The sequence below is a fragment of the Muscardinus avellanarius genome (assembly GCF_963383645.1).
Source record: "Muscardinus avellanarius genome assembly, chromosome: 9".
NCBI classification, from domain to species: Eukaryota; Metazoa; Chordata; class Mammalia; order Rodentia; family Gliridae; genus Muscardinus; species Muscardinus avellanarius.
In genome coordinates this window covers 69,538,694-69,660,589 of record NC_137795.1, presented here as the reverse complement: position 1 = coordinate 69,660,589, position 121,896 = coordinate 69,538,694, and the positions used below count along the sequence as shown (strand labels likewise).

Below are 121,896 nucleotides of genomic sequence, written 5' to 3'. Positions count from 1 at the left end.
ATCTTATCAGTCTCTGGTGAGATATACTTTGGAAATGAACATCACGCAGCTGTTAAATTCTCAAAATAGTTTTCAATGACGCTGAAATTGGATGACACCCATATGGCTACCCATGGCCCTGTTTGGGTAACAGACCTAACATCAACCTTCTTTTGTTTTGTAAAGCTTTTCTCACTCTTACTCTAAATCTAATAAAGATTAAACAATTAAATTTTATGACTGCAACTTTCTTTGCAAGAAATATGCAACTTCCTTTCAGGTGATTTCACTGAACTATAGCTCATTTCCATAAATTCTTAGGTATAAAATAATGAGGTGGGGAAACAATGTTTTCTCTATTGAAGATGCTCATGGCTGGGAGCAGTACAAAGACACGGAACTCTAGACCTCTACCTTCTTACCTTGTGATGGAAAGTGTGCAAATTAAATGTCCAGAGAAAACCAAGCTGGAGAAATCTGATCCATGTGGGCACCCCACAGCTCTAGAAATGCAGTCCAGGAACTTAATGAGCACCAAATACAGCCATTACCATAAGCTGAGTTTCTTCTCTGTGGGGCAATGTGACAACTCCATTCTGGCCAAAAAACACATGAACTATTCCAGTTTTACTAATAACTTTATTTAAATAAGACACAGGAACTTCTATACTGAAAAAATACAAAACAGAAGCCACACATTTCCTTGTGTAAAGCCATATTGTATAACTCGAATACTGTTCAGCGCAGTGGCTAAAATTAAACAGTACGACTATATACAAAATTTAAACAATTTCTGACAAATTTCTACAGCTGGATGTAGGATACATTTGAGCTCAACAACTTCTGGAAAATTTACATGGCAAAGCATAAGCTTTAACACATTTGGTTCAAAACTTTAATATATGCTAAGAACAAATGTACAACACAATATTTAGCTTCTCATGAGAAAATAAAAGCACATGTCACTATAAATATCGTACATCAGATTTATTTCATCACAAAAAAGCATATTCAGTCCATCTTTCTGAAATTGATACTGATACTACTGCATCTTATTTGGACAAAAGCAGAGCATAAGATCATGTAATGCTAAACCATCATGTAATGCTAAACCAGCTATCAGAAGTTAAATGGAGCTCATATTTATCTTACGCAACTAGTAATTTTTCTCCCTTTAACCATAATCTACAAATATAGTATTTTCATCAAGGCCTGAGATTATTAGGGTTAAAGGTGTCTGCTGCTGCTGAAAAGATTGTTTTAAAAGATTCCCCTGTGAAAATGGCAAAAGTAAACTGAGTCCTTTTCTCCATGACAGTCTCCTACAATATAACACTGACTAATAAAGGAGCCAGAATGCACCTTCAGGAGAGAATATTACTGCAAACTTTGGTGGAAAGAAGAGAATTGGGATCATGACAACATAATACACAGAAGACATACATACACACATACACACACATACATAAACACATACACATAGATCATTTCTTTAAAGAAAAAAATGGTGTTGCTTTTTTCTTCATCACCTCATCTTTCTTTAACCTCCTTAGAAACAAACAAAAACTCAGGAATGACTGAAGGGAACTGAAACATTCCTTTAACTGTAGGCATCTTGTTCCCCTTATTCTCAAGAAAAAATTCTGCCATACAGTTTAGGTGCATATGAGACAACTCTAGGTTTTACTGAACTGAAAGCAATGAAATAAAAATACAAAAGCTTTCTTTTACTTTTGGATCCTCTGGTGCTGCAAGAAAACAATGTCTGCAGATTGGACCCTCCCACTGACCAGGAATATCCAGGGCTCACTTCACATTTTATAGAGAACTTATCTCAAATCTGCAAGTTCAATTCAAGGCTAGTTACTTGGGTTTATGTTCTACATCATACATCTAAAACTGTAACAAAACTATGTATGATGGTACTATGTGAAGATTAAATGAGACAGCTTCCAACTATTGCTTTTGTCACCAAATAACCTGCTTGCGTAGGCTACACCAATTCTGAGACCTGCATATTCTCTATGGGAATGCTTAATCTGCTTGAGGAAAATAACAGCCCAAAGTATTACTTTTTGACCTGAAAATTAAAGAATTTCCAAAAGAGAAACTAAACATAAATATGCCTCAGCTAAAAATGGCAGCAATTATGACCCCCATGGCCAACGTGAAAAAACTCAATCATCCCCTGTGAAATTTCAATTGCAAAATTAACCTTTAGACATTCTTGTCTTTAAATTTCATCACATAATGTGGAATGTTTATGTACAGTCCAGTACTGAACACTTTATTTGCAATATTGTAACAGTCATTAACTGAGCAACACCCGAACTTTTAAAACAGCCACATTTATACATGTTGAAACAGTGAATACAACAGTTGTTTTACTTGTAACCACATGACAAAAGTGATGTCACACACCATGGATTTGCTGGTTCTCCTCATGTTCACCCATGTCCAGGATTACCATTCTCCTAGGGCTGAATGCACTTCTTATGCTAAGAATGTGGAATGTAATGAGGAAAGGGAAATGCATAAAATAAGGAAAGGCAAGAGTGATGTTCCCTCTTTAGCTTTTTAGCTGTGAAATATTTAATATCCCAATATGATATACATTCCAAGTTACCTGAGTTTAGACTTCAACTGAAGTACCTGAAGCTAGGCCATAGGGTGGGCACTGTGCAACTGTTGTGGCCATTTTTTTGCATTGTATTACAGAAATTAGAAACAAACACCTGGATCAATTGTAAACATAATCCTGAAGTACAGTATTTTCCATAGGACAAAACACAGCAAGACATTTTCTATTTAGACAGGCAACTTTTTGATATAGAGCTTATTTATACTGAAGAATTTGGAACATAACACAGGACACAGTACTAATCTGTCAAACATACTATGAAATGCATAGTCTCCACTTAAAATGCTGAATGACACACATATTTTGCAAGCATTACTGCTTTCCACAAAAACTGCTGAATAGGAGTTCCGTCCCTGCCAAGATCAGTGTTAAGAGATACTTTATGATGCTGATAAGTATTCTGTTGTTGTTGTTGGTGTTCAGAAAGTCTGTCACTCCATGCAGATAGAGGTCTGAGATCTCGCTCCCAACCCATGGGGCGAGGGGTGGAGGCCAGCTCCCCCTCTGCTTTAGATGATCACATAGTTCTGAGAAGAGATGTGTTCTTCACCCTGCAGTTCCTGCAGGAGCTGCTGCTGCTGGGAGGGCTGCTGAACAGAGGCCTCTATTGAGCCGACTGTGCTGGTGTCATCAGAAAGAGACGTGAAGGAAACCCGGGATGAGAGCTGCTCCACGGTTAGAGTTGCCAGAGCCGAGCTCTGGCCAGAGTTAGGAGAGTTCTTGAGCATCAGGTCAGAGGCAGGTAAGAGAGGGCCAAGAAGTTTCACAGGACAGAAAGCTGATCCAGTTGGGATGAAATTAACCTTGTTTTTGTCAGGACATGAAAAGAGAGGGGCCGAGAGAGGCTGACGAGACCTAAAACCGTAAGACAAAACTAGGTTTATAATCAGCAAAGAGGCAAGCACTTTCTGATTTAACTGGTGTTCTCTAAAAAGCAGCTAAAATGTGAATGGCAATGAATGGGTTAAATGGACACAGAGGAATAAACATCTTCCATAGCACAAGTCAGCTGGCAGACTATTCATGTACACAGCACTGAAGAGGTATTTGGGACAAAATAATTTTCAAAAGGATTGGACAGACAAATTTGTGTAGGGATCATTAGTTTGCTTTCAATCATGTACGAATGTGGAAAAATCTCCTAAATTATACTGAAGATTATGCAAAGTTAGGATGACCTTTTCTGTTAAGAAAAAGGATGTAGAAGGGCATTACCCCTCATGTGTTTGGTTTTAAGCACTTCCTCCTTTTTCTGCATCTCTAAACATACTTTTATTAGCACAAATGGGGAAAAAAATTTTCATGCTCTCTCAAAGAGCCAGTCAGCCCAACAGAGGAGGGTCTATAATCCTGTCCTCTTCTTTTTCTGGAGCTGAGCCATCAACTCCTACAAGACCAGTCTCTATTCCTTTCTGGGTTGCAAGAGCAAAGCAACCTCTGCTAGGCACCTGTACTAGGAAAAAGGGATGAGTGAATCCAAGAGCCACAGAATAAGCCTTCTTATGAGCTATTCTGCCCAGGGTTTACAGCATGAGCCTCTTTTCTAATTTAATTTCTAACTTTTACATGTTGAACTTTCAAAAAGAAAAAAAAATCTCTGAACAAAAAGTCTGAATTTATGAATAAATATGCTATATGTGCTTCTAGAAAGAGTCTTCCTCTGGCTTGTGGAATACACTGTGTAGGCTAGTTACATATGGAGAATAACTTTGCTCCTAAATGCATTTTTGTCAACTAAATTAAAAGAGCTTTTCAAAGAAAAATTCTTAAAGATTAAAACCAGAGCTTCTAGGTAGAAGGGTGAATTTCTAAGTACCATGAATTTTGTACTGGTTTATATATTTCTAGCATACACACTCCAATTCTCCTTCATTAAGATCTGTTTTGCTTATTCAATTCTCTTTTCATAATTTGCTTTTGAAACACATTATCAGCTGGATGGAGTAGTTGATTCATCTGTAGTCAACTGGTCTTAGTAAAAAGCTTTGCAGCTTTGTAGATCCCAGCTGATAGAAAAGACATTACTTACGCCATTTCCTCAAAGACCTTCACTCGCTCGCATCCCTCTGGGGGCTCCCGTTTGAACATGTAGCTGTTGTTTGGTTTGGGAGATGAAGCGTACTTGGGTAATGGTGAGCTACTCCCACTGTCTGTAAATTTAAAGCAGTTATATTAACTAGTGATTGAAAGTTCTTTTAAATTAAACTTGATTTCCAAACAGCCTTCTGGACAATTTATCTATTACCACTTTCCTTCTACCACAGAGCCTCTTTTATTATAAAACTATTTCTAACATCCTTATGTAGTATATTTCTATTAAATAAAACTTCAATGTAATAGTAATTGGCCATACAATAAAACATAAAAGGAAGACATTTTGGTCTAGAAAACCACATTTTGAACAAATAGAGCAGCAGTAACTGAAAAATGTAATGTATTATGTATTTCAAAAATATAAATTAATGGGGTAATATATAAGTCATACAGAAGAATTAAAACAGATTATAATAGTATAGCATTCTCTATATGCTCTCTCACCATGTAATCAATTTAATTGAAAACTGCAGTATTTTGACTAAATTTCATTATAAAGGTTCCTAGCAGAAATTATACTAAACACCATGAACAACATGTAATGCAGGGGAAAAAATAGCTTTACAACATGTTTTCTTCCATCTACCCACCATAAGAAGGCGATCTGCTCAGAATTTTGCTTTTACAATGTCCATCGAAGGGCTTTTTCAGCTTGATTTGCCTTTAGCTCCTCAAAGACATGAGGAATCTGAAAACATCTCCACCTAACATGATTTCCTCATACTTTGTGACCAAAAAGAAAATGGCCTATTCATGAAAAGCTATAAAAATTATATGCATTTTCTTACTTCTCTATCTGGCAAAGGATTCTGGAAACACAAACTCACTCATTTGTGCCATTATCTTTGTAAGATGCCAAGTTGAAAAGCCAGCAATGTATTTATATGATTATAATAGCACTATTTGAACAAGTTCTGAGTTAATGCAAAGCAATCCCCGCTGCTCAAATACTAAATACATGATGGACTGAGATATATTATTTTCTTCTATTTTGAAAGATGGCATTAGCACCATAAATATATTATAATTTTGGTAAGCTGTTGTAGTTTAGGGTACACAACTGGTTCAACATTCAGAAACCCAGCAAAAGTAACATTTGTATGATCATTAGTAAGGTATAAAACATGATTTGGAAGTAGACTCTTGATGTACACTAATACTTTATATCCTGAATAATTTAAAAGAATATCTATGTTAGTCTTGAGAATGCAGATCTGTGCTTATATTTGAATATGGATGTATCTCTGGGAAATCATTGTCTGCCAAATAACAAGGCAACACTATTAGTAAAACTAGAAAAACACATATTTTTTTTTTTACTATTATGCATGTCCCTAACAAAATATGCATAGGCAGCCTCTTGGAAGGAATTAAATCATAGAATAAAGTTGAGTTTCTTCATAGATCCAACATTTATCCTGTATCTTCCATTAAAATAAATGAGAAATGTAATAATGGAAATGTAATTTCCTCTCTTTGGTTAATGCAAAGCATCATTAGACTGAGTAGAGGCATGAATTTCTGTTTCTACTTGAATTATAATAGACCAGGAACACTGGTCAAAACCTGGTGATAAAGAGGCCAAAAATACAGTTTGACCTCACTTTTACCACTAAACAACAATAAGCCCTGAAAAGAAAATACATGATATCAAGGATACAAGTAAAGATGGCATGAAATGCCTCCATGGAGATTACTGCGAGGCACAGCACTGCCCAAACAACATAGAAAATCAGCTCCAAACCATGTGCTTGTTGCATTTAACAAAGCATTTATGCCGTTAGCAAGAGTGTGGCCATGTCAGTAGTCAAGGACCCATCCTATTATCTTGTAAGGAAAGTCATCTTGGCCACAATTACAGTCTTCTGTGTTCTACTTCTTATTACATCAAATACTCATCACAGTGTTTCTCTTGCAGTTTTACTGATTGTTTCAAAATACTTTTTCTGAGCAGAGAACTAAACATGAGTTGGATCTAATGTAAAACTGATAAATTTTATATGAGCAATGTAGAATAACGGTAAGCATTTTTATTCTTAAAAATATTTTCATTTCAGAGGCTACAAATTATTTTTTTACAATTTTACCCACTTAAACATTCTAGTTTTTTTTTTTTTTTGGGAGGAGGGTTAATGTTAAACCAAAAATATATTGCTATCCTAGACAAGCAATATTCAATACTATTATATCCATTTCTCTTTTCAGTAAAATTATATAGTTGGCTTTCTTTTAATATTTACATCTATTGTTTGGTGATCTGGAAAGACAAAGCTTGAAAAGGAAAACATTTTGAGACCATAAACAAAGATTTGTTAAATCTAGATGTTTTCCCTCATGTCAGTATATAATCTTCGAGACTGTAAAGAACAAGGGAATGGAGATAGCTGCTAGTCTGTGGCTTTAGCCCTTGTGATAAGAGTTCTGTTACCTCAAAAACAACTGCCCCTCTCTGAGTTTCTATGTAATTAAAGAAATTATCACACCTGACCTTTAAAATGCTGTGATTTTACTCTGCTAGTGGTCCTAACATACAAAATCAAAACACTATCAAAATATATTTTTAGCTTTACAAAGTGACATGACATGCTTTAAAAACAACCTACGTGATCAGCCTATTCTACCCTTTTCAGACATGAATGTACAAGGAATCACTCACTCACCTAATACTCTTAAATTTAATAACAATATTTTAACCATAGAACAATATAAATATGAAGTAAGCATGCCTGCTCAGGAGATTAAAGATGAAAAACCTCAGAGTAACCTTAACCTTAATTCACAATTCCTTTTGTTCATAAGAATAATCAATTTTCTCATTCTGTCATTCTACAGTGAAATAATGTAAGATTGTAACTAGAAGTGTAACTGAGATTAGGAAAAATGTTACTTCGTGGTTTTATAAAATCATAGCTAAGGTCAACTTAACAAAAGCATGCAATAAATATTATTATTTATATATTTTTCTATATTCACAAGCATCTAATTACAGTTTCCCAATTTTAAAAATCAAGAGCACAGAAACATTTCATTGGTTATTTTATTATAATATCATGCCGATGATACATGTATGCCATATTTATATTAAAATATGTATAGCTTGCCAAATATGTTTAAACATAGTAATAAAGCTTAGAAAAATTATGTTATTAAATTTGAGAGCTGGAGGTGGTGGCGCATTCTTGTAATCCCGGCATTTGGGAGGCTGAGACAGGAGGATAGAGGTTCACAAACAGCCTCAGCTATTTAGCAAGGCCCTTTGCAACTCAGTGAGACCCAGTTTCAAAATAAAGAATAAAAAATAGGGCTGGGGGTGGGTATGTAGTTCGGAGGTAGAATGTCCCTGGGTTCCATCTCCAGTACCGCAAAAATAAATAAATTTGAAATTTCATAGAAAAACAATATGTATTAAACTATGTGTGCTTTGAAAACCTAAAAGCTTTCTGAATTTCTCCTACATGTCCTCCCTATTTCTGGTATATTACACTATGGTCCACAATTCTAGTTTAAAAAGCCATACATACTAAGGTTAACTAATTAATTTATATAAGTTGGTAAGTTCTTTATCATGGTTCTCTCTAGCCTTAAGTCTTCAGATGTACTTCATATCTCTATCAGACTGTTTTACTAAATTAAGTAAAATTATTTTACAATAAGAAATAACTATACAATAATGTTTTTAACTGTAGTTCCACATTAGACTCAACAGATTTTTTTTTAATACCAATGAGCTGGTGATGCCAGTCTCTGCCTCAGATGAGGGAAGCCAGGCAGGCTGATGAGCTGGCCATGTGGTACCACCCACCTTTTCATCCTAGGAGGCTTGAAATGTATGCTGTTCTTTGCTAATCCTAGGTGAGGAAGTGGGAATATTTGGAAATAAATAACAGTTTTTTTGTGAAAAAAAAAAAAACAAAAACCAATGTCCAGACCTCATCCCTTAAAAATTCTAATTTAATAAATCTTGGGAGGGGCCTCCGAGGCCAGGATAAGAGCTTGCCGAGGGGTTAGGCTGGTGCTGGGGCCAGTGAGGCCGGCATCGGAGCCTGCCATGAGACAAGGCCGGTACTGGGGCCTCCAAGGCCGGGATAAGAGCCTGCTGAGGGTTAGGCCGGTGCTGGGGCCAGTGAGGCCGGCATCGGAGCCTGCCTTGAGGCAAGGCCGGTACTGGGGCCTCCTAGGCCGGGATCGGAGCCTGCCTTGAGGCAAGGCTGGTACTGGGGCCAGCGAGGCCGACATCGGAGCCTGCCATGAGGCATGACCAGTGCTGGGTCTCCAAGGCTGGGATCGGAGCCTGCCGAGGGGTTAGGCCGGTGCTGGGGCCTCCGAGGCCGGGATCGGAGCCTGCCGTGAGGCAAGGCCGGTGCTGGGGCCAGTGAGGCTGGGATTGGAGCCTGCCTTGAGGCAAGGCCGGTACTGGGGCCTCCGAGGCCAGGATAAGAGCCTGCTGAGGGGTTAGGCCGGTGCTGGGGCCAGCAAGGCCGGCATCGGAGCCTGCCATGAGGCATGACCAGTGCTGGGGCCTCCAAGGCCAGGATCGGAGCCTGCCGAGGGGTTAGGCCGGTGTTGGGGCAGGCAAGGCAGGCATCGGAGCCTGCCTTGAGGCAAGGCCGGTACTGGGGCCTCCGAGGCCAGGATATGAGCCTGCTAAGGGGTTAGGCCAGGGCTGGGGCCAACGAGGCCGGTATCAGAGCCTGCCTTGAGGCAAGGCCGGTGCTGGGGCATCCGAGGCTGGGATAAGAGCCTGCTGAGGGTTAGGCCGGTGCTGGGGCCAGTGAGGCCGGCATCGGAGCCTGCCTTGAGGCAAGGCCGGTACTGGGGCCTCCTAGGCCGGGATCGGAGCCTGCCTTGAGGCAAGGCCGGTACTGGGGCCAGCGAGGCCGACATCGGAGCCTGCCATGAAGCATGACCAGTGCTGGGTCTCCAAGGCTGGGATCGGAGCCTGCCGAGGGGTTAGGCCGGTGCTGGGGCCTCCGAGGCCGGGATCGGAGCCTGCCGTGAGGCAAGGCCGGTGCTGGGGCCAGTGAGGCTGGGATTGGAGCCTGTCTTGAGGCAAGGCCGGTACTGGGGCCTCCGAGGCCAGGATAAGAGCCTGCCGAGGGGTTAGGCCGGTGCTGGGATCAGCAAGGCCGGCATCGGAGCCTGCCATGAGGCATGACCAGTGCTGGGGCCTCCAAGGCCGGGATCGGAGCCTGCCGAGGGGTTAGGCCGGTGTTGGGGCAGGCAAGGCAGGCATCGGAGCCTGCCTTGAGGCAAGGCCAGTACTGGGGCCTCCGAGGCCAGGATAAGAGCCTGCCGAGGGGTTAGGCCAGTGCTGGGGCCAGCGAGGCCGGCATCGGAGCCTGCCGTGAGACATGGCCAGTGCTGGGGCCTCCTAACCCGGGAACGGAACCTGCTGAGGGGTTAGGCCGGTGCTGGGGCCAACGAGGCCAGCATTGGAGCCTGCCGTGAGGCTAGGCCGGTGCTGGGGCCTCCGAGGCCGGGATTGGAATCCTGCCAAGGGGTTAGACCGGTGCAGGGGCCAATGGCCAGCATCGGAGCCTGGCGTGAGGCAAGTTCACTCCTGCGGCCTCCAAGGCCGGGACCAAAGCCATCTTAGGGGTTAGACCGGTGCAGGGGCCAGCGAGACCAGAACTGGGGCCTCCCATGAGGCAAGGCCGCTGCTTGAGCCAGCGAGGTCTGGATCAGTCCATTGAGTAGCCAGGCCACTACTGGGACCATCAAGAGTGGGACCGGTACTTGCAACGCAGCATGCACAGAGAAATAGCGCAGAAAATATAAATCAGACGCTTCTCTTAATCAGCAATAACTAGGAGGAAAAGGGCAACAGGAAGAGGTTGAGCTATAGAAAGGGCCCTATAGTGAAGCAACTAATGTGACCAATCAGAGGGTATGTAATACTGGAGGACGGAGCCTCTTTGAAACGCAGGAGGTACATAAACAAATGTATCAAAGTGAATCACCAAAGAAGCGTGCAATGGAGGGAGGGGGAGGGAATGGGATGGGGGCTGGAGGAGAGCTAACTGGATGATGTGTGCTTGTATATCCTCTCAAGTCTTGTACTCCAATGTGATTGATATATGACTACAATGTACCAATTTAAAAAATACATTAATAAAAAAATAATTAAAAAAATAAAAAATAAAAATAAATAAATCTTGGGAATAAATGGACTGTTTTTTCTTTTTCTTTTTTTTGTTTTGTTTTGTTTTGTTTTGTTAGTACTTCCAAGTTATCTAAAGGACAGCCAAATTTGAAAACCAACTGTGAAAAAAAGCTAAGAACTCTGCTCTGGCCTCAAGTTATGTCTATCTAGGTATAGTTGTAAGACCTATAATAAGTTTGATTTCAGTTTTATGATTTATAAAATAATAACTATTAATACATTAGCTAGAAAAAAGTGTGTGTAAAAAGACTAGGTCAGTGCCTGAAACACAAGCAGTTCAGTAACAATAGTGAAAAGAACACAGCATTTTTAATTTGCAAAGTTAAAAAGGTGAGCGATTTGAAAATTAAGTACCTGTTCCACTTTCTCTTGGCAGAAGAGGGCAATAAACTGTTATTTTAAATAGATTTGTAAACCCTAACTCTATTCAGTTACATAAAGGTAAAATTTTATTTTTGGTAGGAAAGCAAAGTAACATTGAGAGTATTAGATTCTCCAGGTTTGTTCATACTGCCTTGTATGAACTCTGCCAGTTCATGATTGTATCCTTTAGTGTACAGAAACCAATCATTTTGAAATTAAATGTCTAAAGCAGCCATATTTTATAGAATACTGTGCAAAGAGAAAAATATGGTAAATACAGCCATAACCAGTAAAATGTAATTCTTATTCTATTTTTCCCAGTAAAATGATTACAGTGTTCAACCATCACCATACTCAATGACATACTAAGAGTATAATAAAAGTTAGCCAAGAAAATTAGATTAAAAATAAGATTGACTAAATTGAACCTAAATAGAATTAATACTCTGGTGTTAAAATTACTTCTTTTGCTTCAGGAAATGAAAATTACCAACTGCAGTGTGGTTTAATCACTAATAAAATCAGGAAAACCACACAATTATTTAGCACTTCTTGGCAATAAACTTTTAGAATCAGGTAGCATGACCAACTCTATCAACAAGCCTGATTTTTTCCTAACTCCAAGATCAAATTGGAAACTTATAAGTAAAGCTTACAAATAGTCTTTAAGTTTTCTCTAAAACTTCAAAGTTAATTCTTTATGAGAATGTTTATTATTTCAAGAAGACATAAGCTATAGCTAAAATTTCTATTAGATCAGTATTCATCAACGAGTAAGGAGAAAAAAATGACATTATAGTCTTTTGCTACTTATACTTCTGAACTTCAAGTTAGATTTTTTTAAAATGAATGGACCTCATTCATTCCCAATGATAGGCCCCATTAATTAGATACTATATGTAGGTGTTTTATTCTTTTAATCACTTCTCTTTAATGAATTGCTATCGATTTAAACATTAAGCAAATTATAGTTGTTGTTTTGTTTTTGCATATTCATAATAAGTACAAAATTTCTTACAGAATTCTGATATAAAGAACACCACTGATAATTATCTCCAAATGACTTTCAGTCCTTGATATTCATCTGAATCTGACATAGTTAAAATAAAAACAAATCAGAAACACACCAAGTGACATGTGCATGTGCGTTTGTATAACTTTGAATATAGGATGTCTACTGCACAATAAAAGCATATAAAATGAAAACAAATCACTATATTGAAGGCAGCCCTGAAACCAATTTATACACTACCCTCATGCCCCTTATTAATACAAACCACAATAAAACTGACAATATAAGTAACTAAACTGAAAATAAATTGTGGATTATCCATGATATTTTATATTTTGAAAAGTAATATATTTAAGGATCCTAGGTAAATTACTGTGATATAACTTAGGTTTCATATTCTCAAACTTTGTGTGTGTGGGGGTCTGGGGATGGAACCCAGGGGCATTCGACCTTTGAGCTATACCCCCTGCCCTATTTTTTTTAATTCTTTATTTTGAAACAGGGTCTCACTGAGTTGCAAAGGGCCTCACTAAGTAGCTGAGGCTGTCTGAGAACTGCGATCCTCAGGTTCTCAGCCTCCTGAATGCTGGGATTATAAGCGTGTGCCAAGACGCCTGGCTTATTCTCAAACTTTTTACATGAGAAAAACTCCAGGGACATCAGTTTTCAAAAACTCAGACACACTGTTCAGATTAAATGGCTCCTAAAGTATCCTACATGGAGGAAAAAAACAAAACCGCCAACTTATAATTGTAAATATTTTCTTAAGTATTAAGCACTAGGCAAGATGCTATAAATGTTTTCCTAATGCAGCTTTAGATAAAATTTAAAAGAATTCTTATTGAAGGGAATTGGTATTATAATATCATTAGGCAGAAACACGAGGAACCTTAAACTTAACATTATATTCACCTTAAAGTTTATTTACTGGTTTTTCACTATTCATCAATGATGGTAATCATTATCCACATCTCCCAAACTACAACTCTGTTAGAACTTTGCCATTATACACACCTTCTCCTCTTCCCTTACCTAAAATATCTAATCAGCCACCAACTACTATTGATTTGTCCTCAGACTTTTCCTCCAGTTCATCTGCCCTAGCTATCCTTCCTCATCTTTGTCATACACCTGTGGCCTCCCAATTGAAGTGCTCAAAACAATCTGCTTTACATATGGGAAGAAAATATGAGAACATTTGTACAAAATTACGTTTTATCTTTAAAATCAGGTGATCTTGCTAACACTTAAATGGTTTGTGGAATGAACAGACACATATATAACTTAAAAATATATAAACTTAGCCAGATGTGGTAATGCATGCCTATAATTTCAGTAGTTTGGGGGCAGAGACAGAAGGGTCACAAGTTTGAGGCCAGTCTCAGCAACCTAATAAGACCCTCAACAACTTAGTGACACCCTGTTTCAAATTAAAATAGGGTTGGAGATCTAGCTCAGAGGTAGAATTCCCCTGAGTGCAATCCACAGAGTAGGGGTATAGATTTGAAACTGCTGGCAAATGTGAATAAATTTTAAAAGTTTGAAAATTATAGGACTAGAGACTATTAAGATAGTATATTCTCTTGTCCCAGCATCTCTCCACTTTTATGGTTCTTAAATACTGAGTTGGTTATGTCCAAGATCTGTTTTGGTCCTTCATTTCTCTTAGAAAGTCCTGCAAGACCCCTTGTGAAATACTAGTCTTTCTACTTCTATACTCTCACCATTTTCTACTTTATCCCATTCACTTCTATATACCCAATATACAATTTCTTACTGTTATCCACGCAACAGGCCCTTTCACAGCTAAGGTTATATAATTTTTTTTCTTCCACAAAGGCAGTAAGATGCAATATAAAGTTTCCACAAAAGGTCTTTGTTGGCATCTTAATTCCACAGAAGTTAAGAAAATGCATTAATTTCTCTAAATCTAAGTAAAGACAATGTAGATACTCATAGGGTGGTGTGATAAGACTACAGGATATAACAATAAAATTACCCAAGCACATGTAATCATCATAACAATCCTAGGGGGAAGTTAGCCCCCTGTTCATAGGTGAGGATACTGAGATCCTAAGGCTAAGTGCCTTGTCCAAGGCTGCACAGGAAGTGGCAGAGGAGGGATTCACCCTGGCTGCCCAGAATCAAGGTGTCATTATCATTATAGTACCTTCTTCTCTAAGTTTATGATCTATCTCAAACCTAGTTTTGCAGAGCTATGAAGATGATCAAGTTCCTTCCTATCTTATAGTCTGTGTTTCTAACTGCAGTTAGAAACCTACAGTTTAGGTAAGGGCTTCACTGGGTCTGTCTTTGATTAGCCTCACAAGGAGATAATGTTAAGGAGTGGCCTTTGTGAATCAATATTTCTAAGAGGAACACAAAAAGATAATGTGTAGGGAAAACCTACACTTCTGAGATGATACCCTATTATTTTCTCCTCAGTCATGACCAGAATTGATCTGTTAACCATATGACCAACTGAGAAAAAGGGAAATTCAGACAGGTGTTAACAAAATTATTTCCTTTCTGCCTAATTTCAACAGGAAATCATACTCTGGGCTCCTTTTCTACCAAAAGTACCTACCACTAAGCATAATCTTTAGTATAGATATTCTTTTTTTTAAAAGAATATAATACTGTTTATAAGCATTAAATAGTCTAACATATAATTTAACAAATTCAAGAAAGAGATACTAATTTTTCAACATAATGATGCATCATTTTTTAAGAAATGGGCACACTATGAAGAAAGGTCTTGAAGGAATGCTCAATCTCTACTAAACACTACAGCAGGCTACACTTCAATATATTTTCTGAGGATAACACAACAACATAAGGTTACCAATTTTTGCAGCAGTTGGTAAACAGGTAGCAGAAGAATACGTGAAATATGTATGTAGGAATAGTAAAATTTTTTGGTTTGCTTACATTTTCAACCAAGTTAGAATATAGCTAAAACTGCATTGTATTTTAAGTAGACTTGAATTATTAATAACCTCCATAAGTTATCATGGTATCTAAAATTTGTGCAGTTGTCAACAATTTCAGAAAGAGAGGAATAGGGCATTTACTGGATACTTATCAGGTGCTTTCAAACACCAAAAATGTATGTAATGTCACATGTTGTCATGAAAAAGACTAACAGGAAAAATGTACTGGGGATGTAATTTTAGAATGGGTAAGTTTCAGCCTATTAGTAAAAATTTCAGACTTTTATAACAATGTCTAAGTGAACTGTGTCAAAGACCAATAAGTGACATTACTTAAGTCTAGATTTGGGGGCTTGCTCAACATCTACCTACTTAATCACTCCTTTGTTGGAATAATATCTTTATAGTCTTTAATTTTACCATAAAAAGTTCTTCTAGAATTGTAAGCATGTTGGAACCATAGATATAGAATTTGTTTTTTATAAACAGATGCAGGTTCAAAAACAGTGATCTTCAAGATGTAGTGGATAAAAGAGATATATCCATCATACTTATTTTTCACAGCATAAAACACAAAACAAAGATACCACAAAATCTTATCTGATTAGGCTACAGAGAAGCAAAGGGTCAAAAAAGGCCAAAAAGTAGAGCCCTAGAGATAAATAGAAAAAGGGCTAAAATGTACACAGAAAAGAACAGGAAGATGCCAGAAACAGATTATTTCAAAAGTCTGCCTAGGATCAGCCCTGGACCCTGAAAAGACAAGATAACACACTTTTTTTTGTTTTCCTGGGACCAAGGGCCGCTTATTCCTATCACCCAAAGTTCAGCAACACTGTTATTTACGAGTTAAATCCATGGTATGAGTTAAATAGGCTTATTTGCATTGGCTTGGGAAAATCTCCATCCACATAGCATACATTGTTCCTTCAAGAAAATATAAATTACAAGTAATCAACTTATAGACTCTTGGAATAAAACTCAAAATTTGGCCTGAGTTAAACGGTTCCATTTACTTCATGATTATAATAATCAATGTTTCCACAATATCTTGCAAAATTACAGAATTTTATTTAACAACTGTCTAAGTAAACTGTGCCAAAGATCAACAGTAAGTGCTATACTGAAGTCTCGATTTCGTGGCTTGCCCAGCACCAGTTTGGCGACCATCAAGGAACATTGGCAGAGCTGCTAAAAGAGCTAATATTTTGACGGTGCCATCAGTATTATATAAATCAGGTTGTTTGTCATGCACTGTGGAAGGACTTGGGCCATCTCTTCGGGTATATTCTGAAATCTCAAAAATGAGAGCTCTTATTTTAGATTCCTGAGTTCTCACATGGTGCCTTAGGAACTATAGCTCTTATTAATAAGCCTGGTAACTGTAAATATGTGATCATGCTATCAGTGTTAAGTTACTGGGAAAACCTAGGGAAAAAACCCAGAAAACAAAAAAGGAAACACCTAAAATGTCTCTCAAGAGCTAGAACTTTCTCAATTGAATATTTCTGTCCTGGTATTGCAAGTGATACTGCCAAAGAAAAAAAACAATGTGCTATTTAATTAAAATTAGTCTCTAATTTATGCATGATCCATGGAGAACACATGTAAGGAATGGGCAGGAATAATGTTACCAAAGTCAAGAAAAGAAGGACTGTGTAACAAGTAAGTAGAAAAATGATCAGATCACTAGCATATCCTCATTAGAGCATGTATTTACCACAGCTGTCCCTCCTCTCTTGTGTATGTCTGTTTAGGCTTCAAGCGAGACCCAACTCATGATTCTATCCAAGAAAAATTTCTTAAAGCAATTGTAGAATATGTACATACTCTAAATTAATCCTACTTGCCCACAAAATCACACTGTTTTTTTTTTTGTGTGTGTGTGGTTCTGGAGATTGAATCCAGGGGCATTCTACCTTCAAGCTATACCCCCAGCTCTACTTTTTATTTTTTATTTTGAAACAGGGTCTCACCAAGTTGCTGAGGGCCTCACTAAGTAGCTGAGGCTGGAGGCTGGCCACTAGCCTGAAATCCTCTTGTCTCGGCCTTTCAAGTACTGGGATTGCAAGCATGCACCATCACACCAGGCCATGCTATTTTATGGTTGAAAGCCAAAGCCATGTAGCTTTTGTTTGCTTTTTTTTTTTTTTTTAAACTGGGAATAAATAAAAAACCAATGTATAGTGTAGTATAGAAAATACAAATCATAAAATAGAATTAGGATTAAAAAAATCTTAAAACCAAAAATATCAACCCAGAATTAGACTTTCATAAGTCTGAGACTATTCTGTAGATTAAATGATAGAATATATATATAAGCTCCAGAAATTTAAAAATTGACAACTCTTTCCTTTTTATATTTAATATTCCAAACATATATAATACATACTATATTTTACATTCCTATTGTTCCCTATAAGACTATAAATTCCTTAAATATAGGGGTCACATTTTAATCTTTAGTTTTCTACTCTCTAGTAAAGTACCTGACATAAATACTCAACAAATATTCTTAAGTAACCTAGAAGTAAAAACTCAGTTTACAACATAAACCTCTACTCCCAATCCTAAAATACACTTGTTTAGATACATGCACATATACTTTTATAAAAGCAAACAATGTTGTTTTAATTTTCTCTTCATAAAGAGAATATTTGATTTACTAAAGAACTAGAAATTTCAGATGTAGGCTGTGTTTTTTTTTTCACAGAACAACTTAATCACAAAATAATGCCTCTTAAGCTAATTATGGAAGATATCTTAATAAATTCTTGTTAGGAGGCTTAAACTCTCCAAATGAGGTTATCTTGTGGAAAATAAAAAAGTCTTAAAATTCCCTGAGATCTCTTATATCATCATAATTTTTATCTTCATAATTTTTTTTTTTTTTTTTGCGGGTCTGGGGATGAAACCCAGGGGCATTTGACCTCTGAGCTACACCCCCTGCCCTATTTTTTATTCTTTATTTTGAAACCAGGTCTCACTGAGTTGCAGAGCGCCTCACTATGTAGCTGAGGCTGTCTGCAAACCGTGATCCTCCGATCTTAGCCTCCTGAATGCTGGGATTACAAGCATGCGCCACCACGCCCGACAATCTTCATAATTATTAGCAACATTCACTTATTATATCAAGGACTGCATTAGAACACTATGATACATTACCTCATTTAACCACTAAATAATGTGGTAAGTACTATTACCCTATTTTACTAAAAAATTTTTTTTACTATTAGGAAAAAAACTGCCTGCCAGGTGTGGTGGTACATACCTGTGATCACCGTACTTGGGAGGTGGCCAGTGATATGAGATATATTCTTTGGCTTTTATCCACTGTTCCTGGTCCATAAATGCCTCCTTAAAAGCTAGAATTTCTCTCCCAATGCAGGTCATAGAAACTGTAGGACCTGACCTTGAAGAAATTCTGTGACCTATGCTTTTCAAGAAGTACGTAATAAGACTCTCCTTAAGAGGGGGCCTACCCTAGCTGGGTAAGGTTGTGCATGCTGGTGATCCTAGTACTTGAAAAGCTGAGACAGGAAGATCACAGCTTTTAGGCCAATTTCAGCAAATTAGTGAGACTTTGCTTCAAAATAAATAAAATAGGTATAGATGTGTAGTTCAGAGGTAGAATGTTCCTGTGTTCAATTTCCAGTACCAACAACTACCCCCCACCAAACCTGATATCCTTAGAGGTGATCTGGTCAGTATTCACATTTTAAATGTTAAATAAAAAAATAATGAGAGGAAGAGTAGAAAGTTATTAGTGTTATGCAGATGAGTATTTGATATGGAAGAATTCAAGAGGATAATGGAAGAAATATAAACAAAGGCAAAGTTTTTAGGAAAGGGTCTAACCGACTTAGAATAGGTTCCATCCTCAGATCCCCCCATCCTCAGACCCCCCCCCAAAAAAAAAGAGTATAAATCTCAAGGAAAAAGAGATATTAAATAGCATGTACTGCTTGGAACTTGTGATCTAAGTGAAGATCTTTTGTGAACTACTGAAACCATTTATTTATCTGCCTTACAGATATATTTACTAGGACGTCCTGAAGGCAACCTTACACCCCGTCAACCCAAACAGAATTCTTCTATCATCTTTCCAATGCATTTCCTTTATGGTTCAGCATCTCTCAATTATGTATGTTATTAAACTTTAAAAAATGAAAACAAACTCCAAAATTAATGGCCTAGCCTCACTACCATCATTAGTTCTATTTTTTATTTTATTCCATTTACAAATGTTAATAAGTAGCAAAAGTGGCCAGCTTGAATAGAACTTATTATCCTTTCTACTGGTATGAAAAAGAATGTGAGTTTTGGAATATTGGACAGACCTGCTTTATCATTTGCCATTTGTGTAGCTCAAAACTAGTTCCTATTATTTAACATCTCCACTCTTCTTCAAACCAAACATCACTGAAACCAAGGTATTTTCTTGTTTATTTTACTGTGAAACATCCAGAGTAAAATGGTCATAAAAAAGTGATTAAAGGTGTTTTGCTCTGGTAGGAAACCTCAGTAAAGCAAGTTTCCTAATCTGACATTCTAAGAAATGGAAATGAAAACTTCCTACTTGAAGGAAAGAAACACCTGATTTAACTTCAATATAACCTTAATAAATTAAGGGGATCCACAAGGCCTTTAATAACAGAAAGAGTCAAAAAGAAAGGGAGCGCTGTTAAGACCCACCCATAAATGTAAAAACAGTGCACTAAGTCCAAAGTGCCTTCCATTTAACACCTCAGAGAAGTTAGGTACAGTGAGCAAAACAGGCCAGACTTAAAAAGAATATATACCATACTATTCCACATCTATAAAATTCAATAATAGGCAAAACCAAAATTATGGTGGAAAAAGTCAGAACAATGGTTACTTCTATATGTAGAAGGGTAAGACACTGTCTGGGAAGAGATCAGAGGGAGCCTTATGAGATTATAAACGTATTCTATATCTATACCTTTATCATTCATGAGTGTACACACATATAAAATAAAAATTCATTGGGCTGAATATTTAAGATAGGGTACTTTACATATAATAGCATCCTCAAATCAACTCATAAACGGTGGGGTCAAATCATAACAAGAACCATAAAAACCCTGTTAGATTTTGTAAGCTCTAGGTTTTCTATGTTTTTAAATTTTTGTTGTCATTGATTTCTTTTTAGGATAAATAGTACATGTGTTATAAAAATAAATTCAGTGTTTCTTTGAAAGTAGGAAGGTAGAGCTGAATAGTCTATACTGCCTTCTTGTAGTGAGACTATAGGGGGCAGAAATGAAAGACCAAGTGAATGGTGGGAGACAAGTACCTGACTTAGGATAGGAGAACAAAGGTATACAGTTTGGACCTGATAGGCAGTAAAAAAAAAAAAAAATCTCAGTTCTCAAGAGTCAATAAGTCATTCACATATAACAATGACCTAATGTCCTATAGGTACTTACTAAAATTTATCTACTTGGTTAAAATCATTCTTCCAAAAAATTTATAAAATATTTCCTTCTAAATCACTGATTATAAAATCTAACTTGAGGCGTGAGAAATATATATCCTTGTATCATCATCATCAGCTCTGGACAATATCAAGGAAAAGCCCCGCATGAAGCTGTGCACACTCTATTTTGTAGCTTTCATTACACTCTAGAACCATGTGCTGTGCTTCTCTGACACATTTATGGAAGATGTTTCTGACAGTCACAAAGAAGGAGGTATGTGAAGTCAATGAACAAACAAAACTAGATTAACCAATCTTTTACAATCTCAGCATTCAACAAAATAAATTAAATTATGTAAGACAAAGAAAGCATATGGGCAAGGCAACAAACTCTACAAACATACTCTCCAAGTGACTGATTCCATCCTCACCTTTATCACGGTCATAGAGCAAATCTTCTGTTGAGCAAGGGCTACCATCCTGGGATTCCGGAGGACAGAAGGGGGACACACAGGGTGAGTGACTGCTGCAGCTACTGCTGCGCTCCTGCACAGAAGGAGTCTGTGTATCTATGCTTCGAGTACTGCTGCTCCGATAGTGAGCAGGGAGTGGAGCCCGCCGACCATCTGGTATGTCCAAAGGCTGTAAGAAGACCATCAAACATGTGAACAACAGGGTATGCATTCTCTTTATATAGACAGCACACAGTAGTTCTTCTGATTTCCAATTCTATCACTATCACCATCATAATTTATTCTTCACAGAATAAAGATACTAAGACCAAACAGGTTACTGTTACTGAACTAAAATTTTTGTTCAAATTATATTGTTTGCCTTGAAAATTCCACAGCTCCTTAATGTATTTGTAGGCTAGCCTGTCCCACATTACTCTTCAAGGACAGCAAGAATTTAACACTATATCCCTAATGCCTAGCATTGTGGATGACACATAACATTCAGTAAAAATTTGCTGACTGAATTAACAGTTAAAAAAAACCCTTCAGCTGCTTATGAGAAAAAGTGAAATCTCCTTTTCATAGTTTAATCTTTCTATCTGCTAATTCCTATTTTAATCTTCGATAGACCAAGGAAAAAAACCATATTCTCTATTTCCTTTGCAAATTACCCAAAAGTTCTAATACCAGTATTTTCTATTAGTACTCAATGGAGGATATCAATTTAACTCAGAATAAGTCTACAAATGTGGCATCCAACTAAGTTTAAATACTTAGTATAAATTCTCATTATTTTTCTTAGTTTTAATTGCACTGTTCTAAAATGGTAAAAAGAGCCAGGCGTGGTGGCTTATAATCCCCACGCTTGGGAGGCGGAGACAGGAGGATAGCGCAGGTTCAAAGCCAGCCGCGCTTGCTTAAGAGACCCTGTTTCTAAAAATAAAATAGGTCTGGGAGTGTAGTCCGGAGATAGAAGGGCTTCCAGGAATCCCAGTACCACCAAAATAAAATAAAATAAAATAAAATAAAATAAAATAAATGGTAAAAAGAAGATATAAATAGAAAACCATAATCATACAATGATGTATTTTAGGTGGCACCGTAAAACTCATCAATCTTTTTTGACAAATAACAAACCTGTATTAAAAGCTCCTTGTGACACAGCTAGTTAAAGTGGCATGAGAATATGCTAAGCGGACTATTTCTTTTCTACCATACTGTACAAATAAATCTCCATTTTCCTCATTTATGTACTTTTAACAAAGTACAGTCAACAAGTAAAACTCTCTATATTAAATTTAACTAACTGAAAATATATTATTATGATAAAGACAGGGTTGCAATATTAGGAAAAGGACAAATATGATGTTACTTTATTTACAATTTATTTTCACTAATGTGTCTATGACTTTTAATTCCAAGCTCTGTCATTTCAGAGATTTTAGAAACATTGTCAGAGAGAAAATGGAGGAAGGTAAAACTAGACAAGAATCAAATGTATCAATATTTTTTATATGAAGAAGGCTGAAACCTGAAACTACAAAAATAAAAAATTTGTCTATGCAGTGCTGCTAAACAAAAGCCATACCAAATTTACTATCTAATAATGACGATTGAATAATATTCAATTATTTAACCATCAGTCTACTTCTCTAAGTAGAATTTTCCACTTTAGGAATGAAACCAATTTGCTTGGTTAAAATCTGAGAGAAAAAACTGTTGTATTAGTGAAAGTATAAATCATGAATCAGCAAGAGAAAAATGTGCCAATCTGCAGTTAAAAAAGAGCTTAAGAATTTGAGTTTGCTTCTATTCATATCTGACTTGATAAATATAATTTTTTCTGTATTTACATTCCTTAATGTATAGCTAAATAACATCTATTCATTTCTTTAAGCCAACTTTTACTTTCTTAAGGGTAGAATTACAATAAGGCCTAGAACGTTGATAGAGTTTGTGCATTCCATTTTTAGCTAGAGACAGAAGTTTTAATTAAAATTTGAGGTAAAATAAATCATAAATCTAAAATCTTTAAAAATGAATATTTTGCTATAATCTTGTAGGTATCCCAGATAATTCTGAAATGCCTACTCTTAAAAAGTATTCTTTTATAGCAGAATATATATAAATTAACTTTGCATAAAATACCTAAAGCGAGTAAAATGGCACAATCTTTTTGCAGGGTGATTTAGTACAATCATCAAAATTTAAAACGCACATATATACGCATACATTAGTTTGGTATTTTGGTTTCTATTCTTTTGGGTAGATACCCAGAAGTGGTATTGCTAGGGCATATGGTAGGTTTGTTCCCATTCTTCTGAAGATCCTCCATACTGTTTTCCAGTGGTTGCACTAATTTGCAATCCCACCAACAATGTATTAGAGTTCCCACTTCCTTGCCAGCATTTGCTGTTGTTTGTGTTTTTAAGGTAGTTTTGATTTGCATCTCTCTGATTGCTAATGATGTTGAGCATCTTTCATACATTTATTGACAATTTGAATTTCTTCTTTTGTTAAGTGTCTATATAGTTTACTTGCCCATTTTTTGATTGGGTTATTTGTTTTCTTAGTGCTGAGTTTCTTGCATTCTCTATATATTCTAGATATTAGTTTTCTATTGGAGGAATGGTAGCTGCACAATTCACAGTTGCCAAACTATGGAGCCAACCACATTGTCCATCAGCAGATGAACTGATTACAAAACTATGGGATATGTACACAATGGAACTTTATTCAGACATAAAGAAGAACAAAATTACATTATTTATAGGAAAATGGATAAAAATGAAGAACGTTATGCTAAGTGAGATTAGTCAGTCACAAAAAGTAAGAAATCGTAAGCTCTTCCTATAAGGTAGGGAGAAAAGGGGTCATAGGAGGAACTCTAAATGAAGGATGAGAAACCATAGATGAGCAAATAAGGAAGCCTAACTGGAGGTGATGGGAGGAGGAAAGAGGGAAATGTACATTTACAAACATATCAATCACTAAGCCAAATATGAGCAGGAGGAAGGAGAGAGGGAATGGGGTAGGAACTGAGAAAGGGCTAAATGAGTGATGTGTGCATGTATGCCTCTACCATCTTGTACTCCATTAAGATGTATGACTACAGTGCACCAATAAAAAAATTTTAAATTAATATTTAAAAATGCTATCTAACAATTTTGCTACCAAGAAAAAATTTGTAAGAGTATACAACGTTTTCTAAAGTACTGCCTGTGATGACAAAAATGGAAAACATTCTAAATATCCATAATAGGAAATTTATAAATTAAGATAGATTCATATAGTGATTCAAATTATAGAATGATATAGAAGAACCAGTGGATGCTGCTTATATATTGATCAATACTAAGGAGTTTGAAGAAAGTTTTAATTTTATTTTACAAAAATAACATCTAAATCAGTTTTTAAAGCTATAATAATATTTGAATAAATTAGATACACATTTGATATATGAGAAGAAATCAGATACACATTTGATATATTTAAATCATATTTTAGTTCCAAAAAAGCAACAGAGATAATTAAGTGAAAGGTTCCCTTGTGATTCAATTAGTTGAATGTACCTTTAAAAATACAGCCAAACCGAAGGTTTACATGTAATAGTGTCCAGATTTCACTTCTGGGACTGAAGTAATTTGTAAACTATTTATTAATTCAAAATAAAATAAGTGAAACTATAAAACTCAATGAAACCCCCACAGGAATATGTCATTGCAACCTCAGATTAAGCAATGTTGTTTCTTAGATATAACACCAAAAGTACAAGCAACAAAAGAAAAAAATAAATTAATTGAAAGTAAAAATGTTGTTCTTCAAAGAACATAATCAAAAAAGTGAAAAGATAACCAATGGAACGGGGTATAATGTTTTCAAATGATATATCTAATAAGAATCTTGTTTCTGGAAAATGAACTTTATAAAGAACATTTACAACTCAATAATAAAAAATATAATACAATATGTAAATCATTAACAACTCATGCAAAGATGCTTAACATCATGAGCCATTAGGAAATGCAAATCAGTATCATGACATCCCATCTTATAGCCATTAGTATCAATACAATAATTAAAAAGAAAAGATAATTACAAGTGTTTGGTGAAAATATAAATGAGGAACCTCACACACTGCTGGCAGGAATGTAAAATGTTGCAGACACTCTGGAAAAGTTTGGCAGATTCTCCAAAGGTTAAACATAGTTACCATATCTCTAATATCAATCCTAGGTATACACTCAAGAGAAATGAAAACGTTGTGTTTACAAAGAACTGTGTATATAAATGTTCACAACAGCATTATTCATAATAGACAAAAAAACAGAAGCAATCTAAATGTGTATCAGTTGATGACTAGATAAAATAAAATCTTTACAACTGAGTGGTTGCCTAGGAGGTGTTAGAGGGAAATGAGAGATGACTGCCAAAGGGTATTGCCTTGATTTTGGTGATAGTTGCACAACTCTGTAAATATGCTAAAAACCACTGAATTGTATGCTAAATGGCTAAATTATACGGTATATAAATTCTATCTCCTTAAAACTGTTACCAAAAAAAGTACTTTTGAGACAGTGTGTAATATAAAAAAAATTTCAAAAGACCATGAAATCTTACCTTGGATACTTCCTCCTTTCCATTATTTTCCTTAATGAATACCTTTTCCAATTCAGGACTTATTCCTTCTACATTGCAGGGCACACGTGAAACAGATGATTTTGGCACTGATATATTTGATAGTGGCATAGGTATTGATCTTGACCCAGCAGCCTGTGAGACAGAAGATAAAGTGGTGTCAAATTATTTGTGGTCAAATCAATCAAGAACTATACAGCATGATAAATTTTAAAAATTGAAGAGCTAGGGATATAACTCAGTGTGGCAGAGTTCTTCTCTAATGTATATGAGGTTCCAGGTTTGATATTTAGCATCATAGGAAACAAACATATAACTTAAAATTACAGCTCAATGAACAAAGTAATTTTTGACACTTCAAATACAGTAAGAATTAGCTGGGCATGGTGGCACACACTTGTAATCTCAGTATTTGGGAGGCTGAGAGAGGAGGATCATGGTTCCCAGACAGCCTTGGCTACTACTAAGGGAGGGCCTTTGCAACTCAGTGAGACCCTGTTTCAAAATAAAGAATAAAAAACATAGGGCTGGGGATGTAGATTGGAGGTAGAATGCCCCTGGGCAAAAAAAAAAAAAAAAAAAAACATAAAACAAAACAAAACAAAAAGAACAGTAAGAAAAACAGTAAGAATTTAAGCACAAAGCCGAGCATGGTGGCACATGCTTGTAATCCAGGCGCTTGAGAGGCGGAGACAGGAGGATTGTGCAGGTTCGAAGCCAGCCTTGCTGGCTGACGAGACCCTATTTCCAAAAAAAAAGTATAAAATGGATCTGGGAGTATAGCCCGGAGGTAGAAGGGCTTCCAGAAACCCAAGTACCACAAATAAATAAATAAATAAATAAATAAATAAATAAATAAATAAATAAAAAAAAATTACATGGGGTCAATCAAAACTACCCTGAGATTTCACCTAACAACTGGAATGGCAATAATTAAAAACACAACAGCAAATGCTGGAGAGGATGTAGAAAAGTAGGAACTCTATTAGTAGGATTGCAAATTATTGAAACCACTTTGGAAAACAGTATGGAGGATCCTCAGAAGAATGGGAACAAACCTACTATATGATCCATCAATGTCACTTCTGGGTATCTACCCCAAAAAATGGAAACCTAACTATTAAACTAATGCATGTGTATTTATGTTCATAGATGCACAATTCACCATTGCCAAACTATGGAATCAGCCAAGATTTCCATCAATAGAAAAATGGATTATGAAATTATGGGATATGCACCCAATGGAATTTTACTCAGCCATAAAGAACAAAATTACATCACTTTCAGGGAAATGGATGGAACTGGAAGACATTATGCTAAGTGAGATTAGTCACAAAAAATAAGAAATCATCTCGCCCAAATATGCGGAAGTTAGGGAGGCCTTAGGGAGGCCTTTTTTCAGTCAGTTCCCACCCTCATTCCTTTGTTTCTATAACTGTGTCATTTAGAGAACGTAATACAACAAATTATATAGCATGCAGCCTTTTGCTCCTGACTTCTACTTAGCATAAGGTTTTTGAGATTCAATCATGTTGTCATATCTATTAGTTGTCCCTTCAATTTTACTGTTTAACTGTATTACATTACATGAATATATGAGAAGTTTATCCACTTGCCAGCTGAGGAATATTTGTCACCTTTTCTTTTACTACTATGAATATTAACTCCTCCAAAATACTCATGTACAATTCTTTGTATGGAAATATGCTTTTGTTTCTTTACATTATGATGTGAGGTTGTAATGCAGCATTAAGAGCACAATACAAAACAAAAAATAACCTAGTTAATTTACTTTGTTTGCTAAATATATATCATACACAAATAGTAATATATCCTTTTCTTACTGTCCTATCTAGAATGTAAATAATGAGAAACAGATGTTATGATTTTTATCTTATTTAATGCTGCCAATATTTTACTGACAGGTCACACTATATTTGCAGTTGGTTATATTAGGAAGTATCATATTTTTAGTTTAAGAAAAATATTTAATAAAAATGAGTTTCCTTTTTGTGTGTGTGAATGCAGTGGACTACATCCCTAGTCCTATCTTAGTTTTCATTTTGAAATAGGTTTTTGCTAGATCTGACAATCTCACTAAATTGCTGAGACTGTTTTTTTTTTTTTTTTTTTTTTTTTTGGTGGTACTGGGGTTCCTAGAAACCCTTCTACCTCCAGGCTACACTCCCAGACACCTTTTTTTTTTTTTTTTAAATATTTTTCATTTGGAAACAGGGTCTCTTAAGCCAGCAAGGCTGGCTTCGAACCTGTGCGATCCTCAGGTCCCAGCCTCCCAAGCGTGGGGATTACAAGCGTGCGCCACCACGCCCAGCCTGAGACTGGTTTTGAATCTGAAATCCTCTTGTCTCAACATTCCAAGTACCGGGATTTTAAGAGTGTACCACCATGCCCAGCTAATCCTGAGGGTTTTTTTTTTCTTTTTCTTTTTCCATATTGAAGATGGAACCCAGGGGCATTCTACCTCCGAGCTCCACCCTCAGCCCCTACTTTTTATTCTTTATTTTGAAACAAGGTCTCACTGAGTTGCAAAGGGCCTCACTAAGTAGCTGAAGCTGTCGCCAACCACTATCCTCCTGTCTCAGCCCCCCGAATGCTGGAATTACAAGCATGTGCCACCACACCAGGCTTGATACTGAGTTTTTAATCAAGTGTCATTCAGCATAGAGAAAATCAAATGCTTTTTCTTCTACTTTGACTTCCTGAAACAACTAACTAAATTAACAAATTTCCTAATGTTGAATCATCCTTCCTGAGTTTAATACAATGGGTTTCTTCTGGTATAGTATCATTTGATTTACTGAGATTTACATGAACAATTGTAAATGAATTTGGGTCCTGAGCAGCATTTCCCAAATTTTGTTTCATGGGACATCGCATCTAACTCTAATCTTCAGTTTCTTCATATATAAATAAAGGTAGACTATAAAGAAGGATATAGCAATAGACAGAGGAACTAGGTACATAAAATAAAAAATGTCTATAGTTGCTTAATGCGTACATGAGCTATGATTTCAGCTTAGGCCAGTATCATCCTTCAGATAACTATAATCTGTTATTAAAAGAAGATAAAAGCCGGGCGTGGTGGCACACGCTTGCAATCCCAGCATTTGGGAGGCTGAGACCGGAGGATTGCGGTTCGCGGACAGCCTCAGCTACTTAGTGAGGCTCTTTGCAACTCAGTGAGACCCGGTTTCAAAATAAAGAATAATAAAAAAAAAAATAGGGCAGGAGGTGTAGCTCGGAGGTTAAATGCTCCTGGGTTCTATCCCCAAACCCACAAAAAAAAAAAAAAAAAAAAAAAAGAAGATAAAAAACATGGTTGAAAAACCTTCCAATAATTTAACAAAAAGTAGGAAATTAACAAAGCCAAAGATTTTGTTGTGTCTTTAAGCCTTCAAGTGATTATTTCTCCCTTAATAATGAGTCAAAAGGAATTATTCAAATTCAAATAAGCATTTAGCCTACCTGAGTGTGACTGATTGTTATATGGTTGCCATGGAGAGGTGACTGCCGATCTTTCTCCTTACTGTGCCGACTACTCTGTTTACTGCGTTGCAGTTGCTGCCTTAGTTTGGCAATCTGCTTTGGGGGGAAGGAAGGAGAGTTAAAAAGAGAGCAAAAGTAAGTTTCGTTTTTTATCTTTTTCTTCAGTTCTTGGATATTGATAAGTGACTATTTCCCTTCAAAGGATTCAAGAATACATAGTATTTTACCATAATAATTATTCTTCCAAGTTATTATGATTAAGGCTATTAAAAATGAAAAATAATATACTACAAATGTTTTACTCCTACAAATTAAGGTAGTGTTCTTTGTAAGTATGCAGACCAAATTTCCCCATATTACTTCAAATTTAACCTTTATAATGCCAGAATTATCTTCCTTTACAAAAACTATTTTATAAGGTGAGAAATGGTATTTCAGATGCCTATTGATTTAAGTAAAATAATCCCTTAAAATAAGAACCACATTAGTTTTGGAATTCCTGTCTTACACAAATAAAATGGATTTGACTAAATATTTTGAAACTGCAAATCCCAATAGTGGTTAAAAAAAAAAATCAAAGCTCTTTAGTATCAGTAACTTAGCTGTATTTAATATCTTACCATATTACTTGTTAGTCATTTAACGTTTAATAACAAATTTAATTTAGGATGTTTTCTCCTAAATGAAAGGATCATGCTCCCAGGTTTAACATGAAAATAATTACTATAATAGAGTCTGAAATTCATTAAACTATTTAAATATTTTAGGCAATGTATAATCTACCTTAAGTGGAAGTAAAAAATATTCCTGAGCATTTTAAAGAGTATGGTATGAATGTGGTTTAAGTGTGTCCTTCAAGGGCTCATGTGCTGAACGTTTAGTCTCAAGTGTCTCTATGTCAATAGTTGTAGAATCCTGAAGAAGTAGAGCCTAGTAGCAGGATGTATGGAACCTTAAAAGGTAAGGCTTAGTCAAATGTGATTAGGTTATTAGGGGTACTGTCCTCAGAAAGAATATATTTCTCACAGGATCTTGGTGAGTTTTCATGAGGACTGTTATGAAAGAACAAGACTGACTCTCTGGATCCCTGTCTCCCCATGCAGTATCTTCCTCTTATACACCTTCCACTATATGTGATCTGTCATGATGTGACACAGCCAAGAAGGCTTACTAGAGGGAAATGAGCTGCCTCATCTTAGCCTTTCGGCTTTCAAAACTATAATCAAATAACCTCTGTTCTTTATACATTTCTCAGCCTTGGGCATTTCATTATAGAAATGAAAAACAAACTAATATAGGAACCATTAGCAATTTAAGAAAAGTAGTTTAGTATTGTTATTAGTTTCCTTGTAAAAAAGATGACAAAAACACTAATTGTTCCTTGAACATCTACAGTGAGCCCAAATTTATAATATCCTACTAGGTAAAATGTAAACACAAAGTCTGTAAAGTACATTGATTTTTTGAGATACAGCAAAAATACAATGTATTGTGAAATTCTCTAAATACCTGAAATAATGATGGCAATCAAAAGCACAATAGATAATTACTATTAAAGTGTACAAATGCTTTAGAAGAAAAGTATCTAGGTTGTTGAGGAAACTAATTTTTAACTTACAGCAAATAGTAAATGGGAAAGAATATTTAGAAAATTAACCACCCCAAAAAAGAAAAATTTATATCCCTAATTTTATATTAATATTAGATTTATAGTAATATCTATAGATCATTTTATTCTTTTACCTCTTTGTAGCTTATGGGTCTCTCATATACTGTCCTTGTGAGAGCTATACAAATAAGATTGTGTTAATTTTTGTGTTCCCTGTTGAAATGAGATAATTTTATTCTAGAAAACATTAACTCTCATAAAAAAATGAATCAAGGCTGGGTGTAGTGGTGCACGCTTGTAATCCCAGCATTCAGGAAGCAGAGACTAGAGGATTGTGGTTAGGTGGACAGCCTCAGCTAATTAGCTAGGCCCTTCACAACTCAGTGAGACTCTGTTTCCAAAAGTAAAAATACTAAAAAATAGGGCTGGGAGTGTAGCTTAGAGGTATAATGCCCCTGGGGTTTCATCCCCAGTACTGAAAAAAAAAAAAAAGTTGTAGGTAATCATTTTAAATGAAGAAAATGAAGAAAGCTTATTCTTTATGATAAAAAGTAAAAAAAAAATCATTTTAATTAGCTATTAAATTAGAACAGAAGTATAAAAAATCAAGTTTTCCAAATATCAATGTTTTAACTAGTGTTTCAAAACTGGCAAGAACTTATATGTAAGATCTCTGAATATTGATTAGTTTACACAAGGCAATCTGTAGTTATTTACTTTTAAATTAAAAATAATCTTAAAACTTATTAACATTAATCAGTCTATTTTAAGACATCTGAAGTATAGACTAGAAAAGTTTTGTTAAGCAGGTTTAATAAGCCCTTCAAAACAAAAACCATATATTGTGCAACATAGCATTATTTGTTTGGAATACTAACTTTAAAAGTGTAACCTTACAGCTTTTCACAAAACACTGTTCATCTTTAGAATATTTAACATACTTAAGTTCTTGTACAATTCAGCAGGCAGTAGGGTAAAAGGAAAGCCGACCTTTCTATAATATATGTACATGAAACATTAAAAATTTTGGCTTAGAAGCATGTAAAAATTAAAATCAAGACTACTATTGTCCCAAAGTCTTCTTTTGCTTCAGCACACAGGACATCCTTCTATTACTTATACCACAGAGAGAAGTGGGAAAACCTATCTGACATCATGGCAACTACAGATACTCTGAACGTCCACATCTTTTGCTTATAATTTCCCTTTTCTTTGCTTAATGCCAAAGAGCCTATTAAGCTATCTGAAACCACCTCTTCCCTCGCTTTACATTTTACTAATAAGATAATATAAATTTGGGCTCACTGAAGATGTTCAAGGAATAATTGATTGTTTTGTCATCCTTTTACAAGGAAACTAAACCCAATATTAAACAACTTTCCCCAAAGGAGAGTAAACACAAAGGTATCTCTTGGAGAAAGGGCAGAAAAAAATTATAATTTCTCTTCCCACTTCATCCATACCTCCAAACTTCTGATTATCACTGCCCTTCCAAACTCATATTACACTGCAGCACACAGAATCTATGGTCCTTAATTCTGTGGGTCCATATACCCTTGATACTACGATGCCCCGTATAACTTTCCTTTAAACAGAGAACAAGACATTCTATTGACTGTAAGTTTTTAAAACTAAAACTAAACATTGGACAAAACTTGCTTTTTGTTTCTAAATATTCATGTTACTCTGTGACCTTAAAAGAATGAAGAGGAAAAGACAGAGAAGCCTTCTTAAAATCTGAAAGGAGTAATAAATATAACTAGTTCCAAGATTTAAAAAGTTTGAGAAAAAGTAGCCATGGATCACAAGAAATAATAATTGTAGGAAAAACTTAGCATAAATGGTCACAAAGAAAAGACAGAGTTTATGGAATGAGATAAACAACCAGGAACTGGAGCCACTTAAAATTTGAGAACCAGGAATGCATTTTTGGAAACTTAGTCCATTTGCTACTATTTTTATCCTGTTTGTTTCCTCTTCTATTGTTAACATCTAAAAACAAAATAAAACAAGACCAAACTCTTATCCTTAAAAGACTAGTTGAGCATTTTGCCTCAGGGACTGAAGGGGAGGGAAATATTTCTCACAATGAATACTAATCCACAGCAGCCCATGAAATGAGAAATCTTAAAATGGCTAAGTAGAGTCAGTGAGAAGGAAAGCAGGGATACCAGGGTGTCTGGAAAAGAAGGGGTAAAAAGAGGAGGAAGCAAGTCTAAAACTAGAAAAAAGCTTGTAGGTTATCACTAGTAAGAGACCTAGTATCCTTGGCAACTACTTCTTACTCATAGTCACTACTGCACCAAGATGCATTTATAACAATCAGAGGTGGCTGGCAACTCTAATAACTCCTACTTCTTATATTAGGGGAAAGTGAGAAGTATGTCGCTGTTATATGAACTCTGAATGGTATCTGCTATAGAAAGTTTGCTACACAGTGATTAGCATCTACCCCACTCTTATAAGTTGGGTTAGAAACCGAGATTCCATAGGACATTGTTTTAGTGGCAAAAATTAGTCCTGGGTGTCAGACATCTCCATATAACCAAACTTTTAAGTCAAAACTCACTCAAAACTGGGCAATTAATTTTTACTATTAGTCCCTCAAACTTAAAAAAAAAAAAAAACTCCTTTTGAAAAAGAAAAAAAACATAATGTATAACTAAAGTATAATTTGTACTCAACAGTTATAAACTTTGAACATTTAAAGATAACCTGCCCTGGACTGCCATTTTGAGTTGTATTGTATAATATGAGTACTGAATAGACCTTACAACTAGGAGTTCAAATCTAGGCCAGCCCAACCTCCACCCAGTAAAGCCTAAGCCTTTCCAATACACTGAAGCTTTCTGGAAGAGCCTTTTCCTTCATTAAAGGCATTGGCCCTTTGAAACAATGTTAGGCTAGTGGGGCTGCATATACTCGAGGGGGTAGTTTTGTCTAATCCACACAAAAGTGCCCTATATAGGGTAGGAGGACATATGAGCTGAAATTCAACAAATTTTTCTGAAAATAGAACTTGGAAAGTCATAAATCTCAAGATGTTATTCCATTTTAGATGAACTAGGGAATAAATGACAAACTTTGATGCTAAGATCAAATGTTTCAAAAGAAAGTTCTGCATGCTAGGTAAAAGCAAATAAATCTTTATATATGCCTGCCTACATACAGACTCCATATAAATGAGCTGCTCCAGGAACAGAGACTTTGATACAAAGACTCAACCCCACAGACATGCTAGCTTTGAAGGAATTTTTATTATTGTAAGTTTTAATACAGAAACGTATTTACAACCATCAATAAGGCACATTTGTTAAATGGGCCTTTTTTAACAACAAAACACTTTGCTTACAAATCCATTTGATCCTTTGGATTTGTTATAACCATTATACAGATGAGGAAACACTTGAAAAGAAAGGACCTTTCCCAATGTGAAAGAGCTAATAAATAGCAAACCCAGTCCTTTAGCCTTCGATTTTTAACCTCTTTTTATTACCTAACAAGGCTGCTGAAAGTAAGACTGTATTAATGTTTAACTATTAGTAAGTACTAGTGACTATGTAGTGCCTCATGATCCCAATCACTTCACAAGATAACTTCCTTTCTTAATGTTAAAACTAAAATAAAAACAAACAAATTTGATAAAGTAATTCACATAATGTAAACCAGCCTATCAGCAAGTTTTTATTTTTTCAATAAACATTTTGTATGTAAAATAATTTCTATGGATCCAACTTCTAAAAGATAATAAAATGATTATCAAACACCTTTACAATTCCAATTTAATTTAGATCTTATTAGATAAAGAATACGTGTATTTTAAAATGTTTATTACATAATTTTTTGCTTCCATGGGCATAATAAAAAAAACCATCCAGATTATTTTCTTGTAGGTCTACAGAAAACATTACAATTATATCCTCCTATAATTTTAAAAATATAAAGTATGTAAATATATATTCTCATATTGAAATAGCAAAAAATACATTATAAAATTCTATAATTACCTTAAGTAACCATGGCAATAAAAAGCACAATGGACAATTACTATTAAGTCTTTTAAATGCTCAAGGTATTCAGGTTGTTGGGGAAACTTTTATCTATAGCAAATAGTAGAAGAGAAACACTGTATTAGAAAATTAAGCACCTAAAAAATTATAGCCTTTTGTTTACATTAAAAAATCTTTTACAATATATTTACTGTTACATGATTCAATCTTTTGGAATCTATTAAGATTTGCTTTATGAGTAGCATACAGGCTTAGACAGCCTTTCACATGTGCTCATAAAAAGGTATTCTGCAATAACTGGGTATAGTTTTCTGTATATGCCAGTTAAGTTGATTGGTAATGTTGCAGTCTTCTATTACCTTGATGATTCTTTCTCTAGTAGGTTGTCCAATCATGTATTGCAGATGGAATGCTGAAAACTCCAATTGCTACTGTAGGACTATTATTTTATTATTTTCTTTTACAACTTTTGCTTCATGCATTTTGAAATACTACTTTAAATGCATATACATTTGTGATTGTTATATATGTTTTCCTTATGTACTGTTCCTATTTTGCCAAAAATTGTTTTGTTTTAAAGTTTATTTTTTATGGTATTAATATTCCTACTACAACTCTTATCATTATTTTATATATGTTTTTCCATGTTTTTACTTTCAATTTATTTGTGTCTTTGAATGTAAGGTATGTCTCTAATAGGGACATACTATTTTATCCAATTTTATCCAATTTGTCAATCTCTACCTTTTTAGGTAGAAATGTTCAGTTCATTCACATTTAATATGATTATTAATATGGTTGGATTTATATTTGTCATTTAGCCATTCATTTCTTTTTTTGTTATATCTTTTTTGTTCCTACTTCACTGCTTTCTTTTGTGATATTTCTAGTATACCATTTTAATAAGTCTGATATTAAATATTTTTATTATTTTCTTAGCAACTTAGCAACTACTATAGGAATTTTAACATATCTTAGTTTATCACAATTGAAGTTTCAAAATAATAATTCCAGTAAATGAGAAACTATATATATATATGTAATATAAATCCTTTTCCTCATCTTTAAGTACACATAAAAGAACTACCATTATATTCAGGAAACAATGAAATTTTCTGCTAGGATTAAAACAAGTTATGGACTGAAAGCAGAAATAACTTACCTCTTTTAGCTGATCTGCACTCCCCCAGGATGCAGAACGCTGATGTGACCGCTTTTCTGCTCCTTCGTCTGCCCAACAGCTCGGTGTCTTTAAACACAAACAAAAACAAAATGCAAAAAATAAGGAATTTTGTCTCTACTACCTAATCATAGGCAACTAAAACATAAGTTAAATTCTTAGCACACACCACTTAAGGAACTATACTAAAATCCTTTAAAGGCCAGGATTTTCATGATACTGTGCAATGTTCAAAATATTGTCATATTCTGATTTAGATATGACCAATTCAAGATGTGAGTTACTTTGCTTAAAAAATTCTGATACCTTCATATCAACAACATTAATAATTTAAAGTTATCTATTTCAAAAAAATTGTAAATATTTGCATATTGGTATTTTTTTTTTTTTTTTTTTGGTGGTACTGGGGTTCCCAGAAGCCTTTCTACCTCCAGGCTACACTCCCAGACCTATTTTTACATTTTTATTTGGAAACAGGGTCTCCTAAGCCAGGGCCCGCGGCTGGCTTCGAACCTGCGCGATCCTCCTGTCTCAGCCTCCCAAGCGCGGGGATTACAAGCGTGCGCCACCACGCCCGGCTATATATTGGTATTTTTTTACTTTATTTTTTATTTTTTATTGGTGCATTGTAGTCATGTATCTTAATGGGGTACAAGATAGTGTGGCATACTTGCACATATCACTTATTTAGCCCTTCCCTAATTCCCTCCCCTTCTCATGTTTGGCTTACGGATTGACTTTGATATGTTTATGAATGTACGTCATGTACATTAGGGAATTTCCCTCTTCCTCCCTCCCAACCAAAAGAGTTGTAAGAGGAACTCTAGACAAGGAAGGAGACACCATGGATAAGCAAATAAGGCATACTGGAATGTGTGTGTGTGTGTGTGTGTGTGTGTGTGTGTATGTGTGTGTGTGTGTGTACGCGTGTGTGTGTGTTGCTGGGGATTGAACCCAGACATTCTACCTCTGAGCTGCACCTCCAGCCCTATTTTTTATTCTTTATCTTGAAACAAAGTCTCACTGAGTTGCAAAGGGCCTTACTAAGTAGCTGAGGCTGTCCACAAACCATTGTCCTCCTATTTCAGCCTCCAAAATGCTGGGATTACAAACTTATGCCACCACATCTGGCTCAAAATCTTAAATAATATAAAGTGATAAAAAAATTTAGGCATTATATTAAATCAAGTAATAGTAAAATATCCTTAACATATAAAAAACTCAGTTTAAGATTAATTGAAGAAATGAAAAGCCACTATTTAAACACAAACTATGGGTAATTATTTCCACAGTTACATATACATGATTTGAAAATATATTATTATATATGGAAAAAATTTATTTATGTTGAGACTACTCTTAAGACTACATAATAAAAGCTCTTGTGAAGAAGCCATCACTTCACAAAAGAGGAAATTCAAACTGTCAATAAATGTATGAAAAAATGTTCAACAACTTTAGCAATCAGAGAGATGCAAATCAAACTACCTTGAGATTTCACCCAAATCCAACTAGAATGGCAATCATTAAAACACAAATGACAAATGCTAGCAAGTATGTGGAGAAGTGGGAACTCTAATACATAGTTGGTGGGATTGCAAATTAGTGCATCCACTTTGGAAAACACTATAGAGGATCCTCAAGAAGAATGGGAATGAACCTATCATATGATCCAGTACTCTTCTGGGTATCAACCCAAAGGAATGGAAACCAAACTTCTAAACTAATGCATGTGTATCTATGTTCACAGCCACACAATTCACAATTGCCAAACAAATAACCCAATTAAAAAAGGAGCAAGGGAACTAAATTGACACGTCACAAAAGAAGAAATTCAAATTGCCAATAAATGGATGAAAAAATGCTCAACAGCTTAGCAATCAAAGAGATGCAAATCAAAACTACCTGAGATTTCACCTAATGGCAATCATTAAAAACAAACAACAACAAATGCTTGCGAGGATGTAGAGAAATGGGAACTCTAATACATTGTTGATGGGACTGCAAATTAGTGCAACCATTTTGAAAAACAGTATGGAGGATCCTCAGAAAAATGTGAACAAACCTACCATATGATCCAACAATACTACTTCCAGGTATCTACACAAAATAATGGAAACCAAACTACCAAACTTATACAAGCTTATCTATGTTCACAGCTGCACAATTGACAATTTCCAAACTATGGAACCAGTCAAGATCTTTATCAACAGATAAATGGGATTACAAAACTATGGGATATGTACACAATGAAATTTTACTCAGCCATAAAGAACAAAATTACATCATTTGTGGGGAAATGGATGAAACTGGATAACATTATGCAAACCGAGATTAGTCAGTCACAAAAAGTGAAAAATCAGATGCTCTCACTAATATGCAGATGCTAGGGAGAAAAAGAGTCACAGGAGAAACTCTAGATGAAGGAGGAGAAACTCTAGATGAAGGAGGAGAAACCGCAGGTGAGCAAATAAGGCACACTAACTAAGGATGACAGGGGGTAGAGGGGAAGGGAAATACCCTAATAAATTTCTAAACATTCCCAAACATGAGCAGGAGGGAGGGAATGGGGTGGGAATTGGGGAAGGGCTAAATGAGTAATATGTGCATGTATGCCTCTACCATCTTGTACTCCATTAAGATGCATGGCTACAATATACCCTTAATATTTTTTTTTAAAAAAGAAGCCATTATTTCTATTTTACACAGCTCAAAATATTTTGGGGCAAGTTTTTAAATAATTACCTCTTTATTTTTATTTATTTAGTTTTGCAGTACTGGGGATTGAACCTAGGAACATTCTACATCCAAGCTACATCCCCAGCCTTAATGTTTATTCTTTATTTTGAAATAGGGTCTCACTATGTTGCAGTGGGCCTCACTAAGTGTTTGAGGCTGGCTGTGAACCTGCAATCCTCCTGTCTCAGCCTTCCAAGTACTGGAATACAGATGTGTGCCACCATGCCAGGAACTCCCTTCTCTTCAGGAGCAGTTATATTCCAAAATGTATCAAGTAGTAACTAAATGCTAGTTGGATAAATATAGAAATAAAGTGCTTAAAAGAGTTCACTACTAAAGGAAAATAGTCAACTGGAGAACAACAACATATTTTGTTCAATTATCATATGCAAGGATAAGAGATAGTAACATACTATACTGTCTGAATACTGTTATTAAAATTTCCTGTATTCAATTCTAAATATCTAAGACAAAATAATATCAAGGTAGTCTAACCCACAATCATATTTTAGTAATAAATTTATTCTAAAATTATTCAACTGTGGATTTTAGTCTAAATTCTATTTTGAGAAATTGTGACTTAATGCATTTATCTTTCTACTAAGTAGCATTACTCTTGCCAAAAAGCAAGTAATTAAGGATCACAATCTTTATAACTCAAAAGCGTATTCACATTAAGTTAAATTTAACATGTCCTATAATTATTTAATAACATTTATCTTTATTTTGTACACCTCTACCTTTTTCAAAGGATGTTTATAATTTCTTCAACTTATAAATCAAATAGCCACAAAAATTCTGAACTACTTCAATACTGCCAAGCATGCCAATGTCAAATGGAAGCAAATCTGAGGTATCTTATCTCACAGATCTTGTTCTTTCTTAATTTTAGCATTCTTTTATACAAAATACAGCAACTATAAAAGAGTATGTATTGGCCTATAAGATATGCTAGTCATATATGCAGTTTTTTCAAAGTGAAAATAAAGTGAAGAGATCTCTTAATAATGTAGCTACAGGGCTATGTGCACACAATTGATTAAGTATATTCATTATATTTAAATTTTCAAAAAATACTCCTTTAAACATAACTTCATTTTTTTTTTTTTGTATTTTTGGACTGGGAATCAAACCCAGGGTGGTGCACTTGCCAGGCAAGCACTTTGCCACTGAGCTACATCCCAGCCCACTTCATTTTAATCATGTCAATTCAAAATAAAAAGTGTAAAATATGGTCTGTCTACAAATAGATTTCACTATTCAATACAATGACTACTAGCCATATATAGCTATTTAGATTTAATAAAAGTAAACAATATTTTAAAATTCAGTTCCTTAGTCAAACCAGCATAGTTTAAATGTTTAATAACTGCTGGTGGATAATGACTGTGGGCCGCCACATAGGATATCCATCACTGCAGATTGTTCTACTGGAGTTCTAGACATTTGATAATTGACTCAACAGGTTATTTTAACCTAAACCAAAAGGCTACTTTGCTTATCAAATCTATTTAAAGCTGGCACTTGTGAAGTCACAGAAGGTGAACTAATTTAAGTTCAATTTGTTAAATCTGAGTATTTAAGAAAAGTTTAAAAATTTGGATCAGAAGGTAACCAAAGTATCAAAATCTTTCATTTCTTGTCACCAAGCAGCCCCTTCCAATGGGCCTGCTATTTTGTCTGCTTATATAGACTGGAATTTTAAAAACTGGGTTTTAATAAAAATACATGATAAAAGGGTTACATAGTCAAATAAATTAGGATAAAATTGTATTACATCTCTGTATTCCATATACAATGCAATTAGCATTCCCAGAATTCAAACACCTGCCCAACTTTTCTAATTTATATAATGCCAGAACAGCTTTTTATAAGTATACTTATTAACATCCTGCATATTACTACTCCACAGACATCTTTGAAAGAAATACAGTCCTCAATAATTTTATTATTATAATAGTATTCTTCAGCAACTACACATTAAGAAATTTCTCATTCATAGCTGCCTCCACTGAAGACTACCAGGGAAGAGAAAATGAACCTTTTCTTCATTTGAGCAATGCACAACTAAAACACATCTATAAGAATGTTAACAAAAATGTGGTCAGCATAAAAAAAGTCCTCTCTTCGTGGAAAGGCTACTGATAGGTTAAAGAGGTAATTTTTTTATTTTTGCTCGTCAATTTCCCTAAGTGCCCATCACAATGAGAAGTATAGAAAGTAATTGATCTTAAGCTACTATCACAGTATCTAGGACAAAACAGGTACTGTTAAATATAAGCTGTCTTTGCATTATAGTCTATCATATTTTACTTCAGCTAGTTTAACTATAAAAATATTGAGCCAGGCATGGTGGCGCATGCTTGTAATCCCAGCATTTGGGAGGCTGAGACAGGAGGATCCCAATTCGCAGACTGCAGTAGCTGAAGCCTCGGCTATTTAGTGAGTGCCCTTTGCAACTCAGTGAGACCCTATTTCAAAGTAAAGAATAAAAAGTAGGGCTGGGGGTGTAGATCGAAGGTGGACCGGCCCTGTGTTCCATCTCCAGTACCACAATAATAAATAAATAAATAAATTAATTAATTAATATTTAAAATGGGTAGAAAAAGTCATTATTATTTGTATAAGTAATTGAGTACACAATTAGAACATTAAGTCTAGCTGGGCATGGTGGTGCATGCTTGTAAAACCCACGCTTGGGAGGCTGAGACAGGAGGATCGCACAGGTTCAAAGCCAGCCTCAGCTACTCTGAGGATCTCAGCAACTTAGTGGGACCTTATTTCCAAATAAAATATAAAATAGGTCTGGGAGCACAGCCCAGAGGTAGAAGGCCCCTGGGTTACACCCCCAGTACCCCAAAAGAAAAAAAAAGAAAAAGAACATTAAATCTAGCCTGGTAGAAATGGCATAGAAATGCTACAGATAATCCCAGAGCATGAAAGGACTGTAAAATTCTATAAACAGTTCCAGGTATGCAAGATTCAGTCAAAAGTACTTAATTTGTTTCTTCTATGAAATCTTACAAATAAGAAATGGTTCTTCAGATTTCTAGGTCCAAGTATGGGGGTTTGTTTATATGATGAAAACTACTCTCTCCCCTGTTACTTAGGTATGCAGTTTCTATGACTTCAGTGAAGTGAACTGGGTTTGACACTAACTAGCAGTTCCCTATGTTGCTGATTTTGTCAGCATGAGCGATTTAAAATGTTAAAAATCTAGCAAGAAAAATGAATTACCAATTAAGTTTTTCAAGTAAATGGAGGAAAATGGAGTACCTGGATAACCGGTGAACAGGAAAGGTCCCTCTCTATATGCTTCTTAGTTTGAACCAAATGAACATATTATCTATTAAAAAAAAACTGTAAGTAGGCTTTTGAGCTTCTGGCAATTTGTTGTGTGTAGAGGGGCTAATGGGAATTAAAGCTAGGGGTGTTCTACCTCTGAGCTCTATACTCTGCCCTATTTTTAACTTTTTATTTTGAAACAGAGTCTTGCTAAATTACTAAGGCTGGCCTCCCACCTGTGATACTGAGATTACAGACATATGCCACTATGCCCAGCAAATTTCTGGCAAATGTAAAGATGCTACATAAAATTAATGAATATTATTACTTTTGCCATTTATTAGTCTTTTTCTTCAATACTGTTGAGTATATTCCTTCTTACAATTAAATATATTCCTTTAGCAATCAAAAATATTACTTCCTAAACCAGAAACATGATTACTTTGGTGTTTGAACTGTTCAACTCTAGATTTTAAAATTCTATCATAATCTGATATGACTGAAACAGTAAAGGCAATCTAGTATAAGAATGAATTTCTATGCTATTATTCAATAGCCAAATATGTGCCAGTTCCATAAAAATAATAATTTAGGTTTTTGAAATGCAACTCATGAGGCTCATGCAGTCAAATCTTCAGAACGGTTTCATTTTATGAAAAAGTTTCCCATCCCCCCCCCAAAAAATTCACCAATTAAATTTAAAGAGCAAGCTCTTCAAAACAGGAAAACTAAACAGCTATATCAAGAATGACTTTTAGTCAGGAAATGAGTTTCTGAACAGGGTGGTAAAACTGAAAGTCTTCTTTTTAACCTATTACTATTTGAGGAACATCACCTATTCCTTTAATTACAGTCTTTATCCAACCAAACTTCTTTCAAGAATAGAAAAAAGGCTACGTATTTTAATACAATGTCAAGAGCAAAGAGTTTATAATTCGGCTCAGAATTAGCTGATTTTTACTGGATATTGGCTAAAGCCAAATGCTAAGTACTTATTCTGGATCTGTTTCTTAAAAACATTCATAGGGAAAGATGCTGGCTGATTAAGTAGGATCATAAAACTCCCTACAGTGAAACTTAACAATCTTAAGAAAAAATAGATTAAAATGCTACTTTATATACTTTTTGGTATATTAATATTTCATAGCTTACATTTTGAAAATTTAAAGTAATAAAATGCTGAAGAAAAACATCTAGAAAAAGGGAAGTTTAAGTTTACAAGAATTGCATTTAAGATCTAGCCATCCCATTTTATTTAATTTAATATGCTTTTATTAGTGTATTATAATCTCACATCATAATAGAACACAAGTTTTTTTTTTGTTTTTTAGATAAGGTCTTACTATATTGTCCAGGGTGGTCACAAACAAACTCTTGGGCTTGACCAATCCTCTGCTTGTGCCTGGCTCAAATAATACAAGTTTTGAAATCTCTCTCTGTGCCGGGCATAGTGGCACACACTTGTAATCCCCACGCTTGGGAGGTTGAGACAGGAGGATCGCATGGGTTCGAAGCCAGCCTCGGCTACTTAGTGAGGCTTTCAGAAACTTAGAGAGACCCTGTTTCAAAAAAAAAAAATATATATATATATATATATAAAAGGTCTGGGAGTATAGCCCAGAGGTAGAAAGCCTCTGGGTTCCACCTCTAGTACCACCAAAAAAAAAAAAAAAAAAAAGACCAAGAGCTATGGAAAAAATTTTAGATTTTAGATTTTCTCAAGGCCTACAATCCAAACTTATAGTAGGCTAGTAAGTTTTATAGATAAAATCTTTACAGACCCAAGGGACAGATAACTTAGATATTATTTATACCATACTAGAGTACAGGGGAAGAAAATCTTGCAAAAATTTTCTTATAAGGCAAGTACAAACACCAACCTTAGGATACATCATGAAAAAGAAAAAAAAATTAGGTCTCATTTCTAAATATTAAATGAATATTAACACCCTGCCACTTTATAGAATTTTTAAATCTCTAAACAAATAGCATTTTTTCAGAGATGTAACCATGAACCAAATATTAAATAATCTTATTAATGAAATTCACCATATTATAGGTTGAGTCAAAACAAAAAAATTCAGTGATGAAGTGGTATTTCCCATGTAAATAATTCACTCCTGATTAAAACAAATCATTAGCAAAATTTGCATATTTGCTTGATGTATGTAAAGTATACATGCTTGATAGCAAATTTCAGTCTATACTATTCAGTGGAATATAAGAGAACCAAGAAGCAAATAAATCCTCACATTTATAACTAACTCACATAAAACAAATCCTCACGTATATGGCTTTTTACAAAGGCATCAAGGTTATTCAATGGAAAAAGGACAACAAAGGAAAAAGTACTGAAAAACTAGGTATCTACAACCAATAGAATGAAAGTGGACCCTACTTTATACCATCACAAAAATTAACTCAAATGGATCAAAGACCTAAACCTAAAAGCCAAAACTAGCCAGGCGTGGTGGCGCACGCTTTTAATCCCAGCATTCAGGAGGCTGAGACCAGAGGATCACGGTTTGTGGACAGCCTTGGCTACTTCGTGAGAGGCCCTCCGCAACTTAGTGAGACCCTGTTTCAAAATGAAAAAATGAAAAATAGGGTAAGAGGTGTAGCTCAGAGGTCGAATGCCCCTGGGTTCCACCCCAGACCCCCCCCCCAAAAAAAAACCCCAAACTACAAAAATCTTAAGAGAAACACTAGGGGAAAGCTTCATTACACTGTATTCAAAAGTGATTTTTTAATATATCACTGAAAAAAGCCAATAAAAATAAAAGTAAATTTTACTTTATAAAGATTAAAAACTAGAAAATTATCAAAAGAATGAAAGGACCATAGAAAGGGAGAAAATTATTTGCAAATTAAATATCTGATAAGGAGTATCAATATACTTATACACAAATATTGATAGAAGCATGATTCACAATTGCCAAAAAGTAGCAATAACCCAAATGTCCACCCAGAAATGGGTAAACAAAATGTATGTACAAATAATGGAATACTGTTCAGCCTTAATTCTTAAATTCTGAAGTATGTTACACCATGAAATAGGGCAGACATAAGACAAATACTAAAAGTATTTTTTTTTTTTTGGTGGTACTGGGGTTCCTGGAAACCCTTTTACCTCCGGGCTACACTCCCAGACCTATTTTCTATTTTTTTTTTAATTTGGAAACAGGGTCTCTTAAGCCAGCGAGGCTGACTTTGAACCAGCGCGATCCTCCTGTCTCCGCCTCCCAAGCGTGGGGATTACAAGTGTGCACCACCACGCCTGGCTTGAAAGTAGTTTAATTCATAGAGACATAAAGTAGAATTGTGGTTACTAGGAGCTGTGGGGAGGAAAGGATGGGGAGCTAATGTATAATGAATTCAAAATTTAATCTGGAAAGATGAAAAAGTATTACAGTTAGATGGTGGTGATGGTTATACAACAATGTAAATGTACTTAAAACTCCAGAATGGAAATGGTTGTGGTGGTGCACACCTGTAATCCTAGTACTTGGGAGACTGAGAAATCAAGGTCATAGATTTTAGCCTCAGCAATTCAGTGAGTCTTGGATAAACTTAGCAAGACTCTGTTTCTGAATAAAAAATAAAATAGGGCTAAGGGCATAGCTCAGAGGTAGAAAAGTAGAATGCCCCTGGGTTCAATCCACAGCACCAAAAATTAATTAACTAATTCACATAATGTATAGTTACAAATGGCTAGCATGATAACTTTTTATGTTATGTATGTTTCCCACAACTTAAATCAAAATAGAAAAAAAAGAAAATGAGGTAGGGATTTTCTATGTTATGATGAAGAGGGATTCCTATCAAAAAGCCAGTGAGAGAGAATATAAGGGATGATTCCATCTCTGTGTATATGCTTAAAGAATTTATTTCTACAGGCAGAGAAAATTTTCAAGAATTTGTGCACTCCCCCCAAATCTCTTAATAGTGATTATTTAAGGATCTGACTCAGGTACTCAATAGCCATTATTCATGACTTATTTTACCACCAAAAGGTATTATTTTTAAAACAAAATTAAATAAAATCTATGAATACATAACCTAAAATAGTTTTACATCTTTTTACTTAGTTGAATTAAAAATATCCTGAGACAATTATGGGAAGTCTGTAAATATATCACCAAGAATCCCTACACAAGAATTTCACAAGATACTATAATAGGCTGCTGATTTGGGTTGGGGGTGGGGATATGTCTAAAATGGAAATTCTGTGTTTAGGCAAGTGACTTTTTCTTTTCCAAGTTACATGTGAAAATAAATAAATAAATTCATCCTTTTATTAGAACATAAGTTTACATCATTTTCAAGCCAGGCGTGGTGGCGCACACTTGTAATCCCAACATTTGGGAGGCTGAGACAGGAGGATCAGAGTTCATGGACAGACTCAGCTACTTAATGAGGCCCTTTGAACTCAGTGAGACCCTGTTTCAAAATAAAGAATAAAAAATAGTGTTGGGGTGTAGTTCAGAGGTTGAATGCCCCTGGGTCCATCCTCAGTATCACAAAAAAGTAAAAAAAAAAAAAAAAAAAAAAAAAAAATTTCAAGCTTTTTTTTTTTTTTAAAGGTGGTAGTAGTAATGCTTTCTCCTGTTAAGATTCAATATGTTCAGCTTCACACAGCCTAGTTTCACTGGAACCAGCTAGAGAAGAGTAAAATCATCAAGTTTTCTAGTTTAATGAACATTTCACCAGAGTCCACTTGCTGAGGCTGAGGTAGCAGCAATCTGTTCCACAATCTGGTTCAAATGTACTACTCCCACAGAAAACTGCTTAGAACTGTACAAGAAAAAAATCATATAAAACTTAAAGGTGGAACAGGACAATAAACTGTAAGATTTGTTTTTAAGAAGTTCAAATAAGATTAAGAAAATTACTCTTGTGAGTGTCAAAACTCTGTAGGAAAAAAACTCATTTCTAGTACATTTTTCTTTCATTCTATTTTAATAAAGACTTTATGTCTGCATTGAATCTTTTGAAGTTTTTATTAAAAATAACATGAGCCTCCAAAAGGCCTACAAAAATTTGTTACAAGAGTTATACAATACATATTAGTCAACAAAGGCTAGATTATATGATACTAACCACTCAATTTACACATTCCAATGGCTTAAAACTACAAAGGTTAACTTTCCACTCATCATATGAATGGGTAAGATGGCTATAGTTGTCACTGTTACTCAGTGAGCCAGATGTACCTAACAGTAGGGATGAACACTGTTACTTCCCTTTGACAGAGGAAATGCACCAGCACTTTAAAGCTTTTTCCCAAAGAAGGCCACATGGCCACACCTAACTTCAAGTGCACAAAGAAGTATCATCCTACTATGTGTCAAGGAGAGAATGCCAATATTGCCAACATTTGTCAACAGTCCTAATCACTACTACACCTGGGAAATCAAAGGAAACTTTTTTTTATTGCTATATAGACTATCATTTAACCACTTTATTAAAAAAAAACACTTTAAAAATTAAGATTTGTTCAGAGATTATACTTCGAACTATAGGAAAAAAGGGTGAGAAAATACTACTGTCTGATTATAGTAATCTCAAATGCAAGCTAAATTTTAAAACTAATAATGAATTTGTTTAAAAAATGTTGTACTAGCTGGGTGTGATGGTGCACACCTGTAACCCCAGTACTTGGGAAAGTGAGACAAGAGAATCACAGGTTCAAGGATAGCATGAAATAAATTAGTGGGACCCTGTTTCAACATGAAACATAAAAAGGGCTGGGATGCAACTTTTGGTAGAACACCCCTCAGTTCAATCCAACCCCTCCAAAAAAAGAAATGAAGTAATGAAAGTACTAAACTATGAAAGTACTAAACTATAGTAATGAAGTAACTCTGAGTTGTACATATGGTTTCTAGTTTTTCTGTCTAGTAAGTTACACAAATTATTCTAGTAAGAAAGAAACAATCCATTTCTTCAGTGGCCTTACAAAATGTGAATCCATATATTTTTATCTAAGAATGAATGTGTAACTGTGCCGATCAGGTATTAACTTTAGTTTACAGAAAAAGAACTAAAGCTTCTGTATGTTAATTCCATGGGTTCTGATTTTTTAAAAAACAATTTTCTTTAAAAAATTCAAACAATAATTAAAAAACTAGGAGTGTGGCTTAGTGGTAAACACTTGCCTAGCATGTGCAAAACCCTAGATTTGGTTCCTAGCAGCACTTGTATCTCTACATAATATTTTTTATATTTGCTTCATCACATATTTATTCATTCATCAATCTCATTTCAAAGTAAGATAGTTTACAGTCAGCAATACAGTTCAACTAAAACATCTTAGAGTTTGGTGGTTTTATTTATATTCTATATTTTTAAACTTAAGAGTTATATGGTAATATGTACAAGTATACAGAATAAATTTTGATTAACACATTCATACCGATAACCTAAACCTCTACCCAGTTATATGTTTAACTCATAGATAAAAAGTAAAATTGTAGTCCCAAAGGTTGAGGGAAGGGATTTGAGAAGACAGAGTCAAACGACACAAAATCCAATAAAGAGGAAAAACCTAAAACGATCTATTATACAACATAATGACTAAGGATAATAATAATGGCATACTGCCTGCAGTCATGCATCACATAACATTTTGGTTAGTGATCTAAAATACATATACAATGGGGACTCCATAAGATTATAATGGAACTGATAAAAATCCTATCACCTAGTCAGAGTCTCTTTTTGTGTGGGTGTATTACTGGGGATAGAACCCTGGGGCATTCTAACTTCAAACTATACTCCCAGCCCTATTTTTTATTTTGAAACAAGGTTTCACTAAACTGCAGAAGGCCTCCTTAAGTTTTGATGGCTGGCCTCAAGCCTTCAACCCTCCTGTTCTAGCCTTTAGGATTACAAGCATGTGCCACCACACCAGGCCCAGAGCCCGCTTAACATTATAGCATAATACATTTACTCAGGAGTTTATGGTGATTCTGGTGAAGAAAAACTCACTATGCTTCCAATTGTATAAAAACATATAGTACATGTAATTACATACAGCACATAATACTTAAAAATGATAATGACTACTCATATATTTACTATACTTTTGTCATTATTTTAAAGTGTGCTCTTCCATCCACTTATTAAAAAATATTAACTGTAAAACAGTATACACCATGCTACGTCAACAGCAGCATATGTAGCACATCAAGACATCACATTTAAAGACTGGTCTATATCATCTCAGTTTGTGTAAGTGAACTCTAAGGTATTTGTACAATGATGGAATCACCTAACAATGTTTCTCTCAGAGTATATCCTCACTGTTAAGCAATATATGACTATATTTGAAGACTGTTAAGGAATAGATTTTAAGTATTCTATACACACATACACACAGTAATGTATATGTTATATATCTTGACTTAGTCATTTCACAGCATATACATATATCAACACATGTTGTACACATAAATGTATACAATTTTACTTAATATTAAAAATTTTATCTCTACTCCTCAATAAAGTGGTTGAAAAGAAATATGAAAGTAAGAAGATACTAGAGATACTTTTACCAGGTATTTAATATCTGTACCAAGGTGAATATAACATCTCTCTTCTACCAAATAAATCAAAACTACTTTCCTTCCCCAAGAGTTCAAGATTTAATCCAGGAGAAATGGATATGGCCATAAAACCCATCTCATGTTTGTCTGCTGAATCAATGAAACTAATAGATGCTTGGTAAAAGAACATTTCTTATGTTTGTGAAGCAAGCACCAGATTAAGTACTTACAGATTACTGGTTGTGATGAGAGTCAGTGGACTGCTAGGAAAAGGCAAAAAAGCTTGGAATCAACACAGTCTGAGTACACATCTCTATACTTAACTCTTTATGTAACCACATACAAACTACTTAATTTTTCTAAGCCTCAGGTTTCTCATCTGAAAAGTAGGCATATTTTATCTTCCTTTCAATGACAGGTTTCTAAAATGAACTACCCATACTTAGATGCAGGCCCCTTTCCTGGACCTTAATATTTTGAGGGAAATAGAGTAGGTGATAGAGCTCAGTAGTACAGTGCTTGGCTGATATGCATGAGACACTGGGTTTAATCCCTAGTACCACAGTAACTAAGTTAAAATAAAATATAGTTGGACACAGTGGCATACACTTAAAATTGCAGCACTTGGGAGGCTGAGACAGGAGGATTGCAAGTCCAAGGCCAGCCTTAGCAACTTATGGAGATGTTTCAATATAAATTTTTTAAAAAAGGACTGAGGATACAGCTAGGTGGCTGAGCACCCCTGGGTTTAATCTCTAGTAACTAGTAACTAGTGATGGATGGGGGGCATATTTAAGTTGAAGTACTTTGCTCTTCTTTACTACAAGGGGCCAAATGACATGCACGCCATGAACCAATGTACCACCATAGATTATATATATTCTCAATCTATTTTTTCTTTTGTTTTGTGGGTTTGGGGATGAAACCAGGAGCATTTGACCTCCAAGCTACACCCCCTCCCCTATTTTTTTTTATTCTTTATTTTGAAACAGGGTCTCACTAAGTTGCAGAGGGCCTCATTAAGTAGCTGAGGCTGTCCACGAACCATGATCCTCTGGTCTCAGCCTCCCAAATGCTGGGATTACAAGCGTGCACCACCACGCCCGGCTTTTCTCAATCTATTTTAAGAACCAAGAATTCCCTGCCCAAACAACAGAAGTATGACTCCCAAGGTCTACAATACGTTATTCCCTTCTTCACCCCAAGGGGCTAAAGGACATGCACACCATGAACCAATGTCCCACCGCAGACTGTATATATTCTCAATCTATTTTAAGAACCAAGAATTCCTTGCCCAAACAGCAGAAGTCTGACTTCCAAGGTCTACAATGACCTTTTCCCTAGGTCTCTCTTCTTGAGTCGGTATGGATGAAACTTGATTGTGAGAACTGGGGGGAGGGTGTTCAAGCACATGTGTAAAGCCACCTCAAAGTATAGAATAGAGCTGGGCATGGTGGTGCATGCCTATAATTTCAGTATTTGAGAGGCTAGATAGAAGTATTGCAGGTTCGAGGTAAGCCTTAGTAACCTATCAATGCCCTTAAAAGCTCAGTGAGACCCTATTTTGAAATAAAAAGTTAAGATAGGACTAGGGGTATAGTTAGGAGATAGAACACCCCTGAGTTCAACCCTCAGTAACACCCCCCACACACACACACATACACACCATACACAGTATAGAATAGAGTATGGCACAGGAAAAGAATGGGGTTTAGGATCAGAGGGAGGGATAGGCTTTGCTCGTGGGGATACAGTCTGGCATATAAGCATGAAATCTTAGAATTCTTAGTTTGAACTTTACTTTTTACATCTATATGATTTATCTGTTAAAGCAGGAGATAAAATATAAGTTTATACACAGGTGATATGTTTTTATATTTTATCCTTTTTTCTACTTTCATTGGTACATTACCATCTCACATCATAATGTATCTCACAGTGACAGTGAAAGGCATGCATACATCACTTGGTAGGCTTTCCCCTGGCTCCCTTCCCTTCCTTTCCCATTTTATTCCTACCCCATACAGGATACTGAGGTTTTTATATTTGGTACAGACCCTTCAAATGACCCAAGTGGGCCCATATACCTCTATTAAATGTAGATAATCTGTGTTTAGCACTTGCCATGTTTATTTTTAAAATATCCTATTTAATTGTGCCACTATCACGAGGCAGGTTTCATTGCCACTGCACAGATAAAAAGGCATACATAAGAAACCCATCATTATGCTTTTTCTCTACCTCCATGTTACTCTCTTCCTAACTCCCAAATATGTGGGTTTCTTACACCATCATATCATTAATACTTCATTCTCCATACCCTTAATCCCTAACTCAGCCTTATTCTCCATAACCTCTCTTCAGTATTCCATCAACATTTCCTTTCTTAGACCAGTTTTCTCCTTTGACTTCTAAGACCACACTAGACAGTTTTTCTTCCAGCCTTTTATGCCCACCCCATCCCCTGTTTTTTTCTAAAAATAAAAATCTTAAAGTGTTTCTAGATGGTGTCAGCATGAAACATACATTCAATAAAAGGTTTTATAATGTTTTATTTATTTCTGTAACCTAAAAAGATAGCTACCATTTTTAGTACAGTGCCTGTCATTGTACTAGATGAGACAAAAATAACCTGTGTTAGAAATCTTGTTTCAATACTTTTCTAACTTTACATACCAGGTAAGTCACTTAACTTCTCTGAGTTTCTGCTTATCCATCTGAGTAATGTTGCAATATTCTTTTGAGAATTAAATGAAACATAGGTTACAAAACAAACACTACATGGTACATAGTTAATAAACATTTTAACTTCTTTTTTCTTCTTGTTGCTCCTAGAAAAATAAATTAGTTCTCTCTCTGCTCTGTGTGCCTTCCCAAAAACTAAGTTCTTGGTCACTTGACTTACTTTCTTCATCCTCTTTATCTATACTTTACCACATTTGTGAATCCAATGCCTTTAGAAAAATGGTTCTCAGTTACCTTTGCCTAGGTCTCTCTCTAAATGTGTAGGCCCAAATCTTTAGATTTTTGCTAATTCTTTCTACTGGAGAATTCCAATGCTTTTCATATCCAATCTATCCTTTCCTCACTAAAAGAAAAAGGAAAGCAAATGACTAGCAACATAAGACATAACAAAGGCAGAACTGATCTAATAGATGATAAAGGAGCAGCTAATTTCATGGTTTCCATCTTGCCTAATAAAATGACAAAAATCAAGCAGAAGTGTTTTCATAAATAATATCCCAAATTCTTCCCCTTTTCTCTTTTCCAATTTCTTTGAACATGAAACTGTAACCCTTCTATTTTTTAACCTATAAAGCCCACAATGTTCTACTTTTGAATGCGTTCACATTTACCTTTTATCCAATATCTACTTACACACTATTTTTATTATCACTTTTTATAAAATGATATTTCATCTTTTTAACTATGCTGCAGGTTCTTTAAGTTCATTATACTACCTCTTATATTTTTAATACTCTTTGTAATGTCATAAATGCAAATGAACATGTGTCGAGAACTCAAAATTATGAACAAAGATATTTTAGGTTGATTTTTTCTGACATAAGAGGAAGAAATCAAAAGCTTATATTTATAATATGGCTACTAGTCATTATTTTAATTGCTAGTGGAAAGTAATTCTTAAAACTACAACATACATTTCCAAAACCATGTAAGATTGATTGATATGTTATTTGTTAAATGTTAATTCAAAAACATCTAAAATGCAGATGACAAAAAAGTACTAGAGTATTTTTTAAAGTCATAGATTTCTTTTGTGATAGGATACATTTCAAATTCAGAAAATGTTATTAAATTCCATTTTCCTTAGTGTGATCAAAACAGAACTGAAAGGTAATAATGCTGGTTTTGACTTGCGTATTTTACCTGGGTAGCTTTATCTTTCATGCATGAAGGGTAGTGAACATGAGGATCCCGTGGCCACTGTCCTGTGAGGTAAGGTCCTGTTATCGTATCTAAAGAGGAGGTTCGCCTTATTGTACTACAGGTTCGAACTTGCTGAGATTTTGGCCTGTCCACTATAAAAAGTAAAAAAAAAATAGATTAGATATTAAATTTTAAAATTATTTAAACTTCAGATTATAAATGTCATCCAATCAATTCCCTCCTCCCCCCCACACACACTCAGACATACCCTAATAACTGCTCTGTATGATCTGATAATGATATTTTTTGATCCTCTCCCAAGAAAAATATGTAAGAAAGCTTGCATGTACTCTCAGGGCTTCCACATTCCCTCTCAAGCCCACCCATTTTAGAGACCTGTAAAGAAAATCTCTATTGTCATTACTTTAATTAAGACTCCATCATATCTTATGAACTGCCAGTTGCCTAATTGTTATCTTTGCATCCATTTCAACTAACTCCTAAGTGTCATCCTCTACCTCTGCTAAGAATTATTTTCATAGTTACTGTCATTAAATTCATATTCTTTAACATTACATAAAAGGCTTTTACAATTTGGTTCCCATATGTCTCAATGTTTGATATCTTGCTGAGTAGCCCATAAGTCCATGCTGTCAGATGAATGACTTAGATTTTTCCAAAAGTAAGATGTACATACACTGTTTCTATCCCTTCTATTTCCTAAGCCTAAAATTCTTTCCTTTTTTGTTCATTTGACAAACTCTTATTGATCTTCAAGACCAGTTTAGATGTCACACTGCTTCTGTGAAAGCTTCCCAATACCCATTCCTCTCCCTCCCTCCACTTCAAATATACCCACTCTCCTCTGCTTTCATGGTACCTTAAGTTTGTCTCTCCCTCACCAGAGTATAATTTCAGACCCTAATACTGATAAAAGGGATTGATATTTGATATTTATTTAAATTCATTCACCAATAATGACATGTATAAATATACAAAATACAATATACAATAACAAAAACTTTGAATTTTCATTCAACCTCATTTTTAGATGAATCATTTAAAGCATAAAGGAATTAATATGTCTGATGAGTCAGGACTACTAATGGGGGACGGAAGTAAAAACAAACCAAGATTGCAGAATAGTCTATATAGTTAAATTAACCTATTCTACGAATCTATTTATCTTTGCCATATAGGCACTGTAATTACCTCTGTTAAAAATTAAAATTATCAAACTGAACACCAGGTCTATAAAGAAACTATAGAGGGACGACTTCTGGGAAGATGGCGACCGAGAAAAGCGGGGCTTAAGAGCCCCGCTAACAACAAATCTCCATTACCACAAAATCAGCGCCTTTCAAAGCCAGAAAACAACATCACCAGAGAAACAAAAAAATCACCAGGCTCCAGAGAGAAAGCGGACTGAGAACAGAGCCACAGAGGAGATCCTCACGCCCGAGGACACGGCTTCACGCCCGAGGACGCGGCAGCAGCGCCATACTGTCAGCGCACCGGCGAATTCACGGGATGGTCACAGCAAGCCGAGGGGAGCCGCTGCGGAACAGCCAGGCGGGATTTCTCGGCGCAGAGGGCATCTAAAGTTCCCAGTGGCTGAGCTCAGCACACGCTGCAGGGATTCAGAGTGGAAATAAAAACCAAGAAAAAAAAAACACCAGCCCCATAGCCGAGGGCGTAGCAGCGGCGCCATATTGCCACAGGCGGCAACAGCACCAAACTCACCGAATTCAGTAAAGCTACATCTGCGTACTCAAGAACAGTGAGTCAAATTGTGGGCCACAGCGGAGAAATCCCAGTACTGTACTCACTGGGACTTGACCCAGTGGGAGAGGGGCGGTGGCAGTGATATCACACCATAGGAGAACGTGCAACCTGGCACCCCCCACAGTCTAAAGCAGCCTCTATCCTCTGGGTCGGAGACTCTGTGATACAATCCAGTAAAGGAGTAGTGGGGTCTGAGATACTACTGACTCGAGATCCAGAGCACCTTAAGTGAAGTCATAGTGACCCAAGGGAAGAACCCAGAGAAGGCACAAACTTCCGAAATCATGGGAAAGAGGAATAATACTGGAGCAATGAATGCTCACAACCCCACAACATCAGAACCCGATAAAACAGAAAATCAGAGATTTCTAGAAGATCAAATCAGGAAAATAACTGTAGAAATAATAGAGGTGCTTCGAAAAGAACTCAGAGAGAGCCAAAAAGAGATAAAGGATGCAATTAATGAAGTAAAGGCCTCAATTCAAAGCACAAACAACCGATTAGAACACATGGAGAACAGAATCTCGCTCTTAGAAGATGATCATTCCAAAAATGAATGCATAGTTTCTAATCTAGGAAAAAATATCCGACAGCAGGAATCTGATATTGAAGAAATATGGGCCCATTTTAAGAGAGCTAACCTAAGAATAATTGGAATAGAGAAGGGAAAAGAAAGTGAAACCAAAGGGATCAACAATCTCTTCAAGGAAGTAATAGCAGAAAATTTTACAGACATAGAGCAAGAGGTCGATACGCAGGTCCAGGAAACTTATAGAACTCCCTTTAGACAGGATCGGAGAAGAGGATCCCCACGCCACATAATTGTCAAAATGACCAATGTGGAAGCCAAGCAGAGAATCTTAAAGGCAACAAAAGCAAAGGGCCAAGTGACATTCAGAGGCAAACCAATTAGAATCACTCCAGACTTCCCAAACCAAGTCATGAGAGCCAGAAGGGCTTGGAGTAACATATTCCCAATTTTGAAAGAAAACAACTTCCAGTCAAAAATTTCCTACCCAGCAAAACTTTCTATCAAATTAGATGGAGAAATGAGAAGCTTCCATGACAAACAGAGACTGAAGGAATTTATGTCTTCAAAACCAGCACTAGAGAAAATACTCAAAGAGATTAACTACAAAGAAGAAATAGGTAACAAACATCAGAACTAGAGAAACAAGATTTTCCATCCAACAGACAAATAAGATTAGTTATCTGTGGAGATTCATTATTTATGTTAGTCTTTTACCTATCTCTAAAGGGTATTGTTTGCCTTTATTGTTGTTAATTTTTAGGATTTCTAGTTGGAATATTAATATACCTTCAGATATAGCATTTGGAAATATTTTATCCCATTCTATTAGTAACTGTTAACTCTGTTTACATTGTCTTTGGATATACAATATGTTTTTTATTTTTAGGGAGTTTGTATACTCTTCTGTTGCCTGTGCCATTGAAATCATAACCAAGAAATCACTGCCAATTTCAATGTTGTGAGGTTTTATGACCCAGATTTTCTCCTAAAAGTTTATAGTCTTAAGATTTATATTTAGGTCTTTTATCTATTTTGAGTTAATATTTGTATATGGGATTAGGTAAGGGTCCAATTTTATTCTTTTCCATGTAATTATTATTTTTCAACAATATTTAGTTAAAAGATTATTGTTTCCACCACCAAATGTTCGTGGAAACCTTGTCAAAAATAACTTGACAATATAGGGAAGAATTTAGCTCTAGGATTTTATTTAACTCCAATGGTTTATATATCTGCCTTTAGAATAGTACTACACTGTTTCAATTATTGTAGCTTTATATGGTTTGAAATCAGAAAATATACATCTTCTAGCTTTGTTCTTTTTCAAGATCGTTTTGGGTATCTAGAGTCCATATTCCATATTAGGATTGATTTTTTTTCTGAAAAATAAATATATAAATATATGATAGTTTCACCTAAAAAATAGATTCTCTGGTAAGAAAGAAAGCAAAAAGAAATATTGAAATGTTATCTTTAAGTCATCAAAAGCTTGGTATCAGACAAATGAAACTGTTATGTGAGATTATCATTTTTAATTTTTGATAAATTGCTATAATACTAGATGTCAATCACTAAGCCAAGCATGGGAGGGAGGGATAGGGAGAGAATGGGGTGGGGATCGGGTGGGGGCTGACTGGGCAATGTGTGCATGTATGTCTACAAAAGTATGTATCCCACTATGATGTATGAATACAGTGCACCAATTAAAAATAAAAAAATAAATTAAAAAAATAAAAAAAAGAAACTATAGAGGATTTTGCAAACATCCATCTCAAATAATTTACTACTAAAATTTACTCTAAAATGCATAAAGTCCAATGGGTTACAAATTCCTAAGGCTCAGTCTTATTTATTAGAGTTCTATCTCATATGAGACAAAATGTTTTGTATACTATAGAGTGTCAGAAAATAGTTTCCTTTTTTTTCTTGTGGTACTGGGGATTGAATCTAGGAGCATTCTACCTCCACGAGCTACATCCTCAGCTCTATTTTTTTTTTTTTTCATTTGGAAACAAGGTCTCAGTAAGTTTATGAGGTCCTTGCTAAGGTGTTTATTGAGACTAGAATACAAAATCAGTTTATCAGAAAAACAAAATAAAATGCAGTATACTCTGATTATATTATCTAGACAATCTTAGAACTGCAAACTCTGATTTCTTCACTAACCCAAGACTAATGAAAAGCTGAAAATTACCAAATTTCTCATCTTTATTAGTTTTAATTTTATTGTACTTAAGGCAAAAAATTTATTATGACCTATTTCTTATCTTCTGAATCACCTTAAATTTTCTTTGTGATAAAAATATGGTCATTTTTCATAAATATTTCATGAGTAATAGAGAATATTCATTTTGCCTTCAGAATATATAGTTTTTTATCTTATATATCAACTGAATTGAATAAAAACAATATAGAACTATGAGCCTGACATAATGCTAACAAAAATATTTTACTGAGTTCTAAAAGTTCCTTATATCATGAAAAATTTTAACATTTATACCTTAGTTCTTCATAATTTAGTACATATAGGTTCTTGATGAGATCATTAAGGATTACATGCTTTGCTGTCATAATCCATTCCATTTTTACTTTTTAAATTTTGTCAAGAGTATTATGATTCCCTTTTGCATATGAGGCTATAATTTGCCTCATATGCCTATTCTTTCATTTTCAAGTTCTTCAAATTATTCTCTCTCTCTCTCTCTCTCTCTCTCTCTCTCTCGTGTGTGTGTGTGTGTGTGTGTGTGTGTGTGTGTGTGTGTGTTGCACTACTGAAGACTGAACCCAGAGTCATTCTACATCCTAGCTACACCCCCAACCTAATTTTTTATTCTTTATTTTGAAACAGGGTCTAAGTTGCAGAGGGCCTTACTCAGTAGCTGAGGCTAGCCGAGGACTCTTGATCCTCCTGTCTTAGCCTCCCAAGTACTAGGATTACAAACATACACCACCACACCTAGCCCTGTATATATTATTAATTATAGTTTTGCTAAATTTTTTATTGCATAAGGAGGTGACTTTTATCTCGGGTATATTTGTTATAACACATGTGATTTAGCTTGTTATGCAATTTTCCCTATTTTTTCTCTTTGTTTTCTGTTTTATAGTTTGTTCTTTCTTCTTCCTACTACTCCTTACCTCCTCTTCTTATTTACGTAAACTGTCTTTATTTCTACTACTAGGAAGTATTTCTATTCTTTTAAATTTTTTTCTGGTTATAAAATCAATACCTACTAATTTTAGGAGTTTTAGGAAATAAAATCAACATGTCCCATATAACCCACTTATAATTTAATTTATTTTAAAGTTACTTTATCCCTTCCACTAAGAAGAAAAAGACAAACATAAATTGTCCTTGAAAGCCAACATTTACAGCAATTGCCCATTAACGATAAAAAAAGACCTATATAAAGGACAGCTATAACTGAAAGTGAAAAGCCATTATAATCTGAAAAATTTGTGCCTATACTTAATTTGGTAGACAATGAAGATAATTTTTATATATTATGATAAGTTAAATATCTGAGCAATCTATAAAGGAGCCCCTCAGTCTGTATAACATTCTAATCTATATTTACTACTTTTTCTTGTACTATATTTTAAATTTCTTGACCTTTATTTTAAAAAGATGATGTGTTCCCCTGAGTGTTCACTCTCTATGATTAGTGACCTACATTGTTAGAACTATGGTCTTTAAGTTATTTTGATTAAATATTCCTATTGGCAAATATGCAGTCAGGCAGCATCATGTGTAGTTATTTATAAATTGGATATGTATGATATTACTAATATAGTACTGTATTATAGAACAGAGAAAGCAAACTTATATGTATGAAATAAATAAAAATAGGGAAATCGTTTGCTTCAGGTGGATGTTCTTACTTCAGTGTGAAGACTTCTAGCATAAGACCTGAAATTGAGGACTAAATTCAATCTGTAGATTGGCCATTTAGCTTTGTCTAATTCTATAACTATAATCCCAATCCTTAATCGTATAAAGATGTATATACAAGTTCTACATATTATTACTAATAGAAAACAACTAAAGAAGAAAAAATAAGATAGGAGAACAGAGTATCCACATCTTGTTACAAAATTCACTCCATCACTCATCATTTAAAAAAATTAAAGTATATGAGGAAAATATACAGTTGGGTGTCACATAACTTTTCAGTCAATGATGGACTGCATATATGATAGTGGTCCAATATAATTATAATAAAGCTGAAAAATTCCTATTGCCTAATGACTTCTTAGCCATCCTAACATAGTACTGCAATATGATGTGCATGTGTGTACTGATGCTGGTGTAACCTTATTGCAGAGCCAGTCGAATAAAAGCACAGCACATATAATATGCTTGATAATGATAATAACCTACTCTTACTGGTTTATGTATTTACTATACTGTGCTTCATTACTTTGGCGGTCATTATATAACAGTGTGCCATATCATGTCAGCAGCCTTATACATCTTGTGATTATCTTGTCTCTTGGCTGTTATCAAGAGGCCATGACAAATTATTAATCTGTAACATCTACATTTATCTACAGTATATTCTGTGATGTTCACAAAGAATGAAATTGCCTAATCACTTAATAAAGTATTTCTTAAAATGTGTCCCTGTTAAGCAATGCATGACTGTACCTGAAAGGCTATATTTCAAACACACCTTAAAAGATTCTCACTATTCCTTATGCCACAAAAATTTCAAAGATGTGGTCCTTAAGATATTTCCTTGTAAATTATTTAAAGAGTAAAAATTCAGAATCACTTTAAAAACTAACAATGACAGTATTCCTGCAAGATATTATCTACAACAACCCCATTTATCAAATACTTCTAGCACCTTAGACTTGTCAAAAGTCTAAGGTCATAAACTGCAATTCTGTTTCAACATACTAACTTCTTCATATTATCTAAACTATAATGTGAATGAGTTAGTTTTTGACTGCTTCAACATCTAAGCCTAGATGCCCTCAAATTTTTATTTGGTTTGTGGCATTGTTTATCACTATTTCAGGCTTTACATTTTAGTGCACTAAAGAAATTCAATACTGACTCTGTCATTTATACCTTCAAGAGTGAAAGTTACTCTATTATTACAGATGTGATTATAGGCTAACCTATCTTTTGAATTAAGCACGCATAATTTCTCTACTAATCAGAACAAAAGTATCTTAATCCAAGTGTCAAGAAGACAACTTATTAAAAAGAATATATTAGTATAGTAAAACAATCTTTGGATTACTTTACAATAGCTTGAATAACTTAATAAAATCAATAAATGTTCAGTTATATACATATAAAGAATAAAATAAAATCAACCAAACAACTACAAATTATTACTTAAGCCTTTATAAGTGGTAGAACCAGGCAAAGAAAACTTGCTGGATGTCTACTATTTGGAAACACTATTCCATGTACCAAGGGGTATTACAAAATAAATTTCAGACTCTTCTATCTTTAAGGAGTTTACATTCTGGCTCAGAAAGGGGAGAGGATTGGGGTATGTATATATAATTCAACTATAATATAAACCAATATATGTATGACATATGCACATCAAAGAAAGACAGGAAGCCAACCAAACAATACTGGCAGGCAGGAGGCAAGAAAGAGGGAAAAAATTAAAAAGTGGGGTAACAAATTTAACAAGTCACCTCTCAACACAGCTGCATCGGGGAGTAAACTTCCAAAACACCCTTTTGTTGAGGGGGGAGAGGATTCAAAACATAGGAGTGGCAGATGTAAACTCTCAGCCTAGGTCCTATGACCTATGTTAGGGATCTCAATTTAATGATCTTTCTTATAAACTGTCACTCATCTTTATGTTGGGCAACACTGCGTGTGTGTATGTGTGTGTGTGTGTGTGTGTGTGTGTGTGTGTGTGTGCGCGCGCCTACAATGTCACAATCCTCCTGCTTTCTTTAAAAGAGTTTCCAATGCACTTCTATGTTGGGGCATCAGAACAGAATAAACCAGAGTCTGGTAGACAAAGGCCTGTGGGTTACATTAGTCCTTTGTCTGCTTTTGTAAATAAAGTTTTACTAAAACATAAAAAAAAAATTAACAAGTGAAATTCTCACAGAATAATGAGAGTTTAGCACACCATGTAGCAGTCCTGTTGCTAACAAAGGCTCCTTAGATATTTGAGGATACAACACAGAATAACTATAAAATCAGCAATTAAATCATGACAACTTAAAAAAATCAGACCTATTATAAAACAGTGGATGACCCTTTTCTAAATCCCAGCACTACCATGAATGTTAGTGCCAGAAAATGACTATTCATCTAGGTCTCTAAAAAGGTCTCTGCATTCCATTCATTAACTGGCTATACTTTCTCTCCCCTATCTCCCTGAATAGAAAGCCCCATGGCAGCAGCAGATAGTAAGCCTGAGGCTCTTCTGGGTTACCTACAGAAGATTATACAAAATAATTCTTTGTCTCTAGCAACCAATGAGAAAGTCTATGTTAAAGTAGAAATTATAAAATAGGCTAAAAAAGGAAGCCAGGCTGGGATAGAGTTCCAAATCTTAACAGCAAACCAGAGTTCTAACAGACAAAAATTGCTGAAAATCTAATTGCCAATCTAATGTATGTCAAATTAATTAATTTGTTACCAATAATTTTTATTTTAGTGCAATTTCAGATTAAAAATAAAATGTTTTAAGAGGCTAATCTCCAAAGGAAAGTTAATAAAGTTAAGAGAATGTAGATACTTTGAGAACTACTTTAGCTATAGGGTAAAGTTCTAGAAGGTACAAGCCACCATACCATCCAAACTAAACTAAGTGGTAAAGAAGATGTAGTATTTTTGAGTTCCACAATGTAGCAATATAATAAACACAGCATTCACATTCTTTTCATGGACTTTAACACACCACAACCTTATTATACCCTATATATTAGTCTGTATAAGCAAATAAAAATGATCAGTTCCTTGTGTTTAGCTCTCAATTATCCAAAGCTTTCCATTTACATAAATTACATATGCAAACTATATCTAAGCCCAAAGAAAATTTAAAAAACTTAAACCTTTGAAAAGATTGTGTTCCTTCAACTATTAAACAATAACTCTATGAAACTCAGCTGTCATAAAAGCATTGACAAGACTTGCTTTGTACTTTATTAAAACTATCACTGACTACAAGTGTAAAGAATCCTAGTTGTAGAAAGCTATATAGTTCAGCAAAATGCTTAATTAAATATTGTATTAATTTCTCTAGTGCTTTAGTACACAGAAGTCATTAATAACTAGCTTATATATAAAAATTATTGCACTAGAATGGACAGTTAAGATGGCGGCAGCCACGGTCACACTGGTGATCGCGGTCGCCGATAAGGATAAACTTTCCTCGGGGAAACCCTGGACACCAGATTTTGGTTTAGTATCGGATTGGGACAACTTAAAGAAACACTTCAAGAGAGAGTGGATAACAGCAGAATTGGAAGCAAGATGACGGCGCTAGCCACACACAAAAAAGTGATTTTTGGAGGATCATCCCAGAAGGGATTGGAGAAAAGACCACTTCAGCCACGCATGCTAGGGACTCTTAACATCATATAAGAAAAATGACCCTGGTGTGGTGGAGGGAACCAGGCAGAGCCCAGCCGCACATCCCAGGAACTCAGTGCACCTGGCCGCCGTGTTCCTATACTGTGCTGGGGGCCACGGTGCGCCCGGAACAATTGATCCTGCTCTTCGCGGTGAGGCTGTGGGCCACTGCTCTTGGGAGATAAAATTCATTGCTGCTGAGTGCTCGATCTCACAACCTCTTAAAAAATAAATAAATGAAATACTAGAGAGGGGCCAAGATGGCAGCAGTGGCAGCCAGGACTCAGGAGATGCAAATGGACTCTATCCAATTAACCTGGAACTTTTGGGAGGAGAAATCTCTGTGAAGGGGAACTACCCCTGCCACACAGGCTTAGGAACTCTGAACATCATGTCATGTGAGGAGGGAGCTCAGTGGAGAACCAGGCAGAAGGGGGTCGCATGGTGGCGCCAGTGGAGCGATAGCGCGGCGGCCCCGGTGCCCACGGCAGAGGTGGAGGCTATTATTTTGGAGAGACAGACATCTGATTCAACCCAACTTGATCTCCTGAAGAAATTGCCTCAAAGGTAGACTTTGAAGGGGCAGACAGATCCAGCCCAGTCAACCTTGAGCTTTCAATTTCCCCAAAAGTAGACTGGCTGCTTCTGCCACACATGCTTGAGAAGACTGGACAACATGCTAAGTGGCAAAAGGGTTTGGGGGGTATCAGAGGGAGCCCCACATAGCCGGGATGAGCCTACACTCTGCGTGTTCTGGTAGTCATCAGCCCTCATGGCCACTGCGCTCTTCGGCACAGAGTGAGAGGCCAGGGTGCACATGGAACAGCAGAGCCTGCTTTCCGAAGTGAAGCTGTGGACCTCTGCCTTTGGAGGGAAGACAGCTTTTGCAAAGGACATGCTCTGCTTTCTCATATTGAAAAAAAAAATGGAAGAATGCCGGGCATGGTGGCACATGCTTGTAATCCCAGCGCTTTGGAGGCGGACACAGGAGGATCCCGCTGTTTCGAGGCCAGACTCACTGGCTTAATAGACCCTGTTTCCAAATAAGAATAGATATTAAAAAAAAAGTCAGGACTCCGGGAGTATAGCCCAGAGGTAGAGGGGTTTCCAGGAACCCCAGTACCACAACAAAGAAAGAAAGAAAGAAAGAAAGAAAGAAAGAAAGAAAGAAAGAAAGAAAGAAAGAAAGAAAGAAAGAAAAAAAAAAAAAAAAAAAAAGGAACATCTGTAGACAACCTGCTCATAGTGACAGAGACCAGAACCCGATGCACAGCAAGGCCGGTACCAGGGACTCTGAGGCCAGGAGAGGAGCCTGCTGGGTGAATAGGCCGGTGCCAGGGCCAGGGAGGCTGGGATTGGAGCCTTCCGTGAGGCAAGGCCAGTGCTGGGGCCTCTGTCCGAGACTAAAATTGGAGCCCGCCAAGGGGTGAGGCCAATGCCAGGGTCAGGGAGACTGGGATCGGAGCCTACCATGAAGCAAGACCAGTGCTTGAACCTCTGAGGCCAGGATCAGAGCCTGCCGAGCGGTTAGGCCAGTCCCAGGGCCACCGAGACCAGGAGCGGAGTCTTCCATGAGACAAGGCCAGTGCTGGGGCCCACGAGACCGGGATTGGAGCCTGCTGAGGGGTGAGGCCAGTGCCGGGGCAAGCAAGGCCAGGATCGGAGCCTACGTGAGGCAAGGCCAGTGCTTGGGCCTCCGAGGCTGGAATCAGAGCCTGCCGAGGGGTTAGGCCAGTGCCAGGGCCACCGAGGCTGGGAACGGAGTCTTCCATGAGACAACGCCAGTGCTGGGGCCCACAAGACCAGGATCGGAGCCTGCCCAGGGGTGAGGCCAGTGCTGGGCCCAGTGAGGCTGGGATCAGAGCATGCCATGAGGCAAGGCCGGTGCAGAGGCCTCCAAGGCTGGGATTGGAGCCTTCTGAGGGGTGAGGCTGGTGTCGGGGCCAGCCTGGCCAGGATTGGGGCCTTCCATGAGGCAAGGCTGGTGCTGGGGTGTCCAAGGCCAGGATCGGAGCCTGCCAAGGGGCAAGGCCAATGCCAGGACCACCGAGGCCAAGATCGTAACCTGCCATGAGGCAAGACTGTTTCTGGGGCGTCTGAGGCTGGGGTTGGAACCTGCTGAGGGGTGAGGCCGGTGCCAGGGCCATCGAGGCCAGGATCGTAACCTGCCATGAAGCAAGACTGTTTCTGGGGCGTCTGAGGCTGGGATCGGAACCTGCTGAGGAGTGAGGCCGGTGCCAGGGCCAGCGAGGCCAGGATCGGAGCCTCCCATGAGGCAAGGCCAGTGCTGGGGCCTCCGAGGCCAGGATTGGAACCAGCCGAGGGGTTAAGCCGGTGCTGGGACCAGTGAGACCAGGATCAGAGCCTGCCATGAGGCAAGGCCGGTGCTGGGGCCTCCGAGGCCGGGATCAGAGCCTGCAGAGGGGTGAGGCTGGTGCCAGGACCAATGAGGCTGGGATCAGAGCCTGCTGTGAGGCAAGGGTGGTGCTGGGGCCTCTGAGGCCAGGATCGGAGCCTGCTGAGGGGTGAGGTTGGTGCCAGGACCAGCGAGGCTGGGATTGGAGCCTGCTGTGAGGCAAGGCCAGTGCTGGGACCTCCTAGGCTGGGATCAGAGCCTGCCGAGGGGTGAGGCCGGTGCCAGGGCCAGTGAGGCCAGAATAGGAGCCTGCCATGAGGCAAGGCAGGTGCTGGGGCCTCTGAGGCCGGGATCAGAGCCAGCCAAGGGGTGAGGCTGGTGCTGGGGCCAGTGAGGCTGGGATGGGGCCTGCCATGAAGCAAGGCCGGTGCTGGAGCCAGCAAGGCCAGGATCAGAGTCTGCTGGGTGGCCAGGCCAGTGCCAAGGCCTTCAAGAGTGGAATTAGAACTTGCAATGAGGCATACACAGAGAAATATCACAGAAAATAAAAAACCAGATGCTTTCCCTAATATGCAAAAACTAGGAAGAAATAGGTAATAGGAGGAGATCTAGTTGAAGAAAGGGCCTTATACAGGAGCAATTAAGGTTACCAATCAGAGGGGATAAGATGGGGGAGGATGGAATCTCTTTAAAACTCATGATGTACATAAACAAATATATCAAAGTTAATCACCAATCAAGCACGGGATCGAGGAAGGGAGAAGGAATGGGATGGGGATTGGATAAAGGCTAACTGGACGATGTGTGCTTGTATATCCTCACAAGTCTTGTATTCCATTGTGATGTATGACTACAATGCACCAATAAAATTATATAAATTATTACACTAGTAATATTAGCCAACAGTACAAAATACATAAAAACACTTTGTCTTGAATTTAAGATCTTAAAGTATGTGAAAAGTTTTTATACCATGAGAGTCAACATAGCCAAAAAAAAAATCATGTCTATAAGCTAACTTTGCTAATGTTCAATATGAAGAGTAAGTCTCATAATATGCACATGTGTACAAATTACCTAGTATTGATAAGAAAAATGTTAAAGAATATTTTTAGAAATAAGCAATGTTTATTAAGCCCTACAATGTCAAGATCAGGGCATATCTGAGAAGTAATAGAAACAGCTGTCTAATATTTCACCCAGAAATGAGACCCTAGAACACAAAGACAAAAGGCCCTCAAACAGCTCACAAGTGGACTATGCAACAGATCTCAGGATGAGATCCTGAGATGTCATTTCCGGTAAAAGGACTACTAGGCATCTTATTAAAAATGCAAGTTACTGGGCCTCCACTCTAGAGGTTCTGATTAAGTAGTTACAAGGCAGAAGCAAGAATTAATAATTATTTACATCAAACCAGACCAGATGCATCAGGTTTGGAAACCACTGACATCTTAAAGCAATGTTTCTCAAAGCATGAGGCACTTGTTAAAAATGTTGACTTCTAGGCCCAATTCCTCATCAGTGATCTGAGACTCTGGCAGTGGGACCAAGAAAACATGAATCTTTAATAAGCATCTCAGGTGACTTGAATGCTACTTAAAAAGCTTAAAAACCAGTATCTGGAGTGTTGGTACTACTAGATCTTTAGGATCTAGATGTTCAAACCTAAAGTCCTTTTTTTTGACAATAACTCATTCCGTTTAGAAGCAGTGCAAGTTTGATGGCATACTCAAGAAAATATTGTACTGTAAAAAAGTAAACCAATTCTTCGAAATTTGCAATTTAGCAGCTCAACTTCTAGATCTAACAAATTTAAACACCCAGTCAACTCCTGCAAAAGGTTATTTTCTAAGCTAAGCATTGACAATGGCAATAAAAACCTTAAAACCTAAATATTAAACTTAAAAGCAGAATGCTGAAAAACACTAAAAAAATACCAAAGTTCAATACAGCTTCTTTTGAAAAAGATACACTCAAATAGGACATATTGCATGCAAGTAAGAGTTAACTATAATATAAGTTGCTTACTGAAAAATATAAGGCAATCTGAAAAAATATATTTAGTTCTCCTATGAAAGTGTCAGAGCAAAATTAAATCAAAGGCTAATATAATATATAAGCAAAATAAAATTTAGATCTTAGTAATATTATTATAGAGTTTAGGCCTGAATCTGAAAATATTACAATATCTTGTACATAGTTTTTTTTGTTTTTGTTTTTGGTAGGTTTTTTTGGTGGTACTGGGGTTCCTGGAAACCCTTCTACCTCTAGGCTACACTCCCAGACCTATTTTATATTTTTATTTGGAAACAGGGTCTCTTAAGCCAGCAAGACTAGCTTCGAACCTGCAAGATCCTCCTGTCTCCACCTCCCAAGCGTGGGGATTACAAGCATGCACCACCACGCCTGGCTTGTACATAGTTTTAAAGACAATTATCTTTAACAGTCCATGAGTTTTTATGCTTAATTTAGTAATTCAATCATCAAAATAAAAATAGCAAATGTACTTAAGACTGCATATAGATCATTAAGTTGCTTTTCTCCAACTTCAAAATATACTGATATGATATAGTTTCTACTCTAGCTGAGATCAAGAACAGCCATAAATAAAAGTGAAGAATTTTTTTGCCACTAGTAAACTGAGGAGAAGCATAAATTTGCTAAAGCTCTATTTTGTTAATAGGTTTACTCTAGTATTTCTGTATTGGGAGCTATTATCTTAAAAGATATTAGCTTTAAATTTATTATCACTAATAACATTGAGTAATTTTCTCCATGCCTCAAGCTTACAGAGAATGATTTTCAAAATAAAATTTAAAAAAAGAACTGGATAATAGGAAATAAAAAATGTGGAAAGGAAACTGGTATGTCCTTCTACCTAGTTGAATGTACAATATTAATAAGAATAATCATTTAATACAATCACTTGTTTCAGTCATCTTTCTCACTGTTGTGAGAATACCTGACAACCACAACTTAGAGGAAAAAGATTATCTGCTCACATTCTGGAGGTTTCAGTCCTTGTTAGACCAGGTCACATCTGGGAGCTCCAGGCATGGCCATAGTAAGCAGAGAGAAAGAGCAGAGGGCAGGGAGCAAGGAACATATATAATCTCTAAAGCCATACCTCCAGGGACTTACCTCCTCCAGCACACCCTGTCTATATTACCATTCAAATGATTCATTAATTCATCAATGAATTTATCCACTGATGAGATCCTTCATAATTATTTTACCTCTAAACATCAAAACACAAAGTCTTCCAGGGGGCATTAAATATCCAAAACCATAAGACTAGTAGATTTAGTTTTCTAAAGTCAGTATATTCTAGGCACTTCGCCATCAGCCTTTATTGATATTTCTCCCTTGGCTCATAAAATGATGAAAAAATTAGTCAAAATACGTGGGCCACTGGTTTAGTCCATTTCTATTGTTATGATAAAATACTAGAGACTGGGTAACTTATAAAGAGGTTTATTTTGTTCTGAAGGCTGGGACATCCAAGAACCTAGTGCCAGCATGTGCCCAAGGTTTGTAATGGCAGAAGGGCAATCAAGCATTTGTAGAGGCAGCAAGAATAATCTAGCTTTAGCGAAACCCACCCTGATAACTAATTTAGTTCTACAAGAGCAAGAACTCACTCCCTTACTCTGGTGAGAAAGCATTAATCTGATCATGAGAAAACAGAGCCCTCGTGATCCCAAACTTTTCACTAGGCCACACCTTCCAACACAGCCACACTGAGGAATGGAGCCATGAATTTTTGGTAGGGACAAACCACAATCAAACTATAGCAGTCATAAAAATAAAATCACCAAATTCAAGTGAACTTCAGATAAGAGACAAGAAAGACAATAGATGTGAATATACTGTGTGAAATAAGAAAGAAAAAAAAACAGTATCTCTTGATGTGAGTAGATTCTAAAACACTAATCAACCAGACCTGGAAGACCTGGAATCCTGCCCCAGACACTATCTAGAAAATATGCAGAAATGTTTTCTAGACTATATGGCTACCCTGCAAGAATCTGGAAAAGACCCAATCAAGAAGCTGACAAGAGAAACAAACATACTTAATGACCAAATGAAACCTGACACAATCCAGAAGAACCTGAGATCCATCAAGAAAAAGAAATGTAGTCAAGCAGCCATCGAGGTTTAATTCTCTAGGTTGTAGCTCACCCAATTAAAACTGTGTCAGATGACATACAGATTGAAATAAGACATCTGGAAGGAGGCCTTCAGTTGATTTTTAAAGAAAACCCAAGAGTATACTTTTGCATAAAGAAACTTCAGAAAGATGTCATGAGAAGCCTAGTAAGAAACCCTGAAAGAACAAAAAAAAAAAAATTAGAATGAAACTGATATTTGAAATAGATCTACCAAAAAAATTACATATATGACAAATAAGACAGTGAACAAAATTTTTAAATTCTTTTTTTTTCCTACTAGTGGAAACTCTGGCAAATGAGTAATTAGTAGGTTGTTCATGAGCTTTATAAATTCACAATGAACTATTACAAGAAATTTCAGCTGGGCATGATGGCAAATGCTTGTAATCCCAGTACCTGGAAGTCTGAGACAGGAGGATTGTAGGTTTGAGGACAGCCTCATTAACCTAGTAAGATTCTGTTTCCAAATAAAAATTAAAATAGCTATGTCTGGGGACATAGCTTTGAGGTAGAAGTCCCCTGGACTCAATCCCCAGTACTATAAGCAGAAAGAGAGAAAGAAAGAAAGAAAGAAAAGGAATTCCAAACACCTAAAACCATTAATTTCCCCAATATTAAAGAAATAATCACAAAGTATTAGCAACTATAACAAAAAAATGGACCAAGAACTGGAAAAGTCTACTAAAGAAAATACAAACATTTCTTAATCAGAAGACTATTTTACAAAATTTTCTTTTCAAGTGCTTAATATATTTGAAAATAATTGCTAAAATGAGACAGACTATTCCACTGTATTGAAAAAAAGAAAAAGAAGAAAACCAGGTGTGGTGACGCATGCTTGTATTCCCAGCATTTGGGAGGCTGAGACCAGAGGATTGTGGTTCACAGACAGCCTCAGCTACTTAGTAAGACCCTGTTTCAAAATAAATAAAAAATAAGGCAGGGGGTATAGCTTAGAGGTCGAATGCCTCTGGGTTCCATCCCCATTCCCGAAAAAAAAAAAAAAAAAAAAGGGACAGCTATAATAAAAGAGTATAGAATGAGTTGATAAACAATATTACTGGTCAAACTCCTTGATATTTAAAGTAGGGAATAATTTCACCCAGATCATAATGTATACCAAAAGGTATTTTTTCCTCAAAGTTTACCTTTAATGAGGACATAGAAAGGTAGCAAATAGAAAAATAATTTACTCTCTTAGTAAAGCATACAACTAAAATTTTTCAGCCACTTTTATTCAGGACTGTTAAGCCAAAAAGAGACTCTGTCCCTTTTTCCTCCTTCTCCTCCTATTTGCCTCTCCATGACGTTCTTTCTCTCATACTTGTTCAGGCAGCAGTTTCACTTCCTAACATTCACCTGTGTATTACTACTTTAACATTACGGGAAGGTTATTTTAACATTAGAAAGATATAAATAAATGTAACATTTTTTGTTCATTAAGTAGAATAACAAGTCAATATTCAAAGTAGTTCCTTATATAAAAAATTATCATTAAAGCATTCCAAAAGTATGAAGATTATAGCAAACTAAAGTTTAAAAACAGGACAATGAAGACAGCCAAACCAAACACTCAGGGATAACATCTTTAACATAACATTGTCAGAAAACAGCCCAACAAAAGGCTAAATATGTCAAGATAAAGCATCAAAAAACTTTGGACCATATCAGCATTTGTATGAAAGAAGGAAGTCTGGCCTTCTGATGATTCTCAAAATAAGGCACAAATTACTAGCTGGGCGTGGTGGTACATGCCTATAATCCCAGTACTTGGGAGGCTGAGACTGCAATTTAGTGAGATCCTGCTTCAAAATTTTAAAAGGGGGTGGGAGCTGAGGATGTAGCTCAGAAATAAAAGCCCCCTGGATACAATCCCTTGTTCCAGAGAGAGAGGGAGGGAAGGAGGGAGGGAGGGAGGGAGAGCAAGCGAGCGCGAGAGCGAACGATATGAATTACTACTAGGTAATGGAAAGGGGTTAATCTGAGCTTGGAAACTAAAACTGGGAGGGGTTCTAATGGATTCAATTTGTAAGTGAAGGTAATGGAAAGCCAACTCTATAATAGAGTCTGACACACTAAAGTATTACAGCTAGTCCCAAACCTAACATACAAAAGTGCTTTGAACACTGAATTCAAATGTAAGGAAAAATAACTGGAGCTGAATTCAAATTGAGAACAAGGACAATGGAAAGAAAAAGATGGAGATCAAAGCCAAGGAAGGTAACCACAAAAGCAAGAGAATTTTTAAAGTCACTTCACAAAAACAACACTAGAACCTTAAAGCTAAAAACACAAGCCAGGCGTGGTGGTACATGCTTGTAATCCCAGCATTAGGGAGGCTGAGACCAGAAGATCCTGGTTAAGCAGACAGTCTCAGCCACTCAGTGAGACTGTTTCAAAAATAAAAAAACTAAAAAAAAAAAAAAAAATAGAGCTGGGGGTGTTTCTCAGAGGTACAATGCCCCTGGGTTCCATCCCCAGTACCTGCAAAAAATAAAGACTAAAAATACTATCCTAAAAGACCCCCAACTTCTTTAAAAGTACAGGGGAAAAAAATCATTTCACCTAAAAAAATAAACAAAAAGAGAGATTAAGCCAGGCGTGGTGGCGCACGCTTGTAATCCCCGCGCTTGGGAGGCTGAGACAGGAGGATCGCGCAGGTTCGAAGCCAGCCGCGCGCGCTGGCTTAGGAGACCCTGTTTCCAAATAAAAATGTAAAAATAGGTCTGGGAGTGTAGCCCAGAAGTAGAAGGGCTTCCAGGAACCCCAGTACCACCAAAAAAAAAAGAGAGAGAGAGATTAGTCCCACATAAAGAATAAAGATATCTCTATGAATTATGAAAGCATGTCAGAAAGACATGTTCATATGAGATAAAGTCTGTAACTTAATATTTCAAAAGAAGCAAAAACACTCTTTTAAGCCAGGTGTGGTGGTGCATGCCTATACTCTCAGAACTTAGGAGGCTGAGATAGGAGAATCAGAGATTCAAGGACAGCCTCAGCAACATACAGGATTCCCAGAAACCTAGAAACCCTGTTTCCAAACAGGAGGTAGAACGTCCCCTGGAGTTCAATCCCCAGTAACCACACAAGCACAACATCAACCCCCACCTCATATGCACATGCCAAAACAACAACAGCAACAACAAAAAAACCCTCTTAAATGATAGAAATAATGAGAAATCAGAAATGACATGCTTGGGAGCAAGTGAATAAAGAGGTTACCATACTCTGGGAAGATTTAAAAACATAAAGACTTATTTTAGGAAGATTAAATTATAAAAAATAAAGAAATGAATAAAGACAGCGAATGTCTTACCAGAAATAGAAAATGAAAAGGCAACTTAAAGAATTAAAAACAAAAAGTAATAAAAATGTTTTAAGAAAAAACGACATGTAACATTGAGAAGGTCCAACCATATGTAATATGTGTATAATAGGAGGCCCTAAAAAAGATAAAGGAACAATATATATAATTTAAGAAGTAACTTAAAACTGCATATTGAAATAAAACATATATTTAGTGAAAATGTTCCAGAGTGTCCCACATCAAACATAAAGACCACAGATTAAAAACTATATGTATGTTCTTGATATACAAAGTAGCAAGAATTCAAAGATTATCAGAGAAGGCATTTCAATCAAAACCTTAGAAAGGGCAGAAGGACTTGAAAGGAGAAAAGAACATCAACATGCTTTGTATCTCTAAGGCAAATACTGAATAAATGACCATAGAAAAACAGTAAAAATATAATTTTTCGCTGGGCGTGGTGGTGCACGCTTGTAATCCCCATGCTTGGGAGGCGGAGACAGGAGGATCGCACAGATTCAAAGCCAGGCTTGCTGGCTTTTAAGAGACCCTGTTTCCAAATAAAAAAAAAAAAATAGGTCTGGGAGTGTAACCCGGCAGAAGGGTTTCCAGGAACCCCAGTATCATTATATATATATATATTTTTTTTTCTTCTCAGCACATTTAAATATTATGAATTCCCAAAATATCTAATAACTAAATGTAAAATACCAAATCCCTCCTAGAATCAGATACAAATAGACATTTATCTAATTCTCTATATAATTCTCATGTTCAATATAATATGTTCATTGTGTTGGGAGTCTCAGATATATATATATATATATATATATATATATATATATATATATATATATTTCTTCTTAGGTAATCTAGTAAAAACAAAAAGTCAGCTGCTAGCCAATGTACAGGAGAAAATAATTAAAACTAGAGCATACATATTCACTCCGTTAATATAAATTTTACTTCTTTTCTTCCTTCAAAGCTGACAATCACAGAACATTCCAAGGTACAATCTATGGAAGCCCATATCAAGAACCAGGAAGAGATCAAGGTAGAGGAATCCCTTTTGAGGTGAAAAGACAAGAAATGGTGGGACTAAGGATTGAGAAACTTGAATAGGTGACCAGGTGGAAAGGGGAATATAGAATGAAACATTGAAGAAGCCCTTCTCTTTGCAATGGGAAAAAGTCTAGAAGGGCCTCTACAGGAATAAAGGGAATAACCAGGTTCCTACTGGTTACATCTCATGTACATGTAAGTGAAGAAGAGTCTAAATTATTTTCAAGGCCAAGAAAGAACTAATTATGACTATTAACGTTATGCCATGTAAAAAGATATTTAGGTAACTGTAAAGACTAGTTTCTGTGCTTCTGACACAATAAATACATATCTAAACTAAAAATTTGTAAAATTATATATGCAAATGTATCTTAACAACATATAATTCATAAATGAAGATTTTTACCCCTTTTTTTGGTGGTGGTACTTGGAATTGAACCAAGGGGCATTCTAACTCTGCACTATACCCTCAGACACACACACACACGTGTGTGTGTGTGTGTGTGTGTGTGTGTGTGTGTATGTATTTTTTTTTAACTTTGAAACTGGGTGTTGCTACATTACTGAAGCTGTCCTTGAACCTGCATGCAATACTCCTGTCCCAATCTCCCAAGTACTGGGATTACAGGCATGTGCTACTATGCCCAGCTCAGACTTGAGCATTGAACTACTTTGCTTATGTAATAATAACTATATATTAGCTCATCACAGCCTAATAATAGGGTGAGCTATAAAATACACAGTTAAGTGTAGAAGAGATTAAGAGGAAAGGTTTAAGAAAAGAGTAACTGATTAACATCAGTAAGATCTGATTGCCAGTTAAGCTAATCTACTGGTGCCAGGCAAATGATAAACAAAAATATGGACTGAAATATGTCTGGATCCACTAATTTGCCTAATGCAAAATGATCTAATAAATTTATCCCACAAACTTTATTTCCCCCACACTGATACCTAAATCCAGCAAAGGTGAACATGTTGACTGGGAAAAATACAACTACACTTCTCTAGAGTAAACCCAGAATAAATAGGCTCAACAGAATGAAGGTTTCAGAAATAAGGAAACACAGATGTTTATTTTAGCATTTACTTTCATAAATATTGACACCAAAGAATCAAATATGTAGCTGTGAAGCTGCAGTTTATCCACAATTGAATGCTTTATTAAAGTGTGAATGGCCAAAAGCTACAGGAAACATCCTGAAGAAAAATGTCTTACACAAATGACACTTTTGTAAAGGCCAGGAGTAAAACAGAACATGGTAAAACATCAATCAGTGTTTGCATATACAGAACTCCTTTCACCCTAACAATTCTACAAATATTTTGTATAAAAGATTTCCAGGAAGCATTGCCAAGGACTGAGCGCAACTTAAGAAGAAATAAAGTAAGTCTACTGACAGCATGATTAAGTGTACAGCAAAAGTGTCATGAAATATTTTCAAATAGAATCATCCTTTTTTTCTCTAGATCAGCCATAAAATTAACCATTACAATCTTATTCAAGAAGAGTTTATTAATATCATTGTTTCAGCAGTGCTTCAACCAAAATGGTACTGTCCCAGGAGATGAAAATGGACTTAAGTCACAAAGTCCAAGGGTTTTATGTTAAATTATTTTCCCTAAGTAACTAAAGAGCATTGTTCAACCTCAGTTCACCCAAAACTCAATGAATTTCAGAAGATAGTTTTGTATATAGCTTTACTCATTAAAAATACCTAGAAGAGCTAGGGTACTGGTAATTAAAAAAAAAAAAAAAAAAAAAACCAGCATTCGGGAGGCTGAGACAGAGGACTGTGGCTCAGAGGTAGAATGCCCCCACGTTACATCCCCAATACTACAAAAAAAAAACAAAAAAAAAAACTCAACAATACCTCCAGATGTACTGGTTACTCACTGTGTTCAACTTGGCAAAGTGGTATATGTCTGTAATCACAATACTTGGGAGGCTAAGACAGGAGGATCACAGGTTCAAAGCCAGCCTCATAAATTTATAGAGAACCTCAGCAACTTAACAGGACAATTTCATAGTAAAAATAAAAAGGGATTGGGGTATTGTTCAGAGTTAAAATGTCCTTGGATTCAAGCCACAGTACCAGTACTACTACTATTACTACTAACAACAACAACAACAAAAACAACAACAATAATAATGTCTTCATACCACATAAGTTATTTTCCATAAAGATGTCCTTGTTCTTTTATATATATTTTATCCTCTTTTCACCTATATCTTAGCTATTTTAGCTTCACTGAAGGATGAGAGAGAAAGGGGAAAAAGCCTAATATTTTAAAACTTGTTTTGTGTACACTTAAATCATTAATGCAAGACTTATCTATCCAGAGGAAGAACCACTTTTTTAAAATCAAGACTTCTCATATATTTGTTTTTATAATAACTGATAATCTATTCAAAAAGCTCTCTCCTAACTCATAGTGAGAATTGAATCCAAAGACGCTCTACCATTGAGCTACATATTTATCCCTTTTTATTACTGTTTTGAGGCAGGTTCTCACAAAATTGCCCAGACTAGCCTTGAACTGGCAATTCTCCTACCAGAACCTCCCAAGTCACTGAGATTACAAGTGTGTACCATGGGGCCCAGTTTATTCAAGGAACTTTGTTGAACTTGTATTACTTACTGAGCCTATTCTAAGCCCTTATAGTCAAAAACAAAAAATTGACTGGTTTATATTCTGGACCTCTTTATTAAAGCACACTTTTTGGACGAACTTCAAATAAAACTGCCCTATATTTCACTTTAATAATGTGATCATATAAATTCACTGTGAAGAACAAATTTGAATTTAGTTCTATTATTCTATCTTCCACATTTATTTTTGCAGAAGGTCTTATGTTTCTATGTTCAAAATATTTCTATGCTCAAATTATTCAGAAATATGTAATTAGGATAGGTTCATGTAATACAAAACTCTTTATACAGTGTATACCCAATAAATATAACATGTTTACATAAAACAACAAGACTAGCAATACACTAAAATTCTTGCCAGGTACACATGGACTTACTTGCACAAGGCTGCCATTGCTTAAAACATCTTCAAATTTTTTTGAGGATGATCTTTGAAAAATTTAACCAGAGAATAGTTATGGAATCTTCAGTTGGTGATAATTACATCCAAATACACACTTTCAACCAAGATCACCCAACCACACTTGAAAGAGTGTCTGTCTCATGAATGTTGACAGAAGCACTGACCACACACAATGAACCACACTTGTAAATATGACAGATAAGATGATAAAAGAGTAGAACTCCCAAGATGAATTTTCAAAATGGCTCCATTAGCTGTAGCTAATAGACCACCTTTCTTTAAGGTCAAGTTAGGTTGGTAATGCTGGCAGCTACAACTTGAAAAAAATAGTGGCTTATCACTAAATAAGAGCCCAATGTGTATCCTTCTGGCTGACAGATGACTTTCCACATCACCATTTGGGGATTCAGATTTCCTTCATTTTGTGGTTCCACCATTCCCCTACAGCCTTGGTCAAAGTTCTCTGCTAAATTTTGTTTCCAGGTAGCAGATGAGAAAAGGCAAAGAACAAGGAAGGTCTAAAAATTTTAAGGAAAGTATTATATATCATTCAACTTTCTTTTACCTGTAAGGAGAGCTCAAAAATATATTGCAGAAGTGGACGCAAGGGGGAGAAAAAAACGGGATTTGGCAAACACAGCAATCTTTCTTATAGAAGGGCTTATCTCCATTTGTCTGAATTATATTTAGAGATAGTTTGGACCAAATTTCAAAGTGAGACTCACTGCATTGTCATCATATTCTGTCACAATAAGATGATCGAGCTTACTATACATATTAAGGCTCCTAATGACCTTTTATTTTCAAAAGTCGTTATCTACCCCCTAAAAGGAGATTTAAACTCACCGAGAATGTTCTAACAAAATGCTCTGGTTCTAAGGAAAATTCTCATCTGGGCCTGGTGGCATATACTTGTATACAACCAAGTCTCCCAGTAGTTGGGAGGCTGAGACAGAAGGATCACAGGTTCATGATCAGCCTCAGGAACACGAGGTTCTCTACAATTTAATGAGACCCTGTTTCAAAATAAACAATAAAATGAGAGTATAGCTCAGAGGTAGAATGTTCTTGGTTCAATCCCTAGTACCTCACACATAAAAAATAGACATTTATTAAACAACATTTCAAAAAATGCTAGGATCTACATATAATTCCCCAAGGAGAGTTCTTCGATTAGGTTTGAAGAACAGTACACAGTTTTTCTTGAAAAATCAGTCAGGACTGTCATCACTTATTTGGAAATTTAATTTCACACTAATTTGTATAGGACTGTGTATGAAAATTGTGCCTGAGGGGGGAAAAAAACTCTTTATTCAACTAAACCAAAATATATAATAAAGTTTATTAAACTTTCTAAATATTTTTTACACTAGAGTTAAACCATTAAAAAACCTTGTGTAAACTGTTAACTCTTGTCAACACACTGAATTTTGGGTTATGGGATTAGGAGCCATGTGGAATTAGGGATTGTGTTCTCATATTATACATCATCATCAGGTCTTACCAAAAGACTAGCTCTACCACTCTCTCTCTCCAAAATGGATTTCCATCTTATCATTCCCTCCAACTTTCAAGAAAACTCTCATTCTCTTGCTATTGTTGTATTCAGTTAAATATCACAAGGAAAATAATCTAACTGAACTAATTCAAAGATAGTGAGTCTCAAGGATTTTCTTTTGGAGAGATCAATAATTTTTTTAAAAAAAGATAATGTGAAAGAACCTTTAATTAGTAAAATTTCAGGGAATGAGATAAAATGTAATAAAAACATTCAGATAAGAGAAATATATATTTGGCAGGCAGTGAAATCCTAAATAGACCAAAATCTCTGCCCTGGAGAAATTTTTTATTTTAGTTTAAGTGCCTTAAACAGGGCTATAATATGAAGTTGTAAGTAAACTGCTTCAAATATTCAGAGGAAGTACCAATTATCTCTACCTGGAAAAGTGAGAACATTTTGCAAAAAAAAAAAAAAAAAAAAAAAAGTGGTATCTGAAAACTTTGCAAAGAACTGGGGGTTTTCAGACAAAAAAAAAAAAACCAACTCACATATTGGAAGTTCAGATATTCCTGACAGGGAACATATATTGAAAACATGGAATTATTTAAAAAAATTTTAAACAAAAACTGAGCTCTGTTTGGCAAGATACACAAAGTATGTTAAGGAAGATCTTGTTTCAAAATAAAAATAAAATAGGGTTGGGGTTGTAGTCTGGAGGTAGAATGCCCCTGAGCTCAACCCCTAGTACCACAAAAGAGATATGCTTTCAGAAAAAAACTATAACTGCACAACTATAAATAACTAATTTCCCCATAATCACAAGGAAGATCTTCACAACTGTATCTAGTCAGGTCTCCACTGGTTTTTATCTGAGATGAGCAAAATTCCTAAATGACTACTGCTCAATATGTTGAAATTACTTCAAGTATTACAAAAAGATGACCATGAACCACTACACTATATAAAGTACTAGGAGTCAGTGATGATTATCTGGTGCTTGCTGAGAAAGGAATGTGAACTTGAATGCATATTCTTTCTGTGTGTGTGTGTGTGTGTGTGTGTGTGTGTGTGTGTGTGTGTGTGTTTCGTACATATGCAATGCAGTATGCAAACCTATAAGAGTAAACAGATCAATTGGCCACTTAATCTCCTGATCCTTATATATATACAAAAATTTCAAGTTAAAATCAGCTTATAGGAATATGAAATATGAAAAGACAAAGAGCATAACCCTATTTCTCATCTAATTATGCTTACTTATTGCTTTGTCTTCCTGCCATTTATAAGAGTAGAAAGTTTTGTGAAAATTTTTCATGAAAGTGCTGTTAGGAAGGGTTTGCTAGGAATTGTAACTGAACTTTTTAATAAGAACAAAATATTTCATAAAAGGCCTCAGAATATTTATCTAGTATAAGCATATCTTTCTGCAGAGAAATGTGAGAAATAAAATCACTAGTACAATGAGTTCTTTCCCTCTTAGGAGTTATTTGAATACCAAGTTTCTCAGAATTTTAAAACAGACTAGAGAGGGGATGGAAAACATCTACTCATGTTCATTTATAACAGCATCTAAGGATATTAATTTTGTAAATGTCAGAACATTTTATTCAGCAATGAGAAATTACACTATTTCAGTAATGTGTTTTCAGAACCTCAGATGAACCTCAAAATTGTGTAACTGACTTCCTAAAAAGTTTATGTAAACATTTTGGTAAACTGAATCATTTTATTTGCATATAAGATAGATACTTTGTAGAGCAAATATCCACCATAAAATTTGCTTTATAGTTTAAATGTTTGCATTATAATGAAGGATAAAGGAACATGTAGGTCATATTCTCCTTATCTGGGGTGTAGTATAATATTGGTCTTTAGGAGAAACTACAAAAACATTTAGGTCTTTATTTGAAAGAGGCCATCAAATTTGGAATATGAAGGTTTTAAATTATTCCCCATATAACAGATTCAGAAATTGATTCCATGGAGCCTCCATAGATTAAAATTCACTTAAGCAGAATTCCAAATGTAACTTAGAAATTCACTCTGTAGAAGCCTATCTTGAATCATTCAAAATATGGACTATCCATATTCATATATGTTTCACTTATCTCTACCAGCAAGAGCACCCAGCTCCTTCTTTCTTATACAAAGTCTTAATCAGCACTTTTCCAAGGCTAAACACAACTAGTGAATGGCAGGCCCTAAACAAAAAGCCAGTATTTACTTTAATCACTAAGCATTCTAGAAAATAAGCAATATAAGTATAATCCATTAATTTTAGTCTCACATATTTATAGAACTATATGACCTAATAATTACTGTTTAGTGATTTGTGTGTGTGGTAGTGGTAGGATCAAACCCAGGGCCTTGTGCATGCTAAGTCAAGCACTCTGCTCCTGATCTACATCACCAACTCCTCTGTTTAGTGATTTGAAGCCAGTGTGCATGGCATGGGAGTGCTTGCTCGCTCTCCCTACACACACACACACACACACACACACACACACACACACACACACAGAGAGAGAGAGAGAGAGAGAGAGAGAGAGAGAGAGAGAGAGAAACATACACATATAAGCACACAGAGAAATCTCTACACATATACATATACACACGGAGAGAAATCTACAAAAATCCTTGTAAGGATTTCAGATATTTACTATAGAGTCTTCTAAAAAATATAGATGCTAAATATTTAAAAATGACACAGGCAATATTATGTGAAACCAACACACCCAATAAAACTACCTCAAATAAAGCTATAGAAATACTAAGATAAGTTTAAGAGAATTAAAAATCATAACTATAAACTGTTAAGGCATCAACTATGGAATATACAGTGGGTCAAATACTCAAATTTTCAGTAACTACACTATTTACTTCATGTTTTGAGAAATGAGAATGGGATATTTTACAGGATTAAAAATACCTTTTCGTTACTTTTCCTATACCTTTCTATTTCCTAAAATTCCTATATGAACTTTCATACAAGTTATATGGTTTTGCTCAGAAACCAAAGCTTTTCTTTGGTATCTGCATAAAGATATTATATTTGAACACATGGCTTAGTACAAAGTAAAACATGGCAACTGTTCTAAAGCTTAGTATAACTCAATAGTAATCCTGAAAGCTAAAAAGTAGATAAAAATAAAGATAGGTAAATTCTGAATACAGTAAGAGAAAATAACTCATTGTACCAAGATATCAAGTAAATGGTAATACAATACATGAAAAGCTTACCACTTTTCATTCTAACTCAGTAATAACAGATATTTAGTCAAAGTCAAATCCTACTTATTTCAACAGTCTCACTGGGCATTGTCTAAATATTACTACAGAACATTATTACTACATATTACTACATTACTACATAAGAAACCACATCCAACACTACAGTTCAGACTTCTGCAACAATGTGTGTGTGTGTGTATGTGTGTGTGTAATATACATTAAGTCTATGTGAATATATTACAGAAACCATAGGAAGAAGCTATTTTAAGCTTCATCTCAAGAATACACACAAACACACACACGTAACTTTAAAACAATACCAAAGAGCTCAAGCTAATTTAGAAAGGTAAGCATAAAATCCTAATTTATATATGAAGTCCAAAGCTCACAAAGAAGAGTAGGTCAAATTATGGCAGATTAAATGAATTAACTTTGTTCAGAAAAACAAATGTGAACACATCAATTTCACTAAGAATAAGTATTTCATAAGAGTTAAACTCAATTCCTCACATGTAATAGGGGTCCAATAAACATTTGTTGTGTAAAGAGAAAAATTAGTTTTACTAGCCATGAACTTCCAACAACTAGTACACCTGATACAAACATTACCTGAATTATCACTGGAATTCATTAAAGCTATATTAATGTTTATGTGAACACAGCATATGGCCATATGTTATCAATAAAAAACAAAACACAAAGTGAGCAAATGTGAATGACTGAGCTAGGTGTTTTTAATAATGGGTCACTCTGGCATGTAAAGTATTAAAACAACTTTAAAATATATTTTAAGCTATCTTAAAAAATATGGCAGAATATTTAGATTTTTTTCAAAAATCTTATTTCTGAGCAGTCTAAATCCCCAATTTTGTGATACTAGTGATTACAAATTCAGTATTTGTTAACCCTATTTAGTAAGCACTATATGCTTAAATTATCTGACTTAAAGTGGAAAATGTATAGTTGATTCTTTAGGGACAACCCATCACGTAACCCCAGAAATGCTTTGGAAGAAAAAACACTGTCACAGAACTTTCAAAGATACCATGAATATATTTTGTTTATATACAACCAGCTAATATGTAAACAAATTCATATTTAACTATGATCTTTTTGTACCCTCATGTAAGGATCAGTTTTTTTATGGCTAGACTCGATGTAACCCTAAGCCTTACTAGTTTTTATCTTCTAAAATACTGTAACATCACCAATTTGACTTGCAAATAAAATAGTATGTCTTAAGCCCAGTGTGGTGGCGCACGCTTGTAATCCCTGCATTTTGGAGGCTGAGACCAGAGGATCGCGGTTCACCGACAGCCACAGCTACTTAGTGAGGCCCTCCGCAACTTAGACCGTTTCAAAATAAAGAATAAAAAACAGGGCAGTGGGTATAGCTCAGAGGTCAAATGCCCTGGGTTCCATCCCCAGACATAAAAAAAAAAGTATGCCTTATTTTCTCAAGTAGTCAGTGATATACAAAAAATACTACTTATTTGCTTATTTATTTTGGTAATGCAGATTGAACTAAGGGGTGCTCTATCACTATGCTACATCTCCAGCCCTTTCTTATTTTCTATTTTGAGACAGGGTCTCACTAAGCTATTGAAGCTGCCCTGAAATTTCCTATTTATTCCCCTCTCCCAGACTCCCTAGTTGCTAGAATTATAGGTGTGAGCCACTGCACTAGGCTGCCTAAAATATATTATTTTATTTTTTGTGGTACTGGGGATTGAACCCAGATGCATTCTACCTTTGAGCTATACCCACAGCCCCATATATATATATATATATATATATATATATGAATGAATATTTGAAACAGGGTCTCGGTTGCCAGGGCTGGTCTTGAACCTATAATACTCCTGTCTCAGAATCTCAAGTACTGGGATTACAGGCGTGTGCCACCACACACATCCACCTCTAAAATATACTACTTTAAATGTCACTAAAATATTAAAGGATGAGCTGGGTGTGGTGCCACACACATGCATGTAAGATCCAGTACCCAGGAGGTTGAGATGGGAGATCATTTGAGCCCAGGAATTGAGACTAGCCTGGACAACACAGATCATATCTTGAAAAAAAAATCAAAGGATGATAAAAGAATCATATTTTTTAAGTTGAATGGAGCCTTTGATACTTTATTATAAATAGGCATATTGTTCACAGCTTACATTGCCAATTATGAGAAAAGATTATTCTACCCAGATTTTGAGATTTTAAGTGACAAAATTTTTTTAAAATTGAATTCTCTTAATAAGTGGTGAGGCCCATAAAGGACAAAGAGGAAGACCCAATAATGGTTTGATCGAGTTTCACAGTGCTAAGACATTGTTATAAGCATGCCTGAGGCCTGAATCACTGAAGTGCTAGCAGCTTATTGTAAATTCTTTGGATCTAAAAGTTTAGTTCCACCTTGCTTTCTTGTCACCCAAACTCCCAAAGCTAGCCTTTATTGGACTTCACTATATAGGCAATGGGATTACCCATTGTGCTTGCTTTCCTGTCCCTTAACTGTGTTCCAAAAGCAACTTACAGCTGTCTGGAAATTGGGACTTTGGAGCATTTACAAGGCCCCCCTGTGCATGCTGCCTGTCCTTGCATTAGATTGCTTAACTTCTGAGGACCTCATTTCCTTATCTGTGAAGGTTAATAAAAGGAACCCTATTCCGGGTTCTAGTGAAGATTAGTGACCGACATAAAAAAGCTCAATATATGATAACTAATTTTATTAAGAATCATCTAGTCTGATGAACTTTCTTTTCCTTTCACTTGCAGAATCTTTTCCCTACCCAGCCAAAACCTTAAATATCTCATATCCCTTCATTTCAAAGATGAGAAAATAAGACACAAAGAGTTAGAGACTTGTTCTAAGTCAAAGGAAAACAGAAGAAAACCCATGTCTCTAGACTCCAAATCTAGTATTTCCCAGTATGCCTTTCTATTCCTAGACACAGACACTTTCATGAAACAATTTGAAAAATAATTACTTTGGACCTTGATGTGATAATTCAAGAAAAAATAACCAAGTTATATTATCAATGAATAACACAGCCACACACACTTCTTTCTACTTTCAGCAAAAAAAGTCAAATTATACCAAAAGCAAATTTATAGAATTGGTTATTGCACAACTCTAGTTTAGCCAATCAATATTCAGTCTTTTAATATTCAGTATCACTATAGTACTCACTTTATCAGGTTAATAAGTATTAATAAAGTTCATTAAACCAGAGTTCATTTATGCTTAAGAAAAGCAGAGCCAATTAATTGTTTTCTTAAGCAGTATATTAACTAATAATAATTAACTTTTTAGTTAAAGTTAACTAATGGAATGTTCAGAAAAGATTTCCCATAGCCATACTGGATAAAAAAAGAACTATGACTGTTAACAGGAATTTGGTCTTTAGTAATATAAGGCAGCAAGTTGTAGCAATTTTTACTTTTTTGTTATGTAACACATCTAGGTATTTGGTGGATTTCTAAACAACTTTAATAACATGGTAGACAATCTTGAACACCAACCATGCCATACAACCAATGGCTTCAATAGTTTGTTTAAATTATCCTTATTTCACCATCATAAAGGTACACCATGGTAGTACCTCATTAAGTTGTACAGAGTTCAAAACCTCAAATTGCATATATAACCACTGGCTCTTAGGAAAACTGAATCAACCTAGTGCTAGTTACTAAGATGGTCACTTGAGACCAGTGTCTCTGCTTAGTGATTCCCAAAGCATTAATCACTTTACCACCATATATAACAACCTTTAAACATTTATGAAATTAGAAAAGCACATTATATGAGCAGAAGTGCCACAGATTATGGTTACACATAAGGAGGGCCTGAAACAATCAAATTCATATCCCCAAGCACTCCGGAAAGTTTCTTTCTCCCAAACATGAACACACACACACACACACACACACACACACACACACACTGCAAGAAACAAATGAACAAATGAAGAAAAAGGGTTAATCCTTCCATATTCTATTTGTTACTATCACCAAACTAGGTTTCACATTTGTAGACATTCTGAAAATGTCAAAGCATATCCCAGGGAGGCATAACAGTGTCATGGAAACAAAGGAAAACCCATTCCTTTGTCATTCTTTTAGCTCAGAAATCCAGTTCATCATCAATACCAGAGTCTGAGTTAGGAGCAACAAGACAGTCTCATGGAATAAACACTAGATCTGGAATCAGAAGATCTGAATTCTAAATCCATTTTCTTGCTAAATGAAAGTATGCATAGTTAACATTCAAATGCTGTCTTTCTTCCTACCTACAACCAGAGACATAGCATAATATGCGGGAAGTCACGGAGATATTTGTGAATTTACCTCCACCTAGTATTTGCCTCAGCAACATACACTTAAAGTAAGCGTGAGTGCTTAAAAGTATCTGCCATGTTTGTTTCTATTAAAATTCAACACTAAAAAAAAATATTTCTCTACAATTTGTTCAAAATAATGTCCTCTGATTTTTCAGAAATACTACTAATCCGTTACAATTTGTTTTTACAGAATAAGCACAGATATTATTCTAGAACAGCAGGATTATAAGAAAGTTATAGTCACTTTCAGGGGTAGATCTGAGGGAGACAGCTGGCTCCTGGTACTTCCACTACTTCCCTAGGCTTTCTATACTAATAGTAGTATTATCTTACTTTTAACAAACCAGTTAGATATCATAGTATGTTAGATAAGATCAACCTCTTGTAAACATAGTAAAACAGTCTCTAGGACAATGTGTCCATGACTTGACTTCTTAGACATTAACAGGAGGACAAAATTATATACTGAAGACAAAAGACAATACCACCAGGCACAGACCCAGGACAGGTGCTGTGCAGAGACGATTTTGGTAGTATCTGGGCATTTTAGGCTTTGGAGAAAAATCAAACTAAAATTAAGAACAACTAAGTCATTAATATATACTTCTTGGCAGATTAGTATCTACATGTGAGAAGTTCTGGGAAAATAGGCTTTTAGGATTTTTGAAAATTTCAAGAACTTTAAAAAAGGAAAACCCTTTCCTATGTGTTGAACATTGTCATTTATTTCCATTTTATTTATTGGATGGAGCACAGTTACTCCTTTGTTTTCTTATTCATATGTAGTCCATATTGTCACAAATAAAATAAAAATCACATGAATGTCTTTATTCTTCAACATTACCCCTATGTACAACTCCTTATTTGTATTGTCTTTACAGAAATGTACATCACAGTGACTAAAATGTAATTGTGCAAAAAGTACTGTAATTAATAAAATGATATGCAGTTCAATACATACACACAACACTTTACATACTCTTAAAATCTGATTAAGGTGCTTTTATACACCATAGGTACTCAGTATTTAATAGGCTTAGAATAATGGCTATTTTGGAGGAATATTTCAACATAGATCCACGTATCTACTTGGCTATTCATTCACCGATCTAGAAATTTATGCACCCTGAGCTGATAAATTCACCCAAAAATATGAACATTGTTGCTATTTAATGTTATCAGAGACTGAAAATCTCTCCCAAAAATCAGCATTCAAAACCTGTTACTTTAGATAAAGCTAAAACTTTAACATATTTTCAATCTATTACAGAAAATCATGAAGCAAACTCCTATAAACACTATAAGTAAATTAATTTTATTTATTTATTTATTTATTTATTTATTTATTTTTGGTGGTACTGGGGTTCCTGGGAACCCTTCTACCTGTGGGCTACACTCCCAGAGCTATTTTATATTTTTATTTGGAAACAGGGTTTCTTAAGCCAGCGAGGCTGGCTTCGAACCAGCGCGATCCTCCTGTCTCTGCCTCCCAAGCGCGGGGATTACAAGCGTGCGCCACCACGCCCGACAAGTACATTAATTTTAAAAGGGGAAGTAAAACCTTAATTTCCAATAATATCATTCCCAGTGTATGAATAAAGTACAAAAAGAGAACATCTGAAACTATTCTAAATATCTCTAAAAAGAGAAAAAGTTACTTAAAATGTTTGCATTCCACAACTAAGCCCAGCATAAAAATGACTGAAAAATAGAAATTTAATGAAGAGATTAAAAACTAAAAGCAATTTAACCTAAAAAACACACTAAAACATACTGCATGCAATCATTCAATATTAAATGCTGGATGGTTTTGTAATACCTTATAAGACAGAATATAACTTCTACAGGTATAGAACATGCAGAGGAACAATGAGGTTCTCAAGATATCATGAAAAGTTCTAATCAAATTTCACTCTAGAATTAGCAATCTGTTAAGACTATTAGGCCTAAATAAATCTGTTATGTTAAATCAGAAACCAACACATGCTATTTTTTTCATAACAGGAGATGTATGTGTTACAAGTTTTTCTACATTTTTATTCCAAGACTCAATACACTTAAAATAAGTATTATCCAACCAGAGTACCCTAAAGCAATGTTTTTTTACATCTTTTAGAATTTATAGTTCATCCTAAAGCCCAATCTTTAAACACACACACACACACAACACACACACACACACTCCGATTTGCACTTGCTACTTACTGTCTTGAATAGTAAAATTGTGCCTAGTAAATTTGTGAGTAATTGTTTTGTGTTTAAATCCATGGGTTTTGCCCAATGAAGTTTCAGAAAGAAGCAACTTTGTGTTTTCTTTTGGTTGTTACTAATGATTTTAGTTTAAAGATCAGTAATTTTAACACTAACATTCTGCTATAGTCTCATTTGAGTTGTTCTATTTATCTCAAAGGTAGACTTTATGTATTACCATTACAAAAAATAACTATTTGCATACTACTTTATGATTTTACATCTATTACAAACACATCACAGGGAGCCTGAGGGTGCATTCAGCAGCTTGTCATTCACCACTTCAAGACCCTTCAGAACCAAACAAGGGGGGGGGGTGACATTTTGCTAATGGCAGAAGTATAGAAATGAATGTAAATAGCAAACCTTGAAGTTTTAGTAATACAAAAGAAAGAAATATACAAACAGAGGATAATCCATGGGCATAAGAAAACCAGTTTCAATTTTTAAAACTCAGTATCTTCTAAATAGAGCAGGGTGTTTGGTAATTTATGCATCATCTTATATAGTACCCATTTAAGTTATCTAAGATTATGCTACAAAAATAAAGTACTCTTATTGCTAGGTTTTATAAATTAAAATCATGATAATGTTAAATTGTTCCTACTTTCAGAATTCACTTTGTAATTAATCTGAATATCAATTCTCTATTAATCAACCCTTAACCCATAAATAGGCATACTAAGAATGTTTAAGAGGAAAATGATGACATAATGTGCTTGGAAATAATGTTTCATAATTTCTTCTTAGTAAAAAAATCAGAGAAAACTGTTTAAAGCTTCTATATTTTTCTACAGCCATCGCTCAAGATAAAATACTGAATGTTCAGTTGTGTCACTTTCTAATCCGAATGCCCAGAGTACTTGAAGCTTTCTGTAAACAATATGCCTCTACAGGAAACACATAGTCCCTGAGACACCATTTACTTAATTTAATATTTTAAAATGCAGCTTCAAAGAACAACATAAAGCACTATCAAACACACACATACTCTGAAATATACAGGAAAGGAAGGCAGTAGAGAGCTGAAGAAGAAATGGAGCATGCTGTTGTTTTCATTCATGCAGTATAGTGATGTCAGTGTCTGCAGTAGCAGTGGCAGTGACAGGATCTTGACCAGTGGAAGCTAAAATCCACTGAAGTCAGAACCTTGCAGAATTCAAGATAAATTGAACAATCATTTGAAAAATTAAATCAAGACCTTGAGTATGGATTTTAAATGGCTAGATAGAAGAGATAACTTGTGTAGTTTTAATATGAGTAGGAAGGAACAAGGCAGGATGCAAAGAAGTAACATAGGGGTAATATAATCAGGGAACAAGCGGCACAGGAGCCTACAATTCAGGATCACTTCAATGGAAGAAACTGACAAAACCATCTAGTGTTAAAAACAGAAAGATATCTCTAATGGAGAAAGCCCTTCAATTCCTTTCCCCCCCCACAAAAAAAAAAGCTCTAACACTGCAAATCTGTCTACTGCACAGACTCAGAAAATTGTTTTCATCATGATTGCATTAAAATTGCATTAAACTCAAGTGTGCCATGCTACAACAAAGAAGAGAGTTAAGTCTGATCACAAGTTTCATTAAAACTATTTGATGATGGGGCATGTAATTCCTAAGTAATTAGGGCTTTTAAAGGATGCAGAGAAACAAGTTGCACTATTATCTCTTGTAAGATGTTACTATTTATCAACAAAAGAGAAGGAGGTACTAGATGGTCATTATATTGTTGCAGGAATTGCCAAACTTCTCTTATTCTGCCTGTAAAACCCTCTGTATGCAATCTGCAATGCTTATTCCATGTCTTTTACATTAGTCTCTAAAGAAAATCCCAAAACTCATTGTTAAAGCTAAATCTCTCAAAAATTTATGTAACTACTGCCTTCTTTTCTTCCTGTTACCTTTCATTTAATACAGCTCTAGAAAATGTGCAAGGGAGTTGCATATGGCATTAATCTGTTAGAAAATGGTGGCCTTTTCCATAAAATACAGCCAAAGATGTGTGTTCAGTTGTGGTCATTATTAGGGCGATCACGTTGTTTTCATTCATTCATTCAGGATTTGCTGGAGGATGTCAGTTTCTGCAGCAGCTGGCTTGACCTGGGGGAGGAGTGGGGGAGCAAATTCCTCCTGGTGCATACAGATTACAGGATGTATTCCTTGGTGCTCATGTACTTATTCCATTGCACTACATCCTACACAGGGTTCACCATCAAGTGGTCTGAAATCAAGTGCCTTAGCAACATGGTAATTGCAGATCTGAAATATTAAAGCTAAAAAGACCAAAACTGTGATTTAACATAATCACGTTTCCAATCCTAACACCTTCACTGAGAAAGCTCCATTAAAAAAATAATAATAAAAAATTCAACATACCACATAAACACTCTATGGAGCTCGACAGTGCTTCCCTTCCAAGCAGAGATTTTTCCACTCAGTATGATCCCTTTTCTCCACAATGCAGCAGCAGCAGCAGCAGCACCAGCAACTGTAGCCCTTGGTTGGTATCTAATAACATTAGCTACTCCACTCTCCCTCTCTGGCTTTAAGTCCCTGCTTTGGCTGATTTTTTTTTTTCTCCCCCAGGACTCAACTAGATCATGCACTGTGTCCCTAGACATAAACAAAACAAAACCAAAACAGAAAACATTCAGAGAAGCCCACAGCATCTACCAGCTCACCATTACCTTTGACACCTAACAAAAAAGAAACCTGAGACCCTCACATAGCTTAACTGTTCAGCGTACTTAGAAATAGTAGGAAAAGACGAGCACAGTCCACAAATAGGTTTTTAGAAATTTATCATGAAAGTCATTAGTTGGGCACGGACGGTCTCTAGGGCAGTACTGCTCCGATGCATGACTATATAAAGTAGAGGAGAGATACTGGGGGGGGGGGGGGCGACACCCCCTACACACTTCAATTGCACATTCAAAACTGTGCCCTTTACACAGCCAAAGGATATCCTTACATCATACCTAAAGCCACCAACCCTCCAAAAGAGAGGAAAAACAGCAAAATCCCGGTAGTTACTGGCACATTAGGAACTTTGCAAGAAAGCACAAAGAGACTGCAGAGATTACAACTACCACCTTATCCGCTGCTGGAGAGTTTGTGTGTGCGTCTAAGTGTTTGCCCAGCTCCTCCTTCCCCGGCTGCAAACAGCAAACACACGAGAGCTCATCAGCTCTTAACTGAAAAACCTTTCGATGCAGGCGAATGATGGAAGGTAAAATCGGGAAGAAGGGGTTGGGGGTGGGGGGGAGAAGACGGCAAGAGCGTCAAATAAAAGTTGCTTTTCAGTTCGCTCCTCCGAGCCTCGCAGCGACCGCAGGGGGGTGAGATTCCCAAAGCCACTTTCACACCTTCGATAATGCACTAGCAAAGAGAAGCCCGGAGAGGCTGAAGTTTCCACGGAGGGCACCATCGGGGAGGCGCGGCCCGGGAGGACGGGAGGGTTGGGCTCGCTACCTCTGCACACCGGCGAGCCGGGGCTCCGTCTCTCAGGTGAGCTGCTCCTGCGGTGGCTCTCGGGGGAGCGTCGCGGGCGGCCCTTGGCCCGCGGCGCCTGCTCCGCCGGGGTGGCGGCGGGCGGCGGCGTCGGGCTGGGCGGGCTGGGGCCGCGGGCCGCGGCGGGCCCCGGGAGGCTGGCGAGCGCGGCGGCGGCGGCGGCGGCGGGCGGGCGCGTGGGGCTGTGCTGGCTGCCCCGCAGCAGCTGGTAGGGCACCGTGGCGCGGATGGGCTGCAGGAGGCGGCCGGCTCCCGCAGCCGGGGCGCAGCCCACGCCGCCGCCCGCACCGTTCCCGCTCCCGGCGGCCGCGGCGGGCGGGGAGCCCGCGGCGCTGCGCCGCATCCTCTGCGGCGGGGGATGAGGGGTCTGAGAGGAACTGGAGGAGGAGGAGGCAGTGGACATGGTGGCTCCGCGGGCGCTGGACGCCGCCGGCCGACACGGAGGCGCGCGAGCGTGTGGGAGCCGGCGCGGCGGTGCGTGCGAGTGTGTAAGGGGGAGGGGCGGGGGCGGAGGGCGGAGTCTCGGGGCTCCCCCTTCCAGCGCGCACCCCGCCGCCGCGGCGAGGGGGAGGGGAGGCGGCGAAAACAGCGTCCAACGGCCCCAACCGCCCGGCGGGGCGCGGCGAGCCCGTCACGACCGGGGCCACGCGGAGCCCCGCGCCGCCGCGGGCATCGCGCTGACGGGGCACCCGCCCGGGCCGCGCAGCCTCCTCCTCAGCCCGCGGGGGCCGCACGCGGCAGCTGCAGGGCGGGCCGCAGGTCCTGCTTCTGGGACCCGGGTGGAGGGGAGAGGGCCTCGAGGTGCCCGGCGCTCCGAGAAGCCCGCGCCACCGCAAACGTCGTCACCGCCGCCTCTCTACCCGCTCCTCACTCGGAATGGCAACTAATCCTCCTCCCGCACCCCGCCCCCGGCACCGCCTCCCGGCGCTCGGGACCCGGCAGCTGCGGCAGCGAGCATTCCCATTGGCTCCGCCGCTCTCCACCAGGACGCGAGTGACTGGTTCTGGAATAGGAGTGAGAGTAGCTTTGGCCAATGACGGTGGGGCGGCCTGCTTTGGGGGCGGGGCTTGAGGTGTGGAAGCGTGAGGAGGGGGCTGTGCGCGCGGGGAGGGGCGGGCGTAAGAGTTGACAGCTTTTGAGATGTGAGCGAGACTAAGCAAGTGGGTCCAGGTGTGCCCTGCGCGTGCTCCGACACCCACAGACACGCACACGCCCCGGTAAGCAGGTTGCAAGAGCTCCACCCTCCAGGGCCGGCTGTACTACTTGAGACAAGATACTTACGGCAAACTTATTTTGCAAGTACACCTGCATCCGGTGGGATGTTTTAGAGTTAGAACCAAAAGAATCGATCCCTTCCCCCTCTAATTTTAGCTATCTTATTTTTCGTGGCTTTAGTGCTCTTATGAATCAGAAGAATTCCAGGTGAGTAGGAGCAATGCCTGGAAGGTGGGTTGAATAAAGGGTACTTACTTTTAAAACCTGTCCTAACATTTGTAGTTAGGCAGTGAAGAGAGATAATCAAATTTTGTTCCAAGACAATAACTCTGAGTTTCAGGGGTCAACAAGGATTTTTACGTCATTACAGCATCAGATATATTAATGGAGGGCACCCCGTTGCCTTTCCTGAAGCAGATGGTCTCTTGGGAGTAATAAATACCAGGCATAATATAACAACCCATGTGGTAAATTTGTTTTCTATTCTGCAATGAAACTGAGGAAGTACAAGGATTTTACATGACTAACATAACCCTGAATTTACCCCACAGTAAACCAAGGTTCAATCCTTAAGCAATAACAATTAAGATTCTATAACAGATACCTTCCATTAATTTCCATGAGGTTAGAAAAAAGAGAAGTGGGATGTCAGATTGTTCTACTCTTAGTGTCTGCCCACACTGACAAGCTTCCTCTGTTTTCAGGCACTATATCCAGAGGTCAGTTTCACTTTGAGGAGTCATCCATCTCTGTTTGTGTGCCCAGACCAGAAAGCATACTAGGTTCTATTTAAAAAAAAATGATGAAACCCAATAAAAATACAAAAATTGCATCCAGTACTTTATCCCATTAGGTTAGCGACAGTTTCTCACTTTATCACACAGTAAAATAATAGCTAACATTTATTTAACATTCACCATGTGCCAGCGACTTTTCTAAAAACATTATATATGTCAACTCATTCATTCCTCATGTAATCATCAAGGTATGTACTGCTATTATCTCTGGTGTGTTCCCAGCTGAAGCACAAAAGAGCTAAAGGTCTTGCCTGATATTACTCAGCTAGTAAGTGGGGAGCTAAGAATCTAAACCAGAAGGACTGGCTCAAGAGTCTGAATAAGCCCTCTGCTCTAGTGCCTCGTAGCTTAAAGCTGTGGAGTTTGTGATCTATAGAGTAGATCTTACAGTAGTCCAAAAATACCTTTTTGAGATATGTTCCCATTAATTCAGAAGAAATTTTAGAAGTGAAAACAGCTCATTTTCTTTTGGCTTTCCAGAATAACATATTTTAATTGTAAATAGGCCAAAGCTATACTCTTTCACATTTGATATAATCGATCTGTTGTATTACTTTTTCTATCTAAAAATTAATGGTTCTTCACTAATTAAGAAATTATATTCTTTTGTTAGTAAAAAGAAAAATAAATGGCTTCTTTCTGGTCACTTTTTCAGAATTCAAATTTTCAAAAACAAAAATTTGATGGATTAAAAATATGTAAAGTTTAAAAATGCTAGTAAAGTTTTGCATTATTGATTTTGATTACAGTGTGATTTATTTATATAAATATCATCTCTGGCCATTCATAAATATAATTATGGAACAATCTTAACACATTAGATTACAATAATTCTAAATTTATACTAAGGTACAGTCACAATGATCAATACTTGCTGTGGATCTAAAACAAGATACCTGTCCATTTTCTAAGTCTTTCTCATTTGTTCAAATCTACCATAGCTAACTTAAGTCAGATATCTAAAAGTAAATCTAAATGGCCTACAGAGAGAATAAGTATGATCTTAAAATACTATTTTCAGTTATGTCATCATGATTTATTTGGAAGTCTAACCATCTCTTTACTAAAGAAACCTTGGTCAAGGGGTAAAGATATAGCTCAGTAATAGAGCTCTTGCCAATCATGTGAGAGGCCTTGGGTTCAATTCCCAAGGGTGGGGGGGAGAGAAAGAGGAGAAGGAGAAGGAGAAGGAGGAAGAAAAGAAGGAGGAGGAGGAAGAGGAAAAGGAGGAGGAGGAAGAGGAATGAACAAACCTTGGTTGTCTCCAAAACCCTTATTCTCCTGAAATGAATAATGATCTTCACACCTAAAAATTTCTTGCCTCATACAAGTCAAAGGTGAACTAAAATAAACTCCATACCTGTTTTAAAATTTCTGTTTATTGAATTCTTGAGACTTTATTCTTATTGATGATAGCATGTTCCAAAGGTATGCTCTCTTAAGTAAATTGGAAACCCCCTCAAACAAAGTACAGATTGCTGGGCTAAAAGACCATTATTATACTACTATACTAGCTACAGAATAGGCTCAAGGCAGATTTGCCCTAGTTTTTTGGAATGTAAGTGCAACAATCTCTGAAAATTCTATACAGAAATTAATGTTAGTCTGTACATTTTTTACTATGTTGTCCTTCCTAACTAGAAGACCAAATTGAGAGCATAACTTGGTGGCATGAGAAATACCTCTGTTTTCATTGGCTTTATGCCTTGGTTGTGGAACAAGAATCCAACATTAGCTTATCTAAGGTAGAATTCTGTTATATTTATTAACTAGTGCAAAAATTGCAATGAGCCATATCAGGTTAAATTAAAACGTGGAGTCAATGATTATATATAATTGATACACAACCCACATGGAGAGAGAATAGGATGAAGAATCACCAAGCATATAGAACCACCAAAACCTTCTCTTTAGTCCCATCTGGATTTTCTAGGCTGGGCATCTGCTATACTTTGAATGTGGTGTGTCCCCCAGAGCTCATGCTGAAATTGAATTCCCATTCTGAGGTATTAAGAGGGCAAAAACTTAATCTGACTATGATGTTTAGATGTGGGGCCTTGAGGGGGTTGTGATTTAGATTCACATCATCAGGATAGAGCTCCCATGATTGAATTCTAGTGGGTTCACAAGAAGAAAAGGAAATGCTATGCATACATACACACGGACTCCCTGTCTTTTTGCCAGGTGATGCTCTGGGTCACCTTCTTGCCAGCAAGAAGGCCATCACAAGATGAGACCCCTAGACCTTGCACCTACAGACCCATGAGTCAAAAACCTCTTTTATTTACAAAGTAGCCTGCCTCAGGACTTCATTATAATGATGAAAAATGGACTAATATAGCATCCAAGGCACATTCAAATCCAAGAGGCAGTCCAGGCTGTCAGTATTAGCAATGAGGTCATAGCCGGGAGAGAACACTGAACAGATTTGCACTGATGTTCATCTTAAGCTGATTAAATTCTCTTGTAGGTGGATTCCTAATAGCAACAACAAAGCCTTGTCTGGATTTCTGTCCCTGGCAGATGCTTAAAGTAAAACTCCTTACTGTTTGTGACAGCCTACGTGCGCCTTCACACCAGGCCTTCCTCCTCTGCTTGAAAGGGTCTTACCCCAGATATCTACATGGCTTGCTTGATCTTTACTCAGATGTCACGGCCTTGATGGTAACCCTTCTTAAAATTACAATCAACCCTAGATTTCCTCTACTCTTTTATTTTTTCCAGAGTACTAACATATCTGTGGTGTGTGTGTGTGTGTGTGTGTGTGTGTGTGTGAAGGCAAGACTTTTTGGTAGTTTTCTAACTGCTAAATCTAAACTGCAGCAGTGCTTAGTACATAGTAGATGCAAATCAATAAATATTTGTTCAAAGTTTTTAAAAGAGTGGAAAAAAGCCGGGCATGGTGGAGCATACTTGTAATCTCAGCATTTGGGAGGCTGAGGCAGGAGGATGGCGGTTTGAGGATAACCTCAGCTACTTAGTAAGGCTCTTTGCAACTCAGTGAGACCTTGCTTCAAAATAAAAAAATAGGGCTGGGGATATAGCTTGTATGTAGAATGCCCCTGGGTTTCATCCTTAGTGCTGTCAAGAGAGAGAGAGAGAGAGAGAGAGAGAGGGAGGAAAATTTTAGCCAGTGCTTGTCTTGTGAACTAAAATTTGTACCTTTAATCAGAAAACAATATATAAGTATATTTCTGCTGCAAAATAGTGGCCACAGAGTAGAAAAATATTCCATGGTCACTCTAAACCATACAGATATTTGCATTGGAGTTGGCATTAAAAAGGAAAGAATATCTTATTTTATGGTCCTTATACATGAAAGTATATTCATCCTAGTGGGTCCTAGAAGATCATCAAAGGTTAAGAATTGGAAATGAAATTAGTAATGGAGAAAGGCAATTGAAATGTGCAGATAAAAGAAAAGACAACTGAAATTGACAGAGAAGAGCGGTTGAAGAAGGTCAGTTAAGCAGTGACACCTGCTGATGTGGGGATTGGTAGGTAGTTCTCTCATTGTTATGAACAGCTATTCTCAAGGGACCTGTGGAAAGGAACTGAAAAATAAATGATATTTAATTTGGTAAGAAAAAGACCATTACTGTAAGAAAAGTTGTGTTCTGTTTTAAAAGAATTTCAGAGGAAACAAAAATAGAGAAGATAGTTTTTAGCCAGTAATGTCATCAGTGGAGTTAAGCATGCAAATACAATACAAAAAAACAAACAAACAAACAAAAAAAAACACTGGCTCTCCAGCTCTCATCTCCACAGCACCTCTGGTCACCTTCTAAGATGTCAGTGGCACATCTCCTGAGCCTCTACATAACCATACTCTTACTGCTAAACTAAAAGACTGAATTGCCAGGCATGGGGGCTTAAACACCTGTAATTTCACTATTTGGGAGGCTGAGACTGGAGGCTCTCCTGTTCGAGACCAGCTTCAGCAACTTAGTGAGGCTTTCAGCAACCTACCAAGACCCTACTTCAAAATAAATAAATACATAAAAAGGACTGGGATGTAACTCAGAGGCAAAATGCCTCTGGGTTTAATTCCCAGTACCACAAATAGGTAAGACTCGGCAACCAAATAATTGTAAATACTCTAACTTTTTTCATGCTGTGACATTCCTTTTGTTTTAGTCCCAATGTGCCCACAATACATGAAAATAATAGCAGTCCTATGAAGGAAATATACTTTATTATCACAGTATATTTAATGGGAGTTTCCTGTGATTAAAGTACATCATAGACTAATTTCTTCCTCTATAGTGAAATCTTACTTTTAACCTGAGTAACACACCTGAGTGTGTTGAGGAACTGTTGTCAGGGTGCAATCAATTCATCAGCAGTGCTTGCCTAGAGAAGTTTCTTTTTACTATTTTAAGCTTTTTGTAGCATACAATTTTCAAACTGCCTACTTAGCCTCTTATTGGTAAGATCCATATTAATGCATCCAGTAAGCCCATATGAGGGCTTAGTTATCACCAAGTCACAGTAATACCTCATCAAGTTACTTATTCCAAGCCAGGCATAGTGGTACATGTTTGTAATTCCAGTATTTGGGAGACGGAGACAGGAGGATTACAGGTTCACAGCCAGCCTCAGCTACTTAGGCCCTCTGTTTCAAAATAAAGAATAAAAATAGGGCTGAGGGTATAGCTGAGAGGTAGAATGCCCCTGGGTTTAATCCCCAGTACCGCCAAAAAAAAAAATTACTTATTGCATGCCTTTCAGAGTGACAGACACTGTTTTACACTCTGTAGAACATAGCTATTCTCACATTTTGGTAAATCCTCTATTTAGGAGTAAAATAAAAATAAAATTTAAAGCTACATTTAAACAAAGTATTGTGCAAGTGATGGAAAGGAAAGCTTCCTTTGGAGGACAGGCTTCAGGAAGAGTATGAATCAGTCATGGGGTTGGAGCCCACAGGACCTGCTGGAAGATGATTGCACAGTCCACCTTGCCTGATGGTTCCTGAAAGATAATGTCAATGATGGCGGTGAAAAAGGGCTTTACCAGGATGCCAGGTAAAGCTTGCACATTACTGAGTATGCAATAAGGATCTGTTGAAGATCTTCAATGGGTGGGAGAACACAAGTGGAGTTATGCTTTATGAAGATGAATCCAAGAAGACTTTGTGACTTCCATTGGAGTTTGGAGGCTGGAAGATAATAAATGAGACTTTGAGAATGTCCATGTGCATTCAGGTAAGGTGAGTTAGGGGAATGTCAAAAGCCAAAGAGAAGGTGCAAAGGCTCAAGCAATGCTTCTCAGTCAGTAGTCATGTGGACCATGAAAGGAGGCGATCGGGCAACTCGGGCTCCACACTTGGATTCCTGAGAAGACAGTCATGGCTTTTAACAGGTGCAGGACACCATGAGAGAGTAGGTTTGGGGAAAAGATAATGAAGCCGGGCGTGGTGGCGCACGCTTGTAATCCCAGCATTCGGGAAGCTGAAACCGGAGGATCGCGGTTCGAGGACAGCCTCAGCTACTTAGTGAGGCCTTCTGCAATTCAGTGAGACCCGGTTTCAAAATAAAGAATAAAAAATAGGGCAGGAGGTGTAGCTCGGAGGTCGAATGCCCCTGGGTTCCACCCCCAGGCCCGCAAAAAAAAAAAAAAAAAAAGAAAGAAAGAAAAGAAAAGATAATGAATTCAGCTATGAAGGGAAAAACTAGAAAAGAAGGCAGAAAGGAACTACTCCTAACAGAAGAGAAAATTCAGTATCTCAGATGCTTTGCAAGGTGTCTGGCATTCTAAAATCCTTCTCCTCTGGGAGCCATTCCTCCCGCAACACTCAGAAAGTATGGGTTTCCTGACAGTTGTGTTTATACAAAAGTGACCCTGCTCCTCTAACCACAGTTGATTGGACCTGAGTTCTATTACCAACAAAAGTGGGCCAATCAAATTTCTCCCTCAGGAATTTGAAATTAAGAAATGGAAGGTAATTCTACTAAGGTGAACACAGAAATTTGTGTATGGAGTGGCCACTTTCTGCCTCAGCCACAGAGAAGCAAAGGAAACCTGCCTTCTAAAAGAAGAGTAAGAAGTGACTTGCTTAATAAATGAGGAGTAAGAGTACATGATCAGAAAGAGGAAGATAGCCCAAGAGCCCCTAATGGCTATTTCATATCTTTATCCATCTTCTTCAACTCTCCAAAACCACTATCCTGCCACATTTCTGCTGAAACAATTTCAATACATTCCCAACATCAAATCTTTCAGCCTGTGGACCCATTTCTCCTTCCTTTCTGTACAAGTAATACATATTCTTCCCTCCTATCAAAAGTCATTTCCCCTACTTAAACTTTGAATTCTTTTCTCTCTGTCTTCAGAAACTTCATTTCTCCAGTTACGCTCTACCTTTTCTTCACCCATCAAATTTTTGGCTGTTTCAAATAACATATGGGTGAGAGTACAAAAACATTAGCATTAAAAAAGCAAAATATTTATTCAATTCAGTTGCCCATTTCTAGATTGGGTTATTTGTTTTGCTAGTGTAGTCTTAGGAAACCTCAGCGAAGCCAGGAAGGAAGTGTAGAGGAAGAAGAAGGCTGAGGTTCATTAATGGAAAAGCTGCATGCAACTATGTGATGTGAATATAATATTGTTGACCTGGGCACTCAGCATCAGGAAGAAAGTAAAGGGGGAAACAGGGGAGGGGGGAGGGCACCAAGTACTGTGTGAATATATACCATTGTCAACATGATCCACATTATGATGTGAGACTACAGTGTATACCAATTTAAAAAAAGCAAAATATCAACAGGTGTAATACATATCTGTCATCCTCATACTTGGAAGGCTGAGACAGGAGGATCTCAAATGCTAGGACAGACTCAGCAACTTATGGAGGCTCTCAGCATCTCTCAAACCTTGATTCAAAGTGAAAAATAAAAAAGGGGTGGGGGTGTAGCTTGTGCCCCTGAGTTCTAGCCCCAGAATCACACACACACAAAAGAAAAACAAAGATTCCTATGCCATCCTTCATCTGCAATCCAAATTCTCTGATTTCTTCTTAGAAGTGCTTTTAGAGAGAGATGTTTACACTTTTGATTTTCTATTCAATCTACTTCAATTTGACTTCCACAGCCCCCCACTATGCCACTGAGAACTACTAATCAATGTTAACATCCCCTTGCAGGGTGCAGTTATGTTCCTAGGACCTGGTCCTCTTCTAACTCTTTGCAGTTTTCCACTTAGCTGGTCAGGCTCAACTTCTTAAAAAAAAGATCTTTCCTGTTGCAATCTAGGACACTGCACTCTTCTGCTCCGTCCTCTCTTTCTCTAACTGCTGCTACTCTGTGTCCTTCAAAGCTTCTTCCTTCCCTACTCCTCTCTTTTTTTATTTTTTATTGGTGCACTGTATTCATACATCATAGTGGGATACAAACTTTTGTAGACATACATGCACACATCACCCAGTCAGCCCCCACCCAATCCCCACCCCATTCTCTCCCCATCCCTCCCTCCCATGCTTGGCTTAGTGGTTGACATCTAGTATCATAGCAATTTATCCAAAATTAAAAATGATAATCTCACATAACAGTTTCATTTGTCTGATACCAAGCTTTTGATGACTTAAAGATAACATTTCAATATTTCTTTTTACTTTCTTTCTTACCAGATAATATTTTTTCTATTTTTTTAGGTGAAACTATCATATATTTATATATTTATTTTTCAGAAAAAAAATCTATCCTAATATGGAAAATGGACTCTAGATACCCAAAACGATCTTGAAAAAGAACAAAGCTAGAAGATATATATATTTTCTGATTTCAAACCATATAAAGCTACAATAATTGAAACAGTGTAGTACTATTCTAAAGGCAGATATATAAACCATTGGAGTTAAATAAAAGCCTAGAGCTAAATTCTTCCCTATATTGTCAAGTTATTTTTGACAAGGGTTCCACGAACATTTGGTGGTGGAAATAATAATCTTTTAACTAAATATTGTTGAAAAATAATAATTACATGGAAAAGAATAAAATTGGAACCTTACCTAATCCCATATACAAATATTAACTCAAAATAGATAAAAGACCTAAATATAAATCTTAAGACTATAAACTTTTAGGAGAAAATCTGGGTCATAAAACCTCACAACATTGAAATTGGCAGTGATTTCTTGGATATGATTTCAATGGCACAGGCAACAGAAGAGTATACAAACTCCCTAAAAAATAGAAAAAAATATTGTATATCCAAAGACAATGTAAACAGAGTTAAAAGTTACTAATAGAATGGGATAAAATATTTCCAAATGCTATATCTGAAGGTATATTAATATTCCAACTAGAAATCCTAAAAATTACAACAATAAAGGCAAACAATACCATTTAGAGATAGGTAAAAGACTAACATAAATAATGAATCTCCACAGATAACCAATCTTAGTTGTCTGTTGGATGGAAACTCTTGTTTCTCTGGTTCTGGTGTGTGTTACCTATTTCTTCTTTGTAGTTAATCTCTTTGAGTATTTTCTCTAGTGCTGGTTTTGAAGACATAAATTCCTTCAGTTTCTGTTTGTCATGGAAGCTTCTTATTTCTCCATCTAATTTGATAGAAAGTTTTGCTGGGTAGGAAATTTTTGGCTGGAAGTTGTTTTCTTTCAGAGTTTGGAATATGTTACTCCAAGCCCTTCTGGCTCTCATGACTTGGTTTGGGAAGTCTGGAGTGATTCTAATTGGTTTGCCTCTGAATGTCACTTGGCCCTTTGTTTTTGTTGCCTTTAAGATTCTCTGCTTGGCTTCCACATTGGTCATTTTGACAATTATGTGGCGTGGGGATCCTCTTCTCCGATCCTGTCTAAAGGGAGTTCTATAAGTTTCCTGGACCTGTGTATCAACCTCTTGCTCTATGTTTGGAAAATTTTCTGCTATTACTTCCTTGAAGAGATTGTTGATCCCTTTGGTTTCACTTTCTTTTCCCTCCTCTATTCCAATTATTCTTAGGTTAGCTCTCTTAAAATGGGCCCATATTTCTTCAATATCAGATTCCTGCTGTTGGATATTTTTTCCTAGATTAGAAACTATGCGTTCATTTTTGGAATGATCATCTTCTAAGAGCGAGATTCTGTTCTCCATGTGGTCTAATCGGTTGTTTGTGCTTTGAATTGAGGCCTTACTTCATTAATTGCATCCTTTATCTCTTTTTGGCTCTCTCTGAGTTCTTTTCGAAGCACCTCTATTATTTCTACAGTTATTTTCCTGATTTGATCTTCTAGAAATCTCTGATTTTCTGTTTTATCGGGTTCTGATGTTGTGGGGTTGTGGGCATTCATTGCTCCAGTATTATTCCTCTTTCCCATGATTTCAGATGTTTGTGCCTTCTCTGGGTTCTTCCCTTGGGTCACTATGACTTCACTTAAGGTGCTCTGGATCTCGAGTCTGTAGTATCTCTGACCCCACTACTCCTTTACTGGGTTGTATCACAGAGTCTCTGACCCAGGGAGTTTATAGAGGCTGCTTTAGACTGTGGGGGGTGCCAGGTTGCACGTTCTCCTATGGTGTGATATCTCTGCCACTGCCACTCCCCCACTGGGTCAAGTCCCAGGGAGTACAGTACTGGGATTTCTCCTCTGTGGCCTGCAATTTGACTCACTGTTCTTGAGTACGCAGATGTAGCTGTACTGGACTCGGTGAATTCGGTGCTGCTGCCGCTGGTGGCAATATGGTGCCGCTGCTACGCCCTTGGCCGTGAGGCTGGCGTATTTCTTTTTGGTTTTGATTTCCACTCTGAATCCCTGCAGTGTGTGCTGAGCTCAGCCACTGGGAGCTTTAGATTTTACTTGCGGCGAGAAATCCCGCCTGGCTGTTCCGCAGCGGCTCACCTCGGCTTGCTGTAGCCGACCGGTGAAGTCGCCGCTGCCGCTGGCAGTATGGCGCTGCTGCCGCGTCCTTGGGCGTGAGGCCGGTGTATCTCCTCTGTGGCTCTGAGCTCTGTTCTCAGTCTGCTTTCTCTCTGGAGCCTGGTGATTTTTTTGTTTCTCTGGTGATGGTGTTTTCTGGCTATGAAAGGCGCTGATTTTGTGGTAATGGAGATTAGTTGTTAGCGGAGCTCTTAAGCCCCACTTTTCTCAGTCGCCATCTTCCTGGAAGTCTTCATTATTCTTTAACTAGCAAAATATTTGCTATTGAGTCATCTGAATTTTTTTCACCTAAATAAATACTTCTGTTCTCAATCAGAGTGGGACACAAATGAGTCAAAGTTTAAATGTTTAAAATCCTACTGATATTTCCAAATCACTTTATCAGTTATAATTGTAGCATCTTTTACTAAGTAACTGAGTTTTTTTTTTTTTTTTTTCGGTATTGGGGATGAAACCCAGAGGCACTGTACCTCTGAGCGACAACCCCAGGCCTATTTTTTAGTCTTTTTAAAAAATTTTTGAAACAGGGTCTTGCTGAGTTGTGAAGGGCCTTGGTAAGTAGCTGAGGCTCTTCGGGAACAGCCATCCTCCCGTCTCAGCCTCCCAGTGCTGGGATTACAAGCAGGTGCCACCACTCATGGCCCTGAGATTTTCTTGATCTTGAAATGTGATACCAAATGGAGATTGGTTGTTAGCGGGGCTCTTAAGCCCTGCCTCTCGGTCAACATCTTCCCAGAAGTCTTCCCTACTCCTCTCTAGAAATCTCTAGAGCTCTCTTCTCTGCCTTCTTTCCTATAAACCCACCTTCTCAATAATATCAACCAGTCCTAGGCTTTAAATAAAATCTGGCAATTCTTGAGATTGTTTCTCTAGACCAGATATTTCCTACAAGCTCTATATCATATGTGCAGTGGCTTCCTTAACATATCAGGCCTCATGAACACCTCAAATGAATGTGTCCAAAATGGAATCACTCTCAATTTCTGAATTCCTACTATCTTCTATCCACTCTCTCCCACAAAATTTTGGCCTATTTTTTTCTCCATTACAGTAAGTGGTGTCTGTCGCTGTCTACCCAGTTATTCTAAATAAATAAATAAATAAATAAATAAATAAATAAACAAATAAATAAATAAACTGGGCAATAGACTTGATTTCTCACTCTCTTCCCTTCCCACCTCCAAACTGTAATGGTCTCCTTTGTTCGTCATGAATAGATGTCTAATCTGTTCACTTCTCTCCATCTCTTCTGCAATTACACAAATCCAGACTGCTGTCATATTTTACCTAGACCACTGCTGTGGCTACCCAACTGGACTCAGCTTCTGCCCTTGCCTTCTTTAATCTAGTTTCTAATTATCAGTCAGGGAAAACTTAAAACTATATTGGACCATGTTGTTCCCTGCTTAAAATCATTCAATGTTTTTCAAATATTTTTGCAATAAAATCCAAGTTCCTTAAAATAGCTCAGAAGGCCTGGCCTGCTCTGGCTTCTGCCTCCCTCTCCACCTGCACTAGTGTAGCCTCAACCTGAAACATTCGTATTTCTTCTGATTCTGTAAGACTGGCAGTTCCCTCACTTTTTTGTTGGGAAGGGGGTGGTACTTGGTATTTAACTCTGAGGCATTCTACCTCTGAGCTATACCCCTAGACCTTTTTTATTTTATTGTTTTTATTTTGAAACAGGGTCCCACGAAGTTACTGAAGGTCTCACTAAGTTTCTGAGGATATAAGTTACTGAGACTGAACTCAAACTTGAAATCCTCCTGTCATAGCCTTCCAAGTACTGGGACTATAGGCACGTGCCATGTGCCCAGCTCCCTCACATTTCTCAAGTCTTAAACATCATGTCTTGGAGTGTGCTGAGTCCTCACCCATCATTAATAACCTATAATAATCCATCATTAAGTCCATGTGTTTCATCTATAGTACTCATCACAAGTTACAAATACACATTTGTTTACTTGCTTATGGCATGTCTCCCCCACTAGATTGTAAAGTCTCCAAGGGACCTTGTCTCTTCTGCTCACTGCTTCATCATTTGACACCTAACCAGTACCCAAAATATGGCAGGTGCTGGATAATTTTTTTTTTTATCATTTTACTGGTCGCCAATGGCTTTCTAATTCCATATTCCAATCTTCCTATAGTCCTATTGCCCTGTCTTGTGAGAATTTCATGGCTCTTATATTAAAATTCCCCTTGTTGTTTCAATTATTTGAGTAGATTTCTGTCCTTAAAATAAATGGTCAGTAATTAATGAGGCTCTTAAGAGGATGAGGTGGTCACCAATATCACATGCTGTTGAATAGGCAAGAAGGTTAATAGCCGAGCAGAAGTTATTGGATCTCACCACTGGTAACCTTAAAGCCAGCAGTTTATAAAATGTAGCCCTATGGCACCACATACAACTGGGTTAACGAGAAGGGCAAGGAAGTGGATGCACCAATGTACAATAGTCTTTTTGAGACATTTGACAGTAAAAATAAGAGATAAAGTCAAATAACATCTTGAGCTTCAGCAGAGTTAAAAAGAATAGCCATGTGGGTGGCACTCATGTATAATCCCAGCTACTTAGGGGGAGGCTAGGGCAGAAGGATCCCAAGTTCAAGGTCAGACTCAGTAATTTAGCCAGACCCTGCCTCAAAACAAAAAAGGGCTGGGGATGTAATTCAGTGGTAGACTGCACCTGGGTCCAATCCCCAGTACCACTGGATAGAGGGAATATATATTGTTTTAGTTTACTAGAATAGGGAGGAAATGCCTCTTGATACACCCATAAGACAAAGACACCACCAAAAGAGAAAAAAAATGAAGGTTTGAATAGAGCAGAGGATTAATAGCTTTAGCTTCCATGAAGCAAAAGAGAATTTTATTAAGAGCACAGGGTTGATAAAAGGGGACAGTGTTTACCCCTGTACTACAAGAAGGATGGACAATAAGAGAGCAAAAGTAAAGACAAAATTCTGGATAGAGAAGAGAGAGGTTGAAGCCAGGTGTGGTGGCGCATACCTATAAACCCAGTACTTGGAAGGCTAAGACAGATCACAGATTGGAGGCCAGCCTCAGGAATTTAGTGAGGCCCTCAGCAATTTAACAAGAACCTGTTTCAGAATTTAAAAATAAATAAATAAAAAGGGATGGCACATAGCTCAGTGGTAGAATGTCTCCAGATTCAATCCCCAGTACCAGAGAAAGAGTACAAGAGGGAGAGAGGCAGAAAAGTTGAACATGGGCACCTCAGAAAGTAGCAAAGTCATCTGCAAGCTAATTGTCAAGGTGAGGACCATCAGAATCTCCTAAGGACTTTTCCAAACCTCCTTCATCCCTGACCTCCCTACCCATGACTAGCTGCTTTCCACCACAACAGCAGAGACATGATGCTACAGAAGGCTATAGTGGGTGATGAGAGTGCACTCTAATTCTTGGGTAGGATGGAACCAAAAATAGATAGCAATCACTCAAGACAAGGGCAGCCAAAAAGGGGTGTGGGGGCTGGGACAACTCTGTCATGCTGGGACAACTCTGTCATGGTGAGGAATATGATGGAGTATGACAAGGAAACAGAACTCTGTTTTCCAAACATGTCAAATAATTAGGAAAGCCAGAGCCATTGCTAAAAATACAGATTTCAGCACCCTTTTCTGGGGAGTCTAATTCAGCAGGAAAAGTTGGGTTTTATCATTTTTAACAAGTTCTCCAGGTGATCTTTAGGATCAGGCAAGATTGGATAAGAGTGGATTAGAAATAATATAAGTTCACTGAGTATTATTGCAGGCCCCAAAGATTTTCTCCATTTTTAGCCAAATAAAAAGAAACATTGACACAGGACATCAATTCATGGAAATTACCAAATTAAAGCAGTTTCTAATATTTGACCTGGATTACTACAAAATAATCTCCAAGATCTATCATGTTATATAATTGGTACTCTATTATTTGTTTCCAAATAAATTACAGTGATATTTAAAAATGCAATACTAGATTATAAATACTATTGCCTTTTCATTGAGGAAAACGTAAGTGGACCTGGTAGGCTAACGGTTATTATTTATAATATGATAATGATTCTGATGTTTTAAAGCCTGATCTGCTTCAGGTTTGCTGAGTTCCCAGGTTAATAAACTAAACATAATAAAATCTAAGAATGCAACATGATCTGACCCATTCCTAACATTCTTAAACAAAATCTCTAGCACATTGGCAGTAGAGCCGCTGAGAGTAGATCTAGTCTGGGAAAAATATTTTTCTATCCTCCTCCAGAATGAGTGATTCATATTACACAACAGTCACAGCCTAGACACTTTCTGGGACCACAGAGTCCCACTAATCTGTACCAGTTTTCCTTCATTCTAGTTGGCCTTGACCAGCAGGTATAAATTAGTGCTAATATCAATATTAGCTGATACTTCCCCAGGTGTGGGAAGTGAGGAAACCCGGCCACATGAGCAAATACAGCCCTTCCTGGTTACATTTAAAATAGGGTGGTTGTTATTACACTGTATGGGAGGAAAGGGGAGTGTGTGTGTGTGTGTGTGTGTGTGTGTGTGTGTGTGTGTGTGTGTAAGTCCTATGCCACTTTAATTTGCATTACCTATATATACTGATATCAGTAGTCAGAATCAATTTTCACTTACAGATTCCCCGCCACAATTCACACAATTTTCATTCCATTGTGGAATCTTCTCCTACTCTCCCTATTTCTTCTCACCCCTAGCCATGCCATATGGCCACACCCTTTTTTTACTGCTTACTTATACATGGAGTTGAGTAGGGGAACCAAGGGGACTGAGTTTACATACCTGCTTCAATTGCTCACCTTGGGTGGAGCAGTGTCCTAAATAAACTTTAGTTTTGCCACAGCACCATTACTCAACAAAGTATTCATACAAGTGTCACTTAATAACACAAAAGTAAACAGAGCCTTTAAAGTTGTTTTGAGGAAAGAAGCTTCAGCTGCCCATTTTCCTTACTCGAGGACCAATCTCACTACACTTGTTCTTAGAAAACTCATAAGGAGTTTTCTTTAGAGTCAAGAAGAGTACAGGTACAGTAAGCTACCTTTACACTTGAAAGGATTCATTAATTAATCTAATATTAATTAATTAAATTCAAGAATTTTGTTAATTATCAATGACAAGAAATCTTGTTTCCTTCAAGGGCTTCCCAGTCATAGCTCTTCATAGTGTAGCTAAGCATTCAATGATTCCAAAGATATCAAAAACATGTCTGTTCAGTACTAATTCATAGATGGACAGTTCAAAAATCCAAGAAAATATTGTGACTCTACATAATACTTTTCCCTTCTATTTCCTGGGTCTTAGGAAATATCATAATACTTTTAAAGGGACTTTCACATCTATAACCTTTTTGTCCCACAACAATTCCAAGAAGTACTTTAAACATATATACAATCTCCATTTTATGGATGGGAAAACAGGTCCACAGCTTTGGCTGGGATCACAACAAATGAGACTAAAAAGCAGAGACCAGGTTTTCTGATTCTTAGCCAAGTGTTTTTCCTTCACTATAAATATTTTTTTAAAAATGCCTCTGTAGCAAGAGCCAGTGATGTGATCACTCTGTAATAGAAAGGCATGGATCTTTTCTACCTTGATCTTTGTTGGGGCCTGTGAGCTAATAATATATGTAAAAGAGGACACTTACTGTTGACAAGATTGATTACCTACATTCAGGGCAACCTGATGATGCAACTTGATAGCAGAAGGGCCTGGATAAAGGTCCTAATTTGCTTTAAACATCCAGAGTCCCTGATAGGAAGGCAGGCAGGATGTGGTAAATATATATACATACATATATATATATATATATATATATATATATATATATATATATATATCTTGCTTTTGGCTTATCTTCTCCGTATCTTCTCCCTCACAGATGTCCCTCAAACATTGCTAATTACAGCTGTCAGAGCCAAAGCATACAAACTCATAATCCACACAGATGACATACTGAAATCTATTCAAACTTGTTAAATCTGAAGTTATTTCAAGGGCTACTGCACTTTCATTAGTAGAAAATTGTTTTTAAAAGAGGTAACCTTATTTTGGTGTCATTTCTATGTTATACTACATACATGTGTAATGCTTTCTCATCGATCTGAACAAGTGAACGCATAACTTAATTGCCTCTAAATTTAATCAGTAACTTGGAAAACAGACTAAATTATGTGTGTAGCTAAAGCCATAGAATTAAATAGTTTAACATTGGAAACTGATTCAAATTAGTGAAACCAACTGGAAAGAGTGGAGAAACTGCTTCTAAGCAAGATCAAGAATCAGTATCAAGAAATAAGTACAGCACAGAAAAGCTGTCACAGAGGCTGGTAAGTAGAACCTGGCTTAGGAACATGTTAATTTTTTTGTATAAATTCAGCAAGGTCTTATGGTTGTGACCTTAACACAACAACATATAAGACACAGTGGAACTTCCCACATTTTCAACCAGATTGTAATTATTCTATCTAGTTTGGGGTCTCACAAATTAGGAGGTATAAATGTTCGAAGAAATATGAAAACAAGAATCTAGAAAGAGTAAATTGGGTTTGCTTTTACTTTGGAGAAGCAGTTCAAAGACTGCTTAGTAATCGCTTCCAGGTATAATTAGTGCCATAGATACTGGTGTTTGGGGATTTTCTTTTCATTGTAAGAAGAATGCATAGAAATGTTGTAGATTTAAGAGGAACAGGGTAAATAAAAGACCTAGCATATGTTTACCACCTGCCCTGTGCCAGGCACACTAAGCACATTATCTCACGAAATCCTCACTGAAACCCTGAAAGACAGAGAAAAACTGAGGAGAAAGAAGTAAAGTTGAGGTCAAAGGTCAAAGTCTTTTATCTGGTATTTGGTATTAAGGTTTGTTTACCTCTCACCACACCAAATTACCATAATACTACCTTGGGTAAGGCTGTGGAATCCTCTTCCCTCATTAAATTTAAGAACAGTTTCTACAGCCTTATCTCTAGGATAGTGACTAGTCCAATCTAGAAGTAAAATAATGGACTAAATTCCTCTGAGGTTGCCTTCAGCCTTGTAATTCTAGATTAAAATTCAGATCAATACAGATTCAGTCCAAGGCTTTTACTGGGCACATTAAAATCTGAGACCTATAGCAATGAGTAAGACTTCAGATGTTTATATTTAAATTTTTTTTTACTTAAATACCCAACAGTAAGAAATTAGTCCAATAATAGGTGTGTGTGTGTGTGTGTGTGTGTGTGTGTGTGTGTGTGTGTTACTGGGGGTGAAGCCCAGGGACATTCTACCTCTGAGGTACACCTCCAGCCTGATTTTATTCTTTTATTTTTGAAACAGGGCCTCACTAAGTAGCTGAGGCTGGCCTGGAGCCTGTGATCCTCCTGTCTCAGCTCCCCAAGTACTGGGATTATGAACCTGTGACTATGCCCAGCAATAAATAAGAATATTAACCAAACAATGGAATTCTGTGTTATTATTAGAGTTACATCATAGAAATCTTAATGACATGTGATAATGTTTGTTATATTATCAAATGAATCAAAAAAGAAAAACCCAACTATAAAGCATGTTTTTAATTTAATAATAATATACATTTTTATATGCATGTATAAAAGCAATAGGAAGATATATACCAAAATATGAACAGTGGTTGCCAATGAGAACTAGGATAATTTGTGATTTCATTTTCATATCTAAGCTTCTCTACATTTTCCTAAAATGAACACGGCCCAATTGTGTTACAAGAAAGAATGCATTACCCCACCCCACCCCCAACACACACAACACTTTTTTGCAAAGGTTTTAAATATTAGAAAAAGAATGACAATGGATTATGAATAAAATTATATGTAGGAAAATTTATTAAATGGCAAAGAGCTTATTGTTAGCAGGAACTGTCACTCTGCCCGACACTGGAAATAAAATTGGCTCTTCAAGTGATTTCTTATTATGCTAAAAATTATCATATACCAGACTTCTTTTAGCCCCTGCTTAAAATTCTTTATTCAAAAAGCACACAGAAAACACACAGAAAAGCATATGGTAGCATGTAGGAAAAATGAATATAATAATCATAATAACTTATGGGTTCTTAAAAGTTGCAAGTAAAACGAGGTGGCTGGACCATAGTAAACACTCAATAAATGCTGGCTGTCTTGATAGTTATGCTCTTATTGATGAACTAAAGAGCATTCTATAGAAGATTCTATAGAATTGTACAGAAGATAGCTACACACACACACACACACACACACACACACACACACACACACTTTCTTCTTCTTCTTTTTTTTTTTTGGTGGTACTGGGGTTCCTGGAAACTCTTCTACCTCTAGGCTACACTCCCAGACACGTATTTTTTTATATTTTTATTTGGAAACAGGGTCTCTTAAACCAGCGCGGCTGGCTTCAAACCTGCGCGATCCTCCTGTGTCTGCCTCCCAAACTCAGGAATTACAAACTGCGCTACCACACCCGCTAAATGTTCCCAATTTTTTAAAGAGTCATATTTCTAGATGAAGACACATTAAATCAATGATTTCAACAAAAATGCTTGGGTTTGGTATCACATTTCAAGATCAAGAAAATCTCAGGGCCATGAGTGGTGGCACCTGCTTGTAATCCCAGCACTGGGAGGCTGAGACGGGAGGATGGCTGTTCCCGAAGAGCCTCAGCTACTTACCAAGGCCCTTCACAACTCAGCAAGACCCTGTTTCAAAAATTTTTTAAAAAGACTAAAAAATAGGCCTGGGGTTGTCGCTCAGAGGTACAGTGCCTCTGGGTTTCATCCCCAATACCGAAAAAAAAAAAAAAAAAACTCAGTTACTTAGTAAAAGATGCTACAATTATAACTGATAAAGTGATTTGGAAATATCAGTAGGATTTTAAACATTTAAACTTTGACTCATTTGTGTCCCACTCTGATTGAGAACAGAAGTATTTATTTAGGTGAAAAAAATTCAGATGACTCAATAGCAAATATTTTGCTAGTTAAAGAATAATGAAGACTTCCAGGAAGATGGCGACTGAGAAAAGTGGGGCTTAAGAGCTCCGCTAACAACTAATCTCCATTACCACAAAATCAGCGCCTTTCATAGCCAGAAAACACCATCACCAGAGAAACAAAAAAATCACCAGGCTCCAGAGAGAAAGCAGACTGAGAACAGAGCTCAGAGCCACAGAGGAGATACACCGGCCTCACGCCCAAGGACGCGGCAGCAGCGCCATACTGCCAGCGGCAGCGGCGACTTCACCGGTCGGCTACAGCAAGCCGAGGTGAGCCGCTGCGGAACAGCCAGGCGGGATTTCTCGCCGCAAGTAAAATCTAAAGCTCCCAGTGGCTGAGCTCAGCACACGCTGCAGGGATTCAGAGTGGAAATCAAAACCAAAAAGAAATACGCCAGCCTCACGGCCAAGGGCGTAGCAGCGGCGCCATATTGCCACCGGCGGCAGCAGCACCGAATTCACCGAGTCCAGTACAGCTACATCTGCGTACTCAAGAACAGTGAGTCAAATTGCGGGCCACAGAGGAGAAATCCCAGTACTGTACTCCCTGGGACTTGACCCAGTGGGGGAGTGGCGGTGGCAGAGATATCACACCATAGGAGAACGTGCAACCTGGCACCCCCCCACAGTCTAAAGCAGCCTCTATTGACTCTCTGGGTCAGAGACTCTGTGATACAACCCAGTAAAGGAGTAGTGGGGTCTGAGAAACTACAGACTCAAGATCCAGAACACCTTAAGTGAAGTCATAGTGACCCAAGGGAAGAACCCAGAGAAGGCACAAACATCTGAAATCATGGGAAAGAGGAATAATACTGGAGCAATGAATGCCCACAACCCCACAACATCAGAACCCGATAAAACAGAAAATCAGAGATTTCTAGAAGATCAAATCAGGAAAATAACTGTAGAAATAATAGAGGTGCTTCGAAAAGAACTCAGAGAGAGCCAAAAAGAGATAAAGGATGCAATTAATGAAGTAAGGCCTCAATTCAAAGCACAAACAACCGATTAGACCACATGGAGAACAGAATCTCGCTCCTAGAAGATGATCATTCCAAAAATGAACGCATAGTTTCTAATCTAGGAAAAAATATCCGACAGCAGGAATCTGATATTGAAGAAATATGGGCCCATTTTAAGAGAGCTAACCTAAGAATAATTGGAATAGAGGAGGGAAAAGAAAGTGAAACCAAAGGGATCAACAATCTCTTCAAGGAAGTAATAGCAGAAAATTTTCCAAACATAGAGCAAGAGGTTGATACACAGGTCCAGGAAACTTATAGAACTCCCTTTAGACAGGATCGGAGAAGAGGATCCCCACGCCACATAATTGTCAAAATGACCAATGTGGAAGCCAAGCAGAGAATCTTAAAGGCAACAAAAACAAAGGGCCAAGTGACATTCAGAGGCAAACCAATTAGAATCACTCCAGACTTCCCAAACCAAGTCATGAGAGCCAGAAGGGCTTGGAGTAACATATTCCAAACTCTGAAAGAAAACAACTTCCAGCCAAAAATTTCCTACCCAGCAAAACTTTCTATCAAATTAGATGGAGAAATAAGAAGCTTCCATGACAAACAGAAACTGAAGGAATTTATGTCTTCAAAACCAGCACTAGAGAAAATACTCAAAGAGATTAACTACAAAGAAGAAATAGGTAACACACACCAGAACCAGAGAAACAAGAGTTTCCATCCAACAGACAACTAAGATTGGTTATCTGTGGAGATTCATTATTTATGTTAGTCTTTTACCTATCTCTAAATGGTATTGTTTGCCTTTATTGTTGTTAATTTTTAGGATTTCTAGTTGGAATATTAATATACCTTCAGATATAGCATTTGGAAATATTTTATCCCATTCTATTAGTAACTGTTAACTCTGTTTACATTGTCTTTGGATATACAATATTTTTTTCTATTTTTTAGGGAGTTTGTATACTCTTCTGTTGCCTGTGCCATTGAAATCATATCCAAGAAATCACTGCCAATTTCAATGTTGTGAGGTTTTATGACCCAGATTTTCTCCTAAAAGTTTATAGTCTTAAGATTTATATTTAGGTCTTTTATCTATTTTGAGTTAATATTTGTATATGGGATTAGGTAAGGGTCCAACTTTATTCTTTTCCATGTACTTATTATGTTTCAACAATATTTAGTTAAAAGATTATTGTTTCCACCACCAAATGTTTGTGGAAACCTTGTTCAAAAATAGCTTGACAATATAGGGAAGAATTTAGCTCTAGGCTTTTATTTAACTCCAATGGTTTATATATCTGCCTTTAGAATAGTACTACACTATTTCAATTATTGTAGCTTTATGTGGTTTGAAATCAGAAAATATATATCTTCTAGCTTTGTTCTTTTTCAAGATCGTTTTGGGTATCTAGAGTCCATTTTACATATTAGGATAGATTTTTTTTTCTGATAAATAAATATATAAATATATGATAGTTTCACCTAAAAAAATAGAAAAAAAATATTATCTGGTAAGAAAGAAAGTAAAAAGAAATATTGAAATGTTATCTTTAAGTCATCAAAAGCTTGGTATCAGACAAATGAAACTGTTATGTGAGATTATCATTTTTAATTTTGGATAAATTGCTATAATACTAGATGTCAACCACTAAGCCAAGCATGGGAAGGAGGGATGGGGAGAGAATGGGGTGGGGATCGGGTGGGGGCTGATTGGGCGATGTGTGCATGTATGTCTACAAAAGTTTGTGTCCCACTATGATGTATGAATACAGTGCACCAATAAAAATAAATAAATAAAATAAAAAACAAAACAAAACAAAAAAAATAAAGAATAAAAAATAAATAAAGAAAGAATAATGAAGTATTTGGCCAAATGTGGCCATTTAAAAAATGCAGTTAGGCCGGGCGTGGTGCTGCATGCTTGTAATCCCAGCACTTTGGAGGCTGAGACTGGAGGATCGCACAGCTTCAAAGCCAGCCTCAGCTACTTAGTGAGGCTATCAGCAATTTATTAAGACCCTGTTTCCAAATAATTATTTTTTAAAAATGCAATTAAAGCCGGGTGTGGTGGCGCACACTTGTAATCCCAGCATTCGGGAGGCTGAGACTGGAAGATGGCAGTTCATGGACAGCCTCAGCTACTTAGTGAGGCCCTCTGCAACTTAGTGAGACCCTCTTTCAAAATGAAAATAATGAAAAATAGAGTAGGGGATGTAGCTCAGAGATTGAGTATCCCTGGGTTCTGTCCCCAGACCCTAAATAAATAAATTAATAAAGCAGTTAGGAACAGGCTGTGGTGGCCAACACCTATAATGTCAGTACTTGGGAGGCTGAGACTGAAGGATCTCAAGTTGAAAGCCAGCCTCAGCAACTTAGTGAGGCTTCTAGCAATTTACCAAAACCTTGTTTTCAAATTAAAAAAAAAAAATAAGTCTGGAGGTTCACTTGGTGTTAGCATGCCCCTGGGTTCAGTCCCCAACACCAAAAAAGTAAATAAATACTAAATAGATAAATAAATAAATAAATAAATAAATAAATAAATAAATAAATAAAATGTAGTTTGGGACTATACCTCACATATCGATCCTGTTCTTTCCAGTGTCATCCTCTGATCATCTCAGAAGTCCTTGCATGTTTCCCTCCAGTACCATTGCCAATTCATGCTTTCTGGGGTTCAACTTTCTTATAGCTACTCAGGCTTCTTCTGCTTCTTCAGGAAAAAGTTCGTCTGGATGATATATGTCAAGTCTGGCCCCACCTTTTCTAGCTTATTTTCTAGTTAACAGGTTTGTCTTGGGACCCAGGAGACATGATGATGGGGAAAGAGAGAAGCTAGAGAAGAGACAGCTCAATATAGCAGTAATAATTCAGCATATATAGCTAGGTAAACTGATTCTACCCAAGATGACAAGATTCTGAACTTTCTTGCCTAAGTTCAGTATGATTTCTAAACATCAAAATTACACATTTTAAACATTGAGTTTTATGTTTCTTCCTGTTTCTATCATGTACTTTGAAGATAATCAATTTTACATCAATAAAACAAGAGAATTCAAAGTAAAATTCAAAGGGAAAAGGATGAGAGCCTATGACAAATTGTTGCTTTACTCTGTCCCACTTAGGGCTAATTTATATTTGGCTGCATAGTGGTTCTGTGTTTATATTCCAGGTAGCAGATTACTCCTATGCATAAATACAGGATGTCTCTTTCTTCACCCCAGGGGAAGCTATGTGACTCTAGATTTGGAAACTAGACAACATCTGCCAATATGAGGCAGAATAGTTAAAAAGAGGGTGGATTTTCATTTCAGAGGATTTGTCAGAGAACACATTTCTCAGGCAACTGAAAGAACAGAACACATTTGAATCTGTTAGGTTAAGGGAGGATTCAGGAAGGCTGGACTTTGTGTTGGATAGACTTTTCTAGATAGGGAAAGAACCCATCTGAATGATGAGGGACAAATCAGGAGACTGGCCCGGGTTTCACTTTTTTCATCTGTAAAAACTGGTGATTAAATTCTTCTTGCAAAAGATAGGACATTCATAAATTGGAATGAATCTGCATTTCCTAAGCCTGCTGAATTTTTAAAAACTAAATTAAGTGACTAACTGGAAGCTTGAAGATGAAAGGAAAAACCCGATCATGCTTCTTGAGTAAAAGATAGTCTGGGAAATCTATTGTCTCCAAGGAAAAATTACAAGACGATTCAAGATTGCCTCTGCTCTACTCTGAGACTGCATGTAAGATCTGGAAAAGCAATCTTCTCTATAGAAACATAAATATTAAAATATGAGCATTTTTCTTTTATTTCAATCCAAAAATAAATAAATGAACTAAATGTCAAAAATGTCTGTTTTAATTTAAATTTCTCTGTACATAATCTATGATGTACTGAGCACCAAAAATCTGCTCATGGTTCATGACTGAATATTCTTTATGCAATGTGTAGGTGTTAAGTAAATTCCATAGTTCATTTATTATAAGACACTTATTCACATTTTAACATCTCTGAATAAAATTTTTAAAAGAATGGAAAGTTAAATGTAATTAGCAGTATCTATCTCTTTTTTTGTCCCATTTAAAATAATGGTACAACTTATAATGGTGTCTCAGATTTAATGAAGGATTTTACTAAACGATGAAGCATTTGATGAAGTATATTCAATACAGTTTAAAAATTTAGACTATCTAGAGTCCTAAGGATTTCATAGATATATTCACATTTATGGGTTCAGAGTAGTCTAGAGCCAAGCTTTGGTGCACATTTGTAATCCCAGCACTTGGGGAGCTGAGACGGGATGATCACAGGTTTGAGGCCAGTCTCAGCCACTTAGTGAGACCCTCAGCAACTTAGTGATACTCTGTTTCAAAATAAAATAGGGTTGGGGGTATAGCTTGAGGTAGAATTCCTGAGTTCAAGCCCTAGTACAAAAAAAAAAAAAAACCCAAAAACAAAACAAAACAAAAAAACAATAAGAGTAAATGCACCCAAGAAGAAGTTCTGGGCTTGGAAGCAAAAATGACAAGCATTGTCAGGAGAAGGTTGATAGAAAAGACTGTGAGCTGAAGGACAACACTGGTGACCTCAGGCAGGTCTCAGGCAGGTCTCTCCTGCTTCCCTTTTTTTTTTTTTTTTTTTGTTTAACTGTTAGCATATTTTTAGGATACTATACCTCCCTTACCACATAGTGGACAGAAAATTATATTTCTGTTTTTTATATTCATACATAAAAGTCAACATTTTCAGGTTCTTTGTTTCTTCAAACCATGTTATTAACATTTATTGAAATATACCTCTTCCCATTTTTACCTCAGGTATATACAATCTCATAAATTTTGCAGGAGAAAGAAATACCTTTAGGGTCTGAATTGGCATTTGTAGAGATAAGCACACTTTTAGTCCAGGCCTAATAATATTACATTATTGCTTAGAAAGAGATAGTGGGCTGTGTCTTATAAATTTTAATTATTTGTGAAATTGGATTATTTGTGAAATTGGATAACCAAAACTTTCTAAGCCTCTCTGGTAAATAAAGATAGTTTCCTCCTTTCCAGGGTGGTTGTTAACTGCTAAATGGGGGTGATATAGTTAGCTTAAAGCAGTTTGCAATGCCCTGCATAATGCCCATGTTGGTATCATCATCATCATCATCATTATGTTTTTTTGTTGTTGTTTTTGGTGGTACTGGGGTTCCTGGAAACCCTTCTACTTCTGAGCTACACTCCCAGACACCTATTTTTTATATTTTTATTTGGAAACAGGGTCTCTTAAGCCAGCGTGGCTGGCTTTGAACCTGTGCGATCCTCCTGTCTCCGCCTCCTAAGCGCGGGGATTACAAGCGAGCGCCACCACGCCCGGCATCATCATCATTATTATTGTTGTTGTTATTGTAAAAATATGAACACTGGACACATAGGTCCAGATCTTGTTAAATTCAGCACTGTAGCTGGTATTTTAGGAAAAAGGTGACCATTAATTGGAGAGGGAGACTGAGGAGATGGTCTGAGCGCTGTGACCCTGGCACAGCACGACCACTGCCCCAGCTCCCTGGTTTGCCATTCTAGCTCATTCAAGATAAAAGGCACATTCTGACTCACAGTGATGGGAAACCCCTCCAGCAAAGCTGTAAGACGTTGCTGATGTCACTCAGTTTGATATCAGTAAGTGTGAGAGAAGTAACAGAAAGTAGAGGTTAGCATTCTCTTGAGAGAGTTCAAGAAAGCTTTTCCAATTGGGAATTGAGATGGGCAGTGAAATATAATTTAAACAACTCCTGGCAGTTAACAAAATACACAGCATACAGATCTACCGATTCCCATCTTTACATGTGTGCCTAACTGCTGTTAGAAGGGCGAGCCATGTCCAGGTATGAGAATCAAAGATAACCAGCATAGTGATTCCATGACTGGTGGCTGGAGAGCTCCACTCTGTATTCTCTGAGCAGAGATTCTATTACCATCATCTTCTTTCTTTTGCAGCAACAGAGGCAAACAAAGGGAAATTTTCCTGAGCGGTGTGAGTGACAAAGAAATGAGGCAAATTATTGAAAAACCGATGGACATTCACTGAAGAGCAACAAATATGATTTATAAGTCTGAAGGGACTGCCTTCAAAGAGGCAAGCCTCTCAGCATGACCACCCAGCTCTAACTAACGGGGACTGGGTCATCATCTGCAAGTACATGAAGGGTGTAAATTGCAGGGACACAGAGAAATTATTTAGTGTGGTCCAAAGGGACAGCAGGAGGAGTGATGGAAATAAAAAGCAAAACAAAGATGATTTCAGTGGCTGAGCGGGTCTTGTGCCCTAATGGAGAGATCTATTATAGTGTGCAGGGTGTTGCGCCCCCCCCCCGGGGGGGGTGGGGGTGGAAGCCCCTTCACTTGTGCTATTTGCAATTGGGAAAGGCACTGAAGAGTAGTTCAGCATATTGGAGAGGAAAAAACCACTGTATGCCCTCAGAGAATCAGTAGGATGACTTAATAGGTCTTTTCCATCTCAAATTACTGTGCTGTGGCTTGTGCGCATAGGGACCTTGGTTGCTAGAATAATTTTTCCATCATTTGGGCTTCTTTTCTGTTACAGGAAAGGCTTGGTGAAGAAATGGTAACAGGTAATGGAAAATGGTGTCAGCACTGGAAACAGAAGCCCGTAGAGATGCTTCAGTGTGAAGGCAGAACTGACTGGGATGTTTCCCTGGGTAAATAAATATGCACCAATTGAGACCCCAAATGACATACACATATTGACGGAGAGCCAAGACAAAAGGAAAGGAGCTTGCTACATTTAGATGGTGGCTGCAGAAATAAAAGCTCAAGCAGGATCAAGTAGTTTTTTTCTCTAACCTAAAAAAATAAATATCTAAAGACTTGGCTGGGAGTGGTGACACATACCTGTAATACTAGTACTTGGAAGAATGAGACAGGAGGATTGCAGGTTTGAGGCCAGCCTCAACAACTTAGCAAGACCCTATTTCAAAATTAAATATATACATAAGTAAAGGAGCTGGGGGTGTAATTTGGGGGGAGAATGCTCTTGGGTTCAATCCCCAATACAAAAGAAAAAAATGTCCAAATAAAGTCTATCTTTTTAAAAATAATTGGAATTTTAAAACTATCAAGAAATAATGATGGCAGAGAAATATTAGGACTGACCTGGTGTGTGTGTTCATATTGTAGTTCTGTCTGCGGCTACCGTTGTAATTAGAAACTGACACATTCTGAAACCCATGGTGGCCCAGAAGGACACATGTGGGCAGGAGCTTGTGCCAACCTACGGTAGCAACCACACTGAAAAGAATGGGCACAGCTTGGTCAGATGGAAACTGGGGCAGGCAGAGAAGGGCTCATGTTGCTGCGATTGCTAGAAGGAGCACGGCTGTGACCGTCACAACTCCTCTGATCCAGAGGATGACGCAGAAGCAGGGGACAAAAATGGTAAGAGCTAAACATGAGGAAGAGGCCGTGAGAAAGAAAGCAAAAGAATCGAGAACGGGGAAACCCACAGGTGTAAGTTCCTCGCAGGTGGAAGGTATCTCAGTTCCTGATAGAAATACCGTATGCGGTGGGCAGCAAGTTAAACAAACTTGGTGTTCTGGAAGACAGAAGGTTGCTGCAGACAAATTCAGGGTTTGACCTACACTGGGCAGATATAGGTCAACCCTCATCCTGCTGCTCTTAGCAGCTGTAGCCAATGGGAGACAGAGCTGCCCAGCATGTTAAGCTGCTGCTAATAGATGGAAATCAACCAAAGCCCACTTCCTGCCTTTCTGCTCTCCTCGCTTGTCTACTCAGGGCTAACGTAGGCACAGGCTGAGCTGCTGGCTTGCTGTAACGGCTGGAAGACTGATGAGCGGAATC

General features: G+C 36.9%; 1 protein-coding gene across 2 annotated transcripts; it reads right to left on the bottom strand.

Annotated features, from left to right (window-relative positions):
* Positions 1–3,129: 3,129 nt before the first annotated feature.
* GLCCI1 (glucocorticoid induced 1) lies at positions 3,130–92,809 on the bottom strand (the record flags this gene model as incomplete). 2 transcript variants are annotated; one of them, XM_080700884.1, is made up of 8 exons in its annotated part: positions 3,130–3,475; positions 4,650–4,770; positions 21,057–21,267; positions 25,701–25,853; positions 29,205–29,321; positions 36,007–36,093; positions 53,484–53,635; positions 92,123–92,809. In XM_080700884.1, the coding sequence occupies 8 exons, from the start codon at positions 92,562–92,564 to the stop codon at positions 3,130–3,132; spliced, it is 1,629 nt and encodes a 542-aa protein (XP_080557010.1). The 2 variants fall into 2 exon arrangements, with proteins under 2 accessions (XP_080557010.1, XP_080557009.1); XM_080700883.1 differs by having other exon boundaries at positions 29,205–29,318; positions 92,123–92,564.
* Between the last annotated feature and the right edge of the window lie 29,087 nt (positions 92,810–121,896).